Source organism: Mytilus californianus, unplaced genomic scaffold (assembly GCF_021869535.1).
Source record: "Mytilus californianus isolate M0D057914Y unplaced genomic scaffold, xbMytCali1.0.p SCAF_22, whole genome shotgun sequence".
Classification (NCBI taxonomy): Eukaryota; Metazoa; Mollusca; class Bivalvia; order Mytilida; family Mytilidae; genus Mytilus; species Mytilus californianus.
In genome coordinates this window covers 3,752,774-3,896,952 of record NW_026262671.1, presented here as the reverse complement: position 1 = coordinate 3,896,952, position 144,179 = coordinate 3,752,774, and the positions used below count along the sequence as shown (strand labels likewise).

The window sequence follows — 144,179 nt, the reverse complement described above, 5'->3', positions numbered from 1 at the left end:
TATAGAATTTTACAATAAATGTCCTCTATACGTTTATATGAGTCTCAGGATTGGGTTTTCAGAATAGAGAATATGGTGGATAACCAAAAAAAAAAAAGAATAGACAAAATTAGAAAAAAAAAAAAACAGAATAGAGAATAGTGGGATGTTAGAGATTAAAGAAAAGAGAGAAACGGGCAAAACATATAAATAATAGAGAAAAAATTACTAAAAATTTAAAGAATACAGAAATAAAGGGCCCCCCATTCAGACCCTCATATATGAAATAATAATTGATATCTCTTTGTATTTCAACAGACACGGTAGTATTTCATAATTAAATGTATACTTCCTTTCTTAAAAGCGAATATAAATGTTATGTTAAATTGTAATATATAAGTCTATACAGACCACAGTTTGGGTAAATAGAAAAGTGGGAACTAGAACAGGGTCATACATTGGGTCTATATTATGGCACTAACAATAGAAAAGGGGGAACTAGAACAGGGTCATACATTGGGTCTATATTATGGCACTAACAATAGAAAAGGGGGAGCTAGAACAGGGTCATACATTGGGTCTATATTATGGCACTAACAATAGAAAAGGGGGAGCTAGAACAGGGTCATACATTGGGTCTATATTATGGCACTAACAATAGAAAAGGGGGAACTAGAACAGGGTCATACATTGGGTCTATATTATGGCACTAACAATAGAAAAGTGGGAACTAGAACAGGGTCATACATTGGGTCTATATTATGGCACTAACAATAGAACAGGGGGAACAAGAACAGGGTCATACATTGGGTCTATATTATGGCACTAACAATAGAACAGGGGGAACAAGAACAGGGTCATACATTGGGTCTATATTATGGCACTAACAATAGAAAAGGGGGAACTAGAACAGGGTCATACATTGGGTCTATATTATGGCACTAACAATAGAAAAGGGGGAACTAGAACAGGGTCATACATTGGGTCTATATTATGGCACTAACAATAGAAAAGGGGGAACTAGAACAGGGTCATACATTGGGTCTATATTATGGCACTAACAATAGAAAAGTGGGAACTAGAACAGGGTCATACATTGGGTCTATATTATGGCACTAACAATAGAAAAGGGGGAACAAGAACAGGGTCATACATTGGGTCTATATTATGGCACTAACAATAGAAAAGGGGGAACAAGAACAGGGTCATACATTGGGTCTATATTATGGCACTAACAATAGAAAAGGGGGAACTAGAACAGGGTCATACATTGGGTCTATATTATGGCACTAACAATAGAAAAGGGGGAACTAGAACAGGGTCATACATTGGGTCTATATTATGGCAATAACAATAGAAAAGGACATTGCCGTGTTCCTAATCCATTTTTCGCCATTAGTTTTCTTATTCGCAATTTGGAACACCTTCGTAAGTGAGCTACATATTTTCTTATGATTCCGCGACATCTCCACCCCGTGTTCCTATCATGATGTTCTGTCTTTAATAACCTTAAGCTTAACGCCTGAATTTCAATTTGCCGGTCGAACCATTAATTTGTTAGTTGAAATGTCAAACGTGCAGATTACGACCATTTATTAATACTAGAACTTTGGAAATTCTAATAAAGCAGTATTAAGCATCTTTTTTCAATCATAATTATTTCCTACATCCAACCCTCATTTCTGGAGAAAGAAAAAAGGTCATATATTGCAAATTTATCTTTATCGTGATCTATTTGGATGTAACAACGTCATAACACATTGCTTTACATCATAGAGGTTCGTAGGTATTAAAGATCTATAAATGGCATGGAAAGGTTTTTTTCCTGACATGATCAATAAAATACCTGTGCATGACATCAGCGTATTGCTTAATTACCAACTCTCATAGTCAATGTGCGTTGTGATGTTCAGCTTTGAAATCAACAATCTTTTGAACGGTACATGCTTTTAATCGAAGAAGAAAAAATATATGCATACAATATATATACACAAGTTTGTGTTTTTCATTGGTAAAACTGTCTCTGCACCCAAAAGACAATAAACGATAATGCCTTTATCTATACATTTAATAAGTGCTTTTTATTTTTCATATAAAAAAGAAGATGTGGTATGATTGCCAATGAGACAACTCTCCACAAGAGACCAAATGACACAGAAATTAACAACTATAGGTCACCGTACGCCCTTCAACAATGTGCAAAGCCCATACCGCACAGTCAGCTATAAAAGGATGTCTTTTCTCGTTATGAAACAGCCCTGTCCGCTTTATTAGGATGTAGTGTAGCTAATTTAATTAGAACTATGTATGTGATAGATTTATAAACAAGTTTAAATTGAAAACAACGTTCAAGCCTATGATTGCGTTGGATAATAACCGCAATTTTTTTCTTGGTAGAGGGGTCTAAATACAGCACAAACAACATTTTCAAAAAGACCAAAAAAGTGAAAAAGTATATTTTAACAAAACGCATTTGACTTGTGATAAATTTATACATACATATATATATATATAGCCTTGGTTTAAAAACATAACAACTTTAAGGTTCGACAAACACTGGAATTCTTCGATAAAAACCATTACCATCAATACAAAAGCAAACCGTTCATTTTCCCTTTACGTCTCATTTTAAACCATTTTCAATACAAAACATGAAATTAAAGCGAACCGTTCCCTTTGCTATAGGCAACAACCTCGATAATTGCAATTTTACAGCAAAAAAAAAAAAAAAAACCCAGAATTCCGCGATGGGAAAAACCACTCCTGAACTGCGTCACGGCATTGGATTTTCTGACGGTTATATAAGAGGGTCTGGATGGTCTATATTATCTATTTTTTAGGCATTTTTTCTCTATTCTTTATACTTTTTGCCCATTTATTCTCTATTCTATATATTTTAGCACCTCATTATTCTCTATTCTTTTTTTTTTTTTGCCCATTTTTCTCTATATTCTTGCCTATTATTCTCTATTCTGTAAACCTCCATCCACACCCTCATACAAATCTTACAAACAGATCAATACTGTAAAGATTTTCTTTGAGAAAGCAAGGAAATATGACAGTACAGCAATTCGGTCTATGAAAACACCGCAAGGAAATAGTTTTTCTTCTGTACCACAAAACCAAATAAAATAAATAATCATCGGATACAACCTTTATATTGATAAACATTAAAACAAAATTATAAAAGCAAGCTGAGAGTACCTGCAGGGTAAGAATTCCTTCATGACTAAAATTTGATTTTAGAAAGGCCACAATATTCGGTGCCGAGTTCATATGCGTTCCATTTAATACTACGAAACACATCATTGTATACATATAGTATTACAGGGGATGTACGGAATGGATTAGATTTGCGACAAAAATTTATGAAGTCCATTTCGTTTGCATCTTGATAACTCGATCATAATTTCCTTTGTACTCTAAATCAGAATCAAAAACTGTTTGACGAGCGTAGCAAAGTGGAGAAATTTGGAAAAGGTTATTGCTTATATCAGATTTATTCTATAATCAACATGCTCTTTCTATAAATCTGCTCATCATAAGATGATCTTATAGAAAGAGCTTTTGAAACTAGTGCATCAGAGTAAATTGTAGTTATATATAGTGCTTTATACAAGAAGCAGGGTATACATTTTTTACTTTACTAAGAAATCGCAAAATATATTTTTCTATTGATAAATGCGTAATTAAAATGTGTTCAATGTGATGTGTATAACAGCTAGTTCATCAATTGATTAGAATAACGTATCTAGAACGGTTTGATTTTCTTAATAATATTGATTTCATGATGCGGTTTGTTATGCAGTATGGTGCCACGGGATACTTGGATATATACATTTAGTTCATTTGTTTCGTTCAAAAACGTTATTAATTCAATGTTGTTGATTTGCATTATCCTATGCAAACTTACCCCCCCCCCCCGCCCCCCCCCCCCCCTTTTCCAGACATGAAAAATTAATGTTACACAAAACAATACTGTTTATCAGAGTCGTAATAACCAACCGAGTGTTTAATCAAATTTAGCGCCGAAATGATTCTGCGCCCTACAAAAATATCCGAGATGAAAAACCCTCAGGCAAAGTTCGTTCACCCTAGCCGAACTCAGCTTGTACAATTTCTGTTGTATGGTGGTGATGCTCTTAAATGCTTCGTGTAAAAACTTTCGGCTTTCCAATTACTTTTCCTCGAGCGTACCTCAAGAAATATTTGTGTCGTGCGCACTCAAATCCGTATCATATACATTAATATTATAATATAAAATATACATACATATATATATTATATTTAAGTTTCGGATTTAAAAAAAATATGGGGGTGGGGGGTTGGATCAGGGCAATTGAAAACAAATTCAGTCAACCACAGAAATTTAAAAAAAGAATGCAAATTTTCGACAGGGGGTGTAGCTGGATCCGCCCCTGTCTTTCTTTATACAAGTTGCGGGTCAAAGGCCTTTCGTGCAAATTTTATTTGATTTTCTTTTTCTTTTTCGGCGTATAAATGTGATCTTTATATGTAGGATGAGCCAATGCGAACGTTGACCTCAACTTCACATTGTATAACTATACATGACATCTATAATCAATATTTATATCTGTACACAATTTAAATTTTCTCCCTAAAAAAATAAAAAATATCTAATAAAAATCGAAAGTCCTATATTTATCGAGAAAATGTTTTATACGTGACAAGGGGCTGCTAAAACAAATACGTGGTTTCTGTCAGGTTGTTTACATGACGAAATATCAAGGTTTTGTACGGAGATTAGCATTGATAAATTTGCATAGATGTGTTTATAACATCAAAGACAATGATACCAGGTAGGACTGAATTGCATTTTCTTTCATGACATATAGTAACTGGGGTTTTGATTCTTATTAATTTCTTATAAAATATGTAAAAAAAGTATATTTATATATATTCAAATATGTGTTCATGTTAAATTTTCATTATTTGGTCTTCTCTCTCTCTCTCTCTCTCTCTCTCTCTCTCTCTCTCTCATTGATATTTTTGGATAAGCTCAATCAACTCGCATTCTAAGAGTGTGGACTAACAAGCATCCACAAATATTCGAATACAGGTAAAAGAATAAAAGAAACAGAAAAGACAAAAATGGGCAAAAAAAAAAGAAAAAAAAAAAAGATTAGAGAATAATAGAGTACTAAAATATAAAGAATATTTATATATATAATGGGCAAACTAAAAATAGAAAATAGAGATATATATTATGGCCTATTAAATTAGACAAAATATATTTGGTCTATTAAATTCAAGAATGGAGAAATGAAGACCACTACCATCCTCGCTTTCTTACTGCTATAGAAATGCGGAGAATGTTGTGTGATTGCCAATGAAACACTTATCAATTGCATGGGACCAGTGACCAAATGACGAGGATGTAAACAATAATAGATCATCGTACAGCCTTCGACAATGAGCAAAACCAATTCCGTATCGTAAGCTTTTAAAAAAACCGGCAATGCAAAACGAGAAGCAATACTGGAAGATAAACCGTAAGCCTTTAGTAATGCAATAAACCCCCGCCTCTCACTAAAAAACAAAATATCCAAAGACAAACACTAAATTATAGGACCCTGACTTTAACTTAGTAGAGAAAAGGCACACATATATAGAAGGTCGGATCGAGGTCATAGCAAATGGATGTCCCGGCGTATATAAAGTCTAATTTTGCTACACAGGCGTCACATATTTGTTTTGATATTTTTTATATTTCACGGTACAGCGAGAACACGGTTTATACTTTTCCTCATATGTATACGAATTTGCTACACAAGACGATAAGTACAGCGATAAGTACATTATCTTTTCCCACATTATACAACTTTTCAGCGATTCCAATTCATTTCTGGTAAATAAAATGCAAAAATATAAGAAGATGTGGTATGATTGCCAATGAGACAAATATCCAACAGAGACCAAATGACATAGAAATCAACAATTAACTATAGTTCACCGTACGGCCTTCAACAATAAGCAAAACAAATACCGCATAGTAAGCTATAAAAGTGGTAAGTTTATTTCTAACTGCATCGTTCCCGTTATTTAGAAAAATCAAAGGGAATTAATATGCATTCTTGTAATTTCACAAGTGTGATATTGGTCAGTAATTACATGTTATTATCTTGTTTTTATTGTTTACAAACTACCAATTTCATAAAACAGATATTATCATACATGATTTTGTTACGGGTAGTCCCTCGGGCTTACCGACAAAAAAAATAATAAAAGGAAACAATCATTAATAATTAACATATTTGAATATATTAATTATTTTCATGTCTAAGATAAATTTCAACTGATTTTATAATAGATTTCAATATCATTTGCAGTGGTCAACAAAAGGATGACAATAAACACACAACAATCGGATAATAAAAATAATACTACAGCTGGCCAGTGACGGGGCTGACCATTTGATTATTTTTTAGGGGGAGGGGCAGGAGGATTTTGAAAATGAATAACTTGACTTGGCCTGGTAAGAACTGTAAATAAATAACTTTACACAAGACAGCATGACAATGAATATTCTGTAACACAAAATGCAGGAAAAAAATGTGTACAAAAGTGAAAATATTTTTTGCGCCGCAAAGTCATGGGAAAAAAACATATATATACATGTAGGTAGCAACAGATGAAAATAAATGATCCCCCCAGAAAATTATCGTCCTCTCAGTTATACAATTTTGAAATTCATTGCACGACTATGAACAAGAACTGTATCTTGATCTATAAAAATCGTCAAAATTACTACTTACCATTCATATTTATTGTAAATAATATTTTATTTCATATTGTTTAATGTATTATATCTATGCATTTTAATAGTCTCTAATATTCTGTAAAGAATGGCTCTCATTTTATTTAGTATTGTTTTACAATGTATAAATATTGATTGTACTTGTTGTGAGATGAGACTTTAATAAAACATTGATTTGATTTGATTTGATTTGATTCATTGCACGGCCTATTTCCTGAGATTCATATTTTTTTTAATTTTGCCTGAGGTCTGAAATATCTTTTCATTTCTGTCAAGGTTGTCAATGATTCAGTTACTACTAATATTTACGTGTCATGCTTGTCAGCCGATTTCGTGTAATTCAATTAAAAAAATAAGACATTTACAAATGTGACTAACACTTATCGCCTCAAATCTCCAACTTGCATGAGAAAATTTTGTTAAAAAAAGTTATTTTGTAACAGGGCTATACTATTATTTACTTCAAATTTTCTCTTCTATTATCATGTTTCATTCTCCTAAAAAATGACACGTGTATATATAGGAAATTCAATTATTTTGTTTTTATTTCAGCTAGTGTAAGTAACCATCCTTCCATTCATCGACCTATTTTCCAGTTCCTAAATAAAAAAAAATATATAAATTGAAAAAGAAAAAAAAGGGGTCCTATATAAAAGAATAACAATAAGAGCATGCATTCAATGCAACAAACCTGGTTTGCTTTTTTTTTTAAATGTTACTATATAAGATATAAATAAGAAACATTTCTGTTCAAGACTTTTCTGATGAAGAAAAACTGATTTAATGCTCAATCCATTAACACCATTACAAGTAAAAAAAAAGGGGGTCCTACATTAAAAAGTAATTAGAACTGAGGACAGGGGACTGTACTATTTACTGTGTTAATTAAATTATTGTGTATATAATATGTGAATTTGCAGTTCAAAATGTTTACTTGTTTTGTACTTTATCACAAACTTTTTGTTTAAAGTTTACATGGCAATAAACATTTGACTTGAATGGTTATGAGCGTACATTTAAGGTGTTGTATGCGTTATTTGACTGGGATATTCGTTTTGTAACAGCGATTAGATTGCGTCATCTGAAAAAAGTAAATTACCAAAAAGTACAATCATAAGAGCCGATGATGAATTCAGTGCAACAAACCTGCTTTTTTAAATGTACCGTCACCGATTACACATTGCGTCATCTGCCAAAAGTACATTACAAAAAGTTGCATCAGTATAACCATGCCGTTTTCGTTCTAAAAACTGTTTCGCTCTAATTCAATTCCCCATAACCTACAAAAAAAAGTATTATCTGGACTATAAATAATTATAATAAAAAAAAGTATTAATGTGATCGAGCGGCATCTTAAACAGTAATAAAAGTTTTATTCTATTTGGCATCATATATATATATATATATGTTTAACTAATAATTACCCCCCTCTATGCCGACATTGTATGTTTCTTCGAAACAAACTAGTACTACATTTATGATATGTGAAGCGCTCTCCTAATTTCTAATCTATATTCATGTCTATGTTATGTTTAGTTTCAAGATTTCCCTTAGGTAGTAAATCTTGAAAATTAAATATATTAAAACATATATGTATTATATGTCTCTGATTAACATGACAACTACGTTTTTTTCTGCATAATCTAAATATAAAACACTTGTAGAAACAAGCTTGCATCATTCTTTTTCTTTCAGATCAAATGGTTGCATCATAACGAAACCAGGATTTTACTTCTTGCAGTAAACAAAGGAAATCTCAACCTGTAAAATTACTATTTTGATGACGTGTCTTCGATACGTCACTGTTTATCAACGAATAATCAATCAACATTTGCCATATATGGTATTAAGTCATAAGGATATCCCATTGTTTTTGCTAAAAATAGACACCGGTCAACCAATCATTTAGCGTCAAATGTGAACGTTTGTTGTCCTGTGGAAAAATTGCGAGATAATCCGAACAGAAGAATTTCATCAATGAAATGAAGACGGCCTGCCGCGTAAAATATAGTTCTGCGACGTAGTAGCTCAGTGCACACACAAATACGAGTGCGTTGTTTAAAATTAACAGTTATTTGATATCAAATACAGAATACGAATAGTTTTTAATTTTTTTCTATTCCACCAACCATTTCTAAATTTGAAATTTTGTTCGTCGCAAATTAAGGCGGAAGAATTCGCAGGTGCACTTAGTTATAAGACGGTTATACACGTTGCTAATAAAAATTAGTACAATGGCGACGGCAATGGAAGTTAGTACAGGTCTTTGAACGGGGAGGGTTGGTACATCGTGCCCTTCCCAAGTGTTTCCAGAGAGTGTGCTTACGCTTAGGACTACAACTAATACAATCAAGATACTTTTGTAGATTTTCTAGTGACCATTCTATTTTCAACGCAGAAGGAACCCGGTGAATGACTGATAGTTAGGTAATATTTGGATCTACGCATTTCATCATAAGCTGAAACACGCATTTAGTGAATTTCACAAACTTTGCAACACTATTCCAAATCCAGATTTTGATGAGCACACTCTCTTATTCAGAACTGTTGGAAACACGTGGAAAATCGTTGACTTTTTAGCGCGGTTTTGTGTGAAGGTGCACACGAGGAAATTTGCGTTTTGTTTTGAACTTCTTTGAAGTCGAGACAAAAACTATTTTGTTTTTATACACTGCCAGTAAGCAAAACTGTGATATTAATCTGCTTTGTTATATTAATTTGAAACGATTGTTGAAAGCTGAACTTGATCTCGTTTATAATTTGTGCGATTATTTGATTTGCATTGTTCTTTGTTTCATTTCTGGAGGGAAAAAGAAAGTGAAACTACAAACACTGGACAAAGGAAATATTCCGATTCCACATCAAAGTTGAGAGGATAATCATCTCGGCTTAAAACAAATTAGTTTATTATATTAATGAGCGTAACACGTTCCAGGCCCAGACTTCAAATTCCGAGTCATGGGCCAAGGAAGAAAACAGACCATTTTGACATTGGCTCATTTAACTTAGTTCCTGGAAATCTCAGTCCAGATTTACAACCTTCGTCACCTCAGCCAAAGTTCCCAGAGAAATACTCTCCTCAGAATGTTTCCAAGATTGGAAGATACCTTTTATTGGGACAGATTGAAGGCGATGCATACAAAGCTGTGAATTGGCAGAACAATGAAGAATATATCTGCAAGGTAAATAAGTGTGGGCTTAGTTTTTTTTATGCTAAATACATGTACATGATATAAGTTTTTTTTTCAATTATATTTTTTTAACTGTAGATAGCTTACATTTAAAAACTACAGTTGTGTAAATGTAGGTAAAATTTAGGGATTTGATAGAGTTGTCTCCTCATGGTTAGAAATTTCAGGAATTTCCCCAATACAAAAAATTCCAAGTTTCAAATATACACAAAGGGGTATTTCATAAATCTTGAAGTTAACTTTGACAATTATGTTTATGTTGTTTCTGTGTAAATAAAGTTTTTGACTAAATAATTATTGAATATGATAAAACATGAAACACACCTGCCTGAACAAAGGTGTTTCACCAGGTGAGTCATACCTGAACAAAGAAAGTGTTATAGAACAATGAGGTGGCAATTCTCAGGTAATTGCTTCAAAGGAAATCTATTGGATTTATAAATTTCAGTACAAAAGAATTTAAAAATAAAAAAAAGAAATTTAACACAGATCCTTCTTTTTGCTATTTCAAATATATTTATTTTTAAATCTCATTTCTACCTTTAAATAAAAAAGTTTGTTTCATGTCTCAATTTTGGTGAAAATTTCATAATACAAAATCAGAAATATTTATATCTAAATTTAAAGCTGATGAAAATACTTTAAAATGAGGATAAAGTATTAAAACTAATACTTTCCTATATGTGCATGTACATTTGTAGATATAATACTTCCAAATTATGACACATAACAAACATTTATATGATTGGCATGTTCAATGATTGATTTATTATATAAGAAATATTAGATTGTCATGAATCGATAATTAGTAGAACATGCAATGTCATCATTATCCTAAAATAAATCCAGACAGCTGACCTTTGTACTGAATTAATGGGATGATGGGGATATCATGCAGAGGTCATATGGGTCAAACTTCCTGTTAAAAAATATTTAAATGAAAGAAAAAAAAATATACATTCAGTTCTGTTGCTATAGCAATAAAAAATACATTTTGTTAAAGATTCGCGTAATGGAATAAAAAAAACCCAACATTTTCCGCTGATTGTGCAATGTCCGAAGAGCACATTGTACTAATATTGTATTTAATCATTTATATGCACCTAGGATGTATAAAAGGAAATGCTTGTTATGTCCAAGTTGAAAAGGAAGTGAATACAAAGATTATAATGTTGTGTATTTAAAACAAGGTAAATACACATCCTGATTTTAAGGGGTTACAATATACATGTTATATATATGTGTATAGAAGGAAGTTAGATATCTGTTATCTATCATGTCTTTGGATTTGGTTCCTGTTTCAAATATCTGTCCTATGGCTTGGACTAGAAAGGAAGAAATGTTTCCATTTTAACAAAAAAACCTTAACCCTACTACATACTTCATAATGTGTAATTATATCATAGACTACAGAGCACAAAAAAGTGAAATAAAACCAAATACTTGAAAAAAGAAATAATGGTCCAATTTATGGACAATCACTTTTATACAATTTTTTTAGATCAAAGAATTTTTGCAAGGGATGACAAATCCTTCTATTAGATGACACCATGAGAAGTTGAGTGTAGGACATTGACTTTCTCTGTGTATTGATTCCCTTGTTTACTAGGGCCTGTTGCATTCCTCATCAACAAGCTAAAAATAAACCATAGGAATGTTAGCTCAGTAGCTGATTCATGCAATCAATAACACAGCTATCCAGTCAGAAAATGAAATATTTCCTTGCCAAGCAATCATTTACAGATAAATTCAATTTAATTTCCTCTTGCCAGGCTTCATCTTTACAAAAATGTGTTAGATTTTTAGTTAGACCCAATTATTGATTTTTGCATTCACAAAATATGCGATGCTGTTTATTAAACCTTGCATATAGGGGTTAATACACATACTAAATTAAATATGCAATTTATTACATTATTTCGTCAACATAAGAGAATATGTTTACATACATGCAACTATTATGATGCAATTGCATGTTGTAAGCATATGATTGATCTGAATGTACCTGTAATGAAATAAAAATATGAACATTTTATGAAGTGCACAAAAAATGACCATACAATACATCATATGTAGTACAGTACACAAAATGTCATGTACGATTGTTAGAATGGATCTGAATGGAAAGCTTTGAAAAATTAAAATAATACATGTAAAGTACACAAGTTATAGGGTATATGAATTGCTCAGTGTGCATTGTACATTGAACGTGTAGTCATGTATTCACTATTGATAGAAAGCTTCAATTTTTACATCATGCATTGTACATACATTATATATTTATGCAAAAATTTACAGATTTTGTTGCTTCTCTCTTGTAGGTATTCCCAATTACTCGATATAGAGAAATCTTGGCAGCATATTGGCAAGTGGATTGCCATGAGAATCTTAGCAGCATATCCGAGATTATTCTTGGAGAAACCAAAGCATATGTTATATTCGAAAAACACTATGGTGATCTTCATTCCTACGTACGCCAGAGAAAACGGCTGAAGGAGGAGGAAGCCCATCGACTGTTTGAACAAATTGTTTCCGCTGTGGAATATTGTCACAGTAATGGAATAGTGCTACGAGATCTCAAACTTCGGAAGTTTGTCTTCAAAAACCCTGAACGGTAAGTTTCTTTATGAAGATGAGATGTATGATTTACTCTGTCTGATGAAGTGAAATAAATGTTTACCCCCACCCTTACAAATGTATCTAACAGATGCAGAACCTTTTATTCACCATGAAAATCATACTGAATGCTTGTAATTAAAATCGTTCAAACAGAAACTGTATAATAAAATTGCTCAGTAACTTCCTGATTGCAGGCAAATTATTGAAATTTACTCCCCACAAATCAATGGCGGTTTGTAGATTTGCAAAATCAATGTTATTTTTTATCAAACATATTGTGCGGGGATGTGTACGATGTAGGTAGATTTCAAATAGAAAGTTGTGGACCAGTAGATAACATTTGATATTGGTATAGATTGTTTTAATGTAATTAAGTATATATATATCTCCTACATACCAACTCTATATTTTATTGTCAAACATACCAGCACACTGGGACAGTACCTTATTGATGTTTTACATACAACATATTTAATGTATTATAAGTAGGTGTAACAATATATATCTGAAGAGATTACATACAACACGATTTGCCAGCTCCACCCAATTATTTAAACAGTGGATAATAAAGAGAAGGCCTTAAATCTGTATTTATGTATTAGACACACCCAAAGTTTAAATCTATTTCCTATAACTACAATTCAGGCAAGAAATATGATGAATAAATCTGTTGACATTAGTCGATACACATGTACATAGTAGTAAACAAATTAAATGGCCAGTGCCACTTGTCACTGATAGAGAGAAGTAAACAGGAAATGTAAGGATTGAAACATGTACACACAGAAATAAACATGAAATTAATATGTATAATATATAGGCATATATATTTCCTTGAATGTCAGTTATTAGGGTTGGTTGTATGTCTAATTTGGCAGGTCTCCACAAGTTTATCTATTTAGTTTACTTTGGAGGTGAAATTAATTTGTATATAACATGTACAAGTACATTTCACTGACCATTATCAGGTCATAAAAATTTTGCTGGGATAGGACAATTTTCATAGGGAGGATTTGGTTAACCACCATCTACAAAATTTATTTTCATGAACATTTATGTTATGTATTCTATAATTAAATGTAATATTTACAGCTTTGTGGCTTTTATTGAAATTAATAGAATTTTTAAAATGAAATAACCCAAAATCTATAAAGTTAGGAATTAAAAACATGCATGTTAAATTTATTGAAATTTTATGAATAGTCTGATTCAGTCATTGGAAGTTCATCACTTGTGGCAGATTTTACAATAAAAAGGAAGTATTGCTTTTTTGTATCCATCAAAAAAGGAATTGCTGAAACTGTGAAACAGAGTTTGAAATGAAGTAATGCATTATGTTATTTAATAAAAGGTGTCTTTCTGAGTAAATAAAAATAAAAATCACCCTGTGTTTATGTTTTTTGTTAGAATTAGTGGGTTTTCAATTTCAAAATATTGGACATTGAATAGACATTGTGACCTACTTGACTGACATCTAGCTTATTTGGAGTGGAATTTTAAAGTATTATTTATAAGTGGAGCCTAATAACATGGACTTATATTTTAATAAAAAGTTTTCTTTTGTGTTTTAATTATAATTTTAAGGCACATTTTTATTGGTAAAGGCTAAAAAAGGTAATTTATTATATTATTGCGAACGTCACATCTTTTCCGTCCATTGTGGTATGTTACGATCGCAATTTTTTTGTTGGTTCTCAGACGGCCCATTGTTATTTTTAACTCGGGTTTTATAAATAATTGATATAAATAGCAATCACATTAAATTTTGATGACGAAAGTGGGTCAACGGACTTTCAGAATCAATATCATTAGCTGTTTTAGTTTTTGCGAACGTTACTGCTCTACGTTTCCGTCCAAATCAATGTCACGTGAGCAATATATATTTAGATCTGTAACTCTCCTGTATAGGAGTTACGATATCGCCCTTTGCAGAAATGGAAGCGGAGCCGGTTCCCTCACATAATGGGAAAGCAAAGAAGGTAAGTTGTCTGTTATATCGTTACATGAGGTCCTTTATTGTATTCCGTCCATCAAAAAGACATTCGCAACAAAACGTTGAATCAAGTAATGTCATTTAAATGTCGCATTAAGAAACTTTTGTTGTGGTTTTTCATCTCCCAACGAGATTTGACCATATTTTACGTACAGTTGAGTCTTCTAGTTCATCAAAATACATTTCTTTTAATAATTTGATGCGAACGGTATAACATGGACAGATTTTTATGTAGCGATCGTTACTTTGGGACAATATATTGTTGATGTGATGTTATATAAGAAAATTAAAACAGTCTAATATAGTAATGAAGGGGCGCTCATGACTATATATATTTGAAGGTAATAGTCTTTCCTTTTCGAAGAGCTTCATACCACATCTTCTATTTTTATAATAACAACTTAGTTCATTAATTGCCAAAATTAGTCCAGTTCTTAAAATTGTCAAAATTGGCATAAAAGTCATTGCTCACAGACAAATTTACCAAATGGTAAACATACATTTGATTTTCAGGGGTATCTTAGCATAATCTCTGGTAATCATTAAAAGAAGATGGTAACTTGAACTGTTCTTGCTACAATTAATGATGACAACATATCTTTAATTACCATATATTCTGAAAGCATTCGGCAAAAAACTATGTCTTGATTGAAGTAAATTTGAAGGCAGTACTTCAATACATTTTAAAAATTTTAATAGTCGTTCATTTTTTAAATTGTATTCATATACCAGTAATATTTTCAATTTATTTTCTTTCAGATGAAGTCCTCCAGAACTAACAGAGACGATAAATTTTTCAAACATTAAAATATTTTTAAGCTTCTTAGTCTAGGCAGTATTTTAGACTTTTGAATGCAAATGCATCATGAATTAAATGGGCAAAGCAAGTGTTCTGAAGACTACAAAAGACTTTCTTTACCAAAATCCATGGTGAAAGTCATTGAGGCATTGATCACTATGGTATTTCCATATTCACTGCGAATTGATTTGAAATTGTTCATTCTTCTGTTGTTTGATGTTTCTTGCTAGACATTACATGGGCATTTTGGCTTGTGCTTCATAAATAATCCATATCCCCCTTCTGTTTTGAGTGCCAAAGGTTGCAGGTTCAATCCGTAGCCAGATAAAAGAAGACATTAAAATTGGGTCTTTGCTGCTTCTCATCCAAGCCGACAGCATCTAGGAGTAAAAGCAAAGGTCAGCTTACAGAGGCAACAGAGTCTGTATAATGTGTCTTTGTGGAAAATCCTGCTAAGCGTGTCGGTCTAGTACAAAGCAGAGATCATATTAAATCAACTTGTTCTCATCCTGATGTGCACATACTAGGTTGACACTGGACGTTAAACAATAATTAATCCATCCATCCATAAAATCTGGTGTCTCAGTCTGGTACAAAGAACAGTTCTTATTGCATTTGGTACTCGTATCATATCAACATCTCAGTTCACGACTAAAGATATGAACAGATCTAGAAGAATCATTCAGTTACATCTGAAAACTTTTTCGATAAAGATATGAATCTTATTTTTCACCTCCTGTAACAATTTTGGCCCTATTTAGTGCGACCCATCTAGATAGCAAATTTTCTTAATGTATTACTGAAGAAGATGTCGCTAATGTTACTATTACAAATTGGTTTCTTGTGTATTCATTTGATACAAAGTACACCTGCCAATGACATTCTGTATATTTAGATATTCTAAACCAGACTGTACAATTTAATTACTCAAAGCATTTATAAAGCACGACTGTGTGCATACATTTTATTTTTTAAAGATGCTGTTGCTAATGTGACTTGTCCAAATGTCGCTAACGTTACTCATTTTTGTCTCCGTCACATTAGCAACAGCCTTAATTCAAAACATGTTTTCTTTCAAGAATCTGGCACAAATTAAACTAGTAAAAAGTAAATATTGACAACACATGCAACTTTATACTTATTCAATTCTTTTTACTGTGTATTAGATGTCATTTACTTTGAAAAACATAAACTTTTTGTCCCATTTTCCATATGTCACATGTCCATCATCTTAAACATATTTTTTTTCCACTAATATATTAGAAATAGTAATGTGAAAGATGCTGAATATCTTCCTAAACCCTTTACCTTTCAGAATTTATTTTGGTTTTATTGCTGGTTAAAGGCTTAAAACCAAAATTAATGAAATTTTGGACCAGGGTGCAAAAGGAGAAAATGTGGGTATCCTGTTTCCTTGGCAACCATTCAATAATCTCTTACATTATTTACTCCTTTTTTGAAGAATTATGATCTACTGATAATAAATTTTCAGAAAATTTAATTTTTTTTCGTGTAATGCCTTCTTTAATTATTTATCATGGAAGTAGGAGGCAGAACACAATACTGTAAAATCTGCCTTGTACATTGTACTTTAATGGTTCAGTTGTTTTTTTACTAAAGGTCAACTGTCGTTATGTAAAAATATTATTTTAAACCTTGAAATGGAATTTTATAAACTTTATGACATTGATATTAACATATTGGAATTTGTATTGTATGTTAATTATGTGACTCATTGGGAGTTTCCTGTGTGATTTTATTTTTACAATGAATAACCTTCTACCAGTTTTATGTAATGCATTACTTACATTAAATCATCTGGAATTAGCAACTCTTTCCGTTTTGAGTGAAAATGATTAATTAATCACCATGCATAAACAATTGCATTTGTAAACGACATTTCTGCAGAGTTGTGCATTACTTTCATGAAGATGTGCATTGAAACTTCCTTTTAAAATGAATTAAATACTTCAACCATACTTGAACAGTTTTCATTATTTTTATTTCCAGGTCTGAATTGAGACTTGATGGGCTAGAAGATGCACGGGTGTTAGAAGATGAAACAAATGACCGTTTGGCAGACAAACACGGATGTCCTGCATACGTTAGTCCAGAAATTCTTCATTCTAACGAAACATACTCAGGTCGAGCAGCTGATATCTGGAGCTTGGGAGTCATGCTCTACACGATGCTAGTCGGACGTTACCCATTTCACGATTCTGATCCGAGCACACTATTTAGTAAAATCCGTAAAGGCCAGTACAGTATTCCTCCGATGTTGTCGGTGAAGGCTAAATGTCTTATAAAAAGTCTGTTGCGTCGAGATCCAGACGATAGACTGACTGCCGGAGATGCTCTCCAACACCCATGGATTAATGGGAAACAGTCACCTGGTTTTATGACAATCTTGGATCACAAACATAGTGACCAAACTGTTCCAAGCGTGGTATTTAATGGAGAAGAAGAAGAGTTCTTTCTCTGAACAATATTGTCGTTAGCATTCAGTTGAATTTCAAGCGCCAGTGTTATTTTGTTTATTTATTTGGAGTGACTTTTATTCAAGTATAGACATCTCTGTCGAAAAAAGACAGCTACGGGTAGAAATGATTATTAAGAACGAACTTTGAATGGTTGTTAACTGACATTCTGTCCATGTTTTAATGGCAGCTTTATAATTGAAGAAAAAAACTATATAAATTAATTTAATAGCAAAAGTTATTTTGACAGTGCAATGCTGGCATGCTGAGCACAGCCCTGCACTTTAATACGTTGTTTTTATTACACTTTGTTTGAATTAACTGTGATAAGCATATGTTAATTGGTCAGTGAATCCATACAGTAGGTGGCTGGTTAGAAAAAAGTTAGAGAATGAAAATTGGTGTGGTGATTTTTTTCACAGTCAAGTTAGACCAAGTGTAATTTAAAAGCAATAGGAATTTTCAAAGAAGTATGTGTTATGGAAGAGTATTTTTTTTAAAAACATTTTACGTGCGAATGGTGCCATCTTCGTAATCATTCATCCAAAATCCATCCAATTCCCATCGTTTACATGTTTTCATAGTGTATGCTCAATCCAGAGTGATAGATCTACATTTTAGTGTGTTTGTTCTCATTGTATGTGTAGTGGTGATTATTTAGATTTGTGTGTGTGCGTGTGTTTATGAACTTAAAAAGTTTTTATTTATTGAATATTCCAGTTTCTATTTCTAATCATAATCAATTTGTATGTGCTTTACAGAAAATAATTTAAATTGACAGGGTACATACATTTCATGATGCAAGTGTAACTATTTGAATTCGATCAAACTTAAAAAAGAATTCCTAACTCTGAAGTTCAGAAACAAAGATCTTAGTGTATTTATGATTGAAAGATTGAAATATAATTTTTTTGTGTGTGTCAAAGATGAGCTTTTTCATTGCTGGCTATTCTTCCATGAAGATTATATTTCAAGTGTGCAATTGATTAGTAAATGTGACTAAATGAACTGTCCATCACACAGGAGTGACTGTTTATTGGTTTTGTATTATGATATTCATACAATATTAATTTATACTTGTGTTGATGTTATTGTTACTAGAAATGTTATAAAAGGAACATCCATGTCTATTTCACATAGATTATTGGAGTTTCTAATAAAATACACAAAACAAGATATTTGTCTCTTGTCTGATTACTTACACTGCTGTGTTTTGTTTGAACAAAAATGAAGGATTCAGGGATTTATATAACGTAATAGGGAAACGTGGTATGATTGCCAATGAGTTAAAATGAAGTGGTAGTAAAGTAATGGTAGGCAGCTCTCCCAGCTATAAATGTAAAATATAAGGGCATGCACCACACGCACAGATAGGCATTCTACAATGTCCACACAGCAGGAGCAACAAACCTTACAATTAATGTATAAATATTAAAGATGTGGTATTATTGCCAGTAGACAGCTATCCACCAGAGTTCTACACAATTTTAAGGTACCGGTACTAGGATTCTGATAGCATCCTCCCTTTTGTAGTTGATGGTCAGCAAACTCACAACAATATACTGTAACCAGTCTGTTTTTATCTACGTGATATTATATGTAGTTCTGGATAATATATCAGTGTCACTAAATATCAATAGTTGAAATATATTGATAAAAAAAATTCATATATAGGCTTATGGCTAGTGATGATGTCAACGTATATTTGTTACGCTAAACATAAGTTCCCCTGGAAACTTTGTTATAAAAAATGCCATAATATCTGTTTCTGTTTGAATAACAATTCTATACCCTTTATTCCTTAAGGAACAAATTCTGTAAAACTTGTCCCAGTGGCCGAAACAATATTACAGAATTTTTCTTCCATTTTGAACTTATGTTATGAAGGAACTTCTATTTCATGACAAAGACACTTAATTGAACAGTTACTATAGTACCATAATCTTATGATAAATCATTATGTAAGAAACACACATGTAACAAATCATTTGCCAGAAAAGCAAATATTGTTCTTTCTTGATTCTGCAATTTCTTGGCATAGGAGTATCTACGAGTTCCCAGTTACATCAGATTGTAAAGAGAGTACAATCCGCTTTATATAATCATAAAGAGTGAGAAGATGATGTATCATTGTTGACGAGACAGCTATCAACTAAAGAGCAAGGTCAAGGATGCCAAAAGCTGGTTACTGTGCGAGACAATTAGCTAAACCCCATACACTAGTCCTATACATGTAGAAAGCTAGCACAGAAATGTGAAACAATTCTAAAGATAAAAATAAGTCTGATTTAAAATACAATCATAAAGAAAAAACAAAGCACACTGCAATGTACAATCACTGACTACACATTAACTCCTGGCTGGTAAGTACACAAAAGTATGGGGCACAATGATGTTCTTCGTGTTTGTGAATGCTCAAATCGTTCCCACCATGTGACAGTTGCACAAACGTTAACGTCAGAACAAACCGAAAATTAGTTGGAGACTCGAATCGTCGGAGTGATTCGGAGGTCAAAAATGGCTACGTAACGATCAAAGGATGCCTACAGTTACTGGATGTTTGATGGATTTGGCTATTTTTGGTCAAGTAGCTCTTCCAACTGTTTCGGTTCTTACTAGTACACATCCTTGGCTTTCGAATATTCGGCATTGAGCATTCCTGATGAAGGTATATCCAGAAAAGCGCTTCGGACGCATTTAATTTATAGCGTGTTGTTTTCATTTTTTAATTCAAAGAAGAAACTAAACAAAAGAAAGGAAAGATCATGTAATAGTAATATCAGCTACAACCTCCAATGGAGTTCTTTTTTTAGACATGAACAGTCTTCTTTTCGGTGTTGGCTTCCATGCTCGGAAACACCAAGGATCAATCCGAATAGTTTCAACTTACTTATATTACTCAATCATCACAGTGTACAGCAATGTACACATTATAACAAATTAATTTTTTTTAGCTTAAAACATGGGAATCCTGTTAGAAATAGTTCATGCATATTCATTACGAGATGGGGTTCATAAAGATCGGTCGATGTGGAGACTCAATAAAAATATAGAAAAAAATTTAGGAAGCTGAAGACATGAAATGAAATAAGTAGAGTAAATAGATCATCAAGTTATAAAACTGTAACAGGTACTTAAAGATATAGGAGAATCGACACATATCCTAAAATAGGTCGTTTAAAGAAATAAAAGTATCATTTTACCGGTAGTTAAAGTTGCGATTATTTTAAGAAATGGGAGATATATTTTGTTCCGTAATTGTAAACATGTGTATAGTTTCTAAACTCCTCTGGTTAAAAAGTAATGTATATATATTTGATATTTTATATACATGAGAAATAGGGAATCAGATGATATCTTGTTTTTTTAGTGGACTGGATGTCAGAAGTTTTATTGAATGAAAAGGTTAAAAATGAATAATTCACGGTTTCAGATATTTCTTTAAATATACCTGTAAACAATTTTACATTGAAAGAAAACCACAAATAAAGTGTTTTAACTGTTTTTGTGTGGTTTGAAGGGTTAATCACGATCCCACTTAAAGAAAACCAATGTCTTAAATACAGAAATTATGTAACTGCATCTATATCATAACTAAAAATCGTGAGTTTAAAAACCAATATAATATCGATGGGCTCTTAGAAAATATGAGGGTCTTGATGGGTGTCCTTCATTTCTGTATTCTTTATATGTTTTGCCGATTATGCTCTATTCTTTATATTTTAGCACGCCGTTGTTCTCTTTTTCTTTATTCTTTTGCCCTATTTTTCTCTATTCTTTTGCCCTATTTTTCTCTATTCTTTGGCATTCATTTGCCAAAGATTTGTATAGTAACTGCTGTTACTTATCTTATTTCTTTCAATACATGTGAAAGCATACCAACGTACAGTCAGAAAAAGATGAACCAAGTGTTCTGTAATAGATGACACCGTATCACAAGTCTCTCTTTTCAAGTTAATGTCTGTATAATACGTAACCATGAATAATTCTATGGTTGACTATTTGAGAGGCTGATATGACAGAGAGCTGACACTATAAGGTTGCCCTATTAATTTATGCACAATTGATTCATGTTCTCTGACAAGAAAGAAAAATGTATCACTTGGTTTTCGAAGACCCCTTCTGTCCTGTTTGTTAAACCATTTCTCATATTACAAATGTAATGTTATTAGTACAGTTCAAAAGATTTGCTTGCAGTGGATAATTTATATCACACTGATCATGAGTAACGTTTCTTCAATGCCTTTATAATGAAACCGGCTACATGTATATGATACACAATGCAGTAATTCTTCTTGAAATGTGTGGTCAGTTCTCAAACTACGTAACTGGCGAAATAGCAGCTCACAATTACTTGTTGGGGTAAGATTAGTTGAGCTTGCCACAAAAATGGTTTTGCACCTATTTCCCGAAATTGATAGTTTCGGAAGAAGCAAATTTGCATAAATATAGCAATAATACCATCATTTACAAGAATGAGATATTTTTTCAATGTTTTGGCAATTGACTGAAATTAAAAGTTTACAGAAATTAACATATAAACACATTGTTCTTACACATTTAATACGCTTTTTCATCAAAAGTAAACACCTTAATTACCGTGGCTTTCTCATCAAAAGTTACTTAAGTGGGAATCAATAATAATTACATTTACGAATGCTTAAAGTCCCTTAACATCACAATATTGTCTCTACGTAACAAAAACAAGAAAATAACTCGATACATGTGTACAAAAAATAACCGAATAATTGTTCCGATATCGTAAGTGACAAGTAGCAGTGGCGAGTAGCGCGAAGTCTCGCCACGTAAGAGAAAACGACAAACTACGTTCTTACTATACAAATCCTTGATTTTGCCATGTATTCTGCACATTTTGCCCATTATTCTCTATTCTATAAACCTTATCCAGACCCTCATATAAGATACATATTTTGCACTACGATAATCATATTTTGATAGAGGTCGTCATTTGACTTCAATATCATAACTCCAATTTTTGCTTCCTCTATAGTTGTAATTATTTATTAAAAAAAAAAAAAAAAAAAAATTCTCAAGTAAACGCGACCAATACCAGCTTTCAGTTCATGCGTAAAGGTTGGAAACATCTCAAGTTCGAATTTCGTCAATAGTTATAGATGTAACTAATTTAATTGCTTTAATATGGAAGTTCCCCAGTAGTAAAAAAAAAAACTTCGCACAAAAGAATGGTTTAATCTTTATAGCAACAGGAAGCCAGTGAAATACAATACATTTCGGCGATGATGGAAACTAAACACAAACTTGTAACCTTCAATAGCATTTAATGACAGAAATGACTAGTAGTTCCCACATCGGAAACCTTGGGTAAAATCATTCAAATCTGTGAGGCGGGTCCAGGGTTTAATATTGGTGGTGGTGGTGGACCCGAGGTGCCGCTGATAATTAGGAGTAAAGAGGACCATATTTTGACATGAAATGGCTGAAATGTTACCTATGTATTAAATTTCTTTACTTTTTTTGGAGGGGCGCGCCGGGTATGAATCCGCGCCTGCACATCTCGGGGCCCCCCTTTTGTGGGAAAAATTTGGTTGATTATTTAGAGAATCACTCATTGAAGCGGACCCTTTCTTATGGCAGTCAGTTGGTTCCCCCTTATGAACATTTCTGGATCCGCCATTGTACATAACGTCTGACCGTCTTTTAAGTATTGGGACTCCAACAAATTCTAAAGAATGCCATCAGACGTCTGAGCAATGTAGGGCTGGTACTAGACCTGCTCTGGTTCGACGAAGGTAATGATCGTCCGAGACTTATACTAGGCAAAGAAACTAAGAATTGTTTTTGGCGCCGATATTCATGCATTTATTTTGCAAATGTGAACAAGAACTATTTATATTTGGAGGTAACATTTCATCGACGTAAAGACATTAACAGAATCAGAATTAATTGTTTCGGGTTTGATTTTAGTACAACTATTTTCAAATTAATATTTCTCTTTTACAATTATACACCATTTTATGAAACACAAATTATTGATTGAAAGGAAAGTAATACTGTATTTCAAAAGGGATGGGAAATTTGACTGGAACGTCCTTCAAGATCACAAAAATCCGGATCTACCCGAGAATTACTCGACTATATATTACGGGGATAGCACTTCAAGGGTAACCTTTATTTGACCATATTCAATGAAGTAATACTTATGTTTATGAAAAGCTAAATTTAGTATTTTCAAGGATTTTGATGATAGTAATTACTTTAAAAATCCTTGTTTTCTGAGAATTATCAGGTATCGTCGTACCTATTCATAGAAAGTAACGAAATAATTATAATACAAAAGTAAATTTTGAGAACATTCAAAGGGAAACTACTCCAATTTAACTTGAAAACATGGCTGAAACAGCTTTCCTGTGTTAACCAGATATTTTCAGATATGGACTTCTGATATTATGAATTAAAATTAAGAACATTCGAATTATTAGAAGCTTTATGAGGGTCTGGATAATGTTACATAATAGTGAACAATTGGCCCAAATATTAAAAAATTTAGAGAAAAATGGGCAAAAAAATACAGAATAAGAATAATGGGGTGCTAAATAATAAAGAATAGAAAACATGGAACAAACCATACAAAGAACAAAGAAGAACTGCCAAAATAATTAGATTACAGAAATCTAGAATCACCCAAACCAGATACTCTTTAATAGCCTAGGTGATGGGTGTATCAAATAAAGTATTTCGTTTTTTCAGTTTAAGTTATTGGTTCTTGACCCGATCATGGGGGGATTAAAGTTTTATTTTAAGGTAGCTGAAAAGATGGGGTGCTTCAATGGTATCTGGAATAGAGAATCCTGTATCAATAAGAATAAAGAAAAGAGAAAAACGGGCTTCATTATGAAAGTAAATAGAGATGAAGACACCCTCCAGGCCCTCACATATGCGTTAAAAACAGGAAACAAGAAACTTGAATGCAGAAGTACCCTCGATTTAACCCCCTTAAAAACAGGTGTGTGAATGAAGAAACACATAATAACGTATGTATTCACGAACAAATAAAATCAGTTTGAGATTTACGTTAAGAGCAGTACGGACTCCAACAAAAACCTGAAAATGATACCAGGTTCCGTCCAAGATTGATTTGCACTGCTCTATTCATTGTATTTTCTGATGGTCTTCCATGTAGCAAAGACATATTTATTTATTTATGGAATGACTGTAATATTTTTTCTGTCTATGAAGAAATAACATAAGAAATGTGATGCACACTGAATCATGAACCCGCGTAGCGGGTTATTTAAAAGTGTGCACCATATTTTTTTATGTTATTTCGAATAGACAGAAAAAATTATTACAGTCATTCCTTATAATTTAATTCTAAAAAGGAGTAAATCATAATAAAAACGTTGATGACGTCGCGGTCACATACATGACAAAATTATGTCTATGAGCTGATAGACGAAACACTTTCAGCCAATCAGAAGACGTGTTACATCCAAAATTAAATTATTTGTTTATATTTTCCTACATGAATTTAAAGAAAAATGTCTTGTCCGTTTGTCCTCTAACTTAGTGTGTGTGAAATATTTGCCACTGAACGTAAAATAAAAATAAAGCAATTAATCTTTACTGTTTATTCTTGATTCATCACTTCAAAGGAATAAAACATTGTACTAATGCAACACAAAAGAAGACGTTTACCCTGAATGGTTAATCCTAAAAAGTAGAAGTTTACCCTGTATGGTTTTAAAATCCCAAAGGGTAGGAGAAGTTTACCCTGTATGGTTTTAAAATCCCAAAGGGTAGGAGAAGTTTGCCCTGTATTTACCATCCTAAAGGGTAGGAGAAATTTACCTTGCATGGTTAATCCTAAAAGGTATATATAGGAGATGGTTAATCATAAAGGGTAAGAGAAATTTACCTTGCATGGTTAATCCTGAAGGGTAGGAGAAATTTACCTTGCATGGTTAATCCTTAAGGGTAGGAGAAGTTTACCTTGCATGGTTAATCCTGAAGGGTAGGAGAAGTTTACCTTGCATGGTTAATCCTAAAGGGTAGGAGAAGTTTACCTTGCATGGTTAATCCCAAAAGGTATGAATAATTTACCCGGCATGAGTAATCCTAAAGGGTATAGGGAAGTTTATCACTCATGGTTTATCATAAAGGATAGTAGTACAAAAAGTGAAAGTGTAGATTTGTGAAGAAAATATTAGAGGAAAAAAAAAAAAGAAAACTGGGGTAAAAGTGACTAGTGGAATAAAGTAGAAAGACGAGGAGGGAAAAATGGATGTATATTACGATTATGATTTGAAGAAAAAGTCCCATTCTTCATAAACGTGTCTCAGTAAAATGGTAAAAAAATAATTGAAAACAATTTGAAGGTTGGAATGAAACTGACAAATACTTAGGTTAAAAAGTATAAATTCAACTCTTTATAATGTACCTACTAATATGATCGGTACGAAATGTTCAAGGTACGAACTGGTCAGGGTACTAAATGGTTTTTGCCAGGGTACGAAATGGTTAGGGTACAAAATTACTATAATTCGATTATCAACTCGTTTTATTATGCATGATTCTGGTCCTGTCTTTAATAAAAATGTTGGTGATTTATATGAGATAAAGATGTAGCTTAATATGCCACGATTTATACGAGGGACTGGACAGTGGATCCCTGATTCCAAATTCCCTCCCCCTACTCCCACTTCCCTCCTCCCTTACTCCCAGACGAAATTCTTTCAACATTTTTTTCCCAGAATATCCCTATGTTTACTCCCCCTCTTCCCCGTTCCCGCCCCTGACTACTGGCCCCCCTCATTCCCATCTTCCCTTACCACTGTCCATCCCTCTTATATAATATAAGGATATATATATAGGTTTATGATTATTTGAACTGTTAGATAAGTCTAATTTTTATTTGAAATTTTTTTTAGAAATCATAATGTAATGTTTTGTATGTGAATGTCATGCTGCCCATCAAGCGCCCTTAATTGGAGTAATAAATATATTATTCCAAATATATTCTATAGAAAATTCACGATATTCTGCGTTGATTGCATAGTTTGCGAGCATCGGTCCTCGCTTTGAAGTTGGATAATGGCCCAGTCAAAAATTAAAGCTGGAGGGCAAGAAGTGTGATTTCACGATGAAAAATTATTTTGGGCGCATTTGCAATATTTATTGATATTGTTTGTTGTTTAATGCAAAGTGTAACAAGTATTTGTCACTGGATGTTTGATAAGCACCTATCAATCAATCACAGTGGCAAATAAAATAATAGAAATAAAAAATTAAAAAAAAACAAGAAATCGAAACCGGTGTACTTGAAATATGTTGACAATTATATCTTAACTAGTACTGTTATTGGAAAAAGTAATCATATAAGAAGGATCAGGGTATACGAAAATCTCTTTATGAAGGGCGATGTATATATGTAAAAAAAAAAGAAGAAAATCACAAACAAATGTATTGATAAAACGCCCGTTTCTAGGTGGTATATTTGTGTGAATAGAAAATTAAAAAGGGCGTTGATAATTATTTACAGAGGGATAAAGTTTATAGAATAATATCTCGCTAAACTGAGGGTAACGCCCTGTTAATTATAATAACGCCTTGGGAAAAGCTATAGTGTCGATGTGTCTCGCATGTTTTTTAACGTGCAATTAGCCTGATGTGTATTGGAAATAGAAGATTTGATAATAGGAACCAATATCTTAAAACATAATAATTAATTTGAAAAATAGTGCACAAAATACTGAATAACATGAATATACAGCTGTAGCTACAGTCACAGGCGCTTCGGTACAGGATTTGGATTGTTTTCTCATTGTTCGTACTAGAGACATGTATTATGAGGGTTCGGATGGGGGTTCCTTCAGTTCTATTTTCTTTTATTTCTTATGCCATTTTGCTCTATTCATTATACTTTTTGCCTATTTTTCTCTATTTTTTATATTGTTGCACCTCATTATTTTCTCTTCTTTATTTTTGGGTCCATTTTTCTCTATTCTTTATATTCTTTGCCCTTTATTCTGTATTTTGTGAACCCCTATGCTCACCTCTATTATATATGTTTCTGTTTACACCGAATATTCATTTTTCAAATGTATACGACAAACAAGGTAAGACAAGCATAGTAGTGTTTATTAACAGAAAACAAAAATATCCCAAATCCTGCACTCAAGAGTCTGTGGGGGTAGAGTGGGAACAGAAATGTGAGATACATATCCTCAGTACGTTTAAATTGCTGTATCACGACTATACTTATTGAAACCTAGAGGACATGCAGTGTATTACTTAATAAAAACGGGTGATTAAAATTTGATATAGACATTACGAAACAACAGAATTGTATTTGACCTTTATGAACGTATACACTGAAAATTTAAATTAGTCACTATGACTATTCAGTTAGTCAAATATTAGCCGAAAGGTAGTCAACAGCATATTTGACTACCCATCAAGTCATTGTGACTACCTGCATAGTCAATTGACTATGTTAGGTGGTCACAGCATCACGTGGTGTAGAGTATCGGTTTTCACGCGCACTCTTTCGCGTTCCCTTTGTTCCCTTGATCGTGTAGATGTAAACAAACCAGGAGGCACGAAACTGCTATTTTGTCAATTAAACCAATTGTTTAAAGTAAGTATCATGTACATTTGTTTTAATTCTAACTTACAAAAATTAAATTTGAGAAAAAGAAGTGTAATGAATGTAATATATCGGCACATGTTGACGTAAATTAATGACAATACAAAACAGAGGGAGATATGTATATGGGATATCAATTTTGATACACATACAACGTATTTTCGATTGAAAAGAGTATTTAGCAATATCTATTTTTCACCTGATCAAAAACTGTTAAAAATAAACACTGCAATCGATATTCACAACAATGAATAAAAAAAAAACCCGTCAGGGTAGCTGTCAAGATCCTGGCGCTTACATTACAATGCTGTGATATAACATGGGTGGCTGTCAAGATCCTGGTGCTTACATTGCAATGGTGTGGTATAAGATGGGTGGCTGTCAAGATCCTGGTGCTTACATTACAATGTTGTGTTATAAGATGGGTGGCTGTCAAGATCCTGGTGCTTACATTACAATGTTGTGTTATAAGATGGGTGGCTGTCAAGATCCTGGTGCTTATATCACAATGTTGTGGTATAAGATGGGTGGCTGTCAAGATCCCGGTGCTTACATTACAATGTTGTGGTATAAGATGGGTGGCTGTCAAGATCCTGGTGCTTACATTACAATGTTGTGGTATAAGATGGGTGGCTGTCAAGATCCCGGAACTTACATTACAAAATAATGGTATAAAATGAGTGACAAAATCACTAGATCAAAGATTTTAAAATTTGTTTTTTCTTTTAACTTTTAACATGACTGATATACTTGTTTATTGTTATATTAAAGCTTCTAAAATGATATAATTATATTTTTCAGAAAATGAAGACATTGCTATTTGTATGAACACAGCTGAGAGATTTTTGACCAGAGAGCTTATTACACTGACACAGTTGATACTGAAAAAATATCTGAAATAAACACTTCAAATTAACAATGAGTTTATAAAATAAATATATTTTCTTTATTTGATTTTTAGACTTTAATATATGTCACTGAGTAATGGTAACACATGAAAATCATGAAGATATAGGAAGGTTTTGAACATTGAGCACTTTGTGGTCCTATACGGTTTCGATGTTAGTTTTGCTGTTGTGGTATTTTTAATGATATAATATTTCAGATGTATTTGTCAATCCTATGGAAGAGAAACAACAAAAAGTAGAATAACAGAAGAATGAAACATAAAAGTACAAAACGGATAGAAACACACACACAGTAAATTAGTGGAACAAAAAACACAACACAAATTAAAATAACAGTCTAACAGTCGTGACTATTCACAGTAATCATGTTGACTAAACAACATGGTCACTTTCGACTATTTCAATAAGTCATATGGACTGCATTCAATTGTCAAACTGACAAATGTGCATAGTCAATTGAACAATCCAATTTGTCATAACGAGTATAACATATGGTCATTTTGACTTCCAAACATAGTCATAATTACCACCCTACTCAGTCAAATGTGACTACCCATCTAGTCAAACGACAAAGAGCATAGTCAAAATGATTAAAGTGCATTGTCATCTAGAGGACAGTCAAAATGACCAATTAAATTGGTCAAATTGACTAATTTATGTTTTCAGTGTATATGATAACACCTTTAATATCCAGTTTTATCCAGATTAAAACCTAAACCATATCTGCTGGTAAATAAAGTATGTAAAAATAGATTGTACCCGGAATTTTATTATATATATGTTTGAAAATTGTGTCAATTTATTCCGTGTCATGCGTGTTTATTTCGTTTAAAAGGGGATGCAATTTAATTAGTTAAACACGAACTTGCTACACTATGCAAAAATATTTTGTATAATAAATATGTTAGTTTTGTTATATTTTTATGGTGATAGGTGGGGACAATTTGGACTGCTACAGGAAATTTAGGTAATTTTGGAGAGGGACAGAAATTACGTCTTGCAACACGCCACCTATATGGACCCCTCAGAGACAGATAATTTTTACAAGGGTTCTTTAATGTGCAAGAGGGCACGACACAACATACACCAGACATCAAATTAAAAGTACCCTTTCCGACCAGACATGGCTGCGTATTTATAAATCCAGCACAGCTAAAAGGACGCCGAATAAATTGTTAGCAGGGGGTCTGGGGTAAGCTAAACAGGGGATCCGGGGGCAAAAGCTTATCAAGGGGGAGGGGGCTGTAAAAAAAGAAACATGAAGACAGCCAAATTGAAAGTTACTGTTTGGGATGCATACATATACACAGTTACGTCCGGTAACAAGGAGGTATACAGGCCCCTACATGGTGTGTGTAATAAAGAAACACCGGCGACGAAAACCAAATTGTAAGTTGCTGTTTGGGATGCAAATGCACAGTTACGTTCGAGTGTATAATTAAGAAACAGGACTAAAACCAAAATGTTTCGGATTCATGGATACACAGTAACGTCCGGTAGCAAAGAGGTTCCATGTAAAGGGGAGTGTCATACTATTTGTATAAATATTTATGAATCCTTCAGCTGAACACGTCTCACGGTAGTGGACTTTTATAGTTTTTTTAAACTTGTATTGCTTATCCACTTGTGTACTTTTTCTTTAATTTTACATCTAACTACCTACTAGTAAGGGAATAGATTGAAGTTGAATTTTAATGTTTCCATCCGAAGCAAAAGTGTAATTGGCCTGGTCAATATCTAGTTGAATTTCCAGATGGACATGCATCAATGACTTTCCTCCACCATCGTTGATCGACGGTAGGTTCGTTTTAGAGCACTGAAGGAGCTCTGCAGTAGCAGATGTTACTGGCATACACAAAAGGGGGCCAGGGCACCCTGCCCCCTCTAAATCCGCCTCTGGTATAGGCAGTAAAACCTTTAAAGCTCTGTAAACGTCAGGGTACAATTCAGGTTTTGTGTGCTTTAGAGTGTCTATCAGTGTACTAGGCTAATAAGCAACATATTGCCATTTGCATTTCCACCTGACCATGTCTGCCCTATATGCTGTAAACAAAAATTCAGTTAGATGACCTCTTGCAAATAGCAAAAAACCTGAAGTTCTGTTTCTTGCGTGAGAGAGGCAAGTTTTGAAGGAATTAAGTATTGAGCAAGAAACCTTTCTTTGGGAACGACACGTCTAGCTTGTTTCAATTTCATTTAAAATATGGTCGAGCAATTGGCAATATAATGATCGTCGCCAATAAGCTGGCATATTATCCTGATGCTGTTGTCTGCCTGCCGTCCTTGGTTTGCTCGGTAGTACATTATGCTTTTCTGCGACTTTGAGGGTGTCCCTACATAACTCTTGCCAGACTGTGTCATCCTGTCTTATTCGACGAAGGCTGGCAATAACTGATTCAGCTTCAGATTCGGCATCTACCAAGTCAATGGAAGGTCTTAATTTGTAACAGATAAGATAAAGCAAACTGTACTAAGCCCATGTTCTACAACCAGGGTAACAATGAATCCAAAATCTTGAATAGCCAACTTCAGTTGCTTGCTTTTGATTGGCTTTAATACTAGCTTTCAGTAAGTGCGTGCACTATATATTTGATCGGTAATTTGTGTCTTTTTGTTAGTTTATATCTATGCTTCGTGTCGCCGATCTGATGATTTAAGCCTCATGACGTAGAATGGGCACAAAAATATGAGATATGAGATATGTACCAAAAGTAGCCTATAAATTTCAGTCTAAATGGCCTTGATTACCAAAAATTACTCTAGTGTTGACCTCTTGCGGACATGTAATTCTTTATTAAAAAACGGTTCATACATTTTATATAGACATTACGAAACAACCAGTAATTATTGACCTAGATGAACGTAAGACATACATATATCCATTCACCAATAAAATCAAGTTTAATCAAGATTTAAACCAAACCATGTCTGCTGGTAAATAATGTACACAAATAGATTAAAATTGGAAAATGTACCAATGGACGAATCCTGTAACAGTCTTGCAGTAATGAATTAAGGCATTTATTTCATTTTAAATTGGTGCATTTACACTAATTAAAACGAACTCGATACAATATGAAAAAGCTTTGTGTTGATATTTTGTATAATAAACTATGTTTGAATTTTCAAGTGCTAAATTTCAGTCATGTGTGATCTAATAAAATATATTACGATTACACAAATATATGTAATTTTATCAAAATTACTATTTAATTTACAAGTAAATAATTTGGGGTTATATCGTAACTTTGTATAAAAATGTCACAGTTTGTAGTGTTTAGTATAAAAATATTTTGCTGTAAATATATTTTTTTCTTTTGTTCAGTCAGCATTACATTAAACTTGATAGAAACATTGGTACTAGACGAAAAGAGTGAACGTTTCTTCGTTCTATTGAAAAAATGCAAGATACCGAAATCAATTTGGTGCACCATATACATGTACATGCGAAATAAAACTACTCATTTTTCGCCAGCGGGGCTATAAAGAAAATGTTGCACCCGTGTCTGCACGGGTACATAGATTATTATTTTTTTTTATATAAATTTTGAAAAAAAATCCATGCTAGGAATTTCTTTGGACCTTGTCAGGTCCGAATGTGTCACCTACAAAAATGTCTCCGATCCGAATGTGTCCCCCTACCAAATTGTCTACGATCCGAATGTTTCTACATGACAAAATTTCTCAAACTCGAATTCGTCCACGTGACAAAATGTCTCCGAGCCGAATGTGTCAATGTGGCAAAATGGTTAAGTTTCACCAAGTTATTAATAAAAGTATCGAAAATAAACCCATGGAAGTTTACAGCAAAACTTGCCAAACAGGCTGAATTTTCATTCTTTTGAAAGGGAGAGGAGGGGATGACTTCACATTTTAGGTCTCAATTCCGATTTGTCAGGCACCAAATATTCATCTTTTGTGGAGGAATGGGGTTTTAAGAATAAATCTTTTGATTCCAAACTTCTGGGAAAAAATGGTTTCAAAAAGAAAGTGAAAAAGGTTGTTCCATAGAAAATTTGGAAAAGAATGATAAATACAACATTTAGCTTTAACAAAAATTTTGGTAGTTTCTGTGGTATTGGAAAAAAAATTGTTTTTTTTTTTTTTTTATCAAAGTCGAAAAGTGTTTGTTCTGAGAAATGAACCCATGCCCGTTCCCCCAGGTGAATAATAGTAGATCATAGTATATTGTTGCTCTTATCAATACTACATAACAATATAGCAGTAGTGCATATGATGCCCAACTATCCTAAAATAAGGAAAGAGGGACAGCATATATTCAAACTACTGCTAATGTAATATCGTATTTCCAAAAAAAAAAAAAAAAAAAAAAAATGAGAGCACAAAACAAAATGGAAAAAATAAGGGATTCTCCAAGAGCTTGTGGTGAATCCGTATTCTTGAGCAATTGACACCCTTAAAAAATAAAATTTGGCAAAAATTATTTACGGTTCATATATCTTAGAAATAGCAATTGTCGCAAAAGGACTGCAGCCTATTTATTAAGTCTTATCTTGATAGTAATGTTATCCTCGATTAAAATGACGCATGCCTTTGTTATTAATTGGAAACAAATATCACTTGTTCTATAATTGTAGGCCTAGTACATACTCTAGTACATTTGGGATCATTTTTTTTTTTTTGAAATAAATAATTTAAGTTTTAAAAGAATTGAAAAAGTGATTTGCTTCAGTAGGAAAGTAAACAAAAAATCGTTTCCATTGAAAATTAGGGAAAACATATTTTACATTGAATCATCAAACAAAATCCTGTATGTTATTGAAAAAAGGTTTTGTTTCAATTCAAGCCGAAGACAAGTATTTGCTCCCCGAAAAAAAAACCATGTCCCATTAAAAAAAAATAAAGAAGATTTTTTTTTGCATTTTCGTCAAACAGTAATGTAAACAATAAAATCTGTACCATTCATTTTGCAATCAGCATGATATGAAGAACACTCCAAACTTTTTCAACAAGCTCACCTGGGAAGAAAATAACTGTCTCAGAGCACGTTGTAAACAATGATAGATGACAGACTGACAGTTGGTTGGTAGTCTTTCACGGTTTTATTCACTATTTTTGTTAATACTTTTTTACGCATCTTTATTATCAAAGAAATGTAACTCTTATTTAATCTGAAATAACGTCCGTTAGTATTTCATAAAGGTCTATCCTTTTCGGTTCATAGGGATTTCGTGAAACTGTTACCTAATAAAATTCAAATCAGCAGGTAACAGTTAACTACTTACCTGTGGCAGGTGAGAAATGCAAATGGTGGACGCCAAGATGTGATGAATGCGGAAATGCAGTTTTCGTTAGATTTTATTCGAATCTAAACAACCATTGGATTATTTTTCCATAACTCCAAGGAAAAAAATTGACTTTGAGTGTTAGCATATAAGACAGTTGACGGGAAAACACTTTCCCAAAAGTTTACTGAAACCGGAAATCAAAATTTGAAGAAAACAATGTATCAGAATAAACAAAACAGTTACAGATCTAGAAGTCCAGGCGAGGTGATCGGGGAATGCCTCCATAATGTATTTAGTTCGGGCTTCCTGCTCATCTCCGGTCTATTGTTGGTGTTTTCTTCGCTGGTGTCTATCGTCAGCTGTTTGCTGCCCTTCTGGTTCAAGTTGACACTGTACAACCAGGTGTTTGGAGACGAGGTAAAGCCCAACGACATTGAAATTGATACTGGACTGTACTTCATGGACAAAGACAGATTTATCAATTTATTGATGATAGATAAAGCATCAAGTGTCCAGCTCATGCCAGGTACACAAATGTATACCCTCACTTTTTTACAGGATTATAACTTGGATATAAAATAAATTCTAGTTAAATCGGCACCTGGTCAAATCAGGAATCCGGGTCCGTTTGCGCCCAATCACGTTCGCCCCCCTTTCACTTTCGCACCCTACACGTTCGCACCCTACACGTTCGCGCCCAATTTTTATTGGTTTTGTGTTTAATAATTTGTAAACAAGTTTTGGTAAGTGTATTGCTATAAATATATATTTTTTCATTGTTTCTAAATAAAGTGAGATTCTGGCAAGGTTTTTTTTTGGAGTCATGGTAAATGTATTGCTTAATAAACTCATTTTTTCATTGTTTTTAAATAAAGTGAGATTCTGACGACCAGCGACTCTTTTCACAAAATATCTTACGAGTAAAAACACTCTTAAGTCATGAACATAACAGTATAACTTACGATCAATTTTAGTCGTAAGATTTTTTGTGAAAAGAGCCCCTGTACAGAGCTCCAGATAAGAATTCACAAATTGGGGTTTTTACCCACCATTTTTTTATGTAATTGGGTGATAAAGTTTTTTAATTGCATTATCAATTCCAATTCACCCCTCAAGCAAATATCAAATTGGGTTTTTCACCACCAAGCTCCTTAATGTATTGGGTTTTTTCATCAACACAATATTGAATATTTAGGCATGTTATAATCACATTATATCAACCCCAGATGTGTTTCCATCTTAAATGTGTTTCTTTCTTTGTAGAATATGTGCTAGCTGTTTTATTTGGTTTATTCACTGACGAGCAATTGTACATTTAATTTGTGTACCGTTTCTGTCAGTTTTGTATTTTCTCAAAACTTATGTAAACTGCAGCTGGTGTCACTAGTTGGACAGGAACTAATTGCCTTTCTAGATCCCATATGATCACCCTACAGTTTAATTATAGTTGGGGTAGGTGTGGCTAAGTGTTTAGATTTTTGTGTAATTTATGTGAAATTTAGGTGCTGTAAGAAAGTTTTGCCAGTCCTTTCACCTATTTGCCAGATCTACTTTTTAATAAAAATAAAAAGTAGTTTCCAGATTTAAGATATACCCCCAAAACCTTGAGGTTTATAATGACGGAGACCACATTCAACTTAAATTTACAAATAATTCTGCAACATCAAGCAAATAAATGACAATGTTATACTGCACTTGCCAATAAAACAACTATCTTAAGCATCTAGAACAAATTAGACCAAAAACAAAGAAAGTGTCAAGCTGCATTGACGTAAAAAAACGGATATGTGTATTCACTCATCAACTAAAATGAAAAAAAATAATATATAAACTGTTTTCGTTTAATTCAATTTACATAAATCTGGGTTAAGTTGTCCCATATCAGAACTTGTGGTTTCCGATGCTTTCAAACTATATATCATGTCATAATTGATTTGGCCTTTCACTTTTTCCATTATTGATTTCTTTTTTTGACGGAACCCCGTGTTTATCGCTCTAGCAATGTTCTCGTTATGGTACGCAAACACGCCCGTGCGTTCAATTGCCGCTTCCTAAAATCACTAGCTGAGTCTTGTTATCATCATAACTTTCCCTCAGCTATCAAAAAGAAGCCGAAAACATGCTTCTATTCAATATTTTTACCGGACATTTACTTTCGTTTTAATTCATTTATGTTATGATAATGCCCGAGCAATTCGAAAAAATATGACAGCATGTCACACGCTAATTGGATAAACGCCGAGAAGATCGAAATGTTTTCATAAACACGTGTACCTTTTGAGCAACGGAAAATTCCAACAGGGACCCATTACAGCTACTTGATGCAGGGCTCTATTTTTAGAACGAAAGGACATTTCCAATTATAAATATTATAAAAATAGATTTACGCGACGACTGTAATCAAGAAAGGGTCAATAACGCAAACGATAGCGAATAAAAGCGTTAAGAACCCATGTTTTTGGCATATAATTGGGTTTTCCTTTGAACTAATTGGGTTATTGAACCCTGCAATGGGCAATTGCATTGGGTTTTTAATTATTTTTATTGCGTGATCACGCAAATACGCAGCTTATCTGGAGCTCTGCCTGTATTTTATTTTTGTGTTGAATAATTTTTAATCATGTGTTGGTACATGTAGGTGTATTGTTATAAATATTTTTTTCATTGTTTCTAGTAACATGAGTAAATAAAGTGCAAATCTGACAACGTTATTTTGGTGTTGAATAAATGGTAAGCATGTTAAGTGTATCGCTATAAATATATTTTTTTCATTGTTTCTAAATATAGTGAGATTCTGACGTTTTTTTAAAGTGTTGCATATATCATGTAAATCTTAATCATGTTTAGGTAAGTGTATTGTTCTATATGTATAAAAATTGCGGTTTTATCCAACGCAATCATAGGTTTGAACGTTGTTTTCAATTTAGACTTGTATCTATATATATATAATATATATATAAATTATTTTTTTCCATTGTTTCTAAATAAAGAGATTCTGACAACATTTTTTTATGTATTGATAAAATCTTAATCATGTTTTGGTTAGTGTATCATGTTATAAATATTTCTTTTTCATTGTTTCAAAAGGAATTGGGATTCTGACAACGTTTTTTTTATGTGTTGAATAATTCGTAATCATGTTTTGGATAGTGTATTGCTATAAATATTTTTTTTCATTGTTTATGAATAAAATGAGATTCTGACACACATGAGATCAAAGGAGCCAAGCTGTTAAAAACAATTATCTTTCATGTTTTTTATTTAAAATCTTCAAAGTTTTACTCATACCAAGTTAAATACATGCAGTATTTACATCAAAGCAAGTTAAAACAACCATGACAACAATCATGATTTTCAAACACTCAACAATAACACCAAATTAGGCTGTGTATAAATACCAATGAGCAGTAACCATACATAATTAACATTTAATAATTAATCATCAAATCAATTTAAAACAATATTTCATTTGAAAATTCCCAAATTTTTATTTATGAAAATACAAATATTTTGATATAAACATCTACAAAACATCTAAAAATTTATCAAGTTTTTGAATTAAAAAAAGGGTGTGATTGTGTAGGGTGCGAACGTGTGGGGTGCAAATGTGTAGGGTGCGAACGTGTTTTGGGCAAGAACGGACCCGATACCTCAAATCGGGACCTGCTTAATTCGGCACACAAGGTAGTTATTTCGGCACCGTGATTAATAATATGTTTTGCAAGTAAACTATTGAAGACTCCATTTTTTTTGCATATTTTTTAAGATATATTTGGCTCAAGGTATCACCGGATATTTGTGACACATGACAGAAGTTCCAATGGGAACTTAGTTATAAACAATGCCATAATATCTGTTCCTACTGGAACGTATCTTATCAAGGAACTTCCATTTCATCACAACTGTACATTGCTAGTAAACATACAAAATTGGTGCCAGTGTTATTCATTTTATCAAAGATTTATATACCTAGTAAGATTTTATATAAGTCGACAGGAAATGCAGAAAAACAATTTACATTACACTGATTATCCTCATAAAATTATATGGTTTAAAGAAAGACTAGCTTGGGTTATGGATTCTTTGGTTATTCTAAGTCATTTGCATTATGAAACATCAAAAACTATATGAAAATGATTAAAACAACAAGTGTGTTATTGTTTATAATTAATACCATAATTTTTATACGACCACAAAAAAATTTTGCGGTCGTATATTGGTATGACGTTGGCGTAGTCGTCCAGCGTCGTAGTCCGAAGACACATTGGTTTTCGCACTCTAACTTTAGTTTAAGTGAATGGATCTCTATGAAATTTTACCATAAGGTTCAATACCACAAAAGGAAGGTTGGGATTGATTTTGGGGGTTATGGTACCAACAGTTAAGGAATGAGGGGCCAAAAATTAGCATTTTTGTAACTTCCAGACATAACTTGTGTGTTAGTGTATGGATCTCTCTGACATTGTACCACAAGGTTCCATATCACAAAGGGAATGCTTGGATTGATTTTCGGGGTAATTGCCTCAAAATTTTAGGAATAAGGGGCCAAAAAAGGGGCAAAAAACAAGCATTTTTCTAGTTTCATGACAATAACTTGTGTGTAAGTCTATGGATCTTTCTGAAATTGTACTACAAGGTTCCATATCACAAAGGGAAAGCTGGAATTGAGTTTTGGGGTAATTGCCCAAATCATTTAGGAATAAGGGGCAAAAAATAAGCATTTTTCTAGTTTCCAGACAATAACTTGTGTTCAAGTGTATGGATCTCTCTGAAATTGTACTGCAAGGTTCCATATCACAAAGGGAATGCTTGGATTGATTTTGGGGGTAATTGCCTCAAAATTTTAGGAATAAGGGACCAAAAAGGGGCAAAAAACAAGCATTTTTGTAGTTTCATGACAATAACTTGTGTGTAAGTCCATGGATCTTTTTGAAATTGTACTACAAGGTTCCATATCACAAAGGGAAAGCTGGAATTGAGTTTGGGGGTAATTGCCCAAAACGTTCAGGAATAAGGGGCCAAAAAGGGGCAAAAAATAAGCATTTTTCTAGTTTCCAGACAATAACTTGTGTTCCAGTGTATGGATCTCTCTGAAATTGTACTGCAAGGTACCATACCACAAAGGGAAGGCTGGGATCGATTTTGGGGGTAATTGCCTCAAGATTTTAGGAATAAGGGACCAAAAAGGGGCAAAAAACAAGCATTTTTCTAGTTTCAGGACAATAAATTGTGTGTAAGTGTATGGATCTTTACGAAATTGTACTACAAGGTTCCATATCACAAAGGGAAAGCTGGGTTTGAGTTTGGGGGTAATTGCCCTAAATGTTTAGGAATTTGGGGCAAAAAAGGGGCCAAAAAACAAGCATTTTTCTAGTTTCCAGACAATAACTTGTGTTCAAGTGTATGGATCTCTCTGAAATTGTACTGCAAGGTACCATACCACAAAGGGAAGGCTGGGATCGATTTTGGGGGTAATTGCCTCAAGATTTTAGGAATAAGGGACCAAAAAGGGGCAAAAAACAAGCATTTTTCTAGTTTCAGGACAAAAAATTGTGTGTAAGTGTATGGATCTTTATGAAATTGTACTACAAGGTTCCATATCACAAAGGGAAAGCTGGGTTTGAGTTTGGGGGTAATTGCCCTAAATGTTTAGGAATTTGGGGCAAAAAAGGGGCCAAAAAACAAGCATTTTTCTAGTTTCCAGACAATAACTTGTGTTCAAGTGTATGGATCTCTCTGAAATTGTACTGCAAGGTACCATACCACAAGGGGAAGGCTGGGATTGAGTTTGGGGGTGATGAATTATAAGGGGGTTCAAAAAATTGGGGGGGGGGGATTTTTTTTTCTTTAAAATTTCCATTTTAAATTGGTTATTTCTGATTTATATATAAAAGCAAATAATAATGATATGGTTTGAATAGGTAAATTAAAAATTTTTAAGTTCTTAGACCACATTCATACTGTGTCAGAAACCTATGCTGTGTCAAGTATTTAATCACAATCCAAATTCAGTGCTGTATCAAGCTTGAATGTTGTGTCCATACTTGCCCTAACTGTTCAGGGTTTGACCTCTGCGGTCGTATCAAGCTGTGCCCAGCGGAGCATTTTATTTTAATGATAGAGTTACCCAATCAAACTCAATTAATAAAATATATTTGGTGCCAAATTCACTAACCAAATGCCGAAATAACTTTAAATAGGTGCTGATTTGACCAGGTGCCGATTTGACTTTTTCTATAGGTGCTGAATTAACCAAGTGTTGATTTGGCTTGTTCCCTATAAAATTACAGTGCAAAAACATCCATCTTTGATAGACACTCAAAATTGACTCAAGTCAATAAGATTGAAATAAAAAATATTTTATATTTCTTCCAGATTATTTGAAATTTGCCCAGTTGCTATACCTGGTTGGTACCATTGGTATATTGGTATGCACAGCCTCAGCCATATTGTTACTGACACGTGACAAGACCGTTGTTTCTGCAGAGATGGCTTTAGCTGGTGCTACTGTTGCAATAGGTATGTAAGGTGAAATTACACAAGATTAGTATCTGATCATCATATTCCTGATTGTCTTCTAAAAAACTTTTCCTGAACATGCATACAATATTTGCCACTGGACAACATAGACAATAAGCAACCCACAATCAATCAATTGATCCTCTAAAAACCTACGATATATAGAACTTTCCTGTATAAGAAAAATAAAAAAAAGAAATTAATTATATGCTAGCCTTTAAAGTTGTTTCAGTTCTGAAATATTCACAATCTAATTTCTGGTTGAAAGTGAAAGTAGACAAAAGTAGAATCATTGTTCATGAGAATTATTTAACATATAAATATGTCTTAGTCTAAACGTTTCTCACCATTGATGAAATATAATTGATTATTTGCTGTACATACCAAACTTTGTAATGGTTAATGTAGAGGAAGATAATACAGAAATGTGATTCATTACCTTGACTATTAATATTTCAAGTTTTAACTATATTCTTACTGTATGAATATTGAATTAATATTTTTGCTTCGTTTTGTCATGTCAGCTTATTATTTATACAAAAGTAAGGCGATTTCATGTTGGCATATCATTTACCTAAAACTAAGCCGGTAAGGAGATGTTGTATGATTGCCAATGAGACCACTCAGGGTCACTACTATCCACCGTAGAACATAAAAAGAAGGATAACAAGTTAAGTTTACCATACCTTTAATGATGAGCAAAAACTATACTGTATGGGAAGCTGTAAAAGACCCTTGAAATAATAGCTAAAGTTATACATAAATTTGAATTACTTTTATTTCAGCTTTATGTCAAGTTTTAGGAGTTATACTTTGTGTCATGCAATTACTTGTTGATGACCAGGCCATGTGGCAGGACCTCCCAGTCAAGGATGCCATCCCAAACCGTTTTGGTTACTACAAAGTCTTAGAAGCCTATCCTAAGATAGAATTCAACTGGGGATTCTACTTTGCAGCAGCTGCAGCTTTGTTCTCTCTCGTCTCTGCCATTTGTGTAGTCATACAGATGTTTGCATCCTGCAACCGTCTTAGCCACATTCGGTACCAGATGTTGAGAGAGAAGCCAGACGAGGGAACCAGTCCTATACCTGGTTACCCGTATTATGCTAACAAGGGCTACGACCGACAACCTGGTGAATTTCTACTTTGACCTTTCAATGCTGTTGCTACCTTCATTGCTTCATCTGTCAAGGTACTTAAACTCTAGTCAACGTTTTTGTCATGTCTGCTAAAATTATCCCCCCTTTGCTTGTGCTTTTTTCATTTCATCATTTTCTTTGCATTTTATATTGTGTTTGAGTATAAATATACTTTTCTCTTTGTTTCAGATAGTTTAGCAAATGTATTTTGATCCTGTATAATAGTGGTGTTGCAATTATAGATAAATTGAATATAACCTCATTTGCAATTGTTATTTAACCAGTGGCTCATGACATGATTTTCATTTTTGGGTAGGAATAACGAGATGATTCTATCAAAAGGAGAATGTAAAGATTTAAATGAGGAAATGAATTTAAAACATTTTAAGTAGCAATCTTGCACTTATTAGTATACATTAAGTCTATTAATTTCTTATTGCTTATTATTTCTCTGTATATTCCTGTTTTTCATTATTTTTTTCTCTCACAGACACCTTCTTTAATCATGTTGATTATGAGTTCATGATCAATTATTCACAATTCATTATGATTAAAATCAATTTAGATTTGATTTGTTTGAAAAGAAAGAAATTCAACAAATAAGTTTTAAAACCATATATTAACCCTTCTGTAAAGTTGGCATGAATTTTGCTGATTTCCCACCACTATTTTGATAATTTACAACACATTTGTGTTTGTCTGAGTTAAATTGGGGACTCTGTGGCTGAGTCATCTACAGTATTCACTAGTCTGTCATCTATGAGATTGTAAGATCAAACCCTATTGGTGGGGAGGTGTCTATGACTTAGAGATCTAATTTGACAAGGATTGACAGTTTTTCTTTCATAGATCTGTGGTTCTCTGTGGAATTCTGGTTTCCTCCTCTAATCTGAACTACATGTAACAATGAATGCCAGTTTTCCTTCCATAGAATAGTGGCTTCCTCCGGCAATGAAAACTGACTGCCTTGATACGATTTTCTGCCTCAAAGCACTATTTCCTGAACCCTAATTTTTGAGTGACATACGATTTCACAGTAGTCATGGTAGTGGGTATATTAACTTTTTACATACAAATTGACATTGATTGTGGGTGTAGAACTGTTTACATACAGTATTTGAGTTATAAAATAACTGAAAAATAATGGATTTCAAATTAGGTCATAATCAAGTAATGCTGAATTCTTTTATTACCTCCAACTGTCTTTAGAAGTATGGTAGAATGTCTGACCTTTGGCTTTTAGTTCACGTAAAAATGTATTCAGAGGCGAAAACTAAAGATAATTTTGTTTGCCATAGTAACTATCATCTTTAAACAAGATAAAATATTGCATCTTATATTTAAATAGTGTGAAGATCTCTCAAGAGGTTGCCTGGACATTTGTTATTTTGAAAAAAAAAGCAAAATGTTAATCTTTTGACAGGCTATGGCAAAGATAACTGAACTGCCTTTTGGCCTAACTATAATTAAGGCTTTTGATAGGCTATGGCAAATTTAATTGAACTGCCTTTTGGCCTAACTATAAGCAGTTATCAGAGAGACATGACAAGGTGTGACTAGAGTTAGGTTTTATATATCCAAGAATTATCACTTAGATTATAGTATTGTCTTTGTTTAGGCTTACACATGCTTTTCAAATGCACTAAAAAAAATCATTTTATTGCAAAAAAAAAGTATGCCATGAAATTATATAAATATTTTCAGAAGCATAAATTTTTATCTCCCTTGAATTTTGACATTGTTTTATCTGGTTTCAAATTCACAACAAGAAGTATTTTTGAAATCGTAATAACATTTTAAGCAGCAAACTTTTCGTCTAAATAAAGACATCTTTATAATTAGTTACCTCTCTTTCACACATCTTTCTGTCATTATAGTTCATCACTACAGTTCAGGTAATTTGGACCTGAAATTGACGTTATTTTTATACTGGCCACATCTTATACTGTCATGATTGTACTGGTATACATTCACTATTGAAATTCTTTATCTGATTAATGACAACAACACTGTACTTTACATAATAGTCTTTTCCTTTAAATGAATGTGGGTGAGTGTGTAGTAAGGGAAGTATGAAATATCTCTACAAACACGAAACTTCCCCTGTAATTATGTGTACATTAAATTGACAAAAAACCATAGATATCCCACTTTTAGTTAAATGGAATAATCATTAAAAAAATAGGAATATTAAGGAAGATTTGAACAAATGTTATAAATGGCAAATAAACATTGATTTACAGAAAATGGAAGAAGGGGAGATAATCTAGATGATGTCAACATTATAAAAAAAACAGGATTAAATATTTTATAAGTGCTTCGAATACATTTTTTTACATACATATAGTAACACCTTTTTTCTGTATACCCCCCCCCCCCCCCTGAACAGTTTTTGGAGGAGCATAATTGTCTTTTCAGTTATAGACCTAGGAAAAACAAAACATTTAACCAGTTTCAGGTCCAAATTTTGAACTGTTAAGATATACCCCTAACGTGACAAATTCTACATAATCATGATGCACAAATGTATGTTAATGTCAGCATTTATGTTCATCTAATAATAATAATAAAAATGAATAAATATATATATGTTAGTATAAGGTGATCCAGTTATCACATCACTCTTGGTGTTGATTTTTCACTGTGAAGATGTAATGCTTGTGATTGTCAATCATTCAGTTTCACAATGGTTCACATAACACCAGCATGAAGGATTTTTAACTGGTTGTACTGTAAATATTAATCACAAATTTATATATATTTCACTTAAAATTGTAAATAAATCCAAATCAAACTGTAAACCAACTTATTTTGGTGGATACTTTATTTCGCGTTTAGCCCTTTCTAGCCCATTTAGCGCCGATTTAATTTCGTGATTTTCAAATTTGCTTGATGAAGTTAAAAAAGGAAAGATCCAAGTTTTACATATTCATGACGATTTATATTCGCGTTATTTTTCTCTCAAGAAAGTCACAAAAATAAATCGCTTGCGACAATAAGTTGGTTTACAGTATTATATTTTATTGAGATTTTTACAATATAACATATTATGACTTAGATACACTGAAATATGTAATCGATTTGGATAATTGTTCTTAACACTAGATGAACATGGCATAGAATCAATGTAAAAAATGCACGCAACGGGCAATCATTTGCATAAAAGTGTAAAACATGTATATTTACAAAAAAAGAATGTATTTGAACCCTCAGATTCTTTGATAAGGAGGAACAATTTATTTTTTTGTCTTGCCTTGAATGAGTTGAAAAAAAGGCTAAACTTTAATGTGCTGTTACTGAGGGCAGGGTCAACAATTTGTTAAATTTTGTGTTTAGGTCAGTTTAGGAAGCAACCATTTAACTTCAAGGGTGGGGGGGGGGAGGGGGTTTGGATTTTTGCAAAGCGCAAACATTTTTTTTTTTAGTTTTTCGACGATATCAATCAAATTATTTTTTTTTAAATTTAACACTGTATTAAAGGTATGAGGAAAATCTGGATTCAGAATATTTTGTTTTGTCATCTGCTTGACCACAATATTTTTTTCATCAAATTGGGGATCAGAATATTTTTTAAGGAAAAAAACCGTAACCCTTTAAAGTTAAATGGTTGTACCCTTAAGGGAACCATGTATGGTAAGTCAGTGATATTTGGTATGTAGTTGTTTAAGCATTGGAACATCTCATTTCATCAGAGATTATTTGTCCCTGTTCTATTAGGCATGGTCTATTGACCTTAAAACTTGTGCATAGTTTACATGTTAAAGTTTATGATTAGGTCAGTTTAAGTTGAACCACTTGTAATAAATTATTATTCAATGTTTTTATATGCAGTTGTATAACTTTGGCACATCTCATAGCCTTTGAGATTATTTGACCCTGCCACTTCAGACTGGCCTCGGTCATTATAGGTCTTACAACTTTGAAATGTCTGTATTGTTTTCATGTTAAAGTTTATGATTAGATCAGTTTAAGAGGAACCATTTATGATAAGAAAACATGGCTAAGCTGTACATGATGTACCGGTATATGAAAGTAAAGAATGATATAGAAATGGTTTATATTCTACCCATATATTGAATGCATGCATTTATTGTGGTGAACAAAGTTGGAAATAAATGCAAGGTGCTCATATCCAAAGCGTGTTGTGTTATGTTACATTTGTGAAATATAATGTTGATGTGTACGGTAACCTGTATACATGTTGCATGGATTATACATACATTTAATACACAACCCTATTAATCTCTGTGTTTCCTATATATCTTTAAAATGTATTCAAAGTATGGACATTGGTGAGAGATTATTTTTGTTATAATAAATTTACATTTTTAAGTCCTAAATTTTAATGACAAAATAAGGAAATAACTATGAATGTAACAGCAAAGTAAAAGCTAGTCCAGTGGTGGATGTGGATTTGGTATTGGGACCCCTTGTGAATGAGAAAATATGGTCAATGCATAAAAATTATATCTTTTTCATTTTTTTTAAGTGTTCGTCTTTTTCAATTTTCTGGATCCATTATTGAAAATTGAAAATGCACCGACTAAAAGCTTATAAGGCACCATAAGCTATAAGTTGAAAATGCTGTTTAATTAAACTACGATATATTGAAAACAGTTTAAAAAATAAAGCATAACATTTTTTAAGACGATAAACAGGAGGCATGTCAGAAGGATTCCAAGAGGATACTTATCAATATGGTATAAAAATATATGGTCAATCCAGGATTTTTAACAAGCAGAATAGGGGTATAAAAATTCCCCTCCACATCTTCTTTATTTTACCCGGATAGCGATATTATTCCACTGTTTTATGATACTTATTTGTGTAATCAGAAATTGACATATTTATTTGAAATGATACTACATGTACATGAAGGTTCACACCGCACCATCCCTGAGAAGCAATCCCGTTAATGATAAAGTTTGACTAGAGTTATGTACCTTTCCATCTGATTTCATTTTGATTGCATGTTCGTTCAATTATTTGCATGAGAAAGTCTTTTTTTACATAAAAGTACACATACAAAAGACATGTTGAAAATATTATTACATTTCATCAATTTCATTGTAATTGATCATAATTCTGAAATGTTTAATTTTGGAAGAAAAGTTTGATCATAATTTGGAAATGTTTTTTTTTTTTTTGGAAGAAAAATTTATATGTTTAGAGATTATGTGTACTTTTACTTTATACTAAATTTCCATAGAAATGCAACACACCTAGGCTAGGTTCTAGTATTTTACTGAGATGTTGAAGTATTGATACTAAAACATTCATTAACATTAATATTGAGTCAATTATTGACTCTACCATTTAAAGTAAACATGGTAAAAAACAATGTTTATGTTTGAATTTTTCGCTATTTTTTCCAAGGAAGATAAAACAAATTACCAGAAAATTAGTTCAATAATATAATTCTCTGTGTAATATAGGAATGAAAATCATTGATTTGAATTTGCCTCTAAATTAAAAAAAATATAAACTTTGAGACTTCCAAAATCCTAGTGTTGCATTTCTTTTGTCACATAGTATACAAGGAAATACTGGATGCTTTTTTAGTTAGATAGTGGAAGAAATTGCAGACTTCATATATTATATATTTATAATGTTGATTGATTATTTATTCTTTTAAGTAAAGTGAAATTGTTTCTTGTTTGAAGATCATGTAACAATGAATTATTGAACGGGTATTCAGTAAAATTCTTCTTTTCCAAACTTTTTAGAATATGTAACTTGTAAATTGGGTAACACTTGTAAAAATTTACACTATTTTCTAAAAATCTTGTTTGATGAACTATGACCTAGTATAAATAATACTGTCTAGTAAATCCCCAAAATGGAAGTTTTTATTTAGAATAAAGGACCCATGGGTCAATGTTCTTCATTTAAAAAAAATATAGAACAGATAAAAAGTTTAAAAAAATTGAAAATTAGATATTTGTTTGTTAAAAAAAAAAATGCTGAAATTTGAAATAACATTTTGAGATATGACCTTTTCTATCAATATTATTACATTACACTTATGAAAAAATTGAATTAGGTCTAAAGTATCATGTTCAGTAAAACAAGTTGAGTTTGGTTGATTAATAGGAAAAAAATTATCCATGTTGACCTCGAACATGGCAACAAAGGGAAAATAACTCTTGCTCAAATTACAATTGAAAATTATCTATTCAAGAAAATTTGAAAGAACGAGGAAAGAACGTTGAAAAGAAATTTTTTGTATGCTGAACACACACAATGGTCACATTTGATGTATTATATCTGAATGTATATTAATTTTACAATGATTTTTATTATGTTTAGGAGGATATGGTTTACCACCGCATGAAGAACGACCTCTTATGTATACAGGTAGAGTATGTTAATGTCAACTTATCATTGAGGCATATTTTTTTGTAGCTTATCAAGTCCTTTCATATTGAACTTGCCAAACTTTTCAAAAGCAACTTCTGGACCTTACAATTTAAATTGCTACACATGCAAGTCAATATTTTGATGGGTTAAAGTTCATGTTCTTTCCCAATCAGGAGTATACTAAAAGGTTGTTGTTAACCTGGGAAAATTCAAGAAATTTTATAAAATATGTATATTCCAAGGTGCTTACCGCTCCTACTCCTTATGACATACACTGGAAAATGAGGGCATGCTTGATAGAGGTAGAAATTTTGCCTTGCAACAGACCACCTACATCTCAGAGTTGTTAATTGGGTTCTTAAAAACACAAACGAGTACGACTTTGTGTCTACACTGAGCATGGAATTTTTATATAAAGGATCTGTACATAACACATTTCGAAATGGGATTGCAGGATAGGTTTTCTCACCCTTTTGGGACATTGAATCTGTTAGTCTCTGATAAATTAATTTACAACTTCTTTTTTTTTCTCCAGAAAATTGATGTTAATATAGAGATTAACTTATCAGAAAAGTTTGCTTATCATTCATTGATGACATCATCTTTATCTCTCTCATCATTGAAATCATCCCTTCGTAAATTTTACGGACGCCATCACGAGTTGGTTGACCGTTATGGAATAACCGTATCACAGATGATATCTGATATGTTCCTTATGTCGTAACTACAATACCCTTCCCTTTTCACGAATGTGACCTACCGAATTAGACTATTTACAGGATTTGTAATAACATAAGCAACACGACGGGTGCCACATGTGGAGCAGGATCTGCTTACCCTTCCTGAGCACATGAGATTGCCCCCAGTTTTTGGTGGGGTTCGTGTTGCTTAGTCTTTAGTTTTCTATGTTGTGTCATCTGTACTATTATTTGTCTGTTTGTCTTTTTATTTTTCGCCATGGCGTTGTCAGTTTGTTTTCAATCTATGAGTTTGACTGTCCCTCTGGTATCTTTCGTCCCTCTCATCAATATGTTTTTGTTAGGTTGCTGTCTCATTGATGTTTACGGCATGCACTTCAAAGCAGATGGAATCAGTCTTTTCACCATACAACTTAACTAGGAGCATGCAGTCCAGTCCTGTCCATTCAAGTGTAACCTCAGATTTTGTTAAGATATTGAATCAAAAGTGTTAATTCCTTTTTTCCATTTGATAAAAGAATTTTTAAAATATTTTAGTCTACTGCACAGTCACATCTTCAGATGTTGTTTCACTTAAACAATTATAAAAGAATTAAATATCCAAATCGACACAGGGGCCTTCTAAAATTTTTGGCACATTTAAAAAGTAACTTTACCCAAACCCATCTTGGAAATATTGAAATAACAAAATCCACTTGAGATGTAGAATATCCTCATTTGTGTGTGGGATGTGAACCTGAAGGAAAGTTGTAAGTTTGGTCTCCAGCCTGCAGGAACAAACCAAAAATAATAATAAAAACAAAACGGTTGGCTTCTTTGCCAAGCACATATTATTAAGAAGTTCCAGCAAGGACCTGTAATTGTTTTCCTATATTCAAGTTGTGAAGAAATGGATTTGTGAAAGTATAATATGTGTTTTATATAAATATGATGTTTGTATTTTTCAGTTCATCCATACCCACTTCCTTCAGCCACAGAAGTAGATCTGTAATTTTCCAGGATGTATACTGGTACCTCACAAAGGGGCATTTTGGAACCAGTTTATAACTCAAAAAAATATGGATTTTTGAACACTGCTGACAATTCTAGTCTTAAAATTAGAGAAACATTATAGATTTCATTTCTGTCTTTTTATTATTATTTTGGTTACAGTTAAGTAAAGAAATCTTTTGAAAATGTTTAAACATGAGGTTTTGATGATACATTTTTAATTGCTTACTGCAAGTCATTTTCTTATTCATTCAAAGTATCTCTTTACGAACAATAAATATATTTTAGATAATAGTGGATTAATTAAATAAGGATTTTCCCAAGAAATATAAAATTGAGTCAGATTGGCATTCTGTGTATGTAAGAGGTTTGAGATCAAGGGGCAATGACACTGGTGTTTTGGAGAAAAATTTCAATATCTTTTAAAATTTTATAAAATGAATTATAATTAAATATATACTAGATAAACAAACCAAAATCCATCTTTTTTTTAAAATTTTGAACAAAAAAATTGTAAAGTGCCAGATATTGAAAAAATACATCTTTTCATCAAATAGAATTGTATCATTGTATTGAAATTCTCATTGAAATAAACCAATTCAAAATTAAGTTTTATAAGAGCAAAAATGAAAGAACATTGCCACAAAAAGAAGAACAAATTCATCAGTATTATTGCCTCATGTTATATTATTTTGTAAACTCAGATCTGAAAACAATAAGATGGTTGTGAACTTGTGTTCATTCCTAATTCATTACTCATACTGTCAGCTGTGCCATACATTGTACATAGTCATATATATATATATCACATGATCAATTTTGATACTGTATATTTTGAAAAGGACATTGGATTATATTGTTAATATTTTTATATACTAAGAAATTTAAACTTGAATAATTCTTCGTAAGATTCATGTTTACATGTATTTTGAAGTTAAATATTTTATATTATACTTTTTAGCTCACCTGACCTGAAAGGTCAAGTGAGCTTTTCTCATCACTTTGCGTCCGTCGTCCGTCGTCCGTAAACTTTTACAAAAATCTTCTCCTCTGAAACTACTGGGCCAAATTTGACCAAACTTGGCCACAATCATCATTGGGGTATCTAGTTTAAAAAATGTGTCCGGTAACCCGGCCAACCAACCAAGATGGCCGCCATGGCTAAAAATAGAACATAGGGGTAAAATGTAGATTTTGGCATATATCTCTGAAACCAAAGCATTAAGAGCAAATCAGACATGGGGTAAATTGTTTATCAGGTCAAGATCTATCTGCCCTGAAATTTTCAGATGAATCGGACAACCCGTTGTTGGGTTGCTGCCCCTGAATTGGTAATTTTAAGGAAATTTTGCCGTTTTTGGTTATTATCTTGAATATTATCATAGATAGAGATAAACTGTAAACAGCAATAATGTTCAGCAAAGTAAGATCTACAAATAAGTCAACATGACCAAAATGGTCAGTTGACCCCTTAAGGAGTTATTGCCCTTTATAGTCAATTTTTAACCATTTTTCGTAAATTTTTGTAATCTTTTACAAAAATCTTCTCCTCTGAAACTACTAAGACAAATTTAACCAAACTTGTCCATAATCATCATTAGGGTATTTAGTTTAAAAAATGTGTCCGATGACCCTGCTCGCGAACCAAGATGGCTGACATGGCTAAAAAATAGTACATAGGGTAAAATGCAGTTTTTGGCTCATATCTCTGAAATCAAAGCATTTAGAGCAAATCTGATGGGATAAAATTGTTCATTAGGTCAAGATCTATCTGCCCTGAAATTTTCAGACCAATCAGGCAACCCGTTGTTGGGTTGCTGCCCCTGAATTGGTAATTTTAAGGAAATTTTGCCGTTTTTGGTTATTATCTTGAATATTATTATAGATAGAGATAAACTGTAAACAGCAATAATGTTCAGCAAAGTAAGATCTACAAATAAGTCAACATGACCAAAATGGTCAGTTGACCCCTTAAGGAGTTATTGCCCTTTATAGTCAATTTTTAACCATTTTTCGTAAATTTTTGTAATTTTTTACAAAAATCTTCTCCTCTGAAACTACTAAGACAAATTTAACCAAACTTGTCCACAATCATCATTAGGGTATCTAGTTTAAAAAATGTGTCCGATGACCCTGCTCGCGAACCAAGATGGCTGACATGGCTAAAAATTAGTACATAGGGTAAAATGCAGTTTTTGGCTCATATCTCTGAAACCAAAGCATTTAGAGCAAATCTGATGAGAATAAAATTGTTCATTAGGTCAAGATGTATCTGCCCTGAAATTTTCAGACCAATCAGGCAACATGTTGTTGGGTTGCTGCCCCTGAAGTGGTAATTTTAAGAAAATTTTGCAGCTTTTGGTTATTATCTTGAATATTATAATGATAGAGATAAACTGTAAACAGCAATAATGTACAGCAAAGTTAGATCTACAAATAAGGCAACATGACCAAAATTGTCAATTGACCCCTTAAGGAGTTATTGCCCTTTATAGTCAATTTTTTACAATTTTCATAAATTTTGTAAATTTTTGTAAATTTTTACAAAGTATTTTCCACTGTAATTACTGGGCCAAGTTCATTATAGATAGAGATAGTAGTAAGGAGCAAGCATGTTCAGTAAAGTAAGATCTACAAACACATCACCATCACCAAAACACAATTTTGTCATGAATCCATCTGTGTCCTTTGTTTAATATGCACATAGACCAAGGTGAGCGACACAGGCTCTTTAGAGCCTCTAGTTATCATTTACTTATATAAAAATGAAATGAGAGTAGAAACATACTGAAATAGATTTGTCTTTGCTAATTAAAGGTATTTTTAATGTTGAATCTGCATAATAATAAAGTTCAAAGGTAAGAGGAAAAAAATCTTGCCAATTATTACATTACAAATTTCACCTGATTGGACATAACTAAAATGGCTCAAATTTATGACAACCTTCTATTAAAAAAAGGTGATTTAATAGTCAATAAAACAGGAGTATAACAGTTTGTACTATGATAGGAAATTCCCTTCATCATTTATCTGTTTTTGAACTAAAGTGATATCAGTGGAAAATGCTTTCCTCAGAATTTGTCTTCAAATTGTGCTTAATTAACACAAAGACATGTATATATTTAATATTATTATGTATAATAGTAATTATTTCATACAAAATGAATAAATTTGGTATACAAAGATTAATATTTTTGGATGTTTTCTTGCAACAAGTTATGCTTCAGTCATTTAAAAAAATGCAAGGGTTTACTTGTTGATTTATGAAGGAAGTTTGCTTGTTTATCAAATAAAAGACAGTACTTTATCTTTGATACAGTTGTTGCTAAAAGTGACTGGTTGTATAGTTACATCTTTTGCAGCAATGAGTTACTGTAAATTCAGAAATTATTGCTTTCCATCTGTCATATGTTCATTGTCCTTGACCTCATTTTCATGGTTCAGTGACGGCATGAAATGTTTTTTGGAGTTTTTTTGTCGTGTGAATTTTTCACTTATTATGAGTAATAGGATAACTATATTTCATATATGGGTTCCTTGCAATGTCTACATGTCCGTCAGACACAGTTCACTTGACCACAACCTCAGTTCATGGATCAGTGATCAAGGTTATAGTTACATGATTTGTGCGTTTCTCAAATACCATAAGCAGTAGGTCAACTATATTTGGTGTATATAATATTTGTAAAAGGGTGCATGTCAGTCTGGCAGGTTTTCATCTGACCATGACCTTATTTTCATGGTTCATTGGTCAGTGTTATGTTTTTGTCTCGCGACAACAGTGTGCAAGACATAGGTATTACTAGCTGGTGGCAGCGGCCACGTAAACTATTTGTGTAAAACTTTATATTTCAGAATGTAGAAGACCTGGATGCTTCATACCTTGTATGCAGATACCTTGTTACAAAGTTTTCGTCCATCATATGTTTATTGTCCTTGAATTCATTTTCATGTTCAGCAACTGATTGAAAAAAACAAATTGTTTTGGTATGTGAATTTCTCATTTATTATGAGTAATAGGATAACTATATTTAATATATGGATTCCTTGCAATGTCTACATGTCTGTAAGACAGGGTTCACCTGACCTCGACCTCATTTCATGGATCAGTGATCAAGGTTAAAGTAAAATGATTAGGTTCGCTTCTCAGATACTATAAATAGTGGGTCAACAATATGTGGTGTATGGAATGATTGTTAGGGGTACATGTCAGTCTTGCAGGTTTCATCTTACTTGGACCTCATTGTCATGGTTTATAAGTCAAAGTTATATTTTTGTGTTTTGTTCTGTTTTTCAAGCACAATAAGCAATAGGTCAACTATGTTTTGTGTATGAAATGAATGTAAAATGTACATGTCAGTCTGGCCTGGTTCATCTGACCATGATCTCATTATCATAGAACATTGATAATGTCAAGTTTAATTGATACTTGTAGTAAAACCTTCATGTTACAGGCTTTCAACATAAATTCAATGATAAGAAAGACAGGAGAGAAATGTCAGCGTGTGTTCACTTATTGTGTTTTTGTCTGTTTTTCAAATACTAATAGCAATAGATGAGCTATATTTGGTGTATGGATTAAATGTAAGGTGCATATGTCTTTCCGGCAGGTATTACTTGACTTTGACCTCATTTTCTTGGTTCATTGGTCAATGTTAAGTTTTTTGTGTTTTGGTTGGTTTTTCAATTACCATACACAATGAGTTTGAATGTCCCTTTGGTAACTTTCGCCTCTCTCTTATGCTATCAAACATTATGTGACCACACTTTGAAACAACTGTATCAACAGAAAACGAAAGAGAAATTTTGACGTACACAGCAAAAAATGCAACGGATGTTTACCACAGGTTTTTGAAAACGTATGGTAAACATGCGTTTCACCATATGTTTACCATGTGTTTTCAGACGCATGTTTCCCATAAACGTGTGTAAACTACGTTTCTCAAACATGCATTAAACGTACGGTGCTCCAAACATGCAAATGAGAAGTTTAGCTAGCTATAAAACCAGGTTTAATCCACCATTTTCTACACAAGAAAATGCCTGTACCATGTCAGGAATATGACAGTTGTTATCAATTCGTTTGATGTGTTTGAGCTTTTGATTTTGCCATTTGATTGGGGACTTTCCGTTTTGAATTTTCCTTGGCGTTCGATATTTTTGTGATTTTACTTTTTTCTGACATGTTTAGAAACATGGTAAATTCATGGTAAACATGCGTTACATGCGTTGCATTTTTGCTGTGTAACCATGGCTCATAAACTTTCTGCTCAGACACTGGTGACATTTCATGGGTATCAGCTGCACGCTCTTGAATACCGAATGAGTTGGGAAATGTATATCCCATATGCAGGTAAAGTTGCTATTTTGATGCTTAGTCAAAATTGAAATTCACCAATTCAGTGTCCTTAATTTTAATTTTTAGCTCACCTGACCCAAAGGGCCAAGTGAGCTTTTCTCATCACTTGGCGTCCGTCGTCCGTCGTCGTCGTCGTCCGTCGTCGTTAGCTTTTACAAAAATCTTCTCCTCTGAAACCACTGGGCCAAATTTAACCAAACTTGGCCACAATCATCATTAGGGTATGTAGTTTAAAAAATGTGTCCGATGACCCCGCCAACCAACCAAGATGGCCGCCATGGCTAAAAATAGAACATAGGGGTAAAATGTAGAGTTTGGCTTACATCTCTGAAACCAAAGCATTTAGAGTAAATCTGACATGGGTAAAATTGATTATCAGGTCAAGATCTATCTGCCCTAAAATTTTCAGACAAATCTGACAACCCGTTGTTGGGTTGCTGCCCCTGAATTGGTAATTTTAAGGAAATTTTGCAGTTTTTGGTTATTATCTTGAATATTATTATAGATAGAGATAAACTGTAAAACAGCAATAATGTTCAGCAAAGTAAGATCTACAAATAAGTTGTGATGACCAAAATTCTCAGTCGACCCCTTTAGGAGTTATTGCCCTTTATAGTCAATTTTTAACAATTTTTCGTAAATTTTTGTAATCTTTTACAAATATCTTCTTCTCTGAAACTACTGAGACAAATTTAACCATATTTGGCCTTAATCATTATGAGGGTATCTAGTTTAAAAAATTTGTCCGATAACCCCGCCTTCCAACCATCATGGCCGACATGGTTAAAAATAGAACATAGGGGTAAAATGCATTTTTTGGTTTATATCTCTGAAACTAAAGCATTTAGAGAAAATCTGACAGGTGGCAAACATGTTCATCAGATTTAGATTTATCTGCCCTGAAATTTTCAGACGAATTCGACAACCCGTTGTTGGGTTGCTGCCCCTGAGTTAGTAATTTTACAGAAATTTTGCAGTTTTTTGTTATTATCTTAGATATCATTATAATATCTAATATCTAATACTATTAATTATGATTTTAACCTTATTTTACATGATTTCCAAAGCATCATTAAATACAGGTGAGCGACACAGGCTCTTGAGAGCCTCTAGTTTAATGAGTTTAGTGTTTTTTGCCTATTATATTTAAAACAATAATAGATAAGTTAGAACTGATTACACCAAATATGATAATCAATACCAAGGTTTTCATCAATACCACCAATATGACAGTTCCCCTTCAATTTTTGACAACTCATTATATAGGACTTTTGTCTCTAAAATGATGATTTTGACTAGTTTTCGTGTTTTTGCATTTTAAATATTTCGAAAAATTTAAATGTTACTTGGTAACTATTAATAGCAAAATTTAATAACAATACAATATCTAAACAAATGACAATCTGATCAAAACAATGGGATGAAGTCTGATCGGAGTTATTGCCCTTAAATGACGATGTTTGACTTATTTTCGTGTTGTATTGGATCAAGAACACGTTTTTTCCTTTCTTAAATAATAGTATCTTATCTCTTAAAAATATATTTTAAATATTCATCAAATCTCACGACATATTTTCCTTCAATACTGGCATTTTATTGTCTTGATATCTTAATTACAATGAAATGAAATTTTACTATTGCTGTCATTCATCATGAAAAACTATGTACTACAAAACTTAGGAGGGAAATTCAAGCAATTTGATTGGACGAGTAGTTGTAAATATGTGCTAAAAAGATTGATAAAAAAGTACAATTAAATCGTTGGTTTGTTACCATGAAGTCAAAAGAAAGGATAACATCAAATCAGCGTCTTCCGCGAGCCACAATAGCTTCATGAGAAACTCTGGTAAATATAGTGTTATACAATGTAGCATTCTTTACAAACAATATTGGTGGTTATGTAACATTAATTTTCGACAGATCTAAACAAAGAAGCAAACTATAGGCTACTAAGCGCATAATTATGTCATTCATCTGGATCTATGTGCATCTTCGACAATGGACACTCTCCACCATTGTAGATTAGAATATAGTCCATGACTTAAATATCTTCTTTGTTGATCGTGATATAATGATAAAAAGGAGGCGAAAGATACCAGAGGGACATTCAAACTCATCAGTCGAAAATAAAGTGACAAAGCCATTTCTAAAAATAAAGAAAAAGAACAACAGACAAACAATGGTACACAAAACACAACATAGAAAACTTAAGACTGAGCAACGCGTACACCACCAAACACTAGAGGCGATCTCAGGTGATCCGGAAGGGTAATCAGATCCTGTTCTCGAGATCAAGTGGCACCATCCATGTTGCTCATGTTTAAACAAACACGGTAATAATTAAGTCTAAATCGGTAGGTCACTTTCGGGAAAAGGGGACGGGGTTGTAGTTACGATATTAGGAAAATATCACTTGTCTGTGAAACAGATAGATTTTCCATAATGGTCAACCAACTCGTGATGGCCTGTATGCTACGAAAAATATATTAAAATCGTTATAGGTCAATTATTTCAATAAGTGCAACTGAATATTTCGATAATTTGAATAGTCGGGTATATATAATCTTAGCTGTACATGTTGTATTTGAGAAAGCCATTCGGAAGTTTGGGTCCTCAGTGTTCTTCATCTTTTAACATTATTTTGCTTTTTTAACCTTTATGAACCAAACGTCACTGGACCGTCTTTTGTGGAAGAAATGCGCTTCTGGTGCACACAATTTCATTCCTGGTATGTATGATAAGTTTATTGACACATATGTAGTTCATGCCTTGCGAATCAATTTTATTTTCATTAAATTTCTCTCTATCTATGATCATCTATTGAAATATTCAAGACAATAGACCAATATGAAAAAAACACGTAAAAATAGTTATCTAAGGGGTATAACTCCTATCAGAAGTTGTCGGACAGTTTTGAGTAAATAAACAGTATGCATATCTCCACATTCGGAACATATTTTTTTTATCTATGGTTATTTTTAAGATAACAGGCAAAACTTGCAATTTACACCTATGTTCAATTTTAAATCATGTCGACAAATTTTTAACAAGATACCTATAGTTGAGCTAAACAGAGGATATTGGAATTTTCGGGATGTCCAAATCAATCTTTTGACTGCGCAGACTAATTTGAATATTCAATAGTAGCACTTTGATTTTCTTGGAGAGGGCTTTACAGTAAAGAAGCTTATTCATATCTTGCATCACTTTTTATTATGAACTTGATATCCAAATTGTTCCGATGTTCATCCGCCGATATAAGATTTAGAACGACATGCTTTCTTATTCAGCAGTATATTTGCTTTAAGCTTGATTTTAGTAGATGCACATTTCTTTTATGGTGTAAAATTCTTTTAACTGCGTGTTTGGTGTTAATAATACAACTATAACATATTTGTTTTCTATAATCCTTCAAGCTTTCATTGATCGAGATTTTGAAGGTGACTGTTGATTGGTTAGCGAGATTATCTAATAAATTTTAAACAAGATACCTATAGGTGAGCTTAACAGAGGATATTGGAATTTACGGGATGTCCAAATCAATCTTTTGATTGCGCAGACTAATTTGAATATCCAATAGTAGCACTTTGATTTTCTTGGAGAGGGCTTTACAGTAAAGAAGCTTATTCATATCTTGCATCACTTTTTATAATGAACTTGATATCCAAATTGTTCCGATGTTCATCCGCCGATATAAGATATAGGACGACACGCTTTCTTATTCAGCAGTAAATGTGCTTTAAGCTTGATTTTAGTAGATGCTAATTTCTTTTATGGTGCAAGATTCTTTTAACTGCATGTTTGGTGTTAATAATACAAGTATAACAGATTTGTTTTCTATAATTCTTCAAGCTTTCATTGATCGAGATTTTGAAGGTGACCGTTGAGTTTTAATAACTTCGCCGCATGTTCATTGGCATGTCATATAAGGAATCCCTCAATCATAATCTAATGTTGTTTGTCCTTTATAGAATAATTGGTGTAGATCATTAATAATCTGTCGAAGTAGTTATTACAACTTTTCTAGAATCAGGGCAAATTTTTTGAGCTTGACATGTACATAATGTGTAAACACTTATCTGTAGTTGACTGAATGTCGATCTCTGAACGTGTTTTTGTGATATTGTGTTACCGTCTCTTTAAAATATTTCCCTAAAAGAGGGACGAAAGATACCAGAGGGACAGTCAAACTCATAGATCGAAAACAAACTGACAACGCCATGGCCAAAAATAAAAAGACAAACAGACAAATAATAGTACAGATGACACAACATAGAAACTAAAGACTACGCAACACGAACCCCACTTCTAACTTTTTCTATTTTGAGTTCAACTAGTTTTTATAGTGGAACTTCCGCATTGAGTAGATTTGTTGAAGAGACAAATATTGTTTATACATACGGGTCACCGGTGTCATATTCATTAACTGTAAGAATTATATGCACAAAAACACACAGAATGCAATCATGTGCAAACACATTCAAAGAGAAATGATGATTGATGGAAATAAAGCTTTTGTTTTTGTTACATTGGATTGTACGTTAATAGAAGCTACATATTCTTAGAGTTTGATGAATAAGGAATGATGCATGATTTAGCCACTTGAACACACATATATTAATTTTCGATTCAGCGATTTCCTTTTATCTTACGGACTGTGCTCTGGTGTCTGACGCCCCCCCCCCCCCCCCCTCCCCCCCAAAAAAAAGAAACAATAGAACATCAGACGGCAGAAAAATCTTAGACCAGAATCAGCATTATGGTTTCCAAGTCATCTACCCATGAAATGGATTGAAATACATCATTATGAATACTAGTATGAATTATTATTATGCATCTATTGAATATTTCATATTAACTTAAATGCCGATAAAATGGCCTTTATTGGAGTAATGATACACCCACCATCTGGGTGTGATGCAATAGCCATTCCTAAACAACGAAATTCATTGTCCGGACATTTGACATAGATACACATACCGGAGTCACCTTGTGTGAAAGACACATTGCGCATTGAAATCTGTTGATGTAACGTTATCGTTCTTGGAGTTTTAAGTTCTTGGTCTCCTACTTGTTTTAATACGCTATCCACAAGATGAATGCAGTCATTTATTTCCTGAGGCTTTGGATAATGATTCGCTTTATTTCTAACAGCGTGGGCAAGGGTTTTAAATTCAACTTGGTTTTTTATCTTCCAAACATATCCTATCGCTTCCATGTTGAACTGATGAAATCGCCCCAACAGCAGCCACCTGCACCTCATGAATTGTTTCAATTTCTTGGTAGTCAATATAGTTGCGATGTAAGTACATTTATTTTAAACCTGAAAGTAATATATGTAATATAATTTATATGAAAACTAACACGTTTACTACAGTAGCGTTTTATTTTACTCTTATTTGTTTGTTTTATACAAATATGATTTTTTTATTTGTATGTTATAATTTTTAATACTGCACTCCTTGTTTCAATATAACACGTGCTTTTATGCAATCGTTAGCAAGGTTTTCAAAAATGAACATTGTAACTAATTTGTGTTATTTTTTTTTACTAATTCATGCATTTAAATTACACATTTGGTCCATCTTCTTCACAAATCAAAAGCGAAGTCTTGTTTAAACAAAAGGGCTATATGAATATTTAGAGGTTTTATGGTATATCATATTATGTACGGTGTAACAAGCCTATATAAAGCCAGCAAGTAAAGGCATTACTCGAATAAAGAGAGCCAAATGTTGTATATCTTAGTTGGTCGTGTTGTGTAGGTAAGTAAGTAAGTAAGTAAGTAAGTAAATAGTTTATTATAGTGTCACAATCTAATATACATCATCATATACAATATAAAAAATCTTTAAAACAATATTATATCCCTGCCTTTAAGACACTTTCATCCTTTTCAAAATAAACGTATATGCTATTATGTAAAATGATTAAATAAATAATAAAACTTTTCATATGATACTAAAAATTCTAAATACTCGTTAAAATTCATTTATACATTCAGTAAAGATTAAAAATTTACAAATTTATCTTCCTACGTTTAAACATAAGATGCAATGTCTTGGCTAATAAAACTTGGGTATCATCACAGTTCATAATAAAATCAAACTTGTCATCAGAATTAAAACAATTAAAAGAGTTGTTTAGAGCATTAACATAATTAAAAAGTTCTTCTCTTATATGTGAGAAAAAATTACAGTCTATTAAAAAATGTTGTTCTGTCTCTATAAAATTGTCATTGCAGAAAAGTCTATCATATAATGGGGTGGTCGGCTTGGTGTAACGTCCGGTCTCATCCGCAAGCGGCAGTGATCCACATCGAAAGTTCGATAAAATGCGACGATGGTCACGAAATTTGACTGTTTTAACGAATAAACTAGTTTTGCAATTGTTTTTAAACCTTCTGAATGTTCTTAGCTTGTTTCCATTTACAGAATTTTTATCGTCAAAAACATCAGTTAACCATTTCTCACGATCCATAGCTGTTAATTTGTTTTGAGACGTTTGTAGGTTTTGTTTGGTTGTTATGCTGAGATTGATTCAATAGCTTAATTCATATTTGCTCAGTAAAGCTAAAACACATGAATGCCATGATATAGGTTGCTGGACTGTAATCGATGATTCCAAATTATCTCTCAATACGAGTTTAAAGCATCTTGTCCGTATTTGTTTTTATATCCTTTATCAGTTTATTAAGCCCAACAATGTTAGTTCTGCAAATTTACGTCAGGAAATGCAATTTATTCCCCCAGTGGGATTTAAACTCCTGCTTCTGTGACCTCATTGCAACACCGTTTAGTCAGTCGAGTAATTAGTTTCCTCTTTGGCATTTTCGAGTACCTCAAAATAGTATAAGTTGTTCTCAGCTCGATAGGGATGAAAATGCTCGTTAAAGCCTAACATTTTACCTGTTTTTTTTTAACTTCACAAAAGTAATGTTTTGGACAATATATAATATTTCTATATTTATGGTCTTACATCATGTCTATACTACTTAGTAATATGTTGGAATTTAAAATATCCATGTTTTTCTCAGACTACTTATGATGAAGTTATTCTACATCTGTTGGAAATGTACTGATTAGCATTTAAAGAAATAGGAGTAATGAGTTCTGGAAGAAAAATAGGTGTTCGTGCAAAGATGTCAGAATTAAATATGGTACGCCAGATGTGGGTATATATACACAATATATATACTCATGTCTTTTAAAACTGAAACTAGACTTACAAATTTATAAACAATCTAGTTATATATAAGTTTGTCATATATAAGAAAAACGAAGCATTCGTATGAAATCGTATGCAATATGAATAAATAGATATAAGATGATGTGGTATGAGTGCCAATGAGACAACTCTCTATCCAGGTCACAATTTATAAAAGTAAACCAGTATAGGTCAAAGTACAGTCTTCAACACGGAGCCTTGGATCACACCGAACAGCAAGCTATAAAGGGCCCCAAAAAATTACTAGTGTAAAACGTTATTTATAGAATTTGCAGTGATACTTACAATGGCCTTCACTATTAATGGCAACAACGTTTTGACTTATTCGGCTAAACGGATCCTTCTGATAATCGCTGCATCGACGCTGGTGCCTTCACTTGATTCCGGTGGAAATACATAGCTGACCAGTTTCCCACATTTAAATTCTATTTCGTCGGAATTTTTGCAATAAACAACAATGGGATTCTCGTGCATTTCCGATCTCTTTGCATTTCAACCAAGGAGGTCCCGTTCAAGAACCATGCCAATGCTTTTGCTCAGTTATAACTTTGTGCCGCAATTGCTGATGTTAATACCGAATGTAAGATGTCCATGAAATCATCATTATTTTGGTCAAAATTACACAGCAAATACCGACAATCCAATCCGGGATTAATACCAAATGTTCCGGGTTCCCAAAGCCTGATACTGTGTGTGAACCGTTCATGCAATGATTTGCTAGTGAAAAATTGGTCCTGGAAGCTTTGATGGTTTTGCAAAAGTCTTTTAAAAGTATATGTTATCATGGAAACTTGAATCATGTTGTCATCAAACGGCCAAGATCCTGAAATTCAAAACGAACTGAGTTATTTTCTCTTAAAGCTAATTACATTTTTGTGTATCTACATGTTTTGGTTTTTTAATGAAATATTGAAATTGAAGAAACCGAAATTTGATAAGGCAAATGTGCCATGGTATAGAAAAAAAGTAAAAATAACAATGATACAGAACTCCGAGGAAAATTCAAAACAGAAAGTTCGTAATCAAATGGCAAAATCAGAAGCTCAAACGCATCAAACGAATGGATTCTAACTGACTGCAGTTACATATCGTGCTTGAGGTAGATATGAAGATTTCTTTATCTCAGAAAAATAATATTTCCCTAGGGAAATAGGACGTTCCGAAGGTGAACAAATAATCATATCTCTATGACCCAAGGAAAATTAATGTAATAAATAACTTCATAAACATAAAATTTTATAATTGCCACGTTTCATGTCCGCTTTTATAGCTGAACACGACAGACTCATTGAAAACATCATTTTTTCTCTATTTTGTTCTTACGTCAAATAGTTTTGAACACAATAATGGCTATATTTTCGCTATTTGGAATAAACACTTTCAAAACGTTGTGCACATTAATCGCTCATAAAGTCGCACGAGGTAGTATAGACATTTCAGAGCAGAATATGATACTCAATGGGGAATATGAAGTTTTGTTCAATGCCACGTTGGATAGTCTCAATGAATCAAATGTTGATTTCGATATCAACATTTACATAAAGTGGAATAATACAATTTAAAGTCTACCGATTGTTACGACTACGACCTCAGTATGTCGTCATCTTGGACAACTTTGAATAGAACATTGACATAAATTCATAATTAATTTCTGTTCACCACAGAGACAAGGTACTAGTATTGTTTTGAAATGATATGACAGTAACTTTATGTTAATGTAAATAGAACGGCAGTGCATTTCGAATTTAGGATATAGGGTTCTGGACTGGTGGTTTAATGCCTTAAAAAATGCTGAAAAATATGAAAAATGAAATATCAGATTATGATGATGATGGATGGCTGCTTAACGTCCAGTGGCAAATAAAATGAATATTCAGGACGACAATATGTTAATATAAAATTAATATTGACTCTGTTTAGTACTAGACCAACCTCACTGAGTCGCATGTTTAACACGCTTGTTCACAAGGTACAGCCCGCATTAAGACTTATCAACCGACCCGGACACAATACCCTTACTCCGAGCTGAGCAGTCTTTTCTCTTACTCTCTAATGACGCATGCTTAGCGGAGAAGCATAACATATCAATTTTATAGTCTTTGGTGTGAACCGGCTGGAGTTCGAACCCTTGATCTCCCGAACTCGAAGCGAACATGCATTAACGAGACCTCCGAGGAGGTCATCAATGTATTACTAGAATTGAGCACATTTTAACATAATAGACGTTATAAGAATTTTTTTTGCTACAAATTTTCAATGGTGTTAAATTACAGTCTCCTATTGCTAAAATATGTTATTTCAGCCTTTATATGACATACATCATTCATGCATTTAAAACTGAACGCCAACTTTCAATTTTTGAAGGTATTTACATTGAAATTAATGAAACATTTACATATATATATATAAATTATGAATTGTTTATATTAAAAAAATCATATTGCTTCAATGCGATGTTCTCATAAAGTCAGTTTACAGCTGCGGTATATATGACGTTGTTTATCATCTTAATAATGTGTTATAGTAGTCTTTTGTTTGTCTTTATGAATATTAGTTTTACTGTTCAGTCTTTTTTTGGTGATATCCATTTGACGTGGCTCTGTACTTTTACATCCCGTCATTGTGTTATGGTTCTGTGTAAAAAATTGTTATTTTTGGTTTTTCTTTTTTGTAAATGTGCTTTGTCTATATGCGTTTTGTGTTTCTTTGCTAAATTTTTTTGTTGTTATAGTAATTAAGATTATAACACAATGTTGACTGATGTACCTGTATTTTTGATATTTTTACCTATAATGTCTGTTTGTTTTGTTAACACATCGTTGTCATTATTCCTTTAAATTTTATGCGACTGCCATACAATTGAGAAGTTTAGCTAGCTAGACAATCAGGTATAATTCAACATTTTCTACATAAGAAAATGCATCTACCAAGTCAAGACTTTGACAGATGTTATCCATTCTTTTGATGTATTTGATCCTTTGATATTTCCATTTGATAACGGACTTCCCTTTTTGAATTTTCCTCGAAGTTCGGTATTTTTGTTATTTTACTTTTTTATACACCTAGAACATTTTAAGAAATATTTTTTCTCTTTAAAACACATTACCTGATGTCTTTTTGGTTAGTCTTCTATCAACAATACAATCAACAATGAATCTATCACACATAAGAAATCAAGGGTAATTATTACCTGAAATACAAGACATATTATTTTGCTTGATTGTAAGTAAAGATGTTTAAAGGGTTTTTGAAAATAGAAGTACTAATGACCAAGCTTACTGCTATTTCATGTATAATATTCATATTGCATTTACCTATCACAACAACAGTGATGAGTAATTTTAAAGTGTATTTGAAATTATACATTTCCAAAACGGATTTTTTTTTATTTTACACTTCTTACGCATATTCATCAATGCAATCAAACCTGTTACTGCAAAAGTAGAATAACTATGTGCCGATTTTCAAGAAGCAAAACAAAAATGTAAACCACTCAGTATAAGAGGATTGAGGTAAATAAACTCATTAGAGATACCAGGATCGAAATTTTGTATTAGCGCCCGACGCGCGTTTCGTCTTCAAAAGACTCATCAGTGACGCTCGATTCAAAAAGGTTAAAAAGTACGAAGTTGAAGACAATTTAAGACAAAGCATTTCTGAAAGTTTTGCCAAACACAGCTAAGGTAATCTATTCCTGATGTAGAAAAACCTTAGTATTTCAAAAGTTCAAAGTTTTGTGAACAGTTAATTTAAAATTATGACCATATCAATGATAATTCATGTCAACACAGAAGTGCGGACTACTGAGCTGATTATTCCCTCTGGGAATAAAAACTCAACCAGCAGTGGCATCGACCCAGTGGTTGTAAATAAACTCATCATATATATCAGGATTAAAATGTTGTATTTACGCCCAACGCGCGTTTCATCTACAAAAAAGACTGTAACGAATGATTAAGAAATGCCGTTGTAATCCAAACCTAAACCACACTTCCCTTTTATACCAATAATTTTATTTGAATTGATTTGATAAAGTATATATTTTAATTAAAAGACTGAAAGGAAAGTAAGATGAATTCAGGAAAAGACGATTATAATCATATGATGTTCCTACAAGCCAATTTTAAACACTAACTTAATAAAATAAGGATAATCGAACTCACCAGTAGTGTTAATACGAAAAAAATCAATAAACAGGAGATCTATAAATAAATATTGGTGATATTGGGAAAACGAACGTGATGACAAGTAAAGCCAAAGCTTTAAACAATACCGAGATATATTCTTAAAGCATTTAAAAAAAACTTACGTGCATTTACACCAAAATCGATAGCATTCCTTGCTGCTTTTAATAAATCTACAGGCATTTCCAACGATGTCTCACTCATTTCAAAAGTAAACGGAGGATCTAAAAAAAATACAGATTAAGCCATAGATATAAAACAAATACAAAATAACACATTATAGAAGTCGCTGATTCTGTTTATGACATTAAAAAACAAGTGTTCTTAAATTATGATAGACGGCTTATATCTTGTTCTTCATCAAGTAAATGAACAATATAATTGACATTTCAGGAAGAGCAGTACATATGAGACGATAAATACGAGACAATAAATGCGAAACAATAGATATGCAGTGCTGATAAGGAAAACTGATTGGAAATTAACTTCGCCCCTAGTTCCTGAGATTATGGTGTCAAGTCATTAGTGGGCATAATATATTGCATTCAAACAATTTCTATTTACTTAATAGAAAATAGGAAATGGGTAGGGAGTTTCAATAGTTTCTTCCATTATAAAATATGTCACAGGTTATATGCAAGAATATGAATATTTGCATCGGTACATCACATTTCCATAGAAATGAACTTATCAGACGACGGTGAACATTTACCATCATGTTAGAGTGCGTTGAGAAATGTGTGCTAAAAATTTATAACTTATAACACAAAAATATGAAATAAGAGAAACTACTAATATGTTCAATAAGAAAGAATGACATTTTGAATAAAGATATACGAGAAATCACCAGAAAGCTGTCAACAGTAAATGGTTGTACGTTTCGGTAAACATAAACAATTCTGCAATTCATGAAAGCCGAAATGATGTCACTCGTTAAATAACGAAACACTGTCCCAAAAATGTAATAAACATCCGATTAATTCAGTATTTTTAAGATATTGTCAGACTACTATCGAGGAACTATAGACTTTCATATAAACCATTTCAATGTATGTCCTTTGGAATCCAATTGTTCTTTCTTGTTTGATATATTCAAGGCTTTAGTACATATATTTTCAGACCATAAGAAATTAGAACGTTCTAAGTAGTATTTTAAAAGTATTATACTATAGAATAATGTTTACCTTCATGCACAATTTCTGCACGAACATCTATTGTATGCCGTCTATTTGTCACAAATTCCCCGACATTCACTATTTTCCCAAGAAAGGACTTGAATATACGATTGCATTTTGTTTGGTCTGTAAGGATTCCGGCTTCAACTGTTGTCAACATATTGACTGATCCTCTGGTTATATTTTTAATTCTTAATGGCAAATTTGTAGAAATTTCTTCCATTTTACTCTTCAGTTTCTTGATAATTTTTTCAATCTTGCATCCTTTAGGGGTTTTGATATTCCATTTTACATCCATCGGACGAAGTTCTATAATGGGCAGAATAAACATGATAAAAAGTATTAAAAGACTAAAAAATATAAAAAGTAATATAACAAAAATACCAAACTCCGAGGAAAATTCACAACGGAAAGTCCCTCATCAAATGACAAACTCAAAAGCTCAAAACATTAACGAATGGATAACAACTGGCATATTCCTGACTTGGTACAGGCATTTTCTTATGTAGAAAATGGTAGATTAAACCCGGTGTTACAGCTAGCTCAACCTATCACTTATATGACAGTCGCATAAAATATTCTTATAACTTTAGTTACAAATAAAATGCATGTTTCTTATTTCATGTTACTATTTTTTTTTGTCTCTTTATTTCTAGATACTGAAAAACATCAATCAGAAAAGAATGAAGTTTAATCAAGACTTTCAAAATCTTACTTTTGTTTTGGTTCTTACTTGATATATATTTGTATGTTCTGAATTAATTTATGAGATTTGAACATTTGCTATTTACTATTACCTCTAGTTTGTGGTTTAAGTTGATCTCAAATTGTTCAAACTATATATCAATGTTAGATAAAAAATAATTAGAATTATCACCGGGTTTATACTAACATGAGCAACAAGACGAATGCCACATGTGGAGCAGAATCTGCTTACCCTTCCGGACCACCTGAGATCGATCTTGGCTATAAGCGCGGTTTGTGTTGCTCTGTCTTTAGGTTTCCATGTTGTGTTTTGTGTACTGTTGTTTTTTTGTCTTTTAGTCGTTTTTCGTGTTATGCCATGACAATGTCAGTTTGATTTCGATTTATAATCTTGTATCTTTCAGCTCCCCTGTACTAAATATGTCATAAAATATTAATTTGACAGCAGCCATAATATATTTAATCATTTATTAAGTGAATTTTGTGCGTTTATCCTGAATATGAAGTAATGACAGATGTTTTTCTACAATGACTAATAAAACATGTAGTTGTTATTATCAACTTTGTCAGTTTTGATAATCTTCTGATACTGCACATCTTCAGTCAACTTTCCTATTTTTTTTTCTATCGCACCTAGAAAAATAGTAGTACAAAATTATACAAAAAAGGAATAAATAAATGATATCAATGAAATAAAATAGAAAATTATGCGGTCATTCCCGAATATTAGTAGATTCGTGTATACCATATTTAGATTTTTTTATTTTGTGTTTGTGAATTTTTGTATTCATTTAGTCTTTTTCTTTTTCTTTATTTACCATAGATCCATTTTCTTCTTTCACTTTTTGTATTTTAGCGATTTTTTAATACCAATGTCTTGAAAGTTTAAAACAAACGAGATAAAATGTCGCATTTTACCTTCTTAATCAAACTAAAAGCCATTATTAAATTGAATGTCACTTCAAATAACTAGTTTTACTAACCTTTAAAATATTTTTAAGGTTTAGGTTTAAGGTTACATTTGTAAATTGCGGGCAACATGACACAGGGATTCCTTTGGAATGGCAGATTATAATTATATATCAATTTGATTTGAATGATATCCTGAATAGATATATTTCAAAATTTGAAAATTTTAATGACAAAAGTACAATTTGAGAGCCAATTAGCCTCTAAATATTTTTTTTGTCATTACGAACTAATTTTAAATAGTATATCATAACCTCCAAATTGTTTGTTATTGAAATTCTTTCACAAAATGATTTTACACAAAATATATAGATTTTTTTATGAAAATAAGTTTGTTACCACATTTCATTTCACCATTTAACAAGACACGATGGTATCACTTTTATAGATACCAATATTCGAAAATTCTATCGCTTTTTTAAATTTTTTTTGAAGTAAAGGTTATGAGAATTCGTACATGGCTGAATAAGTATCTTGTCCATATCAGCTACGTTTTCCAATGAAGACTTGTTGTTTCTTTCAGTTGGTATTACTGACTTAAATAATTTTGTTAACATCTGCATGTTTTGTTCATCAGACTTGCTTTTCATGGATTGGCTTTCGTTGCCACTTATCCATTCCTCCTCGCTTATCGAGCATTCCTTTGTTTGATTCAACGTTTTCTCTTTTTTGATCTACAAAAAAAATGAATAAATAAATGTGTTATCACAATACAGATATTAAGTTTAAATTACAATTATGAGTAAAGTTTCAGTTTGTTAATTATCAATGATGCAATGAATTAATTTAGGTTCCTTATACCCTTAAGACATGGGTATCTGGCTTTTGAATGCATATAATTCAATTCAAACATGTAATTAAAACGTATTCTTACACTCTTACACATTCTGATTATTCTATTTTTGATCTACAAAAAATGAATAAATTCATGTGTTATCAATAATGATATTAAGTTTCAATTACACCTATTAGTAAAGATCTAAATTGTTAATTATCAATTGTGCAATGAATTGATTTAAGTTCCTTATACTCTTATGACTCGGACAACTTGCTTTAATGTGCTTATAAATCAATTTATACATGTAGTTTAAACGTATTCTTACACATTCTGATACATTTATCAACATTATTTATATAAACTGATTGCAACGCTAGGAATTTTGAGGGGGTGTCGAAGAGTCATATTTATTCCTCCGAAGGATATTAAATCATTCCTTGTTTTACATATTTCAATATAAGTTAATGATGCCAATATCAGTAATTAAAAAAATTCCACCTAACTGCCTATATTTTAAAACCTATATTTCAATTACAACAACAGTTTGTGTACACAAACGCCTAAACTGTATGTTCAAACAAAAACTAAATAGTCCTAAACTTTTTTCCAAGATCCAACATCCAGATCGGTTTGAGGTCAACATTGTCAGGGGAGAGTGTTTTGAGACAATCCATGAAATTTGTCTAAGCAAATCACAACCAGTGACCGTCTAACATGCAAAGTTCATTTTCGGAATCTAGATAACAAACCTAAACATAATTGTTCAGTACGATTTAATCTAGAAACTGCTGAATCACAGTAATATTCACATAGAAGAAACTTTTACACTTACGCCAGATGCCTCAGGTTTTGATTTATCAAGGTTACAAATTTCATCAAAGACTTCTTTAACCAGTTGACGGTAATAATGTGGATGTGTCAATGAAATAACAGCTTTTTCTAAATCAGCCCATTTGACATCCATGTTCCGAGGAGGCTCTCGCTTCATGTCTCCGAGTCTTTGTGCAATCGTTCGTATAACAATTAAAGCTGCATTTTCCTCTTAAGACAAATTCCCCTTATCCAATAAGAAAACGGATTAAGCTTCCGTTTCAAGATCATCTTACGAAATGTCACGTGTAACATACGTATGCATACACTTCTGAACAATTTTTTCTTCTTCTGTAACTACATGGCCATCAGCTGGATCGCCTTTATATTTGTAAGCTTGCAAGAAAATCATTAGTCTGGGTATTTTTACAATCTGATAATGTACATTCACAGCATCGTATGTTTTCTCCTTCATATTGATGAAAAAATAATGAAGATTTTCAGTGAGAAAACTTTGGAAATCTTCTTCAGGACAAGACAATAATGTTTTCTGACACAATGCACGGAGAACATTCGTTGATGTGTCAACTGATAATTTGATCAGTCGTCTAACTTTTTTGTCATTCATAATTTCACCTTATAAGAAAAATCTGAAAAACAAAAGAACAAAAAATATTAGTACTGTGGTTGAAGGTTGCCACCGTCAATTGGCGATCTGATGGTTGCAAATGCAGGTTTACCGGCGACGGGAAGCGAAGACAGTTAAACCGAAATTTGCGACCGTCAAATCAAATCTACAGTACAGTTATTCCGATTATAATGTTATACAAAACGAAATAAAACGTTAGATTGTAAAAAATGTATATGCATCACTTAGGTTATATACGAATTATTTGGAAATGTAATTTCAAATTTCAAGGTGGAACATTGTATTGAGGTAATAACGCAAAATGCATGCCTTCTTTTTCTTGCTAACCTGTTAGGCGGACAACCCATACATTTTTCATTTACAATGTCCATAATAAAATGAGCAGATGTGATGTATCCTGGTCATATCAAATATCAATTATAAGGAACGACTTAGAGGCTCATTTTCGCAAATGAATGTTTACTATATAATTATAATAATCAATTCACTCTTGTCAATTCTTAACAGAATAAATGAGTCAAGTAGTAGAAGGTACAGGACATAATGATAATGTCCAAAGGATTCAAGCAGAGGTCATCAAAGTCACCATATTTCCCCGTAAATGGTTTCTCATCAACTATAAGAGGAAACCACAGTAACAACAGGAACACTGAAGTGCAACCAAAACAAACGCCAACATACATAGAAACGACAAATTTGATAACAACTGCCATATTACTGACCTGGTACAGGACATTTTAAGAAACAATTGGTGGTTTGAACCTGGTTTAATCGCTAGCCATGCCTTCCGCTTTATGACAATGTTTTGAAAATATATCTCAAATGAAAACACTACATAACAGAAATACAGCACAAGCAAATTCGGCGTCATATTGATAACTTTATAGAAACGCAATTCAAGTATATGATAATATTACCTGATAACAATGATTGCACCCATAAGAAAGTAAATATACAATAATCAGTTAACGGCAACCATCGTATGTTCATTTGTGTACCTTTTGTAAGTCTAACTTGAGTAGAACTACAAAGGGAGTGAGGGTATCCACAAATAAAAACTAGTCAAATACCTCCAAACGTGTACCTGTGGTTCATAAGTGTTTCTCGTTTCTATTTTTCATATAGGTTAGGCGTTTGTTTTCCTGTTTATATAAAAAAGAAGATGTGGTATGATTGCCAATGAGACAACCATTCACAATAGACCAAATGACACAGAAATAACAACTATAAGTCACAGTATGTCCTTCAATAATGAGCAAAGCCCATACCGCATAGTCAGCTATAAAAGATCCGGAAATGGTAAATGTAAAACAATTCAAATAAGAAAACTAACGGGCTAATCAATCTATACTATTAAAGGGAGCGACCGATTTCATTGAGCCGCAACTCGTCTGAAACTATAAAAAGTCGTAAAACATTTGTGATATGACGTATAAATACAGTGTTTTGTATTTCCTAAATTTGTCTTTGAAACAATCTATTTTCCACAGACAACGCCAATTTTTGAGAAAATATTCAAATTCGGAGACCGTTATCGATCCGTGTCTTATACGCTTTAGCGATTGCTCAGTCGATGTATCGCCCGCAAAATTTTAAAACTATTTGTTTCAACACTTGCCTAATTGTGTCGCGATTTTGCGGGAATCTTCTAATATACAAGAAATGAACGAAAAACAAATACACATACCACATCTTCCTATATCTATGTAACAAGGCAGCAAACGACAAGCACTGAATTACAGGCTTTTGACTTGGGACAGGCACATACATACATAATGTGGCAAGGTTAAACATGTTAGTGGGATTCCAACCTTCCCCCTAACCTGGGACAGTGGTGTAACAGTACAACATAAGAACGAACTATAATAATCAGTTTAAAAAAGCTGCACTCATCAGATGGATAAAAATAGAAATACATCTCACAAAAACACAGAGTGGACGTGGCAGGTTACTTGTACATCCGAATAGTTTTACACTAGTAATTTTTAGGTCCTTTATAGCTTGTTGTTCGGTGTGAGCCAAGGCTCCGTGTTGAACGCCGTACTTATATATAATGGTCTACTTTTACAAATTGTGACTTGAATTTAGAGTTGCCTCATTGGCACTCATACCACATCTTCTTATATATATCTACTGTCTATCGACGTCTCAAGTTAATGCTTATTTATGTTCTATCATACATTTAGTCCGTCATTTTGGGAACTTGTTGTTGAAGGCATATATCTTTGATATTTTCTGTTGTTTCTTTGAAAAACGCTTTCCGATTTAGAACTTTGTTAAAATGTTTAATTTGAGTTTCAAATAAAGAAGCTGATAGTGGAGCTCAAACTCTAACTTTCTTTGTGACTTTTTTTCAGACTTGTCCTTTTTATTGTCGTTTTTGTCATTGAATTGTTTATTATTTTTCTTTTGACATGGTTTAGATTTCACATTTTGTATCTTCTTTCTGTTTTTGCTTTGTTTTGGTCTACTTTAATTTGTATTCATTAATTTTGTAACTTTATGTTTCCTTCGCAAAAGAAAGGCAGACATTTTTTTTTTACATACATTCTTATATGTTTCTTGTTCTGCAGGCGAATAATTGGCTGCAAACATAAGACAGCAACAAACGCCCCACTAAAATCCAGATGTGATCTCAGGTGCTATAAAATGGTAAGCACAAAAGATTTACGAAAATACGAAATATAAAATGTTATATTATTTCATTCTATATAGATATCTTTGTCAATTAACAAACAATTCGACCAAAAAGCGTATAAGGTTGACTTGAAGTTCTACTTACCAAGGAACACTAATAACTTTGCAAAGTAATGTGTAGTATATTAAAACTCTGGCAGATCCGACAGACCACAAAACGTTACTATTTTGAACAGTAATTTTAGACATTTTACATTTAAACTTTGCGAAATTCTTTATCCACCATTTTATTCATTAGGAAATGCCTGTACCATTCGTTTGATGTGTTTTATTTTGCCATTTGTTTAAGGAATTTTCGTTTTGAATTTACTTTGGAAATGGGTAGTTTGTTTAAGGAGAAGGTCCGGTAAGTGCTAGTTTTGGCCTAATATTTTTCAAACACTTAAGTGTGTACTTTAGTCGATTCAAATAGTTTAAGTAAAAGATTTGAACTTAAACCATTGTGGTGACGTCAGCCTATTCATTTACCGTGGATTCTTTTTCTAGAATCAACGCTTTCTAAATCTGCCGCTGAAATGGACTCACCAAATTATATTCAATTGTTTCCTTTGTGTGTCTAATTTCATTAAGTTTGAATTGGCTAATTTACTGATTTCTGTTCACTAATGGAATTAACTTAAAAACTTACCTTTAATTTTTGTAATTTGTATATGCCTTCACTGGGAATCGAACCTTTCCTTGAAATTTGTTATGAATGACTGACATCAGCACATCGACGAAACCTCTCGGCTACCAATGGGTTACAACTTAGATGTCTATTTTATATATATAAATGAACATCGGACACACAGGGGTTGTACCTTTATATATAAACAATGGGCAGTCGTATAGTATAAGTTGGTAGCCGCGAGGTTAGCATGCTTAAAATCAACGAGTTAAAAGATAGGGATTTGTCGGTATAGGTTCGAATCCCTGTATTATCTCTGTTGTCCCAATTCTGTTTTTTTTTCTAATTTTGCATGTTATAGTGTATATTTTTGTAATAATAGCGAGTTTTACCATTTATTTTTTGGATTATTGTTGGCTATTTCACATGTTTGAAACAAAAATGATTACATTCTATTTGTCAATTTTTGTTGTATAAACATAGTATGATTTCATCTGTTTTACAACATAATTTTACAAATGTTTGTTCGCAAATTCCTATGCGAGAAATTCGTGATGTGCCTAGAGTGGTAGAAATTTCGGTAACATACTTATGATATATACTTTATATATGCTCTTTGGTCGGGTTGTTGTCTCTTTGACACATTCCCCATTTCCATTCTCAATTTTATTAGAAATAAGTTCGAATATGTCTTATTTTGTAAAAACAGATAATATTCAGATGCCTGATAATATAAAGATCTTTAAAGGTAGAAGTGTTATATTTGTATTTTGTTAACCAATTAATTGTGATCTGAGATTTATCAATGCATCATTGGACACGATAACATGATTATTTAAACTCACTTACAATACCTTCTAATTAAGAAAAGGCTTTAATTTTGAAAAGTAATTAACACAATAGTTTAAGTTATAGATACAATGGATAAGCGTAGATTCATGAAAAACAAACCATTCGCCCTCCGGGCTCATGGTTTCTTTTTCAAGAATCCACGCTTATCCATTGTATCTATATAACTGATTTGATCATTAAAGACGCTCAAATTCAAGCTTGAATATGAAAAATCTATCAAATCTGCCATAAAACGTCACTTTTCAGATGGTTTTTGTCCAAAATGGAAGTGGCCACATTCGTGTTCAGTCTCAACCTTTATATATGTTATGTATTATCATCAAATACAACATATATTTAAATATCAAGACTGAACACGAATGCGGCCATTTCCATTTTAGACAAAAGCCGTCTTAAAATTAGCACAAATGCTAAAATTGTGAAGATTTCAGTGATATTGCACGAATTTATGATGCTATTACCTGCTGCATGTGCATTGTATTGTCAAAACCAGCCCATATTTATGGAGCAGAAGTATTCTACTTTCCAATAAAGAGCTGAAAGATTAAATTTTAACATATAGGTAAAAATGCTATATTTTGGGGCCAAAAAGGGGTCTTACCGGGCATATTCCTTTACTTTTTTCCTAACTTACAATACACGTGTAAAAAGATATCAAATATTCGGCTCTAACTGAAACTATTTGGATATTTCACGTGTTTAGGTCTTGTATATCCTTGACATTTAAATGCTTGGGATTGAACGTTACCGATGAATGAAAATTCAGACAGGCGTCTCGAATACATGAAATTTTATAGTATTATCTTAATTTACATTTATGATCTGAACTTTGAGCCAGTTTTGTTTTCCCTTCAAGTGAAGCAAAATTACTAGTGAAAGTTAAAAAAAACCTCTCATTGTATTATAATATATTAATATAATATGAAAGTGAAACTACATTCCATTAACGACATGCCGGTACTTGAAATTAAATCAATACCTTGATATGACGTCAAACAGACAAATAATTTTTCGCAATTTTCGTATTTTTAAACATTTATAAAATGAATATTTTTTTTTCTAATTTTGAGTATTCCTGAATTTTAGATTGTTACTTAATTAGATAATTTTACTGAACCAACTTTCCTGTTACTTTAAAGTATGAGTCAATTTTATTTAAGATTTTTTACACCTGAAATTTTACTTCCAGTAGACTTAAAAATGTCTATTATAATTGCCCAACACTGTCTTTTTGAAAAATATCAAGAATAAACCCTAAATGATTTGCATTTACAATGTACAGTAAAATAAAAAATTTACCCGTTTCAAAGTAATGTTAGCAAAATTGTACCCATCCGCCATTTTGTTATTGATCATGTAGATAAAAGAAAGTCAATCACTTAAATGTACTACCCAACCTTTTCATAACATTAAATTCCTCTCTTTAAAATATACATCAATGTTTGTGAAATATTAACCTGATGATTAGACAGTAAACGTTTCATTTCAAATACCCAAACAGCCTTAAGTCTGATTAAGTAATTATATTCACATACACTAAAACCGTTATCCCTCTAATCATTTGTTTCGGTTATTTTCCTCGTATTTTCAGTAACATGCTTTAAGGATATTCTAAAATTCCACGGCTAGAATCACACGCGGGTCTGCAGAATTCTAACAAGTAAAAATGATATACATGTACTTATTCTGTTTTGTATTATACTCCAAAATAGTTCGAATTTTCAACGTGGAACGGCACAAGTTAACTATTTGCGGGCAGAAAAAAATTCTGACCACGAGCCACCATGAAATTGTTCATTGTTAATTACACATATGACAAATTGTACACAAAAACGCAAATGATTAAACCGAACTAAAAATGTTATTGTCGGAAAGCTATAGATATAATTTAATTTGACACTTTTGTCAATATTAGCTTTAGGCATGGTCATCCCTATTTTTATAATTTTTGTTTGGTGTTAAATGTTTTATTTGTAACCTATAGTCACTTATTTAATTAGGTCGTGCTGTTATCCAAACGAATATTATATTTATTTAACAGCAGTTTATGTTTATTCTGCCTCACTACTTATTCTTCAGCATAGTGCGTCTGCTTTTGTTGTCTTTTTTTAGCAAAATATAAAATCTATTTTAATATTTTTTTCTTTCTCTGAAAATAAAATAAACTTTCAACAAAATAACAATAAGAAAAAAATTTGGAAATCTTATTTTTCAATTTCTCTCCTGTATCAAAAAGTGTTAACACAAATACCGAACTCAAAGGAGATTTTTTCAACTAACAGATTAAATGGAAACATAAAGATGTCATATTTCTGATTTAGTACAGCCATGTTCCCAACAAAGGTGGTAGGTTAAACATGATTTTAAAGAAAGCTCATTTGCGTATTATAATAGACGTGTTAGAAAAGTCGACACTACTGCTGGCGCTCGTGTTGGGTGGAAGATGAATACAATATGATGCGGGGATCATCTAAAAAAGTACAAATACTAAATATTGTTGTTACCTGTATTGGCGTGTTTGTGTGTTTGATACTTCTGAGATTAATCCTAAACAAATACATTTATTAAAGTACGCAGGAGAAGATAAAATCTATTTTTTCAAAACCAGAAAAGGTTTAATAGATACAATTTAACATCAATTAATAATAATCTTGTGAATAATTTATCGTGTTTTAACGTTTTGTAAACAAATGGTAAAAGAACTACGAAAGCCATAACACACCAAAACAAAATCAGCCCGTGATCTCGATATGATAATCCACGATCTTGGATTGGTAATCCGTGATCTCCGATTGCTTATCTGTTATCTCGGATTGATAATCCATGATCTCCGATAATATTTCGGTGATCTCGATTTGACAATCTGTGATCACGGATTGCTAATCTGTGATCTCGGATTGGTAATTCTTAGCTGAATAACTATGACAATTGAATCACTTTTTTTTTACTAGATAATAACGCTCGCTTTTACTGAAAACCTACTAAAAGTCATTAACAACTAATAAATAATTCAAGGTCCATTTAAACATTCAGACTTAAAAAAAACCGAGAAAAAAAAAAACCAAACATAGCTTCAGTTGACATTGTTTCTCGTAGCTACAATCGCATACCCTATAACGGGTTTTCATTAATGTAAATAAATCGACCATTCGTGTCCCCATTGCCATCATATAAAATAAAATGTCTGCATTTCCGGTACAATGGTTTTTATCCTTTCGCTAACAAAAATGGAGGGGATCTTGTAACGGTACCGTCTGTCGGTCCTTCCGACGACTTTCTGTCCGTAACAACCTTGTTAACACTCTATATTCAACATCGTTCCAGGATTTTGACCACACTTGGTACATACTTAGTCCTTATAAATAACATTACTATAAATTTTCGAGGTCAAAGATCACGGTCACTGTTAGACTTGTAATTTATTTGATATCCTTGCTAGCACTCTAGACTCGATTTTGTTGATTCTGACACAAAAAAAAACATGCCCACTCCGTTTTTCACAAAAGGAAAAGATTCGCCTTATTTTTTTTTTTCATATTTGGATTCTTTAATCAAATAATTACAATTACATGTATGGTTATAATTATCTTCAATATCCCACTTAATTTATTTCAAAATTCACATTTAATGATTAATTTTGTGTCTTTTTAAATGATTGATTGATTTTGTCTTGCATACTATAAATAAAATATTTCAGTGGTCAAACAGGTAACAAAAATCGATAGAGTATTTATACTTTTGGAGATGACCCCCACATCATATTGTATTCATCTTCCGTCCAACACGAGCGTCAACAGCAGTATCGACTTTTCTAACACGTCTAATAGTTGAAAGTTAAATATTATATTTGTTTCTCGTTTATTGTTTTGTATATAATCAGGCCGTTATGTTAACAAAATTGGTGGGCTATCCGAACAGACATAATTGATTAACATGACAATAACCGGGATCTAGCAGGCAACGACTCGCAAAAAGAGACTACAATACATAAAATACATAAGAGAAGAACATGGTAACAGACCTATACAGAAGATGTTTAGGGTCCAAATGATTCATGTTGATAATACAGAAATAAAATCCTGTTTCCTTGTTTGGCTGCAGAGATCGGACAATGCCCCGTTCTTATGTGAGATCTTATCAATGCACTAGAAACCAAAGATGAATACAATTGAAATCGTCTACTGTCCAAACAAGTACAAGAGTTGGATCGTAAAGTTAGCGAAATAAACAAACTCAAAAAAACATATGTGATAATGAGCAAATAGTACTTTACAGGGCGCATGACAATGAAAGGTCCAATACGCAAATTTGCAAATCTTTCAATTGAAAATAAGAATGGTATACACCATGGATGCTTCTCGGTCTAGACATTACCCAACAAACAATACTTTGAAATACAGAAAACTAAGTCCATTTATAAGTAGCATACGGACAACAAGATTTTTTTTAAAATTTACTTCTGGATACTATCTTATGATCATAAACAAGCTTCTGTCCAAGTTTGGTAGAAATCCAGGATAGTTTAAGAAAGTTATTAAAATTTCAAAAACTTTAACCACAGAGTGAATATTTGTGGACGACGCCGCCGCCGCCGCCGACGACGACGGAATGTAGGATTGCTATGTCTCGTTTTTTCGACAAAAGTCGAAGGCTCGACAAAAATGATAATGTTGTATAATCGTTCAAGTACCTGTTAATTGTATTTAGTACAAAATTTCGGTGAAAATTAGTACTGTAAGAAATTCAACAAATTATGAAAATTCGAAAATTACTTTAATTTATTAATATGTAATATAGTTAAACTTTTTAAATATGAAATAATAAACAATTATACATCCGTCCAACGATGAACAAGTGACGTAGGTGCTTGTAATTATTGTTTACATTGTTTCTCGTAGCTACAATCGCATACCCTATAACGGGTTTTCATTAATGTAAATAAATCGACCATTCGTGTCCCCATTGCCATCATATAAAATAAAATGTCTGCATTTCCGGTACAATGGTTTTTATCCTTTCGCTAACAAAACGGTCTTTACAAATTAACACAATCCATACCACAGATAAAGCTCAAACACCTTCTGACATTGGAGTTTTCATCTTCTCCTGAAAATAGAAAACAGTAGATAATCTCCAACTTGTGTCATATCTTGTAAATAATACACATTTCGAAAAGTCGTTTTACACAGACACCTATACTGAATTAAATTAGAGGGGGTATATCAAAGTGTCGAACTATTCTGAATTTGATATTGATTAGGTTTCGATTTTGAATTGTCACGCTCATCAACTAATACCTTTGAGATTTTGTATCCAGGGAATAGAATATCTAAGCTGTATTTTGAAGAAAAAAAAATATTTCGTTATTTTTGGTACTCAATGCTCTTGCTTTTTTTGGCCTTATAAAGATTTGATTTGCGAACTCCAACAATTTATACAGAAATAAAAAATAACAAGAAAACACCCTGATCTATTTATTGCACCTGCTTTACTTTATTTTATTTTCTTTTTTGTGAAAACTAAACCTTGATTACTGATCTATAAATACAAGGTCAAGTGAAATTTGCATGATGGACACGTAAACCTTGAAATTAACGATTAAAGCAAATAATGTCGCCCTGTTACTCATTGAAAATGAAAAAAAAACACGTGATAAAGAAAAGCTATAAACGTTTTTCAAGCAGTCGTGGAACCATGAATCCAGTGGATCTTAACCAAACTAACACTTCGTAACATAAGACAAATTTAAACTCTATACATATCTTGGTCGTCCGTTACCTTCTGAAATATTAAGTTCTAAATATATATTTTAATAGTTTAGACTATTCAGGTTGTCTGGGATATCTTGAACACCGTCTGACAATTTGATCTGTCAGCGAGTTTTATATGTAATGTAATCTGCTTTACTAAATTATGTGTATATGTTGTCGTTATTTACTCCAATCAGTGAAAAAAAAGAGTGTATAAAAAGGTAGGCCGTTTTATAAGAAATAGTATGGTGATATAAAAGAAGACAAAACAAATTTTTTACAATAGATTGATAGAACATAAATGTACAACTAATGCATAGTTAAAAGCAGTTAAATCATTTATTTTGTTAACAAATTTGCTAAATAAATATCATGTATAGGTTTAACGCACTAGTATGTATCTCTTTATTATTTTTATAATGCACCCTATTGTACAGATGATGGTAATAAAATCTTAACTAGAAGCATGATAAAATGACAGATCAAATAAGTATCTAGGAACGTTCATTGTAATGGAAAAATACAGATATGAACATTGAACTATTTTGTTTATAATATATACTACTTTCCTGCATGTTCTTTTTTGACCGGGCCCGAATGCTTGGTATTATATCTTACAAAGTCTAACCAAATTATTTGTATAGCATTCCGCTCATTATTTTTGCAAAGAATTTCGCTCAAGCCGGTGCTAGAGGCCGTGTCAACCTTGCCGTCAGGTGAGAGTTCATTGCTCCCTGTTGAAGGCCTCACTGTGACTTTGAGATGAAGAACACCTGGAGATGAAGTTGGCGCTGTTTCTTTGCTATTTATGCGTGTTTTTATTTTGATGTGCTATACTGATTTTGTGTCATGAATAGATACCCCATATCCTTTGTTTGTCTATTACAATGTATGAATACAATAAAAAAAAAATAGACATACGAGTAACACTAGATTAAGTGGAGCAAGAATCCAGTTTACCTTTGTGTACTTCTAGTTTCTGGTTGGTGTTCATGTACCCACTCTTTAGTTCTCTGCGAAGATTTGTAACTGTCCTAGCATCGTATTTTATTGCCTTGGTGTTTTCATATGACGTTCTGATTTAATCGCCCTTTTGTATCGTCCCCCCATTTCAATTAGTTTTCTTTAAAATTTACTTTCTGCAAATGTTTTTTTTTCTTTTAAAAATGCATACCTGTTCTTGTCTGATTATTTCTATGGTGTACATAATCCGCTTTACATTTAGATATCAACTGAAGTATGTCCTTATTTGCAGCATGACTTTTCACTAAAAAAAACATTGTGTTTAGAATTAGCACTTGAAAAAGTAATAGTTGTTTGAAAAGTATACTTTTTGTAAAACTGTAAGTCTCGACTATTGCACAAAGTTTCCTTTTAATCCGTTTGTTTAATCACGCTTTAAAGAATATAATCACTTGTAAACAAAATATGAAATTAAAAGATTATTTTTTGTTATATTAAGGATTTGTTCCGTCTTTAAGTCACATTTCTTGCAGAAAATTAAAGTCTTTTCAGTCTACGTTTGGATTTTTCATTAGCTGGTATTTAGCTCACAAAACAACAACATAATAAATTGTCAGAAAAACTAATGAACAGCACTTGATTGGTTGCAAGTCAAATGTCTGAACAAAACTAAATTTACAAAAAAAGAATGTATCTATAAACAATCTACCAATTAATGTTTAGGTTCAGACTTATCAGATGGTATTAAGATCAACGTTATGACCGTTAGTAGGAACAAATGTATGGTAGCGAAAACAATTGGATATATAATTAAGTTTTAATCGTTTCTGTATTATTACAATTTTATTTGATAAGAAGCAGTATTGTACCATATGTAATGAGCGATATTGGTATATGAAAACAAGAAGGCTATGCTGATATGTCTCAAATGCCCAATGATAATCAGGAAAGTATTGTACATATAACAGACTCGATTGCATCATGAAAGCACAGACACACATGTTTAAATTGGAGATGCGTTATTGCTTAAAAGATAATGGAAAACATTCAGTTAATTTTGAGACTTAACTTAGGTCTATGACGAATCAAATCAATAACCGACCGCGAGAGAACCCCTGGGTAGTCAAGGTGTTAAACAACTCCAAGTAGTCATACATGTGAAGGATTTAAATGTAGCCATCTTGGTTTAAACAACAATTTTCTTTGTTTTCCGGTCGTTTCGTTGGTTGAGATATAGGCGACGATTTAGTTGCATCATTTTTGATGGACCTCGCTTTTTACGAATTCACCTTAGAATTCGGTATTTTTGTTATTATATTTTTTCAATAAATTAACAGCTTGGCTTCTGGTATTTTCTTCGCTTGCAAGACAAAAACATAAAAATTACCAAATTCCTCTGCCAAATAAGTAACTGTTCTCATAAGTTCCATAACTTTCTGCTTAGACAAAAACTCTACTCTCTTTTTTTCATATTCTTTAAGTCCGAAATCAATTTCGGGGTGTTCTTTTAACAGCTACAAAAGAACAATACAATTAATACGTGTTTCAATTCTATCAACATCACTACAAATAACATAAAAGTCTTTACGTTGCTAGAATTGATTTTTGCCATTCAACAATTAATTTCATTAAGAAAAAAGTAACTATTGAATAAAAATTAGAATTGCACATATACATAATGGATTTCAGAAAAAAAACCCGTTATTTCGAATCCATTTTTGCGTCCTATAACAGGTGTTTTTATCATTAAAGACACATATTTATTCTACTTAATTATTGAAACTCTGTACATTTGGATGTCAATATTATACTAACAACTGTTGGTTTAATGGCTGCGAGGTCAATGTTTCCAAAATACAATAAAGCACTAATAAATTATATATCGTAAACCTGCAAGTATTTTCGCGCGCTCTTTTTTTTGCCTACTGATTCAAATTCGCGTTGGATGAAATTTGCGATTTCCGGGTTGTAGTTTCTTATAAACGGCCATAATCCTATGACTCGAGTTCAGATGAAATATTCGTGGCAATTTTTTTCTCTGTTATGAAGTTTTACAGTTAAAAGGGCGAGAATAAACTGTTAAGTACCTGTCTTTGTAAAAATCACACAGAGGGTGATTCATGACATGTCACAGAAGTAATATTTTTGGCCCTATATCATAAGAACTGTGGTAGATAAGTAAAATTCTGTCTTTATTTTCCCTGTATATTGCCCTTTGCCATGGTAACCATCAAAACAACATTTTGCCTGAATATGTGAAAAAAGACCCTTTTGAAAATTTAAAATAAGGGAATTTAAAGTCCCATGGAAATTAAGTTAATCAATAAAAACAATTAGGGTTTTTACATTGTTTATAAACAAAACCCCAAACTATTCAAAAAACGTTAAAATTTTGAATTTACCAAATAGTTTGTTTCCTTAGCAACCATTTAAAAATGTGTTAAAATTCGAAAATGAAAAATTTCAAAAACTCCTAAATTTTAAATCTGTTTGACCAACAATACCATGACATTTCATTGACAAATTTTGAAAGACAACATTCTATATATTCATAAAATAAAAAGAAAGTTGTGTGTTTTTTTTCTTAAAAAAAATGATTTTAGTCAAAAATTGTTAATTTTCACCAAAATTCAGATTGCCAAACAGATGAATAATCAAACATTTTGAACTTAAAAAGCTAAATCATTCCATTTATATGTGCATTTCTGACACAAATTTAGTAATCATAAACGAGAATATACTATTGATAGAGATATGTATGTAGAGAATGAAACTTTTCTCTCTGGGCATGGTGCCCCCCCCCCCCCCCCCCCCCCATTTCTTTGAAAAAAAATCATTTTTTTTCAAAATTATAAAATATTTCAAAAATTAAAAGAAAGATGGTATTAAATTCTGAACATTTTGAGCATTGAAGCATGAAATTTCTTCAAATGGTTAGGGCAATGATAGTACCTCCTTACCCATTTTTATATATTAGATTTTTTTCAGAAATGGGGAATGTGTCAAAGAGACAACAATCCAACCAAACAACAGAAAACAGCCGAAAGGCTGATGACTGAATGAAGGATTGCTGCGTCCCTAAATACATGAAATACACTTGTTTTGTGCAAATTGAAATTTTTAGATGCTATTTCATGGTCTTGAAAATTAGCCTCTGTCCAAGTTTTATTTCAGTCTATGTCAAAAAAACTTAGTCTCAGACTGTCTTTAAATTTTCACTCTAAACAAGAGGCTCTCAAGAGCCTGAATCGATCACCTGTAATTTTTTGGTTAAATCTCTCATCAATGATTATATATGCTTTTCAACATATATCAATGAGTGGCTTAAAATTCCATTTTAATGTTCTTTGTATCTGTCATATTGTCTTCAAAAGCAAAAAAAAATGCATTTTACCCCTATGTTCCATTTTAGCCATAGTGGCTATGTTTCTTGAATTACAAGGAAATAAAATTCAAAATTTATACTAAATACTCCCAAGTTTGGCTGAAATTGATTCAGCAGTTTCAGGAGAAGATTTTTTAAAGTAAGCAAACTACATGAACAAATTGTGAAAAAATTCTTTAAAGGGCAATAACTCCTTAAGGGGTCATTTGACAATTTTGGTCATTAACCTTATTTGAAGACCTTACTTTGCTGAACTTTTTTGCTGTTTACAGTTTATCTTTGTCATTAATAATATTCAAGATAATAACAAAAAACTGCAAAATTTCAATGGGTTGTTAGATTGATCTAAAAATGTTCGGGCTGATAGAACTTGACCTAATGAACATGTTTACCTACATCAGATTTGCTCTAAATGCTTTAGTGTTTGAGATATAAGCCAAAAACTGCATTTTACCCCTATGTTCTAATTTGTTCCATGGCGGCCATGTTTTTTTGACAAAATAGAAAATAAAACACAAACTTTATTCTAGATATCCGAAGAATCATTCAGCTTAAGTTTGGCTGGAATTGGTTCAGTGGATTCAGTGGAGATGTTTGAATTAGTTAACACCGGCAGGACGACGATGAACGCCAAGTGATGGAACGGTCAACCAAAAATCTACGTCCGTTCTATCAGAAATATACTGAAAATGAAAAATAAACAACTTGTACCCTCGAGAGCGCTAACGAGGCCACTTTCCATAAATTTAATATTTTTAAGGGTAATTACTCTTAAAAAAAGTCGATTGGCCACCAATATATAACTTGTTTGAGATGTTGCTTATATTAACCTAAAGTATTAGTTTCGTAAAAATCTGACAATATTTGTACATGTGAGAGCGCTACAAGGACCGGACAGACAGACAGACAGACACACGAACAGTCAGATGGACACAAGGACGGACGGCAATCAAAATTTTAAGCAGACCATGCATGTTTAAGTTTAGAATTTTAAGTTCTAATATTGATTATTATTTTTTTGGCAAAAAAGACTATTTTTAAAATAACAAAAATAAAAAAATAAAAAATTGGTCTTTTGTCTTAAATCAGTGGTTTTGATAAGAAAATAACACTCTGTAAAAATTAGACCAATGGGACAGTTATTAAGTTTGGTACAGTGTTCCAATTTCATTATATATGGAAATTTTAATACATTGCCTTGTATCGTTTCTTTTGTTGACTAGTATTCTATTGCGCAGAGTCAGATTATGTACCCATAATGGCTGTTACTATTTACCGCCCATGTAATTCGACATGTATCGAAACCTTTATGCAAACACTTATTTGTCACTATGTCGATTTAACTGTGTCAAAATTGAAATTGAAGAAGAACCGTTCTTTTTATTCTAATATATAATGAATCTAACTTATGCAAAAGAGCTTGAAATAAATGCGGAATGTGTCCATTGGACACAGATGATGCTCCCGCTTGCATATCATAAAAGTTATAAATGGACATAACTGAAGAACGGTAAAAGTGACACTAACCAAATGTGTACTTTATGTAAGTTTTGTGGTCAAAAGTATTGTGTAAAAGTTTCATAACATTTGGTTGAGGCAAACTAAAGAAAGAAAAAAGAAACGAAAAATTCAGCAATTTTTTCCCTTTGTAAAGAGGCATGGCTCTAGAACAGTAAAAGTGACACCACCAAAATTCAAACTTGATCTGTATTTGGTGGTTTTAAGCATTGTGTATAATTTAAATAACATTTGGTAAAGACAAACTAAAGTTAGAGAACGGAAACGAAAATAACAGCAATACTTCTATTTGTAAAAGGGCATAACTCTAGAACGGTTAAAGTGACACCACCAAAATTCAAACTTGGTCTGTGTTTTGTGGTAATAAGCAATGTGATTAAGTTTCATAACATTTGGTTGAGGCAAACTAAAGTTAGAGAACAGAAACCAACTTTGGGACGTACAATGGTAAACCTTAATGCCCCCTCCGCCACGGCATGGACACACAAATGTGTAAATATAACAATTGATAAAATTGAGCAAAATTCCATGAATGATCTTTGCACATGGTGGTCCTAAGGTTTTGAGAATCAAAATAGTATATACTAGTTAGGACCAGCAAATTTTCCTCAAGGCCCACAAGGAGAATATGTTTTGAGAACTATAAAGATGCGATAACTCTGCCTTATACAAATAATAATTCAGTTAGGTTATTTAAAAAAAAAAAATGATAGACAAGCTGTCCTTTTCCATTATATACCAAACAAACATTGACAAAGTCTTGCACAGTTTAAGATAGATCGTTTGTATATATTACCTCAGATAGAACACGTAGAATGTGTATGCCCCCACCGTAGCGAAGGGGGCATTAAGTTGTACCCTTGTTCGTAAGTACGTCCGTTCTAGAGTTATACACCTTTACAAATGGAAAAATTGCTGACGTTTTTGTTTCCGTTCTCTAACTTAAGTTAGCCACAACCAAATGTTTTGAAACTTATACACAATGCTTATTACCATAAAATACAGATCTAGTCTGAATTTTATTGGTGTCACTTGTACTGTTAATGAGTTATGCCCCTTTAAAAATGGAAAAATTGCTGAATTTTTTGTTTCCGTTCTCTCTCTTTCGTCTGTCAGACATAGTTCATCTTACCCTGACCTCATTTTCTTAGAACATTGATAATGTTAAGTTAATATGATACTTGTATTAAAATCTTTATATAACAGAGTTTCAAAAGTAATTCATTGATAAATAAAACCAACCAGACATTTCAGGGTGTTCATTCTTGTTTAGCAGATCTTAGTCTAGGGCAATCTTTTATTTAAATTGGTCATTAAGATTTGTTTTACAGACAATCATGTTATGCTCATTGTTGAAGGCTGTACGATGACCTGTGGTTGTTCATTTCTATGTCATTTGGTCTCTTGTGGAGAGTTTTCTCATTGGCAATTACAACACATCCATCCTCTTATTTATATACATAGGCTTAAATGTTTTTGGAGTTCAATATTATTCTTTTTCACTAACAGCATCAATCCCAGGCACGACAACGGGTTATGCGTATTACCATTTTTTTCAAACTTCTGATAAATCTTACATATCACTATAGAAGTAATGTTATGCTTAAATTCTTAAAATGCTTAGTTCACAAGTAAACACAATAAGATTCCACATTTAATCAACTAATTTTATAATTTTGAAAAAAAAAGATTTTTTTTCCAAAAAAAAGGGGGGGGGGGGGGTGTGCATTATACCCAGAGTAATGAGTTTTCGTTTTGTACAAGTATATCTTCATTAATCATATATTCTAGTTTAAAATTAACAAATATGTGTCAGAATTGCACATACAAATGGAATATTTTAGCTTTTTTAAGTTCAAATGTTTGATTATTCATCTGTTTGGTAATCTGAATTTTGGTGAAAATTGACCATTTTTTACTAAAATTATTTCTTTAAAGAAAAAAAAACACACGACTTTCTTTTTATTTTATGAATATATAGAATGTTGCCTTACAAAATTTGTCACTGACATGTAATTGTATTGTTGGTCTTGGGAGATAAACAGATTTAAAATTTAGGAGTTTTTGACATTTTTCATTTTCGAATTTTAACACATTTTTAAATGGTTGCTATGGAAACAAACTATGAAGTAATTTCAAAATTTTAACGTTTTAGTATAGTTTGGGGTTTTGTTTGTCAATACTGTAAATATACTTATTGTTTGTATTGATTAACTTTATGTCAATGGTTCTTTAAAATCCCTTATATTTCAATTTTCAAAGGCTACTTTTGTACGTATTTTGGCAAAATTTTGTAAGGATGGTTTCCATGGCAACCAAGGCTCAAAAAAAAAAAAAAATATATGAAACTTATTTTAATACCATATCTTCTTCATAAACAAAATATAAAGACATTTGAAGAGGGGTCATGAATCGCCCATCAACAGGAACTTGCATGATTCTTACAAAGACAGGTACTTAACAGTAATGCATTTTCGAAAAGAGAAGACCGAAACAAACAGACGATCCTTCCATATTCACGGATCAAAAATTAAAATCGTACCTTAATCATAATTTTAAGGGGAGATTTAATGAATGAGGTGCCCACATTCTCTTATTGAAGTTCATTTTACAAAACAAAACTAGATTATTACCAATACGCATAGTGTGACCGATACAATGTGTTAGTGTCTCAATTCACTAACAGTTTTTACATTCTTATCCCTATGTACAAGTAAAATCTTCTGGTGTGTAATTTTACCAATTGTCTCCTATTTTCGATTTTGACATATTGACGTAGTATGTATTGGGATATTCTCTTTTATTCAATTTGAGTTATACTAAGACTATTCGGTGTTTACAGCGCCTATAAACACATTTTGATTTTTATTATCACATGTTGAATTACGTATTAAGACCTATAGCGCAGTTTCTTGAAAAAAACGTCATTTGTAATTTTATATTGTATAGATATAGGAAGATGTGGTATGAGTGCCAATGAGACAACTCTCCATCCAAGTTACAATTTATAAAAGTAAACCATTATAGGTCAAGGAACGGCCTTCAACACGGAGCATTGGCTCACACCGAACAGCAAGCTATAAAAGGGCCCTAAAAAATTACTAGTGTAAAACCATTCAAACGGAAAAACCAACGGTCTAATCTATATAAAAACGAGAAACGAGAAACACGTATGAATTACATAAACAGACGACAACTACTGTAATCAGATTCCTGACTTAGGATAGGTGCAAACATTTGCAGCGGGATTAAACGTTTTAATGGTACCAAACCTTCTCCCTTTTCTGAAACAATAGTATAACATCACAACATAGAAAAACACACTATAAATTATCAATTGGAAGGCTGAACTCAATAAAAAAACTTAAATTAACACACAATGAACGAATAAATTTGACCTGTGACACCTGAATGCAAATACACAGTTAATAAAATATTACAAGGGATAAATAATTAAAGTCAAAAGTAAATAAACAGATTTAAACAAAGTTAAAGTATGATATCACTGTGAAATGCCAAACAATTTTTAGAAAATCATCACTTTTACTGTAAATTTGTTAGATCGAGCAAGTTGCCGAATACTTTCTGTTTGATTATATTTTAATTTGGCAAACATCTTTTTGTAAGAGAACATTAGGTAAAATGAAGTCAAAATTTAATTATCTGCAAATTAATCACTGACAACGACAAATGAATATGTGGCCTTTGTGGCAATGGAAGACGATCGACTTTGAAATTTACCGGTACCTGTACATTTTTTTAACGATACTTTTTTTAGTAGGCAAAAATTAAAACAGCATATAAAAATATCAGTTCATAAGCGTCAAACTGTATCAAATAAACCAACATGGTTTTAGTGAAAGGCAATTTTACATTGTCTACTTAGTTTTCCTCTCTCTCATTTGGAGGTATAATATTTAGAAATACCTCCGAGCAAATTCCTATTTTGTTTCTTCTCAAGTTTTTATACATGTAGTTAGTTATCAAAAAGTCAAAATAATAAATAAATATTCACCCTAGTTTGTTGACCGTCTTTTATATGATATTAAGGCTTACCATCGATAGTATATCATATATACCAATAACATCTCTACTGATATATTCATATGTACTTTCATCTATTTCGGTCGCATTACCGAAGTCGGTGATCCTTATATCAACACATTGGTTACTTTCTGCTATTAAGATATTCCCTGCTACAATTAAAATTGACTAACATCAAAATTGTGAATATCTGCAATTTTATTATGTATTGAATATTTAAGCTGCATATGATTACTTCACTTACATTAATAAAGACTCATAATTTTTAAACTTTCATATCATTGAAAGCATGAATAATACTTTTTAAATCTGTTGTGTCCAAATGTGTTTTAAATAAAACAGAATATATTGTGAGCTTTTCTGGATATATTGTCATCAGATAGTATCAACATGATTAACAAAAACTTATTTCCAAAAATTAATTTTAAAGTGCTCCTTATTTTCTGTAGCTAGCATTAAAAGATGAAAGCTATTTTTCTTACAAAAAAATTATCCCTGAACACAGAAGCACTTACAAGGCACACGATAAAAGTGTCATATGTTTTTATAAGCATTTTATCTTAATTGTGTTTTTAATGAAATTACAATGCTATTTTCTAACCACATTTTCATTTTCATTTTCATTTTGACATTTATTATAACGAACGTTTTTTTCTGAACTTTAACAGTTGTAATCAAAAATCAAAAATGGAAAAAAATGAGAATTATAGAAGAGAGATAATTTTGATCTCCAGATTTTTAATTGATTGCCTTAAAAACTGTCATTATATGCATTTGAGTATGGCAGTCCTAGGAATGATGACACTAGAACACAAAGGGAACATTTCATCGATGTTTACATGTGCATGTGCACCAACAATAAACACATTTCGTCCTATATGAAATATACCCACCATGTAAATCTTTATGACTCCAACGTTTATCCCATATCACGTTGATATATTTGACAAGCTGGTGCAAAATATAATGCACAAACTTAATACTTATTTGGGGATTTATATCCGGTATGAATTTTATAACATCTTCAAGGGTTACCCCTGAAAAAGAGAACGTTTCAAATTAATTGACAAAATTTTTTCCAAACATTTAAAAAGAAAACACAGATGAGTTCAGAGTCGAAATATTGAAATGAGATTGGGATATTTATTATTCTTGCAAACTGTAACTTATTTTAATGTCAAATTTGGTCAAGTTACAATGAATGTTCACTTTAAAAAGTGTATTTTCGCTAATACAAAAGAGATAAATTCGTGTATGCTTGTTTTATTTGCACATATTCACTATCTTTTCATAGATTATTCAAGCCAACAAACAATCTTATGCAAACTCTCAAGAGAAAATTTATGACATACTATTGACAGATTTTTAAAATTTTTTTTGATATATCTTTTTTGTTCTTAAAATATGCATCTTACTTACCAGGGGATACCATTTCCATGTAGATACCATACCTATCATCTGTCTCTATGATTAAGTACACAGCAGGTGATATTCCTGTGTTCTGTATATGAACCAATCCTATTACTTCTTTCATTGAATTATGCTGATGTTTTACAATCTGAATAAAGTAACATTAAAAAAAAAGTTGAAAACTCTGCAATAGAAAAGATCCAAATTTGTAATATCACAGAAGCTTTTTTTCAAATAAATTTCATGTACTCATCATAGATACCAGGATTAAAATTGTGTACGCCATACTTGAGGTTCGTCTACACAAGTTTGAATTAGAAAAGCAAAAAATTTAGGAAAGAACGAAGTTGAGAACTTGTAGTACCAAAAATTAGAAGTGTCAAGGTGTAAAAGTTCTGAAAGTATTTTCAGTAAAAAAGTAAATTATGATGTTTTTGTGAGAAAAAGTCGCGTTACTCTTTAACAGCAATGTCCAGACAGATTAAACTTGTATTCATAGAACCTGACAAAGTGTAAAAATGCAATATCAAATAAGAACAAACTTGCATTATCATTTGACAAACCATATGCAAACAGGAATCCTGTCAATTCAAGCCAAATGAGAAAAAACTAAATTCCATTATGGCGTCATTTCACGTCTTATACGCATTTCATACTGATTGGATTGATAACAATAAAAAAAACTTTCTGTAAGTACGCTCGATTGGACTGGTACCATTAAACATGTAATTTTCGAAGAGCGAAGTAATGTTATTGATTTAAATAATCATTCATAAAGCAATTGATGAAATTTTCAGTTACCGATTTAACAATAATTTTCCCCTCAGCGGAGTACTGGAGAACGGGAAGCATTCCATGTGTGCCTTGACGGAAATGTTTTGATCTAGTTACCTGCAATAAGGGAACCTGAAACGATGATAAGTAAACATTATGAAAAAGTTACTACATTTTTATTAAATATTTGTTATATCACAGACAAAAGATTTGTTCACATGTTAAGATAGCTAGTACATGCATTTTATAAACACAGTTCACCCTCGATAACAAAGTCCGATATGTGCTTTTAACTGTATTCCAAACCTAAAAATATCCGTAAAGCTGTAAAAAAAAAAGCAAACGATAAACAAAATGTCCAAAGCCAAAAAAGCTCCTAGTAGAGATAACTGACATTAAAGTAAAAATAAACATGACGTGTATATCATTCTCGACCATATAATTATAATAGCAATATCCTACGTTAAAAATGATAAACCAAAAGCTCGGGACAACCTTGCACTGGAATAGTGAAGTCAATAATTTGGCTATTATTTAACTTAACGGACCTAACCAATACTGAATACTAAAAAACCCCGTAACGATCAACTAACCCAGGCTATAACTAACCGATTACCAAAGCATTTCCTTAACCTACAACCTAATCTGTACACAAAACCTAAAGATAATGGTCCCTTAAAGTAAATGAAGGTCATTACTGTTACAATTTAAGGGCATAACTGCGGTACATTCTTGCAATGACTGAAAACCTATTTTTACCGTTTTCATTTCAAAGCAGAAAGTACTGTTGCATAGTTATATTCATAATTTATAAGTGTTGATTCATAACTTTTGTGATTATTAGATATTTCAGTGGTATTATATACAAACACCAATTGCTGTAAAAAAGTAAACTAATTTTTTGATCAGCATTTCAAGGACGTTGTAAAACAAAGAGACAATATCTATTCTATGCTGTACATAAACTACCAGTCTGAAACCTTTTCTCCATCTTATTACATTCCGATCAGTACTCCTTAATAGTATTTGCGTCAAAGGGAAAAATATATGTGGACCTATATTATCTAGTAGATCATGTAGATCGTGAAAATATAATTATATAATTTCATAGTTCAAAACAAACTTGATTTAAAATCCGTAGTCTGCTAAAATCTATTTCAGAAAATATCAATAGAAGTTTTTCTCTTGCAATCAGCCAACTATTGTACAAATATAATTTCTTGCTGTATTTGTACTTAAAGTCTCCTGTTAGCCCGGTTCCGAGAACATTTAACATTACGAAAAGAAAAAAAGAACGACGAAGATAAGACTAAGCAGTTCACATAAACACTACATAGTAAACTAAAGACTAAGCAGCACAAACCCAAACAAAATCCTACGATGTTGTAAGTTCCAGATGGGTATATTTATATATATCTGACATAAAACTAATGCAAATTGTCTAACACTTTGGATGTTAATAAAATCAAGCGAAACACATATTTGCTTGCAGCTATTCTACTCACCCGAAGGATCCTTTAAACACCTCATATGCATGTAACTAGATATAAATATATACTCGTAGCATCTGAGATTTACACTATATCGTTAACCCAAGTCTATGTTACTAGTGAGGACTCTTAAACTTCCTAAATGCATCTCAATATACACATACAAAGTCATACGATTGTACGTTACGTAGTATCTGAATACTAATATAAAATCAAACCAATGCCGCTAAAGCAATTGGTGTAGACCACTGTTGTCTCGCAATCGTTATTTTTTTTGTTATTCATTTTCTCTAAATGAATCGGCATACAATGATATATAAATCTTTGCCACTTTTAAATATTTAGGAAATGACTACTGCGTTGCAATTTAAACCATTGTCGGAGGTAGGCGATATATTTGTGCTCGAGTAAACATTTGCTACCAATTGCAAGCCAAATGTCTTATAAGTCGCACACCAACTGCCAATATCGTGTAAACCAATCGTGTGACCTGTACATGTTTACATCTATAATTGTAGCATGTCAATTAAACATCATCTCCTTATTTCTTTGACTAATACTAGAAGTTACTGAATGGTCAAGTGTAGACCTACAGTGATAAGCATGTATTTATGACTGCTTCATACATCCTTGCATCTAGTGATATGAATATAGGCCACTCAGTTTCTGAGAAATTAACATAAGAGGAAAACTAAATTAAGTAACCTAAATGTCAAATTTAGAACAAAGTGATCTTATGTCTGGAAAACGTGACTATACTCATAGTTTCATCATTATACTGATCTGATAATATCTTTGAACCTACACGATAATTATCAATCACACAACATTTGTCATATTAAATTGCAGGTTCTTTACCATTTGTTAGGGAGTTAAATATAGCATTATTCGCAATTAATACAGAACTAAAGAAGAAATGAATAATCCGACAAAATTTTCGTGAATAAAAAATCAACAAACCTAAACCCTCCACTTTTACAAATTGGCAAGGTTACTTACTAACACTAAAACCTTTTTTATCAGATTGGTTTAAACCCCGTTTTGACTTTTTATATACAAATAAAAGAAAAAGAAATATTAACTGTTAAAATGTTAAAAATAAATAAAATTTCAAATATAAGATGAGTTGTGATCCAACACAAAACATGCAAAAGGAAAAAAAAACCTTTACCATTTATTATACCTATATGGCTGACAACATGATGCGAGAATACAGTCGGGACTTCCTAACAGAATATTAAATGATTAAAGATACTAACTAAGTTCACAACATCGCAATCTAACAAAACAATTTATTACAGTAAGCATTTGTTAACTAATGTATATTTTCCTAGATCTATAACTACGTTAATTTATAGAATTAAAAGTCATGTATACATATAATGTGACATTCATATTGTACCGGTAACTGGTAACTAATTTATATGGCTACAGTGATTTCAGTTTGCAATAAAGCACCGGTCTCATGTGTATTTTCAATAGCCCCCCCCCCCCCTTCTCACCCGGTATTTTGTGTTTCTTACGTGAACTATTTGGTTTAAGACAAAGCTGTAATATATCTGAGGAATCCAATTTGTTTTGCCTGGGACATATAATATGTGTCAAACTGGTTACATCTGCAAATATGTCAAATTTCTAAATTGGGAGACGTCATTGAAAAGATCATGTCTACCCGTTTAATTTTGCTTTAAATCTTATCTTTTTTATTTCAGTATATACTAACTTACGTTCATATCAATCTCGTCATCTACTGGAAAAGCAGTTTTCGAAAATCTAAACCCATTTTCATCATCAGCTGGTTGGAAGTCAGAGTCATACCTTTTTGTACACAAATATACATAATTTAACCATTGACACACTACAGATTATCAGAAACAGATCCTTTGTTATTGATGAACTCGGTAAAGTAAATCTTTATTACAATATTTAGCAGGATCGCCTTCCATTTTCATTCAGATATTTACCTCAACTTGACCAATTAAGATGAAATATGTTTAATACAAATAATAAAAATAATAATACCAATCATATTAGAAATAATAATACCAATGATATTAAAAATAAGTGAAAATAAAGAATTTGAAGAATGTTACTTTCTTCTTTTTTAGCTCACTAAGCCCAGAGGGCCAAGAGAACTTTTCTCATCACTTGGCGTCCGTCGTCGTTGTCGTCGTCCGTCGTCGTCAACTTTTACATAAATTTTCTCCTCTGAAACGACTGGGTCAAATTTAACCAACCTTGGCCACAATCATAATTGGGATATTCAGTTGAATAAAAATGTGTCCGACGACCCCGCCTACCAACCAACATGGCCGCCATAGCTAAAAATAGAACATAGGGGTACAATGCAGTTTTTGGCTTTTATCTCTGAAACTAAAGCATTTAGAGCAAATACGACATGGACGTTCAAATATTCATCAGGTTTAGATCTATCTGTCCTGAAATTTTCAGACGAAACAGACAAGTCGTTATTTGGTTGAATAAATAATTTTATAGAAATTTTGCAGTTTTTGGGTATTATCTTGAATATAATTATAGATAAACTGTTAACACCAATAATGTTCAGCAAAGTAAGATCTACAAATAAGTCAACATGAACAAAATTGTCAATGGCCCCTTAAGGTGTAATTGCCCTTAAAAGTCAATTTTTTTACATTTTTTTTAAAAAAATCGTCTCCTCTGAAACTACTTTGCCGATTTCAGTCATACTTGGCAACAATCATCATTGGGGTTTCTAGTTTAACATGTTTAAACAAATATGCCTGATGACCTCGCCAGCCAACCAAGATGGCCTACATAGCTTAAACGTAAGGGTAAAATGCAAGTTTTGTCTGTTATTTTGAAAACCATTATAAAGAGAGATAATTTGACAAGAGCAAAAAGGATCAGCTCTACCAATTGTCCATACATGTCAAAACTGTCAGAAGACTTCTTATATGATTTATTGCCCTTAAATGACAAATTTAACATTTGTTCATTTTTGCCCTCTATCTTGAAAACTATAATAGATACAGAAAAACTTGAAGATAATCAGCAAGACAAGTTCTACAAATAGGTCAGCGTGGTCGAAATCGTCAATCGACTCCTTATTAGAGTAATGACCCTTTGATGATGATTTTGACCAATTTTTTGCTTTTTTTTGCCTTTTATTTTAAAACTATAATAGACAGATAGACACTTAGCTAGCCAAAACTGATCAGCAAAAATATACAATGAGGACAATATGGATGAAATGGTCAGACGACTCCTTATTGGAGCTATTGCCCTTTAATGACGATTTTCGCCTTTTTTTTGCGTTTTGTTATATATGATAGAAGATAAAGATACACTTTAAATCACAAAAAGGAGCAGCAAGTCAAGATCTACTAAGAATTCAAATTTTGCAGATATAGTTAAGTAGACTGTGACTCTTTATAGGAGTGATTGCCCTTAAATGAGGATTTTATTTATCTGAAGAAGGTAGAGAGAAACTAAACAGACCAAATGATCAGCAATAATAGATCATCAAAACAGATTTTTGTCATGAATTCTTTTCTTGTCTACAATGTCGGAGGGTGTCCTTTGTTGAATATGCACATAGACCAAGGTGAGCGTCACAGGCTCTTAAGAGCCTCTAGTTCTGTATTCTGAAAAAAAACTCAGTAATTTCAAATTGTCGAGTTCTTAGCATATAGGTAAACTTTATAACATTTCGATTGACAAAAAAATAATATTTATGGTAAAGATAAATAGAAAATTGACATGGTCAACTTATGCACAAAGAATCACCAATTAATTGTTGGTCTCTGACATACCAAACCAGAGGGTATTAACATGATAAAGAGCATGTGCCGACTATTTTAATCTATATGTATCAACAATGTATATCCTCCAACATTGTAGACTAGAATATAATTCTTGACTAAAATCTCTCTTTTGCTGACTTGTATTGCTGCTTATTTGTTCTGTTTACCGTTTCTTTATATCTCTATATGTTTTGTCCCCCACCACCCTCACCCCCACCCCCCAAGAAAGGGAAAACCTCCTCATGTAAAGGTATTAACTCCTCCAAGGACATCTACTTCATTTTGAAGTAAGATTTTATCGAAATTTGAGAAACTGACGTCGATTTGAGACTGTATGTTGATATGCGTCTTATACATATAATTTCCCATTGTCATGATATTTGTATTTGCAAAGTATACTTGACGTATTATTCATATTAAATGAAAAGTTCAAATGATAAAAACCTTTAAGATTTAATGAAGTCATTGCACCGTGAAAATAAGGTCAAATGTATCGCCTGCTTTACCGATCATGATTGATTTGTTTGCTTAATCTTTGATATAAAGATTTTACTACAATTATCAGCTAAACCTAACAGATCCCTGACCTATGTTCAAGTTGATATTAATCCTTCTACATGTCCATACTGTAAATATAGTTGATTTATTGCTTATAATATATGTACCCGAGATATGAACTTGACAATTGCCGACGCCACTGCCGGATCAGCATCGCTATCTCACAATCTGCTACTTTCGTAAAAGGCAAGACAATCAATGGATATCATTTGTCATCATATGTATGATTTCAGCTATCCAATTGTGAACTTTCTATAACCATTTACTAACATTCCAGCATATGTATTTCCCAGTTGATACACTAAGCAGAAATTGCGTTTCCTATCATGATTTCATTGACAGAGGGTTGTTACTTACAAGGAAGCTACTGAATCAAGGGTTTGAACTGGTAAGATTATAGTCATCTCACTGAAAGTTGTACGGACTCCAACCCGAGTTGGTTGACCCCACTGCAAAATCTGTGCCACAAATGACACATGTATTTGCTGTTTTAACTTATCTTTACCTTTGTATGTTAAGAAAATAGCCTTTGATATGTACTCCAGCAATACAATACTTTAGTAATTCCGGTCTCACCACAGGAATCTGAAGAAGCTAAAAATACAATTTATTAGCATATTTATATATGAGGAAAAACACGTATGAAAATGTGCTCAGTGCCTCTGTGCAATATCAGTACTTTTATATTTTCTGAACACATTTCAGCTTTGAACTGAATTCATAGGTTAGCCAGATAACAATACATTTTAGTGAGTTTACTTATTTTGATTCATCATATATCATGGATTAAGATTACTTACGTAATACATCAACATATATTTTGGAGATGAAGAAAATATGGCATCTCTGGAAAAAAAAATATGTTTCATACGTTTGATGTGTTTGAACTTTTGATTTGCCATTGGAAATGGGACTTTCCGATTTGAACATGTTGAATTTTCCTTGGAAATCTGATTTTTGCTATTATACATTTTTTTCGGTATTATGTAGCAAATGTTTCTATTGTATATAATGGCTCATATAAAAATAAGAAGATGCGGTATTATTGCCGATACGACAGCTATCCACCGTAGACAATGAGTAAAGCCTATATCATAGAGTAAGCAATACATGTAAATGGCCCCGATATGACAAAATATGAAACAGTTCAAAAAACAAAACAAACGGCCTGATTTATGCCAAAATAAGAAAAATGAAAAAATACTGTAATGGACAATTACACACGGGTAGTATAGTAGTTATATCGAGGAGCGTGTATTTCAGTTTTTGTCATGATTTGGTACTGTGAGTAATATTTTGGTTAGGTCAGTTTCAAGAACGATTGCCTCATTTTTTTTTATATAATCTATTAGATGATTGAATTTATAGTGTCAACAAACAATCTAAATTGAACTTCTTGTTTTTAAGAAATTATCGCAGGACAAGCAAAATATCGAAATTGACATGGTTTAGTGAAGCGATTTACATTGTTCAGTAAAGTGTCTAGAAATTTGTCATGATTTATATCGAAGTTGTCATGGTTAAGATTCAAATGTATGAATAATCGTTTCATCTGGATATTGTTATTTTGTTTGAAGGCCATTAAAAAAAAACCCAAGAAAAACAAAAAAACACATGCATCATCGACATACAGAGAAATTTGCTCGTGTGTTTCCTAGATTAAAATAACTATTATTAGTATGATTTATATAGCCATAGCCGTTGTACCCCTGAAATTTAGTTGTTGTCATTGGTTGCTGTGTGTGATATCTGTTTACTAATATACATGCGCCTGACTTGGGACAAACGCATACAGACTGTGACAGGGTTACACATTTGAGATCTTAACTTTCTCTATTACCTTGGAAAATGGCGTAACGGAACACCATTAGACCAAACTGTAATCAGATGGGTGCTGAGTCAAAACAAATATCCTGGCAAAAAGAAGAAATACCCACATATTGTTCTCGCAGTTACAAGCTCAAAGCCAGGTTCAAATAATTAAAAAAAAATATTTTGCCAGACTAAAATATCAATTAGTAAACATCCAACTGAATTATTATAAAGACGATAGGAACGTTTTTGTGTAGTTTATTTCCAAAAAAAGAAATGAAAAAGATCACAGTTTTTTTTGTTTCTTAAGCTTTTTAAAACTGATACAATTGGATAGCTCTAAAGATATTTGCTCTCTAAGATTTAAAAATGGTATTCATCATACAATGTAGCATAGGCCTCAAAGTAGCCTTTAGGGTTAACCTTATAATAAAAGTTTATAGTATTGAATGATGTTTGAGCACATATAGCCAGATTTGCCAAACGAACTACTGCACATTAACAAAAACTCATTTCCGACAATATAATGATATTAATCAACAATATGAAAAGTATAAACTTTACTGTAGCTGAGACATTATTTCAGGGGAAATTGATGAAACATTTAATAAATGTTTTACCTGCATTTCATGTTAAGTAAACTGTTACAAGGGTATAAGGTCCCACTTCAAAACTAAGAGCCTAAAAGGTTTTTTTCCATTTAATTGGTATATTTTTCTTATGTTCAACGATTGATTGGACCGGTCGGAAATAAACCAAACGTGGAAATTAGACTCCGTAAGCATGTCCCGGTCCACGTTGTTAGCCGGATAGGCCTAATAGTTTGAGAGTAGATTCTTTGACATGCGAAATGTTTGATAGATATCAGACCGAAGCCAAATGATATCAAATAGCTCAACCGGTCTCGTCGGTCATTGTGAGTTAAGAATACATACCTCTGGTGTGATAGCTGTTTCCATATTGACTCTGTAATAGAAAATAAATACATAAGAAATAACAATATTTCATACTCGGCCCATAACAGTTTGAAAATGGTAAACGCTATGCAAAATGTTTAAAAATATACTGACGTTCTTTTTAAAAACAAATCAATGTAAATAACCCTTACTTATTAATAAGATATTCATTGATTTATATGTAAAAACTGATGGACAGTCTAATTATATCAAATTTTGTCAGGAGTCATTTTAATATTTGAACACAGCAACATTACATGTATAGAGTCTTACAAATAATGTTAGCATGACTCACTCATTTAACTGTGAATTCATCATTGAGGCCAAAGTCATGTAAAGTTTGCCAGCATAATATTTGAACCTTAAAATGATTATTAAGTCTCAATATAGCTGAATAATTGTTTGAGACTTATTAACAACAGTTCTTGACTTGCATATCTCTCCCCATTGTGTTACTGTTTCATGGTCATTTCTTGTATTCGCGTCTTTCATTTGTGCTTATGTGCTTTGTTTATATGCAATTTTGTTTATCTTTGTTGACATATTTGTTTGTGTTTATAGTGATTAAGAATAACTGTTGTACCCCTATTTTTGACAAATTTACCTATTTATCATGTATGTTTGTTTTGTTCACACATTGTTGTCAATATAATGGAATTGTATGTAACTGTCATTCAAGTGACTACAAAACGTTACTATTCTGAAACAGTAATTTTATACATTTAACATTTACACAATTTTCCACATAAGAAAATCCCTCTTGTTTTCCATTCAGTTTATGTGTTTGAGCTTTTGATTTTGCCTTTTGATAAGGGACTTTCCGTTTTGATTTTCCTTGGTGTTCGGTATTTTTGTTATAGGTTGAACAAATCTCGTTCTATGAGGACCAACCGAAGTTTTTATGTATAAAATAGACAATCATTACGGTCAATACATGTATTTTAACTTGCCTACAGAAAACCATATTGTCAGATTCTTTAATAACTAGTTCGTTAAATAAATCTGATCTCTTATTTTCCATTTGGTTCAAATATGTCGTAGTATTGACCTGAAATTATAAAATAGATATTAGGATAACTTGCATGTCTTGTATTTCAAGTTAATAAATACTTGGTCATGTTCAATGAATTGTTTAGAATATATATTCACATTCCGGTGTCATAAAAATTAAGATTGTCAATCAAAACGTATTATTCACATTAAAGAAATGTACTATAAATGAATCTCGAGTATTCATATTGCTACGATTTGTCTTTCAAACACACTATTTTTCATAAGATAAATTAATAAATGATACATAGGCAAGACAGGACGTTGAGTATAGGATTAAACACAGTTGGCAAAATTACGCAATACACGGCTTTACCATTTTATACATAAGAAAATGCCTGTACCAACTCCGGAATATGACAGTTGTTATCCATTCGTTTGATGTGTTTGAGCTTTTGAATTTGCCATTTGCTAAAGGACTTTCCGTTTTGAATTTTCCTTGGAGTTCGGCAATTTTGTTATTCTTTTTTATACAGGTATCTAAGATCTTAGACTGCAAAAACATGTCGCTAGTGATTTGGAAAATCGAAACATCGTATCTGTCAGCCAATTTGTAATTGTAACCGTTAAGAATGAAAAAGTGTCGAAATCAGTCGTCAATCTTCATAAATTCGTTGGAACAGTTTTTGTGTAAGCAGAACACCCCTGGTAAGTCTATACTGTGAACATACACAAGCGTCAGGTATTAACTGGGATATGTAAATGCCATACGATGGAGGTTATTTTTCTCTGGAAGATTAAAATCGTCACGTTTGTTATTGATTCTTGTAAGTCGTTCATCCGTGACGATATCGAGGAAACGGTCAAGATATGAATTAGAACTTTAACTTATGGTAGTATCCTAAATCTCAAGTGCACTAGGATATTTGAGATGAAAGCTTTCAATGAAATGTGAGTTGTAGAGTGAGAAAACACGGGTTTTTGTATTTGTCTTTGAGCCGGTTCTGTAGGAATTCTGCTTCATTAAAGTCAAAACAAGTCGGTCGGTAGTGGTGAACAATTTGTATTCCTTGGAATAACGACTGTCTGCTTAAAATGAATAAGCAGAACTCAACAAATATGATCAACAAGTCCAGCATTTTCGGTGTATTTGTTAAGGGAATCAGTCTGGCTTTTAACAAAGTAAGACTTGTCATGACCTAAACAAAAAATTTGTATCACATTTCCTATTTTTGTAGAAAAGGCTCTGTTTAATGAGTCGATGTAAAATTATAAAGATAGTGATTTATGATTTTTGGGTAAATCTTTAGAATATTCAAGAATGCACATCTGATTGACACCGTTAGTTAAATATACCTCATTTTTGAAGGCCATCTTTTGCTGTCGAACAAATGATGGTTAGAACTTCAGAAAGATGTTTAGTGGAAAATCTTTAACAACTGGTTATATAATTGTTCGTAAAAAGACTCTTTGTGAAGTTTATGCATCCAGTGGAACTTTAGCAACAAAATATGTGTCGTAAAGAGAGGATAAGGCATCTACTACCTCGGGCATCTTGGAAAAGTCAGAATGCCGTTTCCTCATTGTGATCGTGTATTTTGAATGCGCTTCTGAATGCTTGACCGAATAGCTTTGGTCTATTAAAAGAATGCGTTTGGTTTTGATTCATTTGGCTTGCAATGTCTCTAGTTATAACATGACCAGCGAGAATATGTTCGAACAAGTTAAATCGGGAAGTTTGGATTTAATATCCCTGAGGGTAAAAGGCTCTGATACCACCCTGTGATATCTAATCTTGGAAGCACTAGGTCTGGTGTTGGTTTAAGAAATGAAAGGAGTAGTATATGTTTGAAATACCCAGGTATGTTTTCTCTTTACCTAAATTGTAATAATGTATAAAAATTAACGTTACTTTATTATGTGTTTATCCACCGATAGTTTTCAAATTAGAAACAATAAACCAAAATATAATACTTAAGGAAGAGATCGGTGTGGTGTTTATCATAGAAAAGCATGGATTTCTATTTCCTACTTTTCCAAATTATTTCAGAAGAAATGTGACAATTACAAGATTCTTTGATATTGTCTCCCCAATCCTATCAAATTTACTAGTTTTAGCATGTCTATATAAAATAAGGAAAGCATAACTTACTACTTGTACCTGTTTAGCCGACGCCATATTTGTTTCGACTAGATGAATAAATTATGTAAACACACATTTGATTGGCTAAAAGTCACAAGACATTTCTTATTTAAAGATGACGATATAGTGTAACTTTATACGAGTTTAGACATGTATTGTGATATTTTTAAATATTCCCACGGTAAATAAGTATCAATATCCATCGCAGCTTGAATAGACAGTCCCAGGAAGAAATTTCACCAATGAATATCCCTAAAGCCATCGTAACAATGTATCACGGTTTTGTAAAAATTAATCGTGTGTGTGCATGATACTGTCCGTCTTTATGTCGCTTCGCCCATCCGTCTTACACGTTTATAATACGCTTTCTTCTATGCATTGCTTAGTTCAATTTTTCATTTGAACGATATTTCCCAAAAAGGTTAATGGTTCTAATTTTGAAAACTATTGACCAACATAAACTAGCTTAAAACGTAATTTTCTCTTTATTTTTGTCTTTTACCTCTTATCAGAAATATCAATGTAATATATACAATCGCTCAAATAAGTAGTAAAATCTTGCATACAATACATGAAATATGACGAAGAGAAGGAGAAGAAAGAAAGAGATACAGATAGAGAAAAACGCAAACCTTATCATGGAAAGATTGGAGATGAAAATAAGGTGATACGAACGCCAATGACGGAAAGCACCAGTCAGAAGTACTTTGGGAACCAAAAGTCATACATATAGACGACAGATTTCTACAACAGAACGAATAGCAAGCAACGGTCATATTTCGGACTTGTTACAGGCATTGGCCGGAGAAAATAGTAGGTAAAACCATTTTTTTTTATAGCTAGATAACCTAAATCGAAGTGAATTGAATTGAATTACCCACTGACACATCAGAATAACATTTAATTGCAAGGATAGTAATACTCGTTAAGTATTATAACAGAAACTTCCACGTCAATATAAGTATCTTAAACATGTCAATTGTACACCTGATTCCTGTGTTTTGTCATGTCTTTTTATAAGTATTTACAATTGATCCAAATTGGATTAGGGATACATTCTTCTGATGTTTCAGTCTTGCTGAAATCTCGTTTGGGAATTATTTCCAAAATATGTGATACAAGTGGAAAGTATTAATGAATTAAGAAAACATTGTAATCACAATCAACTCTGTGATAAAATTGTGTACTTACAATAAGTAGTTTTTGAGATATAAATCTTTTAAACTTTATTACCAATCAAGTCAGTGTCATAAACCAAAATGGTTAGACATTTGGTGAGGGGTATAAAGAAATGATGTTACCAAAAATATGTACATCCCAATTCATTTTTGTTCTTTTAAAATTTCTTAGATATGTATTTTGTCAATCATTTATAACAAAGAAGTTGAAATAATATGCTTTTTGTCCTAAAAAAGAGAAATATCCAAAATCTACAAAATTGATAGTGATCAATTTGACACGAAAAAGCAACAAAGTTTTATACAACTTTCTGATTGTTAACACAAACCTTTATGGTTTGGATTTGAAGTTAAATTCATTCAGATTGGTACACTTCATATTTAGTGAAAGTATAAATAAGTTTGATTGTGAAACTGTGATTTTTTTTCATGATAATAGCCCGAAAATAGGTCATAATTGATGAAAAATGGGGAAATCATTGAAAATAAGGTTCTTTCAAATGGCCGTGGCAAACCAAAACGTACACCACCATTTGATGTTTTCTTCATCAATTACTTTCTAAGGGTCATATAATCCCCAAAATTAGGTTATCATAAAATGTTTTATTATTCTAGAAATGTTTGGCTCTTCAGATTTGTACATTCTTAAAACTAATGTAAAGGTATTGTTTGAAAAAGATTTCATTATTAATTAAACAACACTTGATAATCATGTTCGAAGCTATGCTTTCATTGCAGCTTCACTTTGGACTATCTTTAAACAATTGTACGAAAAATAGATATAATGTTTTCAAATAAGTCTATACCAGCTGATTTTTTTCTGCTTGTTAATATTTGTTGTAATATTTAACGTGGCACTGGCAGATTTAATGTTAAATTTGATGGTACTTTTCTTTCATTATACTGATATAAAATTAAATACGTTAAAGCCATACCTCGAAAACTGATCCTATAATTATATGTTGTTTTATGTTCTAGACTAAGCGTTTAAATGCTTTATGTTCGGTTGAGGAACGATTTAGAAAATAGGGGTACTAATAAAGTGAGAAAAAGAATCGAATAATGATGTGTCGCTGTATGGCCTTCAACAACGAGCAAACTCCATACCGTATAGCAAGCACTTGAAGCTATACAAATGCATTTTCTGATCCTTGACTTTAAAATAGTTCAAAAATATCTATATTTATAACTTTATTTCATCTTCATCCTCTCATTTTCTCATAGATATTAATAAAATCAAATGGATGTAAACAATGAAATACACTATCAAAGTCTTGCTTATGTTATCTTCAAAAACAAAATTGCTATAAAACGAATACAACAAAAGTGTATATTTTTTGTCCAACATATTCACAACATTTCATTGAAAGTATACATTTGTACGTCTCTCAATATCAATGTGCAACTCAAAGATATAACTGATTGTTCATTCAATCGAAAAAAGTACTCATAACTGCTAAAACAAAAATAAAAATGTTCAAACATACTTTGGATAGAAATATACGAAAATCCGTCGTATAAAACATACACAGTTGCAAAAGGTGAAAACAACATTAATACCTGTAAAATGGATGCAGGGAACTTATTCTTTCATCAGTGAAGGAAAGTCCGAATAGAATTACAAAATCAGAGACAAGTGTGTAAGACTGACACTTAAATATACATTAATAATTAAAGCAGCCCCCTTAAAACCCAGGTTCAGATCAAGCGAACGAGTATGCTGGATAGTTGACGATAGAAAAAAGGGGTTATCACGTTTGTCATTCAGCTTACTTAATACTCAAAAGTCTTTTGTTGTCAATTTTGAAATAGAATCCAAAATATGAGGCAGATTTAAAGTGATATCCTATCTATCAAGCTCTTTTGGAGAGATGATATCTAAATAAGCAATAATAAAATCAACGAGTCCTATAGGGTTAAGTTAAAACACATCACCTATGAATGGACGCTGCAATTAATATATAAGGAAAATTCCCCTTTTCACCTTATAATAAGCCCTCAGATGAGGTCAGATTCCGGAGAGTGGAGAAAAAGATAGACGAAGATAGGGACAAAGTTTGGAATACCGAATGTCTGCTGAAAGAAAAGTCTTTCAAACTTGACAGATTTGTTGTCGATGTGAACATAAAACATTTTTATCATATCGTCATACATGTGTACAATACTGTTATCATTATTAGTTTTTGCCGACTACATGTTGTATGTACAGAAACCCATAAGTACACAATCATTAAATAAAAACATGCCAAAAAAAAAAAAAAAAATAATATTCTTCTTTTTTTCTCCGAATTTCATCAATATACTTTTGTTAAAAACCACTGAAAATCATTTAAGTTGCCTAAAGCAAATGTTTTACAAACCAAAAGTTGTACCTACATTATGCAAATACTATTTTTCAGAACGTTTTCCGAAAAGTCCACAACCATCATGACCATTCAAAATGAGTTTTTTTTAACAAGAGTTCTCATAAAATAGGTTTTCCTCTCCAGCCAGAGATACCACGTTCACGGTTGCCTTATACTAAATTCATTGCGTTTCTTTTCATTTTCCTGACACCTTGAATTCTCTTAAGCGCTTTGATAAAAGGTAACAAAACATGATTATATCGCGTCTGTTTTATTTTTGTGTTTTATTTTTTTTTTCTTTAAATGTAAAATTGTAATCGGAAGTGGCTTGTATTCGATACTTTTATCGCTCCCGTAGTTTTTTTAATCGTCCAGTTTTTTTCTTTAACATCAAAGACACACACTACTAATAATCTGGTCCTTCTATATGTATACACGGTCCAATAATAACTGCTGAAGAGTATCACATTAGTCAAAAAGAAAGGCGAAAGACACCAAAGGAATATTCAAACTCGGAAGTCGACAATAAAATGACAACGCCATGGTTGAAACGAAAAATACAAACCACAGTATACGAAACCCAATATATAAAACTAATGACTGAGCAACACGAACCCAATCGAAAACTGGGGATGACATAATTAAATACAAACCCTCGGACAAGTCTAATTCGGTAGGTCACATTCGGGGAAAAATTGAACGGGATTGTTGTAACGACGATTAAAACATATCCGTCCTCCTCTGTGAAACAGATATTCCATAACGATCAACCATCTCGTGATGGCGTCCGTATAATTTTCAAAGGGATGATTTCAACTTAACTACTTGGAACTCTTAGTTTAATAGCTTCCTTGTGAGCAGCAACCCTCTTGGCACTAAACCCTACCAACCTTGGACAGTGGTGAAACAGTACAACATAAGAACTACAAAAATGTAACTTTCAAAATCAGGGTTTAACTCATCATGTTCATTTGAAAAATATGTTTATGAAGTATTTTCTGAAATCATTTCACTGAAATTTTATGAAATTGCCGGTAGGAAGATTATAAAGGTTATCAAACATAATGTTCATTCTACATGCAAACATAGATATAAGAAGATGTGGTATGAGTGCCAATGAGACAACTCTCCATCCAAGTCAAAATTTATAAAAGTAAACCATTATAGGTCACAGTACGGTCTTCAACACGGAGCCTTAGCTCACACCGAACAGTAAGCTATAAAGGGCCCCAAAAAATTACTAGTGTAAAACAATTCAAACGAGAAAACCAACGGTCTAATCTATATAAAAAACGAGAAACGAGAAACACTTATGAACCACATCAACAAACGACAACTACTGAACATCAGATTCGTGACTTAGGACAGGTGCAAACAAATGCAGCGGGTTTAAACGTTTTAATGGTACCAAACCTTCACCCTTTTTCTGAAACAATCGTGTAACATCACAACATAGAAAGACACACTATAAAAAATCAACTGAAATAGCTTAACTCAATCAAAGGACATATTAACACCATTGAACATACACTGAACAAATAAATTTGACCTATGACACAATGTAAATACAAAATAAATAAACTATACATGGATAGGTTTTTATCTTAAATATCGGTCTGTTTCTATTTTTCATTCGGTTAATGAAATGAAATAAAAAATTTCTGTTACAAAGGCCTTATTGTGTAACGGTTAAATTACCTATTAGATAGAATAGTGTGGATTATTCTGCATTATGTTGTTCTTGAGAAAGGTATATCAAAAAAACATATATAATTTGATCAAATAGTACCATCTTATTTTGATATTTCGAAAACATTTGGTTTACTTAATAAAATTTTGAAACTAAATGTTAAAGAGCATCGGCACGATTCAGATTAGCTTTCAGCGTACAATTCTGCATATAGGAAGAGTCAGTAGTATACAGGTATATACTAAATGTAATGTATTATAACTTCAATTTATAACAAATAAAACGCTTTGTGTAGAAAGGAATGTCGTTTTGGAAGGAAGGTGATTATGGGTTTTGGAATAAATAAGTATAGATTAGGTAAACAAAATGTAACAACTTTCCATTTCATTAGTCAGAAGTGTGCACCCGAGGACAAATTTTGTATCACTAACATGTCAATGAAAACGATACTACCTATACATGTTTTTTTATATCCGTAAGAGGTAAGCAATAATGAACAAAAGGTAGAACAATGACCACTTTAATTAGATTAATATTTTGTAGACAGATATATATTGCCCATAATGACGTGGAAGTTATTTGATGATTCTTACCTACTGCCACGTGGCAATTACCACTACATTAAGATATCATGCCATGTTGTATATACCACGTCGAGGGTTGAACTTGTTGCACATATTACTACTATTAGATAAACAAATTACACATTTTGATCTGTGTAATCAATTTTCATTATAGCAGTAATATTATTGAAAAGCTGATCTGGAGTTTATAGGTTTGAATAATGTTGATCGTATTTTTAATATATTAGTTTTATGCAGAGTACACAATAAGCAAGAACTAAATATATGCCCTATTAGTAAGCAGTCAATTTTATGTAATTTGAGTAAAACAATTTATAAAAGCAGAAAAAGCTATTTTTTTATTGATTTTGCCCACACAAATAATAACATGCTGTCTGAGGAAAGTTTATAACATTATGGCAAGGGCAATGAAATAAAAATAATACCAAAAGTTTACAAGTGTATATTATTTATTACTTTCAGTCATAATCTTTCTGCAAATATTCTGTGTAACAAAATACGTCTGTCACTTTTAATTGTGTCATGAAAAATAGGGTTATAGAATTTAATACTTTGTCCGATATAGACTTTGTCATTATGTGATAGGAATAATAAAACCGATGTAAAGTTTTAAGGCTATTCGACAATTTAAAAAGTAAATAGTGAATATTTGTCATATTGTATAACAGTATCTAGTTATAGTGAATTAGACACTTACCTTAGAGACACAAGGTTGTCATTAAAAAAAATTATATATTTTAACAGCCCTCCTCCCATAAGTCAGCGCAATTATTCTTTCATAAAATACTATGATACGATAATGTCTATACTTTTGATGTTAAAAACATATATTAAATTATTCGAAACACTTTTTCCAAATCGAACATTCATAACTAAACTCAGAATTGGCAAATTGTTTGTAACGTTTTGGTTTTGAATGCTGTAAAACTTTCTTTATTGATACGGCCTTGTAGTTGTTAAATTTGAGAGTCCGTCATTAAAGTGAGTTCATGAATATGCAATAAAAGCTTAATTGATTTGCATTTTTTTGCAACAGCATGAAAACTAGCTATTTAAGGTAGAACGAAACACTATTTACTGTTCAAATGTTTGAAGTCAGATATATTTGCTCTTTCGATTATACCATCGTAGCTCAATAAAAAGATACAGCATAGTTGTTCTGGAATATCTGCTGATAATTGCAGATAATTCCCACACACGTGTCACAAAAAGAAATGCTTTACATCAGAAAAAGTCTGAGTACAAATAGTTATAAAATCATATCATTAAAACACATAACTAACACAGCAACAAAGATATCCAAAACATGATGTGCATAGATTGCTAAACATAAAGTTGATATTAATATTTGCGTGATTCGTATTTTTCTCGTAAAAGATTTCGTAAAATTTCTATTTTTAAAAAAATAATTATAATAACAAAAACGCAGTTCATATTGTTCAGAGCTATTTTACATTTCAAGGAGCTGAAAGTTTTAAAACATTCAACTATGATTTCTTGTTTGATATGAAATATTTTAAAACGCCATCTGAGTCTGCTTTGGTGATTTTTAAACAATATGATATTTTCTAAAGGTATATGTTCATATAGCGGAAGATACCTAAGGGACACTTAAAATTTATAAGTCAAGAGAAACTGACAAAGCCATGGTAAAAGACGAAAGACAATGACGTGAAAGGCACACCAATTCACAAAAATATAGACTGAGCAACAAGAACCAAAGCAAAAACCGGGGCTGAGCACAATTGCTCTGGGACTAGCAGATCTTCCTTTTCTAGGGACATTCTTCGTGTTACTCACGGTCAGTACAAATTTATCCTTGACCTTATATTTATATGAATATGGCCATCCATTGACTTCTCATCTCCGGCATTAAAACCCTTGCCAAAATAGTGCTTCCGTTTACCTGTAAGAAATGAATAAATACGTAGCCAGGCTCGGTTGTTATCGGGACTTTGAATACAATACCGCGTGAAGGGACACTATCAGACTGTCTGGACGGTAAATAGCCTTTACAACAATTATCTTAGGAGTCCGAAGATGGCCTGTTAATAGTCCAAGTTTCTGTTCTATCTTATTTCCATCATTTCCAAATGGTAATCCCATCCTCTGTCACAGTCGACCTACCTTGCTGAATCTATCCATCATATCAATTGTTAATTTATTCTAATACTATAATATATGACACTGGACGTTCAGTAAGCAACAATAAATTATTGCTTTATCTTGAAGTTCTGAAGATTTTTATGTTCACAATTTTAGTTCACTCATATATATAATTAATCAAGTGATTTTAGTGCAAAATAGTTGTAAAAAGGCAATATCCCCTCCAAAAAACATACAAAAAAAAAATACAAAAAAATATTTTAATAACCGTGCGGTAAACTGATTTATGAATAATCTTTATTGGTAGTTTGTGACCATAAATAAATAAGAAAACCAAATCGATTTAGAAAATACAACCGAATGGACATGATGAGTACAGTGATAATCAATTGAAGTCAGCTTTATCGGTGAGAGTTGGAAGCCTTTGTTTTAGCACAATAACATCATGTTGAAAACTGGAAATTTAAAAACAGAAGGAATACTTAAATTCAAAAGAGTACCAAGGCATTAGATATTGAGCAGACAACACAAATTAGGTCTAACAGTTCACATTGGTATTAAAAACAAGTGATTACTGTGGCCGAATTCATGTTTCTGGAAAGATCTTCAAAAAGTTCACTTAACAGTATGTTCGTTTACAAAATAAAATCAAAATTTAGTATATAACTTTTAACACTACTGCTGCACTAATTATAAACTTTGGCCTTATACAGCATGTAACGTAACTAACCGTATAAAGCCGTGTTTGTGGTGCTGATAATTAGTTTCCGTAGAGCTTTATCCAGGCGTCGTGATATCATTTAGCCTCTTGGAATGTCTAAGTCATTCCCTTCTGATTCCTATTTGTTTTATTGCAGAAACATTGTGACAACTCTCTGATGGATCCATAGGTGGCCTATTGCGAGGTTAAAGATTTTTCCGTATCTATTTAATTGGAATAATTTTGCCGTCTCGAAAAACTCTAATTTAGAAAAAAAAAAACGCACATGTAAACGAGTTAAATGAATTTTGTGTTGAAAGTTGATTCCTTTTGGAACTTACATTTTCTTTGTTTTGTAAAACTCTGGTCTTTGATATCGACATTTTTTATATCATAATTATTATCCAGAAGTTATTTCTTTTGAAAATATAGACAAGCTAAAATAAAATTGAGAATGGAAATGGGGAATGTGTCAAAGAGACAACAACCCGACCACAGAACAGACAACAGCAGAAGGCCACCAACAGGTCTTCAATGCAGCGAGAAATTCCCGCACCCGGAGGCGTCCTTCAGCTGGCCCCTAAACAAATATATATACTAGTTCAGTGATAATGAACGCCATACTAAACTCCAAATTGTACACAAGAAACTAAAATTAAAAATAATACAAGACTAACAAAGGCTAGAGGCTCCTGACTTGGGACAGGCGCAAAAATGCGGCGGGGTTAAACATGTTTATGAGATCTCAACCCTCCCCCTATACCTCTAGCCAATGTAGAAAAGTAAACGCATAACAATACGCACATTAAAATTCAGTTCAAGAGAAGTCCGAGTCTGATGTCAGAAGATGTAACCAAAGAAAATAAACAAAATGACAATAATACATAAATAACAACAGACTTCTAGCAGTTAACTGACATGCCAGCTCCAGACTTCAATTAAACTGATTGAAAGATTATGTCTTCATCATATGAATATCAGGCACAATCCTTCCCGTTAGGGGTTTAGTATCATACCATCATAACATATATGAGAAGAACATAACCCGTGTCATGCCAACAACTGGTTTTTAAATAAATGTGTTTAGTGCAGATGCAAAGACCCTATAAGTGAATCAATATCAACGCCAAAATATGCAATCTTTAATGACCTGACAACAGTATCGTAACTATATCCCTTCTTAATAAGTCTATTTAAAGGTTTTGTTAGTTTCAGAGGTGAATACTGACATTTTTGTGCTTTATAAAGAATATTTCCATAAAAAATTGGATGTGAAATACCTGAACGTATAAGAAGTCTGCATGTTGAGCTATATTTACGAATGATGTCCTTATACCGATGATAAAATTTAGTAAATGTTTTGACTAGTTTGTGATATCGAAAACCCTGGTGTAATAATTTTTCAGTAATACATACATTTCTCTCGTTAAAATCTAAAACATTGTTACATACACGAGCGAATCGTACAAGTTGAGATATATAAACACCGTAAGATGGTGACAAGGGAACGTCACCATCTAAAAATGGATAATTAACGATAGGAAATGAAAAATCATCTCTTTTATCATATATTTTAGTATTAAGCTTTCCGTTAATGATATAGATATCAAGATCGAGGAAAGGGCAGTGGTCATTGTTAGTATTAGCTTTATTTAAAGTAAGTTCAACAGGATAAATTTCTTTAGTATACATACTGAAGTCGTCATTATTGAGAGCCAAAATATCATCCAAATATCTAAAAGTATTATTAAATTTGTGTATCAGATGTTGTTTCGATGGGTCTTTACTGATTTTTGTCATAAATTGTAACTCATAGCAATACAAAAAAAGGTCCGCAATAAGTGGTGCACAGTTAGTCCCCATTGGAATTCCGATAACCTGACGATATACGGAATCTCCAAAGCGAACAAAAATGTTATCTAGTAAAAATTCAAGGGCATATATAGTATCAAAGTATGTCCAATTGACATAGTCTTTTTGTTTATTGCTACTAAAAAATGACCTAAAAGAGTTTGAACATATATATTCACATTCTGACTTTTTAAATGCCCATATAATTAGGTGTGTGAATTTTTTCTTAATGAGAATGTGAGGCAATGTGGTATATAGGGTAGAAAAATCAAAACTTTGAACAGATTCAAAATCACCAATATATGCATGCAATTTATCAAGTACTTCCAACGAGTTCTTGACACTCCAAAAGTAATTAATTCCACTATTTTCGAAGGCCTTATTTGAACAATTTATTATCAGGTTTTTGATTGTACCAAGTGTACTGGTAAGAAGAATAGACAATTTAGTAGTGGAACAATGGCTTGAAGACGAAATGAATCTATATTTGTAAGGTGTTTTGTGTAGCTTCGGAAGCCAATACATAGTTGGGACTTTCATTGTATTTGGTTCTGCTTGTAAAGCGGTAGCTAAAAGTTTATGTTTGTTACAGATGTCGTTTTCTGAAAATGGAGTCAGTTGGAATGTTGGTGAATTGGTGATTTCTTTTTTCAGAACCTCAATGTAAAATTTACGTCAAACAATAATAATATTATTAGCAGCTTTATCGGCCGGGACAAAAACAAATTCCTTGGCTAGTTCTTTTAGTTTATGTTTGATACGAGAAATAGGTTTATTGTGGTTATTGTTAAGAGTAAAATGTTCTTTAAAATGTTGAATACGTATATCAACTATGTTCATTACTGATTTAAAAAAAGAGTCCAAAGATTTTTTGTCAGCTTTTTCCCGTTTTATCCATTTCAAACAGTAAGTATGGAGTGAGTCGTGGATGATATTACGACACTCATTCCAATTAATAATTGACGGGGGACGATATTTAGGTCCTTTACTGAGGAATGATTTTAACTCTCGGTCTTGAACGATGTTAAGATCTCCTGTTATAACATGGGAAATGGGTCCATAAATGTATTCGGAATTACTGCAATTACATGAAGTAGGTGTATTTTCACTGATATTAACATCTTTACACAATTGGCTATAATTAAACACAAATTTCCGGGTAGATTTCTTGTAAATATAACAAATAAGAGGGAGCTCAGTATTATCAAAATATCCCGGAATTTGTTCTTTAACAGAATGGTCGTTAAAAATACCGGCAATATTTACAAAATCAAAACCTTTATTGACATACTTTATTTTAATAAACTGTTTTTTATGATCTTCAGGGCGATCAATTTTGGGAAACAGTTTAGAATAACAATATGCCATTATAATTTGAACGATTTCATACTTAGGACTGCTATATGAAATTGTGTTGCAATCCTCTAAAATTTTATTTAACTTATTAACCGGTAATGAACAGAGCTTTGTTAACAGATAATGTCTGCCGTTGTTTTTTGAAATAGAAATTAGGTCCGAAATATTGGTATGATTGGTCCGAAATTTTCTTTGATTGCGATTTTTTCTACGACCATGAGAACGGTTTTTACGAACAGTTTTAGAAACTATATCCAAAATGTTAACAGAATCGGTTCTTGATATATTACCAATTCCCATGATATTATCATTAAGACCGAGAGGGTAGACAGTCTGTAATTTTTTAATCCAATTTAATTCAATTATTTTCCGCGATCGTACAAACTTTGAATGAGATTCACCAGGCTGCTTATTTACTACTTCTAAAGGTTGAACTGCTAAATATTTAATAGGATGATTGTGCTTCTTAAGGTGTTGATAAATGATACTTTTGAATTTATTGGGTCTTTTAAAACGATACAGATGTTCTTGAGTGCGTTTAGATAAATATCGTCCAGTTTCACCTACGTACTGAATACCGCATCCCGGTTTGTTTCATGTGAGTAAATAAATTATACTGTTTGTTTTTCAAGTTATATCAGTTTCAAAATTTAAAGAAAATGTGCGACCATTAAACGTGGACCTTACCGTATTGTTGGTGGAAAGACGGGGACATGTAAGTCATTTTTTGGCATGACACTTATCGATAGAAGGGTAACCACGATTTTTATTGTTAAAAATGTTAGCGATGGTAGTATTTTTAGATAAGCGATTTTGAAGATTGAGACGTGTAGATACCCTTTGAACGAGTTTAGTATTTAATATTTTTCCATTTCTAAGCTTCATATTTGTTTTTTGTTTGTGAATTATATTAGAAAGGAGCAAAGACTGGCGTCCAGAATATGAACCAGCATACAATGAATTAAATTATGTAAAAATGATAAATCTGTTCGGCTAAAGATGTCAAACGCTATCCGTATTAATTACCCGAAAAAGAAAGGGTATATTAGGGTAGCGACTGACGTCTGACTAAATAGTAGAATGGGGCTGAATATTGAAATACTACTTTTTGATAAATATTCCTAAAGTAATGAACTAGAGAAGTTCTCGCTCGGACACACACTCCATAATCTAGTATATTATAAGAGCATAAACCTGAAGCACGGGGAGGCACTCTACTGTCTCCACACGGCACTAAAGACAAACTCTGTAAAAAATAAAATTGAGAATGGAAATGGGGAATGTGTCAAAGAGACAACAACCCGACCACAGAACAGACAACAGCAGAAGGCCACCAACAGGTCTTCAATGCAGCGAGAAATTCCCGCACCCGGAGGCGTCCTTCAGCTGGCCCCTAAACAAATATATATACTAGTTCAGTGATAATGAACGCCATACTAAACTCCAAATTGTACACAAGAAACTAAAATTAAAAATAATACAAGACTAACAAAGGCTAGAGGCTCCTGACTTGGGACAGGCGCAAAAATGCGGCGGGGTTAAACATGTTTATGAGATCTCAACCCTCCCCCTATACCTCTAGCCAATGTAGAAAAGTAAACGCATAACAATACGCACATTAAAATTCAGTTCAAGAGAAGTCCGAGTCTGATGTCAGAAGATGTAACCAAAGAAAATAAACAAAATGACAATAATACATAAATAACAACAGACTACTAGCAGTTAACTGACATGCCAGCTCCAGACTTCAATTAAACTGATTGAAAGATTATGTCTTCATCATATGAATATCAGGCACAATCCTTCCCGTTAGGGGTTTAGTATCATACCATCATAACATATATGAGAAGAACATAACCCGTGTCATGCCAACAACTGGTTTTTAAATAAATGTGTTTAGTGCAGATGCAAAGACCCTATAAGTGAATCAATATCAACGCCAAAATATGCAATCTTTAATGACCTGACAACAGTATCGTAACTATATCCCTTCTTAATAAGTCTATTTAAAGGTTTTGTTAGTTTCAGAGGTGAATACTGACATTTTTGTGCTTTATAAAGAATATTTCCATAAAAAAATTGGATGTGAAATACCTGAACGTATAAGAAGTCTGCATGTATGTTTATGTCGCAATTGTACTTTTCTGTTACCAACATGTATCCAGCTTTTCTTATTCATTTACAACATGTTTGTCTTAAGTGAATGGATTGTCACTAGCTGAGTGTACCAGTGAAACATGTCAAGGTCCCGATATTCTGACACCCTAATAGTCCGTCTCTTTAAAAGCTTGACATACAAATATTAATGGATAGTTGTCAATCATACCACATCCCCTTATTTTATTTCACTTGATATCAAGAATTAAGGTGTTGGGAAATTGGTAATCATAGGCCACCCACTTAACTTCTTCACAATTATATGAAGCTTAGTAATATAAAAGAATGGTACCTACAAAAGTTTACAAGTTTGTTACATGTTCGTGGTATAACCTGCTTCAAATATGCTTAAAATTTACCGATTACAGATTGGAAGAATACAAACTAAACCTAATACCTAACAAGCGGAACAATAATTTATATTCTCCCTCACTACGTTCATTCGCGTACAAAAAGTAATTATATGTCATGGCCTAGATATAACAAAAACACAAAAAAAAAAACCAATGTAGGTGTGCTACTTGCTCTTATCTTTAATATTCATTTGCTATATCAAATACAAAACTTATAATAATAATAATCAGAATTACAAATACAATTGCCCATTAAATAATTTGTTAATAAATGCGTCTCTACATGAGGCTATTGTGAAAGTCGATGGTCAGAAAGATTATCCAATGTATGTGTGCTACTCACTTCAATCTTGAGAAAAAGGAAATTGCAAAATGGCCATGGCGTGGTCAGTTTGTTTTCGATCTATGAGTTTGACTGTCCCTCTGGTCTTTTTTGTCCCTCTTTTATACATGAGTTAAACAATCACAACTGAAGTAGAAAAAAAAATAGAACTTATTATATACACAGATTTAAAGAAACTGTAAGTCGCTTTTGAACAGTATCTTTAAGATATATACTTTGTCTATAAAGTGTCTTTATGCCATTTTGTTTTTCTTTGTTGAAATATTTTTTTGTTTTTATAGCGATTAAGATTATAACACAATGTTGACTGCTATAACTCAATTTTTGAAAATTTTAGATATTATGTCTGTTTGTTTTGCTTTTTGTCAATTTAATGAAAAGTGCATATTAAACTTACAACTGCACATGTTGCATTTTTTGTTATTAAACCGCACCAAGGGTTTTATGATTTATAGTCCTTACAAGACGCAACGCTAATTAATAATCAAACAAAGTTTATTTTTCCTCCATATTATCAGAACGAAGGTCAATTAACTGAATAGTTACATTAATACATATAATATATACATATATCCTTATAAACCCAAGGTGCACCTCCAATTATCAATCCATAACTAATTGTGTATTCAAATGTTAACGTATGGTACATTTTTTAAAATTTTGACCTGTTTAGATACGGTTATTTACCTCATAGTAATAATATAACACCTGGTAGTAAAAATGTGCAATTAACCGTACAAAAGAATGTGACCTCCTAGGATGAATAATCAAGTTTAAAACAAGGACATTTATACTGATGAATGGGGATTGAGTGAAAAAAAATTTTTTGGCTGAATTTTATAAAGAGAGATGTTTTCGACGATTGAATTCAACAAAATTTGAAATAGATTCATAAAATTTTATTTTCTGTGTTGTTACAAACCATAAGCCATAACAGAGTGGACTTCCACTTAGGAACTATCAAAGCACGTTTTGCTAGAAAAATAAACCTGTACGTCTCTAGGAAACATTAGAGGCAACTGTCAACAGTAGTTTACCGATGTTCATTTTGTCAAACAAAAACTAAGGGAATTTTAAGAACTTCTAAAGAGATTAGATCGGTTCCGTCAACAGCTTGCATCACGTGCCATGCGAATCAATACGTCAATATGTAACAAACAGGAATGGAACACAAATGGTAAATTTTCAGAGAGACCAAATGACACAGAAATTAACAACTAAAGGTCACCGTACTGCCTTCAACAATGAGTAAAATCCATACCACAAAGTCAGCTATAAAAGGTCCCGAAATGACGAATGTAAAACAATTCAAACGACAAACTAACGGCCTGTATGTACAAAAGTTTGACAGATTTTTGTTTGAAGTCGTTATTCTGTGTCAACATCAAAGAACAGGTCAAGATATGAAGCAGATATTCTAGTTCGATAGTATATTTTATCACAGGCTCACTGGGGTATATGAAATGTAAGTACTCACTGACATGTGGGTTATAGAGAGACAGGAAATTTTCAATTTATCTGAACTTTAAATCAAAGAACTAAGCAAAAGGGTTTTCTTTAAGTCATTGAAAAGGTTCTGCATTTACAATTGGAATGCGGACTGTAAACACCGTTATGTTATGTTGCATCATTCGTGTCGACTTTTATAATAAACAATTTCCAAATCACCAAAATGAACCAAAGTCCCAATCAACCGCGCACTTTCGAGTAAATGTCATTTTTACATTTATCAACTGTGTCAAAATACCGCGATAAACTGTAAAAGGTAAACAACACAGTTATCCCATTTCTGTTTTTGAGAAAATAATACTATTTAAAGGATTAAACTTAAAGTATGCTTGAAATGTTAAAGCCAATTTCAACGGACTTTCCAGTTTTGACATCGTTTGGGAATTTTGTCGGATCCTCATTTCTTCAATAAACAACTGAAAAACTTAGTTTGCCTATTATATAAATAAAACTATATCAACACAACCTCAAAAAAGATTTACGGACGCCTAAATGAATCAATGAAACAATAAAACATCAACAAATACAAGTTATATCAAGTCCTAAATCTTTGAGGAAAACTATGTAGTCAGCCCAATCAGGGACGGGACACAACTTTCCGGAATTATTTTAAGTTAATGATCGAAAAGTAGAGATATTGAAAGTTTTAAAAATATCGTTTTAAAAAATCTTACCTCAGATAAGAACAAAATATAATGCATAAAGAGTAGGCAGGTTGGCTGTTTCTGGTAAAGGTCGATATAACGAAAGATCATCGAACTAAATACATATATTAGGCCGTTAGTTTTCTCGTTTGAATTGTTTTACATTGTCATTTCGGGGCCTTTTATAGCTGACTGTTCGGTATGGGCTTTGCTCATTGTTGAAGGCCGTACGGTGACCTATAGTTTCTGTGTCATTTGGTCTCTTGTGGAAAATTGTCTCATTGGCAATCATACCACATCTTCTTTCTTTTATGATGTACTTTTATTCCCATTTTGACGTTAACAGATAACGAAATATTCGCCTCATCAAATAAGTTCATCGCTTTAAGATCTTAGGCAGTAATGCTAATTTTGATTGCTTATCGTTGCAGTACCACTTACTTACAAAAATTTCTATTTCATCTTGAGCAGGTAACTTTATTTTCACAATTTGACAGAAGTAACCAAATCGTCAATTAAAAAGTTATTTCATCCTTAACACTTATCAGAGAACTTTACTTTTTTTTAAATGACGATTTTTATTGGTTAGTGAGTGTATTTCGATCTCGTTCCATTTAATTTTATGACTTTCAAGATTATATATACGTCAGAAATATACGCCACTGTTTCTGGAGTCCTGTGCTTTCGTTAATGGAAGATGTTCGTTGTTATTCTGCGGTTTACATGTTACTAATGTACTATCATATTATTTTTATGCGTTTCTCTGTGCTGAGTGTTCTTGCGTTTGTTTGTACTGTATTCCTGTCACGTAGTGTTTTCATTTTAGCGATATTTTTTAACATTGCCATAAAAGCGGGAGGTTTGTCAAGCCATAAAATCAGGTTCAACCCACCATTTTTTTTTAAACGTCCTGTACTAAGTCAGGAATATGGCAGTTGTTATCAAATAGTCCGTTTCTATGTATGTTGGCGTTTGTTTGTGTTGCACTTCAGTGTTTCTGTTGTTCCGTTGTTTTCCTCTTATAGTTGATATGTTTCCCTCGGTGTTAGTTTGTAACCCGGATTTGTTTTCTCTCAATCGATTTATGACGTTTAAACAGCGGTATACTACTTTTGCCTTTTTGTATGTATTACGCCTATTTGCTTGAAAGAGATTAAAACAAGACGAAACTGTTGGTCTTTTAAAAATTAATTGCAGTGTGTCTGCAAATTTTGCTATTTTTTCAATGAGCCTATGAAAAAGTAGGGTTTTTTTCCGTTTTGTATTTGTTTCAAATTTAGTTTTTCAATCAATTGCATGTCTTCTTATATTATAGTTTTCCAGAAGATGTTAAGGGATAGATGACGAACTTTTAAATAGATTTAGGGGAGATAATCCGAGACAAATAAGTGCCATAGAAGAAGCAGAAAGAGTTATAATACTAGAAACTTCTGCGCATACCGAAGAATTCGGTAATTATAGAGGAACAAGTATATGAATTGTCTTTTCTAGATGCTTTCATTCGTTTCTTATCTTTAGTTCATGGATGATTAGATATGAACTTCCGTCAACTCTTGTAGAGTTCTTCCAAAAAAACTCTGATTTTCTGGAGTTCTCCAAAATACTGATATACGTCCATTACAATTCTGCATATAACGTCTACAAATCGCGTACTTTGTCCTTATAGCGTCATATAATTTGAAGACAAACAAGTAAAAAAAATCTATATAGAAAACTAAATACTGAGCAACACTAACCCCACCACAAATGAAGCTGATCATATTTACTCTTTTTAACTTTTCAAACAAATAGATATTGTAAAATAGCAACTGGGTACAGATGCGCAATTCATTTCAGTAATTTAGCACACACTGAAAAGCATTTTGTGATGCGGTTCAGTATTTTTGTGATTTTACTTTTTACTCGAGGTAAAAAATCTCCTTTTCACTCATAAGTTCTTTTTAAAATTTAGTTCTTTGTATACATTGAATAATAGTTTTACACCTTTATGCTGTGGTTCTCTCTTCTCAAAATCAGCACAAATGGTTAAGCTCAGTCACGTGTTAAAAATTGAAAAATGTCCAATATCACTGAACAGAGATTTTTTTCACTCACTTTTTTTTGTTCCTCACTTTGTGGCTCATTAAGGATATTGACACTGGAGAGAATACGATCCCTTTTCGGGTTGTTCACTTACCTGATTGGCAAAAAGGCCTTGCGGAAGTTCAGATTGGCAGGTTATTTTGCACCATCGAATCTTAAGTAATTATTTGTTGTTTTACTTGTCAATCTAACATTAAATGAACAGAATGCAAATGGAAAACATGTAATTCTAATATGACGACCTATTATCGTCAACCAATATAATCACAATATATCTACCTTTAGCGCAAACGCAGTAATACACAAAAACGGCTGTTCCGCGTTACGACCAACTTATTTATACTGCCAGATATTCTCAATTTTCGACATCAAAATCCCCAGTTTACGAAGGCCAAGCTTCAGATACAATATATTTATCTCTATAATACAGCAAAATAAACAAATCAGTCCATTTCAATTTATTGTTCATGGTAAAATTTCATAAAACGAAAATTCCGCGAAATGATGTGGCAACGAAACAAGGTGACGTCACAAATATGTTTCCGTAAACAAGAAATCAAATGTAAATAACGGGCGTTTTAAAGCTTCTTGTACGCCTCAGAACGAATAAAATTACATTGGAAGAAAATATATAAGTGAAAAATGCGATTAAAAAAAAAAATCATTGAATTATATAATATTACTAATATTATCAAAATTGGGTAAAACGGAACAGCCAAAACAGTATCGTATGTATAGGGCTTTCACGGTTAACAAAATTACCGAATTTGTCCTATTAGAATCGAAATAATTCATGGCAGCCGTAGATTTGTTTTCATTTAATCATGGGTTGGGCATTTATATTCGATTATTTTACCCTGAGCGGCTGCCATGAATTATTTCGTAAATATATCTGTAGAAAACAAAGATTTCTGATGTCAAATGCATAGGCCTACTACTTGTAGCAGTGCATTTCATATATTCTGCAGGATATACTATCATTTTCGAATGTCCAAGTAACACTTGTGCAATCTATTGTGTTTGTATCGTCAATATTTCTGTGGCCAGAATTAAATCCATTGCATTTATATGACAATTGTCGTCGTTCTAATTATACATGTTTCATATGCTGGACCTACAGTCATTCTAATTATCAGATTTTTCTAAATTTCTGGCAGAATTTGGTAATAAATATTCTGGCCTCCATTTTGGTGAAAATAGATAATCTGCCTTATCACACATAAAAATATATATTCTGGTCCAAATATTCAGTATGTTCCAAAAATTATGGCTGGCTTCGCTCACCACAATTAAAAAGGTTTTCAATAGTTATAGATAATCCAATAATTACGCCTGTGTCTGTAGTGACGTTTGGAATTTAACAAATTTATGTATTATTGATAATTTATCAAGTCAGGGATTTCGATACCAAAAATTACTTACAACTATGACTCCCAGTTTTGGTGATGTTCATGTTGCTCAGTATTTAGTTTTCTATGTTGTGTTTTGTGGTCTGTTGTTTGTTTGTTGGACTGTTTTTTTTTTTTTTTTTTTTTATATTTTGGAGAACATAGTGTACACCCTCCTTTTGACCTGAATAAATGAAAAAAGGAAGTTTATGAAACCTTCATGAAAAAAATTTGACTCGCTACGCTCGCTAGAAAGTTTTTGGACCATAATACCCCTCTTTCCTTGGACCCCGCATCAAACCTTGATTGTAGGCTATTATATTCTCATATTAATATTCTATATTTCATTTTGACTGCTCTAGATCTATTTGTTTAATTTGCAATTATATGTGTATCCTACAAATTGGTAATATGTGTCACAAAAGTTAAATTATTCCAGGGGCGAAAAGTTGATTTTGTGGGAAGCGAGGAGGGGCATTTTTTGTGTTAATTTGTGGATGAGCAGAAAGTAAATATTCTGACACTGGTATGAGTGAAAATAGATAATCTGTCTGCTTTTATGTGGGAAATAAATATTCTGACGTCACCTGATTTCCCAGCCCCCTCCTCAGAATCAAATGGTTGTCCCCTTAGTTGTAGTAAGTAAGCAATTAACCACTTCCTGTTTGCCGATAGTTTGACATTTTACAACCCTCATTGAACAAGGAAAATTTCCGTCAAAGAATTCTTGACTCCTATTGATTGGAATGATTTTAATATTGGTCTGCAATGTTGAGTTGTAGCAAGTAAGCATTTTTTTAATTTCTGCCGTGTAGCCATTTCCTGTTTGCCGATAGTTTGATATTTTTCAACACCCATTGAAAAAGGAACCTTTTCCTAAATTTTTTCTTGGAATCAGTATACGTATTACATCAACCAATTGCATGCTGCCACGCAGGACCAGACCCAGTATTAGTCTTGTTATTTCACAACACGGTTCTTATTAATGCGTGTTTACCTTCCACTTATCAATTATCTTCTACAACTATTTCTTCATATATGAATATGCTTGTTTTATTGGTGTATGTTTGCTTTTCTTAATATTTTAGAGAGGTCACCTCCATCCTCATCAAACAACTATCCTTACAGGTCAAGTTCAAAAGGTACCTAAATATACACTTACTAGTATAGCAAATTTTGCGTTTTCTTTAATTTTTGCGATTGTATTACTCCCGCTGCAAACAAGAGACGAAAGATACCGCGAAAACATTTAAAACTAATGAGTTGAAAACAAAATTGACAATACCAAGGCAATTGACGAAAGACAAGAAAAAAAACAAAAAAAAGTCCATAAAACACTTATAAAAAAAAAGATAAAAAAAAAAAACACGAATCCCAACAAAAGCTGTAATCTCATATACTCTGCAAGCGTCAGCATCGCAGATCTTGCTCCACTTGTGGCACCCGTCATGTTGCTCACGGTTAGCACACATTTTGTGATAAGTCGTATTCGGTGATTTCACAATCGCGGAAAAGAGTATGCTTGTTGTTACGACGATTGGGACACCTTTGGTAGCTTTTTTGTAAGCAACAATCCGTTATCAAGGAAACAATTGTTAGAATGGCAAACCCTTGAATATAGTATCAACTGGAATATATATACTCTTTATTCAGGCGATGTTTAAATAAAGATAAATAAAAATGAAGTTCTAAGCCGACCCATATTGTCACTTTCTAGATTTAAGTTTAAGATATGAGGCAGACTTAACTGTGTCTGTGGTATCCTTTATTTTAAGTGATATCAGTCGCAGGGGGACATAGAAATACCGCCCGGCCGTCCGGTCTTGTTAGCACTCTCACATATACAATTCTTGCCAGATTTTTATAAAACTTATATCATAGGTTTATATCAACAATGTCTTGGAGGAGTTCGAAAATCAATAACGATGAACTAGTCTTAAAAGAGTCATGCCCCTTTGAAACACTAATTATGTGAAAATTGCATCGTTGGTGCTATCATGTGTACAATTCTTGCCAGATTTTTATGAAACTTAAATTGTTGGTTTATACCATCAATGTATTGTACGAGTTCAAACATATGTACCGATCAATTACTTGTAAAAGTGTTATGCCCCTTGGAAACATTAATTATATGCAATGTCTTGGACGAGTTCAAAAAATCTATGCTGATCAATTTTTTTTCCAAAGAGTTTAGGGCCCTTGCAAATATTAAAGATATGGAAAATTGCCTTGTGAATTCTCTTTTGAGTACAATTCTTGCCAGAATTTTGTGAAATTTATATTATAGGTTTATATCAGCAATGTCTTTGACACTTTCGACTTTGCTTATCAAATATTGTTAACGAGTTATGCCCTTGAATATATCAATCATATAAAAAATCACATTGAATTTGCTCTGAAGCATTCATTTTTTTCTAAGATATTTATGAGCAATTTAAAGAACAAAACAAGTGTATTTTTTATTTATTCACCTTGTGCCTTGGATAGATAAAATATGTGTAACGCGGGGGACATTGGAACTCTGCTCTTTTATCTCTATTTTTTATAGACGTTTTTTTTTATTGTTTATATTCTTATGGAAATAAAAACATTAAATGACATGGTTCCATGTCTAACAAAATATGTTATCTACATGAATGTTTTGAAATGCTAACAACAGTGTAAAATATTTAGTATGTGAATCTGAAGACATTCCATCAGGTGTCCTATTCTGGTGACCGTTTCTATGAATTTATAATCACCCAATTATTTCGGGTAATACGCTTGAAGTTTGTTTAGAATTTTATCTGCAAAAATAGCTTAACGCAATCTGATAAAAATTCCGACGGTGTAATGATTAAATTTAAATGTTTTTTTTTCAACTCATGCAACATATAAAACATGTAAAAATAAATGAAAAATAAAACATACACGATTTGATAAGTGGATTTATCAAAAAGATGAATACTAAATGGTTATCGTGAACATATTATATCCTGACTATATCCTGATGCAGTATCCAGTCTTTGATAGATCATAGTAAAACATAACAAAACTTTTGGAAAGCAAATATTTGATTGGATGTAGAAAGGTCGCCTTAATATGACTCCTTAATTATGGGATGCCTTCATATCATTACACCAACGATCAGAAAATCTAACGGAGTAAAGTGAAATATCAGATTGTAATCATGTCCGAATCCAATCTTGGATTTTGTTTATTTTTCAGAAAAATCGAAAGAAAAACTACCAAATCCGTCCACCGAGGAAACAATGCAGAATATAACTGTTGATACATAGTAACTATATAGTTTATCAGTCGATTGTACAATCAGGGAAAAGTGACGTTAAGAAACTTTATTTCATTATTGCAAAATGTGCTAGATATTATCATCTTATCCAACAAACACTCATTTCCTTAATTAATCCAATTTCCCCACCCTTCATCGTGGTCGACCTTTCTTGCACAACCTACCTTTTGTTTTAATTGCTAACTTGTGATTGTTTTGAATATGCATAAAATAATTCCGACTGGACGAACAACAACCAATTAATCCACGTTGATGATGAATTGAGTGTGGTTGTTTCCATTATTTTCATGATTGCAGTAGAACGTGAATTTTATTGTCCATTTAACATTTTTCAAAAGAGATTCTTGTATTTGTTTGGCATTAACTCGATATACTTATTTCCATACATTTATAGGAAGTGATCTAGAAACTTGCCAGTTTTACATTGTCTACGAAAACCCCGTAAGGTTTAATGGTCACTTTACCATGACCTCATTTTCATTGATTCTTACTCACACATATAGACACGTTTTTTCAATTATCACCCGTAGTAATAATCTTCGCCGCTTGGCGCTCTAAAATTACGTCCGCTATTACAGTAATGATAAAAGTGTAAACAAAGCATTCAATCGTAACGAGAAATATATAAACAAGTGAAGTTCATCATGTCTACTGAAGTTAAAAGTTCAATGCCAGAAAGTTTCAAAGAAATAAAGGACTGGAATGGCGATATGAGGAGTTGGCCAAATTTAATGTACGGTGACATTTATAACTACTTGATAAGATCAAAGGCAGTTGATGGAGAAGAAATGAAAAACTTTAAGAGTTTACAGAGTTACAATTATTTTCAAAGCGGAAATGTAGACAAAATATTGCATTTCAATGCAACAGATAACAAACTAGTTATGAAGGCGAGTGTACGATCATCCCAGACTGTGAGTAGACTTAATGATGCTTATGTTATGTGCACAAGAGAAGGTGCCGTGGAACAAGCCTGTTGTACGTGCATGGCTGGTTTAGGACTTTCATGCAGTCATGTCGGAGCATTATTGTGGAAGATCGAGTATGCTGTGAGAAATAGCATGAATGGAGTGAGTTGCACAGACGAAACTGCCAAGTGGAACCGAGGAACTACCAGGAACATTGAACCAAAGCCACTTGTCATAATTCAGCTGAAAAAAACAAAACTTGGTGAAAATATGATGGCTAACGAAAGTGTCCCTGGACTGCGAGATACACCATTTTATGTTTCAAAAGAGGAATTTAAAGAAGCCATCAATGCCTCACCAATGCTACCTTTATTTGAAATAAAAGGAACAATCATGAACAAAAGTTTTAAAAGTAATCCGTCAGTTCGTACTAAAGAAAGTATTGAACAAGTTCATGGTGAACATAATGATTTGTCATCATGTGCTAAATGTGTGCAGTTTTTTTCTAAATATGTGTTCCTGACGGATTCCCAAGTAGTTAGATTACAGACTGAAACAACACTTCAGTCCAAAAGCACATTATGGAAAGACTGTAGAAGGTTAAGAATAACTGCCAGCAGTGCTCACAAAGTGCCAGTTAAGGAAACGACAGACAGCACGAACTTTATACGTGAACATTTACACCCAAAATTTGTTGGAAATAAATATACTAAACATGGCCAGCAGGGAGAAATAGATGCAAAAGTGTATCTGAACTCTACTGGACACCAAGTCCAAGAGAAAGGCATTTGTGTGTCGCAACAGGAAAATTGGTTGTCCGCAAGTCCAGATGGAATTTTTGATGGACAAAGTCTACTAGAAATAAAGTGTTCAGTGCCTTCTTCTAGTTGGTCAACATTAGATCAACTATTTGAATCTGGAAAATATGATGTCGGAAAAGATGAAAATGGAGATCTTGTTGTAAAGGAAAAAGGGAGCAGGGGAATTTACCTACAAGTTCAGCTCACTATGTATTGTACGGGATTAAAACAGTGCAAGTTGCTTGTATGGCTGGGCGTAGATGAACATAAATATATTGACATTTTGTATAATGAGACTTACGTTAATAACCAAGTCACCAGATTAAAAAACTTTTATGTAAAAAAACTTTTTCCATGTTTAGTTAATGAGATCCAGGATGACCGTCTGATGATGAGCAAAGCTTTTGTAAAGTTTATGCATATTTAATAATATATATAAATACATGTACATTTGCTTAATTTGAGCAGTCAGATTTTGAAGGGAATGTATAATTTATAAATGAACACCAATGTAAGTGCTTATTTTGTATTGAAAATTATTTTATTTATTTTAAACTAAAAAAAAATCCCTTTTATTGTTTTATTTGTTGGTTTACCTAAACATATATATTATTTGCGAGATGTGGTATGATTGCCAATGTGTGTATTCTTCAAACAACTTGATTGTCACTTGTGTGATTACTATGTATATATACATGTACATTTTGTACATGTATATTATGTAAAAAGCATCACTTGTTGTGTAAATTAAACATTCAAGCCTTTACACTTGGATTGATCATTTTAGGAGACCTTTCATTTTGTTGTGATTTTTCAAAGTTGCTCTTGATACATGTACTTTTATTTTGATTATATTATTGTATGGTCAGTCTTTCTACATCTCTTACATGTCTTAGGATAAATTTACACATATGTGTCTAGTTTGGTTCAGACAATGATAGCAGGGAGCCTTTAGTTGTACTTGTTTGTTTACATTCTTCAATCAGAAATATGTCAATTAATTGCCCTACTGTGTTAAGTAATATTTACACAGTTAATACCATGGTGTGTCTTAATTATCTAACACTGATTTTCCCCTTAGTTGTGTGGTCTGGCTTATCACAAAGAACCCTGTGTTATTTTTAAGGACATTTAAACTGCTTGTCGGTTGTAACAATTTCATCCCATTACATCAGTTAAAGAGTAAAAGATCTTTAAAGGTTTATCATGAAACCATTTATTGATCTAAAAAGGTGTCCAAGTTTAATGTTTTTATTTAAATACCTCCAATGATGTTTTTACTCTTTGATTGATGTATTGCGATGAAAGTTTTATTATAAATTATGAATGAGAGGAGATGAGTGGGACAATGCTATACATCAATGCGACAGACACCCAATTACAAAATAAATTTGACCCTAAACAAAACAAACACCAAGGTAAATTCAAAAAGGGAGGGTTCATAAAATAACCAAAAGACGTGGTAGAGGGAAACAAACAGAATTCTATTCAATTCATGTATATGTCATCCTGAATATGCATAAACTATTTGCCACTGGACGTTAAACAACCAACAATCAATGGATCTATAATATAATACAATCATAATGCAATGTACGTCTATAGCATTTACATTATTCAACGACTTAAATATACATATACATGTACAGTGTATACCCAACCTGTTTAACAAACAAAGAGAAAAAAAATAACTACCTAATTTCACTCATTACTTTCATTAGTATCTCTGATCAGATCTGACCGTAAATTAACCAAAGCAGAGCATACAAGCAAAATGTCATCAAACAGTTTTAAGGATGATACAGGCATAATCCCACTTAGAATTTTGAAGACCTTCAATCGTCGAATTACCCTTTCAACATGTATCCGTACTCTGGCAATCCTTCTTGTGGTTGTCACATCCTCTGCACTTAACTGAGGTTTGTTTTTTGTGAACGCTGGAATGTTCAGCTTGACACGCAATGGAAACAATAAGTCGTCTATTGTAAAGCCACGATCTGCCATAATCTCGTCGCCTGGAAGCAAGTAATTCATGAATCCACTTTTTTCTACAATAAATTTGTCACTAGCACGACCACAAAAGCTTTAGATATGAGCATAATTTGTCCATGTGGGGATATTCCTACTAAATATTTAGCTGTATTATGGGACTTGTAATTGCTGTACGTTTCACCCCTACTCCTTAAATTAGTTGGTCTCTGAATAAATGTTTCAGCACAGTCAATAATACAAGTAGTTCTGGGATAATTTTCCCTAAATGATTCGGGACAACAGTCTCTTATTACTTCTGTAGGGAGGCAAACAATCAAGGACTTTAACTTATCTGCCAACACAGGAATCCACGAATTAAATATTTTGCAAGCTAAACCACTTGATATACCAAATCTTCTGCATAGGTCGTCAAAAATTAAATTTAACTTTAGTCTCATGAGCACAAGGCGTAATTGATCTGCTATCTCTAATTGAAAACTGAATGTATTGAAAGGAGTCAAACATTTCACCAGCGTGAAAAAGACCTCTTTTGTGACCCCTGTATACAATAAAGCGTCATTGTCCGTTATTAAATTTTGTGCAGCAGACATAGTTGCTCCATCAGATTTACTTTGAACTCCCTTTTCGTCCGATAAAACTATATTTGTTTGAGAAAATGTAGTCTGAAAATCGGTCCATTCTTTCCCGTACGTGTGATCGTTCTGCGGTAAGAAGTCCGATTCAAGATATTATGTACTAACAGTAGATGAAGCTTCTAAAACATTAAAACTACAAATAGCCTCCGGTAGTTTCTCATACGACGTACTTGTGCCTGGTTCACTTTCTAAAGTAGTGTCCAATTCTGTTATTTCCATATCGGAATCGGAATCACTAGTTTCTAGTTTTCTTTTTTTCACTGTCAATTGATGTTTTACAATTTTTCTTCTACCCGGAGTTGTCTTGTTTTCGTACCCCATCTTTAACTTAGGAGAAGGATTCCGATCTGTAGGTTTTCCGTCAATAAAATGTTCAGAGCATACATATACGTTTTTCGGAAGATCTTTCCGATTTAAAGCTTTTATCCACTCAAGTCGTATCAATTCTTTGGACGGCATTACATGTAGTCTGTAAGGAATTAAACAGGGACAATGGTCGTGCATTTCACCATGTAATTCACACATTGATTTTTTCCATAAAGTTATTTTTTTCCGATTATTGGAACAACCATGAACTGAACATGAGTTCCCACCACCTGTTTTGTATTTATTTTCACTCTCCATAACAAAACGAAAAGGAAAATAGTGGAAAACAAAATGTAAACAGAAGATCGATATTGTTGTGATTAAAGCACGTGCGTTATCTATCATTAGTGCTATGGCTGCGGCACCACGTGATAGATTAATGGCAGCGCACATGATAATTAGGTCAGATCTTGAAAAATGTGTCTTTATGCTGGCTTTTAATAAAATCTACTGACTTACTTACTTCATATAAAAAATGTCAGCTTAACTTTAGTTTTATTCAATTAGGTGGCGAATGACCTTTTTGTAAGTCCTCTTTTGATTTAAAATTATTTCACTTAACGGCAGTTTTTACTTGTCAGAGGAAATGTGCTCTACAATTATTATATACAATGGAAAAAATTCTATATCCAGAAATACAATCGCAAGTAATTAAAAATCATCAACTTTGTCATATTTGACATACATTTGTTGAGTTTTTTTCCAAATTATTTTTCTCTTACGTCAGTTAGGGGAAATATAGAATAACAGTATTTACAACGGATAGTACAATCATTTGACATGCAATTGCAGTTCATTAAAAGTCATTTCACATACATTGTTTGGCCGAACTGATAACCTTTGCCGGTCTAATTGTCACATGTTCTTCTTCTCCGGAAATTCATTTGTGGAAAATCAGTGCCAACATATTTTAAATCTGATTATTAAACGCGTTTTATGGAGTAATGCATACTGCCGGGAGCTCTCATATAGCGATAAACGTTTGATAAAAATGAAGAGCAGTTTACTAAAGGCGGTCTAAAAGAAAAGCAGTCTTCTGCTCTAGATGGGTAGATCCTTTGTTTTATTTTTTTTTATTAATTACAGTCTTATTTCAATAGGTATATCAGTTAGTTTCCATTTTCATAAACGAAATGTATTGACTATACACCTCGTTTTATTAGGAAAAAGGATATTGACCATATCATGAGTATTCAAATCTAAACGACAATTGAAACATTTGACACAAGTTGTAAGTCGAATTACAGAATTATATATTTAAACATTTAAACACAGGGAGACATTGGAACTTTAACTCAACTGTGAAGAGCAATTTCACCAAACAATCTTTGCAATATAGACTTTTTAATTTAGAAGCGTATTATGAGATCATTTAAGATAAATTAATAATGAATAAGCAGGGGTGGATCCAGGATTTTTGAAAGGAGGTCGTAATACCAGAAAACAATTTATATTTTAGGACACTTTTTGCGTGAAAATGAATGAATTAATGTACTTCATTATCATAAAACTACATATCATAGTTACAGAGAATATATATATTTAGGATTACATATATCTATATATAAACATGCACATGTGGGAACAAACTTACTTGGAGGACTGACTTTCACCTGTATATTTTTTATAAAATGATAGTATTGTTTGGTGTATATATTTGCCAAACTAAAAGGGGGACTAATGCCCTCTATCCTCACCCCCCCCCCCCCCCCTGAATCAACCACTGAAAGTATTTGAAATATTGTATAAAACATTTAAGTATTGTTGAAGACTACATATGAGACTACTTGTTTTTCGGTTATTTGTGTCGTTAATTTGCTGTCTCATTAAAAATCTTCTTTCATTCATAGCTAGATCATCGTGCTCTAACTTTTTTAGGTTCTTATTGCAATAATAGGAAAGTTTTTATTGAACTATTTGTTCACCGACATGTTTTATATCGAGACTCACGTAAATTCTAGCTCGGGAAATGTTAAATGTTAATATAATATGACAAAGGGAACCTCGTTCAACTTTGCTTTTGGAGCGAGTGAAGAAAAAAAAAAAGATCTATAATCAGATAGCGGTATTAAACTTCAGTGTGATTTGTAAATGTGGTGTATTAAAACTGTTATTATTACAATGGTTAAGAAACTGGTCTTTTCAGACTGGACAAGTAGCGACTGTAAAGGCAACGCAGAATATCAGTCTAATCGGTATTTCTGTCAGGTAATATTGATTGGCGTTTAACGCCACTTTCAGCACTATCGGCTATTTCTTGGCGGTCAGTTTTTATTGGTGAAGGACACCGGAGCGACGAAGAAAACCAACGACCTTCGGCAGGAAAACTGACAATCCTTGTCAATTAAGATTGGAGTCTAGCACTCCTGCCACGTGTGGGTTTCTAACTAACAACCTCTGTGTTGACAGCATAGTGGACTAATTAGGCCACTCTACCTTCGAGGCCCCTGTCAGGTAAGATGGTTTGCATATACATGTAGAGAATATCTACTGCAATATTGTTACATAACAGAACACCCATTGAACATTTGCAAACAAGCAGAAAAATACTTGTCAAAGGAACAGAACGTTGGTTGCACGATCCGTTTTGCTCTTCAACTTCGTACTTTATTTGGCCTTTTATCTTTTTAATTTCGAACATTACTGATGAGTCTTTTATAGACGCGACAAGCGTCAGGCGTACAGAATTAAATGCCTGGTGTCTATGATGAGTTTATTTACATTGTACTATGCTTAACTCGGTGTGTGTCATCACTATTGGCATGGGGTTTCCCTTTTTAAATTACAAGAAATGAGTCTACAAAATCAATGCAGGCCAACAACACATTAACCTGTACAGTTAACCACGTGTTCTTGAAAACAATGAGCAGATGTCAATATCAAAAACTCCCTAGACAATTTGTGAATTAAGGATGTACTTAGTTGAAATTAAAAAAATCTAGAATTTAAAGTTGATACTATAAGTCAGGAGAGCATTAGTTAAGGAACAAAATAAGCTAAAAATATTGATAGGTTATGAAGCTCCTTTTCGAGATATTATTTTTTTTGAATGGCGGGAAAAGGCTGACTCAGACTTTTACCTTATATTTGCATTGCTATTATTTGGGTCTCAAATCATAAGAAAAGAATTCTAGAATCTACTTAAATTTTGGTAAATGATCTTTTATGGGCTACTGAAGTCTTATATGAAACGAAAATGGGTGTTATGGGGCAAAATATTTTACCCTTAATCGTAGGAAAAAACCCAAGGAGTCCGAACATTTGACAAACATTCCTAAATCTGACGTAATTACATCCTTAATTCAACAAAAACAACATAAAGCCAGTAGCAGTAACCTCTGCCTATTATTTACTTCGGGCAGGCGAAGAATCTTTGTAAGGAGTAAAAGTGGAGTTTATTGCGCGTGGAAACACTATAATAAGTTTTTGTTTTAAAAATGCACTTCTTGAGGACGCATCTGAGTGCTCATTTTCCGCAATGTATATATATAGCCGTTTGTACTAATGCGATGGAAAGCAGTCACCTGCACTCTGGAATTATTTATATTGATTTAATGTAAAATGCCATGCGAGATCATTTCAATGTTTACTCAAAAGAAAATTTTAAAAATATGTTTAGACATATTTATTAAATATGTTAAACAGCCAATTTAATGACATAGCCATAAAAGCTAAATATAAAACACATTTACCCGCTGTAGAGTTCGGATCACGGCTTTTGCGGAGATTGACGTTGGTGTCTTGTTTTGTTTTCAGTTCCAAATAATTTTGTCATTTTTCTCGGTACTGCAATAATATAATATCATCGGGATGGTTCATGTTAAATCCAAACTTTTGCAATAATGAGTTTGTCTGAGGGCTTAGAATATCATGGGAGAATTTACAATTCGGACGTGTACATTTCCCAGTAAACCAGTCATTACAAATATGAGGGAACGGCCATGCGTCGTCTGCAATAAAACATCCTTTGTCATTGTAATAATAGCACCGTCCTGATATAGTTTTAGAAAGAAATTCTTTAAGCCATTTATTGCACTTTTCCTTATAAAGTTTTGACAGATAAGAGTATTTTTTTTCAACAGGAAATCCGCATTTTTTAAAGTTTTTCTAACGATTTTTTGTTGAGCACGTGATGTTTGGTACACATATCTTTGCATCATCCGTCTGATAAAATAAATTAGCACAAACATGGGACCAAATACATGAAGAATGAGAGTATCATAATTATAATTGATGAAAGGTAGTGGCACAAACGGTATTGTCAGCATCGATCCTGGAAACTCTGAAAAAGATAAATCAATATATAGTTTATTAGTATAAGATCTGACGCTGAAGTTCAAAAGCTAACGCCCTCGAGGTGTATCTTTTACATATAATATATATATGTATGTGTGTTTTAAACAGTTGAAAAAGTGGTCAGTGTCTTATCCTTAAATTTCCAATAGAAATAGCAAATCAACTAAAGTGCTTAAAAAGACACGTGTTTTAAATACTTTTTATTAGCATCTAGTAAAGAATTCCGCACATACCGTTACTAGGGGATGGCTTGCATTTGCAAAGAGGTGTGGGCTATTATTCTAAGGTATCACTGTGACTTTCAGACGAAGCACAGCAGGAAATTTTCTTTTCTTTGTTTTTGGTTGTGTCAAGTTCATGTAGGGGATTTTCATTATAAATACAAAACATATTCATTTTTTTCAGTTTTTATACAGTTATCATTGCATGATTGACAACATATACCGGTATATGCTATATGAGGGTCTGGATTGGGTAAACAGATTAGAGAATAATGGGCCCTAAAAAAATAAAAATAGAGAAAAATGGCCAAAAAGTAAAGAACGGAGTAATATGGAGTGCTAATTATATAAAATACAAAGTTGAGAGAATAATCGAGTGCTTAAATATAAAGAATAAAGAAAAGTAGCTACATAATTAAAGAGTACGGACCTGGTAACCCCTCCATTTTAACTCTCATATATAGCATTGTGGTGTATACCTCTTTTAACTGGATATAGTGCAACTATATGGAAGCAAACAATTGTAACATTATCGTTTTTGAAAAAAAATTCAACATTGGGATCGTGTATTTATATATGTAGATATATTAGAAGAATACAAGATAAATTGCCAAATATATTACCAAAAACTTTAGATTTGGTAAAAGATTATAAAAAAAAATAAATAGAAGAAAGATACAAAAAAGTAGAATCAAAACTCATAAGTCGAAGAGAGATAAAATCATGGCATAAAATGTAAAGCGACCAAAGACAAACAACAGCCTACAAGGAGCTTTCCAAAGGTAAATTACCTTTAATTTCCATATCATTAGTAACATCTACAATATCCGACATCTTTTCTTTCAGTCCAGCTTGCAACAACATATATGTGTATGGCTTGAGTGCTTTGGATACTTCACAACTGTCTAATTTTAAAACAATTGGCGAGAAACCTTTCTTATCCATGTGTAATTGAACAATTTCAGTCGATTCTATGTGGCACCAATAACTGCTTTTTTTTAATTTTCTGATAGAAGGACAATAGTTTTGAGAGATTTTTTCATGTATTTTTTAATGTTGTCCTCTATAAGATGTCCAGCTTGAAACTCAATTTCGTGTAAACAACATGTAAAGTTACTCTCACTTAGTTTCGTAAATAAAGAATGTGCAATCTGTCGGTCTGGTTCCATTGTAGCGTGAACACGTGGTATGGGAGCTTTCTCATCTGGAAGCTTAAACGGTTGTCGACCTCCATTTCCTATTGAACTGCAGTGTTTCATTGTTCTTTTTTTCTTTCTCGTCATTCTTTCACTCTTTTTACATTATTTGTTTACCTGCCCTCGCATCAGTCTGAAACATGAAAACAATTTATTTATTACACTTCATGGTGGACCAACGTAAATGTATATTAATTAATAGATATTGGGTAAGCAACCAAACAACACAAACGACAATAAAAGGGGAATGTGTCCATGGGACACACATGATGCCCAGCTTACATATAACGTTATAAAGGGACATAACTTAAGAACGGTAAAAGTGACGCCACCCAAATTCAAACTTGATCTGTGTTGTATGGTAGTAAGCATTGCGTATAAGTTTCATAACATTTGGTTGAGGCAAACTTAAGTTAGAGAACGGAAACGAATAATTCAACAATTTTTCCATTTGTAACATAAAAACAATTTATTTATTACACTACATGGTGGACCAACGTAAATTTATATTTATTAATAGATATTGAGTAAGCAACCAAACAACAAAAATGACAGTAAATGGAGAATGTGTCCATGGGACACAGATGATGACCCCATTTGCATATAACGTTATAAAGGGACGCCACCCAAATTCAAGCTTGATCTGTGTTTTGTGGTAATAAGCATTGTGTATAAGTTTCATAACATTTGGTCGAGGCAAACTAAAGAAAAAGAAGGAAACCAATTTCGGGATGTACGTACGGACGTACAGACGGAAGGACGGACGGACGTACAGACGGACAAGGGTAACACTTAATGCCTCCTCCGATGCAACGGAGGCATAAAAAAGACTGCTAGAGGTCAAATGTCATTTTCCACTAATAGACTGATGTCTATATACAATATGGTAAAAATCTCTAAATCGTCCGTACCGCCTCGGAGGCTTCGTGGTTACGTACTCGAATCGAGTACGGGAGATCGACGGTTAGATCCCCGGCCGGATAAAACCAAAGACTTGATAATGATATTTGCTGATTCGCGGCAATTAAGAGTAAGAGCAAAGACTAGTCAGCTCCGATTAAGAATAAAACGTCTGGTAGGATTGCATATCTTGCCGTGGACTGTTACCTTTGGAACTAACACGTTCAAAATTCGGCTCAGCGTGTCAGTCTAGCACAAAGCAGGATTCATATTAGTATCACATTAATTAACATGTTTTTGTCTTGATTAAGCATTTAGTTTGACATTGGCAGTTAAAAAGTCATCAATTCATCCAGCTTAATCGTCCAAAGTCGAGAATGTTATGAATAAATATAACAGGGATTTTCAAAGTTCTACGTTCTAACATACGGGTTCAGAAAATGGTTGTCTTATGGATTTTAGCAATAAAAAAAAGGCAAAGGGGGCAATGATTACGTTTCTCAGAGTTTTACTTGACGAAAAACAAATCTGGTGGTATGGGTTCTAAAAAAGGATCCTTCCTCTGAGATCACAATCGCATGACAAAAGGAATATAGTATAAAGGTACACAATCTGACTGAAATTTGATAATATTTTACGAGCTATCTACTTTGATATCGACATCTTCATTGTGCTAATTCGATTTAAGCTACATTTTGTATATGGTGGTTTTTACTTGGATTGATACTGATTTCATCTCCATCGACATTTTCTACCGAAGATTTGTAATTATAATTTTTACTTTCATATTCAAAATGTTAATAACATATTTGTCTTTATTAAGCAATGTTTAGAAAATGCGTATATATAAAAATTGAATGATAAGATTTTGAAAATTTATACGAAATGAAAGCAAGTTAAATGTCGCAAGAAGCACTTCCTCTTGTTATTTAATATTTCGTATGAATTTTCAAAAACAGCATTCAATTCTATAATAATGATAATAATAGTAATAAATACACTATTTCTTCACATAAAGATATTTCATGCAACCATAATGCATGGCGAGGGCAGACGAAGGGTTTAATTATTATTAAATATTTTTACTATTTCGGTTTAAATGCGGACCAAATCAAATAAGGAAAAAAGTAGTATACATGCATGTGTATAACAAAAAAATAACACATTAAGCATTTTTCAAAATATTTATCAAAAAATAAACTGTGACCGACACGGACTCTATTTTCGCAATGCTAATGAGTGCCTTTTTTTCTCATTTGTAAAGGGTGCACGGTTGTCTATAACTGCTTACATTCACTTTGGTAGATAGTTATCTCATTGACAATCATACCACACCTCCTTATGTTTGTATTAATAAGGTAACAGACAGCTTGGTAAAGTTTAAACTTATGGGTTAGAATTTCTTGTATTTTATTATTTGTAAATTGGCACATAATGTGTTAAAATTCAATACGAGTAATTCTTCGTGTTTTCTTCTTCTTCAGTTACAGTAAACCATCAATGTACTGATGTTTACTCTCCGGCTTATGCCTGGTAAATGTTTCCAAATTTATAATTTATCAAATATTATCAAAACGTAGATAAACATTTTGTTTGTTTGATATAATTATTACTTTTTTTTTTATCATATTTATCAATTATCAATTTTTACAATTTTTCTTGGTTTTCAGATTATATAAAGATAAGAATATGTGGTATGATTTGCAAATGAGACAACCCTCCACTAGAGACCAAATGGCATAGAGATTTACAACTATAGGTTACCGTACGGCCTTCAACAATGAGCAAAACCTATACCGCATAGTCAGCTATAAAAGACCCCGTAATGACAAATCTTAAACAATTCAAATGAGAAAACTAACGGCCTGATTTATGTACAAAACAATGAACAAATAAACAAATATGATATACAGCATCAAATTAATACCACAGAATTACAGGCTCCTGACTTGGGACAGGCAGATACAGAATGTGACGGGGTTAAACTTGTTTTTGGCGCCAAACCCTCCCCCATACCTGGGATAATGGTGTAACCTTACAACGAAATAACAAAATATAAAAATCAGTTCAAAAGGGCTTAATTCATCAGATCGATACAAAGCAGAAAAACATCTAACAAAAACACAGATCGGACGTGGCAGGATATTTATACATCCATAAAAACAAAAACAAAAACGACACAAAGTACAGATCTGAGAGTACTCGCAGTTATTGACAGCTAGTTCAAAATCAATAACAAATAATAAAAAAAATCATGTATCTAAGACTAAAATATCAACAAGTACACATCCAACATCTAACGGACTTATTGTAAAGATGTCATTAACAGTCAAAGAAAAACACAACTTTGTGCAATGTCAAAATATGGGTATCGACAGATTGTAATACAGATTGTAGTACGGTGAAAGTGCATATGTGTATAACAAAAATATTCTTCCTTTAGTCTATTTCGTTGTCAACGTTAGCTATATAGATAATTCAAGATTTAATTTCAAAATTATTGTAAACCGAAAAGTTTAATCTAATGCATTGATTATTGTTTATCTGCACGAAGAGGAATCCATATAGTGTAATGTTTATCAGTGAAATGAAGAGTTGAACAAGATATCACCAACGAGGTAGTCACCAGCCCAGTAGTCAGTACTTCGGTACTGGCATGAAAATAAGGATATAGTGTCATTAAAATTAGCTGTAACAAAATTTTGGAAATTTTATAAATTGAGGAATATATCTCCCTCATACATAGCCCTGATTCTTTGCATGGTTTTTGACTATCCTTTTTGTCCTTTTTTGTTTATATACTCTTTGACAATACAAAATTAACTATTGTATTAGGATATGTTTATGATAACTTGAGCTCAATTTATGATAACATAAAAAGAAATGTACATGTCTACTCATTTAGTTTAAGGTCTCGTGATTTACTTATCTGACGTAATACCACCTTGACATTCTTAGTCATGGACACATAGGCAGAAATGATATCTGATAAGTCCTGTCAATAATGTTACGGTTTTAGTTTGTAACCCGGATTCGTTTTCTCTTAATCGATTTATGACTTTTGAACAGCGGTATACTACTGTTGCCTTTATTTACTACTATCTATACTTTTTTCTGATACAATGCCAAGTTGCGTATTCCATGTCGATAACATAGAAAACAAACATTACTTTTATCAGGGGAAGCAATTTAGTGATTTTCCGATTATAAAAAAGAGGTAATTTCCTAGCACAACATGCGGTTCCTGTATAACCGACATCAATGTATAATCACAAACTTAAGTTTGGATATCCATAACAGTTGAATGTTTGAAAACATAAAAACACTAAAAAAAAAGCCTGAATATGGCTGTATAAAAAGTCTGAAGTCAGCGT

At 32.4% G+C, this 144,179-nt stretch overlaps 3 protein-coding genes and 3 long non-coding RNA genes across 7 annotated transcripts; 2 read left to right on the top strand and 4 right to left on the bottom strand.

Moving 5' to 3' along the window:
- Window positions 1–6,743: 6,743 nt before the first annotated feature.
- On the bottom strand, window positions 6,744–12,263 carry LOC127732142 (uncharacterized). Its single transcript, XR_007996080.1, has 3 exons — window positions 10,273–12,263; window positions 7,904–8,037; window positions 6,744–7,356 (listed from the first exon to the last, which is right to left on the bottom strand). It is a non-coding gene; the product is annotated as an uncharacterized LOC127732142 (long non-coding RNA).
- Window positions 8,877–19,012, top strand: LOC127732129 (tribbles homolog 2-like). The gene is made up of 3 exons (XM_052241205.1): window positions 8,877–9,939; window positions 12,270–12,562; window positions 17,370–19,012. Exons 1-3 carry the CDS (start codon window positions 9,673–9,675, stop codon window positions 17,839–17,841), a joined length of 1,032 nt encoding a protein of 343 aa, XP_052097165.1. The 5' UTR covers window positions 8,877–9,672; the 3' UTR covers window positions 17,842–19,012.
- A 15,589-nt stretch (window positions 19,013–34,601) lies between these two features.
- Window positions 34,602–53,515, top strand: LOC127732131 (uncharacterized). 2 transcript variants are annotated; one of them, XR_007996072.1, is made up of 5 exons: window positions 34,602–35,146; window positions 40,996–41,139; window positions 41,925–42,331; window positions 48,588–48,635; window positions 50,284–53,515. XR_007996072.1 is itself a non-coding variant. In XM_052241207.1 (5 exons), exons 1-5 carry the CDS (start codon window positions 34,837–34,839, stop codon window positions 50,325–50,327), a joined length of 894 nt encoding a protein of 297 aa, XP_052097167.1. In that variant the 5' UTR covers window positions 34,602–34,836; the 3' UTR covers window positions 50,328–53,515. The 2 variants fall into 2 exon arrangements, 1 of the variants encoding a protein (XP_052097167.1); XM_052241207.1 differs by having other exon boundaries at window positions 41,925–42,272.
- Window positions 53,516–60,491: 6,976 nt separating this feature from the next.
- LOC127732141 (uncharacterized) lies at window positions 60,492–66,090 on the bottom strand. Its single transcript, XR_007996079.1, has 3 exons — window positions 66,019–66,090; window positions 63,198–63,735; window positions 60,492–61,008 (listed from the first exon to the last, which is right to left on the bottom strand). It is a non-coding gene; the product is annotated as an uncharacterized LOC127732141 (long non-coding RNA).
- A 1,133-nt stretch (window positions 66,091–67,223) lies between these two features.
- On the bottom strand, window positions 67,224–72,177 carry LOC127732138 (uncharacterized). The gene is made up of 4 exons (XR_007996075.1): window positions 71,556–72,177; window positions 70,403–70,619; window positions 68,281–69,609; window positions 67,224–67,320 (listed from the first exon to the last, which is right to left on the bottom strand). It is a non-coding gene; the product is annotated as an uncharacterized LOC127732138 (long non-coding RNA).
- An 8,912-nt stretch (window positions 72,178–81,089) lies between these two features.
- LOC127732132 (uncharacterized) lies at window positions 81,090–100,605 on the bottom strand. Its single transcript, XM_052241208.1, has 9 exons — window positions 100,521–100,605; window positions 97,400–97,490; window positions 94,210–94,314; window positions 93,418–93,556; window positions 92,892–93,035; window positions 92,011–92,150; window positions 84,439–84,565; window positions 83,263–83,355; window positions 81,090–81,444 (listed from the first exon to the last, which is right to left on the bottom strand). Exons 2-9 carry the CDS (start codon window positions 97,403–97,405, stop codon window positions 81,374–81,376), a joined length of 825 nt encoding a protein of 274 aa, XP_052097168.1. The 5' UTR covers window positions 97,406–97,490; window positions 100,521–100,605; the 3' UTR covers window positions 81,090–81,373.
- Window positions 100,606–144,179: the final 43,574 nt, after the last annotated feature.

Coding starts and splice junctions, on each gene's coding strand:
- LOC127732129 (XM_052241205.1), top strand. CDS start 9,673: ATGAGCGTAACACGTTCCAGGCCCAGACTTCAAATTCCGAGTCATGGG. Junction 9,940..12,269: donor ATGAAGAATATATCTGCAAG/GTAAATAAGTGT, acceptor TCTCTCTTGTAG/GTATTCCCAATTACTCGATA. Junction 12,563..17,369: donor GTCTTCAAAAACCCTGAACG/GTAAGTTTCTTT, acceptor TTTTATTTCCAG/GTCTGAATTGAGACTTGATG.
- LOC127732132 (XM_052241208.1), bottom strand. Junction 92,151..92,891: donor GAGTCATAAAGATTTACATG/GTGGGTATATTT, acceptor TTTTAATTGTAG/CAGGGAATATCTTAATAGCA. Junction 81,445..83,262: donor AAATAATCAGACAAGAACAG/GTATGCATTTTT, acceptor TTCTATTTTCAG/GAGAAGATGAAAACTCCAAT.
- LOC127732131 (XM_052241207.1), top strand. CDS start 34,837: ATGTATCAGAATAAACAAAACAGTTACAGATCTAGAAGTCCAGGCGAG. Junction 41,140..41,924: donor TGGTGCTACTGTTGCAATAG/GTATGTAAGGTG, acceptor CTTTTATTTCAG/CTTTATGTCAAGTTTTAGGA. Junction 48,636..50,283: donor ACGACCTCTTATGTATACAG/GTAGAGTATGTT, acceptor TGTATTTTTCAG/TTCATCCATACCCACTTCCT.